Below are 139,855 nucleotides of genomic sequence, written 5' to 3'. Positions count from 1 at the left end.
TAACAGGTCTGGAAGGTCCCCAACAGACCAGCTGGACATGCTCGGACACTCTGGGGCTCCTCGTTCAGTGGCACAAACTCCAGGACCCAGTGGGGAAAACAGGAACACACCAGGCTAGCAGTATGGCTAAATCCATTTATTCCAAAATAAAAAGCAAAATAAACAGGAGTTGCATCGCCAGGAAGTCACGACCCCATCCCCGCCTCCTTCCTCTGTCCTATGCTATCAAATAAATTCCCCAGCTGCAAATAATTATTAGAACCTCCCCGCCATGTGCCAGCTCCAGTCTCCACTAGGTACTATACAGGGGCAGCCCTACCCCCCAGAATATATAAAACGTTACACAGACACAACGTGTACATGGGGGAAGGGGGGCCACCCTCAGCAGCTCATGCCCTTGCCTGGTCTACAGTTAGCCCCACTGTCCCGCCTCAGCTGCCTCTCTGAGTAAGAAGACGGGAGCCTGAGGGAAAAATTGCTTTGGTGAGAGTAAGGAGGCCATCAGGCCTCCTCCAAACAAACCAACTCCATCAGCCTCTGCCTCTTAAATAACAATCATCATCATCCAGAAATTTAAGGACTCAGCCCTGGCCAGGGTGGCAAAGGGTCTGTTTGTCTCTCCCTATTAGACAGGGGTCTTGTCTTGCTACTCTAATGGTAAAGGGGTGACTGGGAAGGGGTGGCAGGGACATGGTGGGGGTGGAGCCTCTGGCCCCACTTCTCCAGGCTTTGCTGACAGGGGCCTGCTTTTGTTTTTATTTTTATCCCATGACTTTTTTTAATCAAGTTTTTTCTGTAACTTTTTTTTTTTTTTTTTTTTTTGAGATGGAGTCTTGCTCTGTTGCCCAGGCTGGAGTGCAGTGGTGCCATCTGGGCTCACTGCAACCTCTGCCTCTCAGGTTCAAGCAATTCTCCTGCCTCAGCCTCCCTAGTAGCTGGGATTACAGGCGCCCGCCACCACACCTGGCTAATTTTTTGTATTTTTAGTAGAGACAGGGTTTCACCATGTTGGCCAGGCTGGTCTTGAACTCCTGACCTCAGGTGATCTGCCCGCCTCAGCCTCCCAAAGTACTGGGATCCCAAAGTGGGTGGATCACCTGAGGTAGGGAGTTTGAGACCAGCCTGACCAACATGGAGAAACCCATCTCTCCTAAAAATACAAAATTAGCCAGGCGTGGTGGTGAATGCCTGTAATCCCAGCTACTTAGGAGGCTGAGGCAGGAGAATCTCTTGAACCTGGGAGGTGGAGGTTCCGGTGAGCTGAGATTGTGCCATTGCACTCCGGCCTGGGCAACAAGAACAAAACTCCGTCTCAAAAAAAATAAAAATAAAAAAGTTTTGGAAATAAGTTGTGGGAAAAAAGTTATGGAAAAAGTTATGGAAAAATATTCCAAAAAAAGTTTTATGAAAAAAAGTTATGTGATAAATATTAAATAAATAAAAGCAGGCCACTTTCAGCAAAGCCTGGAGAAGTGTCTGATGGAGGAGACAGGTGAAGATGAGATGAAGATCGCGGTCATCCAAAAGCAGGGAACTAGGCCCAGGGCGGTAGCTCACACCTGTAAGCCCAGTGAGCCACTGACCATAACATTTTTTATCCCGTAACTTTTTTATCCTATAACGTAACTTTATCCCATAACTTTTTAATCTCATAACTTTTTAAATCTCATAACTTTTTTTAATCTCCTAACTTTTAAAAATCCCATAACTATTTTTTCAGTATGTGTTCTTTTGGTAAACACTTGCGGCCAGGCGCGGTGGCTCACGCCTGTAATCCCAGCACTTTGGGAGGCTGAGGTGGGCAGATCACGAGGTCAGGAGTTTGAGACCAGCCTGGCCAACATAGTGAAACCCCCATCTCTACTAAAAATACAAAAATTAGCTGGGCATGGTGGCGTGCACCTGTAGTCCCAGCTACTCGGGAGGCTGAGGCAGGAGAACTGCTTGAAACCAGGAGGTGGAGGTTGCAGTGAGCCGAGATCGTGCCACTGCACTCTGGCCTGGGCAACAGAGTGAAATTCCATCTCAAAATAAATAAATTAATTTAATTAGTTAAATGCTTGCATAGTCATATTACAATTTTGTAAAAATAAAAACACTATTTCATGCCAAGCATGCCTGGCATTTGCACAATCTCAATACCTTTAATACTATAGTTTTCAAGACACACAAAATAAAAATTTAAGGCAAAAATAGCACTTTGCAACAATAATTTATTACATTACAGTAGCATCACAGCAGTATTCAATAATGCCACTTTAGGCAAAAGTCTTTCAGTATTTCCATTATAGATTCTGTTTACAAGAATTCCTAAATTGGTAAAAGTCATTATAAGAAAACTTGGCAAATAAAGTTTTGGACTGGAATTGGCATTTCTTTCTTTACTTTTCCTTCCCCTAGTTTCTTTCTTTTAAGCTACAGTATTCATATTTTAAAATGTTTTAATTTATTTCAAAACATTAAAATAGCAGTTACATTTTTTAATAGTTATACTATTGTAAAATGACTAAGAAAGTTTTAAAGAAACTATATTCTGGATAAGGCTGATTTACATTTTCAAATTTTCTAGAAATCAGCTTTGGTTTTAACATTAGTTTTTCATTTCTGGAAAACCTATTAGTATTAATCAAATACTTCAAAATGATTATCATATACTGCAACCTTTAAATAAACAAGTATTTTGATTCTTTACCTCCTACAGAAATTCAGATTTATTCGGTTGAACTCACATTTTAAAATTCTATGTTTCCATGAACTCTAACCTTCTAATGTTGCCTACTAAGCAAATTGAAAGCTGTCTTATACTGAATGAGAAAGAGAACAAATATCTGGCTGAATGAGGTATTGCAAAAGACTGCATGCCCTTTGAAGAAAGACTTAAGTTATTATAATATGATTTCCATCCTTGTTAGCTTTTTCTTAAATATATGACAAAAATACCTACACAAAAAGTAGTATCTCAGTTCATATAGTAAATTTATTTCCAGACTGACATTCAGCTTAAGTATGCCGGTATGTGAGTTAATCCACAGGTGCCTGATGAACACATTATTGTCAGATTGGTTACAGATGCTAAACGCTATCCGAAGGTCATTCCTAGTCATTTACATTTATCAATGTAAAAGTGAAGTGATTTGAACTATTAAAATACCTTTGAAATAATTTATCAATGTATCAGATAAATCCAGTTTCAGAATGATAAAGAAAAACTGTTAGACCAAATAACGTGGCTAATTGACAGTGGTACGATTTCTAGCCCGAGGGTTTAAAATGGACTTAAAGTAACTGTCTTTAAACTGAACTCAAAGAATGCAAAAGCGGCAAGTTCAGAAAATAAAAGGCAACAACAGGACCTTAAGTCCATTTTAAACCCTCGGGCTAGAAATCGTACCACTGTTAATTAGCCACATTATTTGGTCAAACAGTTTTATCATTCTGAAACTAGGTTTATCTAATACATTAATAAATTCATACAATTTGGAAGAGTCAGTTGAAGTCACAAGGACCCAATATTTGCATTCTTTTTTCCGTGAATCCAGGCAAATCTGTTATTTTATCTGTAAAATAATATTGCTTTCCTATTAATGTCATATTTATAAAAGTATCATGAGGATGCCAAATGGAGACGGTCTAGTAACTACAAATCCCCACGCCAGGGAGTGCACATACATCTCTCCCTACATCCTAATAATGTGATGTATTTTGGAACACAGACATTAGAACTTCATGAGGTTTTAACTGCTGATTCTTTCCCAAGCATCATCAAGTTATGATTTAGGCAACATATGACTAAAATAATTCATTCATAATATATAGGCGCATTCCCATAAATATTGCACAAAATATGTCTCTAACTGAAACTGAAAGGTATAAAAACATATTTCACTCTTCATAAAGAACTTTCTGAGGAAGTAGGACTCTGTGATTGTATAGACACTTTTCCTGATAAGACTTTGACATTCACAAACAGTAGATTGCACTGCAGCTTGTAAACATTTTAAGTCGCATAAACTTCTCCTTGATTTTCAAATATAGTATAATACTGTCTACTAAAACTCCTTTTTCTTTCAACCAAGTACTCTCACATATATTCATTTATAATATTATTTTTAAAGTGTTTTCCATTCAAGGAAAAGAAGTAATTTCCTATGTCAAAGTAGCCAATGTAGTTGAAGAATAGGTATGAGCCAGAGAGGTCTAGATGGTAAAATTAATCTAGCCTCAAAGAAGCTCCATGAACAGAGAGGAATGCCAGGTGTCACATAGCCTTCCTTCACTCGAATTCATTCCTGACTAGAGCCTGTATGCCTGTTTCAGGGACATCTAAACTCTTAAAGGATTTCTTATGATCTTTACTAAATACATTAAGAAGAATGCCAACCAGTGCCCTTTTGTGTACTGGGACATGTAGTCACGTGATTAAAACAGGGAACATGAACTCTGACTTTAAAATGTGTTATAGATATAAATGCTCTAAGCTAGGAAAGGTTTTCCACATCCACAATCAACGATGGGAGCCTTTCATTCTTCAGAAATAACCCCTTTTTAGGTCATCAAAAAAGAGTACAACTGCCACAGCTCATGATGCAATATCTTCATAAGCCCAGAACACATACAAATCCTAAGGGAACTACCATAGTACAGTGCTCATTCTTGGCACCAAAACAAATAAAACACACTCTATCCTGCACACACCTGCCAGAGCAGGCCACTTTCCTCTTCTGGGAGATTTAAAAAGCTCCCCAAAATGTTATTACTCCCATCCCCAATACACAGAAAAAGGGGTAAAGGCTGTTTCCAGTTCTCCGCCTTTAAACAACTGTAAATGTCAGTACTCACAGTGGCATATTACAAAGTAATAGACCGCGCACTTCAGGGCAAACCACATATTGAGCTGATGAAGAGCTCACTGTGATTAGGATTCGATCAAACATAATAGCAGAACATAAGCAAATTTTATCTGAATTCCGTAATAAATATACTTGCTGCAATTACATTTAAAAAGCATGGCAGCCTATCCCAAACCAGGAAGAATAGTTTTGTGCAAATAGTGGGTCTTTGTGTGTTTGAACTCCCACCACATAAGGGCAAACTTGATATGCATGCTAATGACCTACAATTATCAAATTAAAAAAGAAACATGCTAAAGGATGCCAGAGTGAACATGAGGAAAAGACCCACTCTCCTTTAACTTTTTACAAATAAAATTTAAACTATAAATTAGAAACACAAATAAACATGAGTGGCTCTAACATTCAAATGAAGTAAATGAATTGTGTAGGAGATTAACCCCTTAACTTTTTTTTTTTTTTTTAATTTCTTGACCAGCTCTTAGATGATGGTGGTGTTTATCTCCCTGTTCTCGGCAGCTCGAAAAGAATGGCATGCAGAGATTGCTGCCCAAGCCTGGGTGCTCCTGGGGAGTCCTGCGTTACAGGAAGCAGCTGCACGATCTGCTGTGCAGTGGGGTTGTCGTGGGGAGAACCCTCCCTGGCCTCTCCTGGTGGGGGCTCCACGCTGTCAGTGAGGCTTACCTCACAAAGATCTTCGGAGAGAGGGAGGAGGGGATCTGAGCTCAATGCGAGCCTCCCCTGCTCCTGTCTGCTCACCCTGCCTGCTCACCCTGCCTGAAGGTTCTACTGGCCATCCTGCTTGTCAGCACACCCAAGCTCTTGGGGGGCTGGGGCTCCTAGAGTGGGCTCATCAGCAGGGTTCTGGGCAGTGGCCAGGAATTTGCCATGTCCCTCATTGTGGTCTCTCACAAGCCGCAACACCTGCCCCTGCATCTCCAGCAGGTTCACCTGGAAGGAGGGGTGCTCAGCTGCCATACTGGTGCTGGCACCCACGTTCACCCCCACCCCCGCCCCCACAGAGATGTTGCACATCCTACCTTCATCTCCTCCCGGTCCTGGGCCAGCCTGATGATGTCCTCCTCCTCCCGGTGCCGCATCTTTGGCACTGTCCCCTGGCTCCCATATGGGGTGATGTACTTTCCTGCGGGAGGACATGGCTCAGATGCTGGAGCCCCTCCGACGGCCCTGCAGCTCCCCCTGCCGTGCCCTGGCCTCCCGCTCACTCATGGTGTCTGTCTTTCCCGAGAGGTGGATGAATTGAAGCTTCACTTTCTCCACCTGCTCCCTCAGGTCCACCTTCTCCTTCAGGAGGTCCATAAAGTCACTCTGGAGCCAAAATAATGGGATCACATCTCAGAAGCCACCTGCCTTGCCCCACCCCCACCCTTCTTGGCCTATGCCAGTACCTACTCACCTACAACTTCTCCTTGGCCCCCTGCAGGGCCCGGTGGGTCTCCCCACACACAGACTCACCCCCAGTCCCTGGGGCTGGGGCTGCTGCTTCTGGCTCCTTCTGGGACGAGACCACTGGGTGAGCCAGGGGCTGGCAGCACATCCTTTGCTCCTCCTGGGCACTGGTTCCAGCGGAGTTGAAAAATGCCACCTGAAGGCAAGAGTTGAGTGTTCTTTAGGGGCATACACAGAACAACTGGGGCAGGGAGGTGGAGCGCAGCCCCTTCCCTTGGGGCCTCAGAGAGTGCACCTGTTGGTTACAGGTGAAATGGTGTCTGATCACTGGCTCCCGGAAGGAGTGAAAGTCCACAGAAATCAGAAGGTGGGGAAACCAAGAACATAAGGGGGTCTGGGAGGGACCACAGAGGAAGGTGGCAAAGTGGGGCCAGGGAAAGTCAGGCTCATCACGGTCTCCCGGCTCTCCAGGTCCCCTGGGATGTTTGCCATGGGCCAAGGCGCCTCCTCCTCCTCACTGTCCAGATGTCCTCCTCCATCTCCTGTGGGGGGTGGCCAGAGGGGTCCTCAGACAACCCAACAAGGGAGGTACTGTGGGCTCACCTCTGCCCCCACACTCACTGTGTAACCTTGAGCCAGCCCTCCCCAGAGGGGAATGAGCTGTTCTTTATTTTTACTTTTAAGAACCAAGATCTTGCTATATTGCCCAGGCACAGTCCCACTACCCATTGGTGCAGGAATTCTGACCTGCTCCCTTTCTGACCTGGGCCAGTTCTCCCATCCTTAGACAACCTGGTGGTCCCCCGCTCCCAGGAGGTCACCATATTGATGCCAAACTTAGTGCAGATACCCAGTCAGCATAATGACCAGCTGTCTTAAAGGTCTCTTCCATCTCCTCAATCCTACACTGCTAACAGTCCCCCTTTCCTCCTGGGGCTCTCTCCTCTTCCTCTGAGTGGTGTCCCGTACCTTCCCCAGGGAGAGCCATGAGGCTCAACTGGGCCTGTAGTTGCTGGTTCTGCTGGCTGGTAGCTTCCAGGTGCTCCTGAGATGCCAGGAAAGAGGGTGAGAAGGCACAGAGGTTGGCAGGTCGTCCCCCTCGGGGCCCCGTCCTCAGTAACTCCCTTGCCTGAGTTTCCTTGAGCTCTTGGCGGGCCATCTCAGCCACCGCTTTGCCCTGAGCTTCCTGCTGCTGCAGCTGGTCCATGAGCCGGGTCTGCAGCAGTAACTGTGCAGCGCCTCCTTCTCAGAGGTCAGCTGCTGATAGGCTGCCACCTGCTGCTGATAAGTAGCCACGTACTGCTGCAGGTGACCCAGGTACTGGCCTCGCTGCTGCTGCAGACTCTGAGCCTCTTGGCTCTTCAGCTCCACCTGCTGGAAGACCCTGGGCATGAGGGCATGTGGTGGCTGGCTTCCAGATTCCTGGCCCATTAATAGGGTAGAGAGGGCACTGTGGGGCTCTGTGGCCTGCCCAGGCCCCTGGCCCCTTGCTCCAGGCCTAAGAGACTGCCTCCCTTGCCTAGAACCCCATGCCTCCTTCCCCAGCCTCAAATCTCACGTCCTTCTTCCAGCCATTTAAACTGCAGGCCACAGACTGGAGGAAAAGCAGAGGGAGCCAACCACCATCTGCTAAGTGTGCTACATGCCTAATGTTTCCACGTATTATCTCATTTAACCCTCAGCACCTCTGCAAAGAAAAAGCTCACTTCCTTTTGAAGTTAAAGAAATAGAGACTTAGAGATGCAAAGTAGTTGAATGATCACCAGTGGAACCGAGGCCGGAATCCAGTTTGAATCTAAGGAGTCGTTTTGGTTTTTTTCGTATTTTGTTTTGAGACAGTGTCACTCTGTGTCCCAGGCTGGAGTGCAGTGGTGCAATCTCAGCTCACTGCAACCTCCACCTCCTGGGCTCAAGTGATTCTCATGTCTCAGCCTCCTGAGTAGCTGGGATTACAGGCATGCACCACCATGCCTGGCTAATTTTTTTTTTTTTTTTTTTTTTGTAATTTTAGTAGAGATGAGGTTTTGCCATTTTGGCCAGGCTGGTCTCAAACTCCTGATCTCAAGTGATTCTCCTGCCTCAGCCTCCCAAAATGCTGGGATTACAAGTGTGAGCCACTGCACCCGGTATAAGGAGCCTCTTATGCCACTGTCTCTTCCTCTGTGATTGGAGGGTTCCATGCCTCTAGCTGGGATGATGATGTCCAGACCTGGGAGGAGCCAGGGCTACCCACCTCTAAAAGTCAGAGGGCAGGAAGCAAGAAACAGTCATAGGACTGCCCTGGAGGGTGCTGGGGTCACCTGCCCCCAGGCTGCAGCTGCCTCTGGCCTGGCACCTCCCCTCCCCAGAGGCTGGTGCCTGCCTCCCAGACCTTCTTGGATGGGTCAGAGGTTACCGTCCCCTTCAGCTAGCCCAGCTTCTCCTGCAGCTCCTTTACTTGCTGCTCCAACTGCAGTGTGCTCTTGTTCTCGTTCTGGACAGAGAGAAGCAATCAGCAGCCACCCACTGCAACTGGAGATCCCAGAACTTGGTGTCTGCCTCCCATAGCACTGGGAAGGGTGGAGGGAGGTTAGAAAAATAACCCCCTCTCTCCCACAGCCATCAGAGCAGGGCTCTGGCTCACAGGTGCCTTAGAAGTACCATTTCATGTGAGGGCTACACTGCCCCATTTTACAGGTGGGGAAGCAAAGGCCTGGAGGGCTAGGGAGGAGGGCTGGGGTTGGGGGGCCCAGTCCAGTGTGCCTCAGGGGTGGTATGGACTCCGGCAACGGTCTTGTTGTCGGAAGGGATCTGTGGCTGGGTTGGGGGCCATGACCTGGTGCGTTTTACCTTTTTCCTGGCTGCGGCCCATTTGCCCTGTCGTGTTTTTTCTGACATCATGGGGTGTGGAGGGAGGCGGGGTTGGGCCACATCAGTGAAATCCCAGTGAGCACTGATGAATGCCTCCAGTCACCTACCAGGCAGCTGTGCAACTGAGCCAGAAGAGGCATAACCAGGGCCCCACTAGAATGCAGAATAGGGGCGTGGCCTTAATGCTCCAAGCCCATTGGTCAATGAGAAATATGAAAGGGAAAGGAGGCGTGGCCAGGTAGCAGCGTGTCCAGAAGGACCTGTGGCTCACAAGGAAAGCTGCCCATGCAACCGCTGTACCCGACCACTCAGAGAGAGGGAGGGGCCGCCCACCAAGACAGAGGGGAGGGGCCGGCTTTTGCTTTAAAACCTTTAAAACTGTAAAAAATAAACTTTAAAACATGTATGTGTGTATTCTTTATATATATGTGTGTCTGTGTGTGTGTATCTATGTGTTCCTCCAGAGCTGTCTTCATTATGCAGCTTCTGTGCAAGGTCTATAATTTTGGCCTATATTTTTCATCTTCAAATGGAGTACAATAGTTACCAGTATTACCTTAACTGAGATACAGATCCTATAAAAATGGAAAATCCATAGCATGCTTGATGATTAATGAAGCAGACTATAGTATCCAACATTCCAATAAGATAAAATAATCACAATGATTTCTCTTTTTTTTGGAAAAACATTTCTTTTATTCTCCTACATTATTAAGATTTTTTTTAAAAACAAGAACCATGTCAAATGTCTTGAAAAACACAAAGCTTTCGGGCTGGGTGTGGTGGCTTACGCCTGTAATCCCAGCACTTCGGGAGGCCAAGGCAGGTGGATCACCTGAGGTCAGGAGTTCGAGAACAGCCTGGCCAACATGAAGAAACCCCGTCTCCACTAAAAATACAAAAGCTAGCCAGGCATGGTGGTGGGTGCCTGTAATCCCAGCTATTTGGGAGGCTGAGGCAGGAGAATCACTTGAACCCAGGAGACGGAGGTTGCAGTGAGCCAAGCTCACGCCACTGCATTCCAGCCTGGGTGACAGAGCAAGACTCCATCTCAAAAGAAATAAAATAAAATACAAAATAAGAACAGAAAGCTTTCAATTTAATAAGCACTTAAAGCTCTTTACTGGTTTAAAACAAATACAAGGCCCATTTTTCTAGAATCACCTGGCCTCTCTAAGCCTTGCAAATGAAACTGAATTTCTCACTTGATGCTTAGCTATGACTTGCAATCATGAAAACCAAGAATTGTGTTATGTCACTGTGTACTGCTTGTTACCTGAATTCCACACTAGGCTGGGATCAAGGGTTGAATGTTTCATGATTTTCTCCATAACCTGTGTGCTTCTTATCCCAGACCAAACTAAGCTTTTTTCTGGAGTTCTACAATTTACAGTTAATAGACAAGAGTGGTTCTCAGTAATGTAGTCTCTGGACTAGCAGCACCAGCAGCACCTGAGACCTTTTTATAAGTGCAAATTCTCAGGCCCCACCCTGGACCTGGTGAATCAGAAACTCTGGAGTAGGGTTCAGCAGTCTGTGCTGCAGTAATCCCTCCGGGTGTTCAAGAACCTCTGGCATACGGCAGGTAGTAAAATGTGTTTCCTTCTGTAGGCCCAAAGCCAGGGTTACCATATGTTCTGTCTTGATAGGAAACAATGACATGCAATTAAGACACATAAATCTCCTTTCTACTCCCACCCTCCACCCAATGTGTTTTATTTTTATGAGTTCAATAAGAAAATAAGTGGCAATCAGAGATTTAGTCTAAAATGTATATTTACAAGTGTCAGTTCTCATCCAGCCTGATCTCATACAAAACCATTTACATCCTCTTATATCTCAAGTTTTAAAAAAGTATCTTTACAATGTAACTCTCAGGCACACTAGGAGTTCTATAATAAAACACCAAGTAGATCAGAATGTCCAACCTTACTAGAGAAGAAAAGTGGAATCATTGGCTATATTTTCAAATTGCATTCAACAGAAAATTTAAGTTTTGATTTTTTTTCACCATCATACTTCCAAGTTAATAGAATTAAACCAGAATATGCCATTCTTTCAAATCCTCCAGCCAGCCGCTTTTGGCATGGCGGCCTTTTCCGGCCCGGCTGGGCCAATCCTGTCGCTGAACCCACAGAAAGATGCAGGTTTCAGAAGGAGGTGGCACAGGTTCTGCGCATAACCTGGCAAAAAAAACAAGAACAACTTACTCCTGGATTTGTCTATGTGTGCCACCTACATAACGTATTGAACGAAACCCAGATTCTTTCATATTCCTCCCAGTGTGGCACTGTTACAAGCTTCAGACTATCCAGACAGAAAAGGACTGGAAATAGCAAAGGCTATGCATGTGTGGAGTACGAGTCTGAGGATGTTGCCAAGATAGTTGCTGAAACAATGAACAACTACCTGTTTGGTGAAAGACTCTGGGAGTGTCATTTTATGACACCTGAAAAAGTACAGAAAGAACTCTTTAAAGACTGGGATATTCCATTTAAGCAGGCATCATATCCATCAGTGAAACGGCATAATGAGAATCGACACTTACACAAAAGCTGTGGGTGGAGGGGCGATGTAAAAAGAAAGATTACTCAAGAAGAAATTAGCTTAAAAAGGAATTGATTATGATTTTCCTTCTTTGATTTTACAGAAAACAGAAAGTATTTCAAAAACGAATCATCAGACGTCTACAAAGGGCCAGGTTTGCCGGGCACGGTGGCTCACGCCTGCAATCCCAGCACTTTGGGAGGCCGATGCGGGCGGATCACCTGAGGTCAGGAGTTTGAGACCAGCCTGGCCAACATGGTGAAACCCTATTTCTACTAAAAAATACAAAAATTAGCCGGGCATGGTGTTGGGCACCTGTAATCCCAGCTACTCGGGAGGCTGAGGCAGGAGAATTGATTGAACCTGGGAGGCAGAGGTTGCAGTGAGCCGAGATCACGCCATTGCACTCCAGCCTGGGCAACAAGAGCAAAAGTCTATCTGAAAACAAACAAACAAAAAACAAAAGGCCAGGTTTTACCTAAGAAGCAGCGAAAGGTTTTAGGCACTCCTGACACTCCTGAGAAGACTGTGGATAGCCAGAGCCCCACACCGGTTTGTATCTCAACATTTTTGGAGAGACGAAAATCTGAAGTGGCTGAAATGAACGATGATGATGAAGATAACAAAATAGTTTTCAAAGAGCCCATATCCTGTGTAAAAGAAGAAATACAAGAGACTCAAACACCTACACATTCACAGAAAAAAAGATGAAGAAAAAGCAATTAGTGATTTTCAATGTATTATGTATAATATTTCTTCTGAAAAACATAATATTTTTATGAGAAAAAATACAAAAAATTAGCTAGGCATGGTGGCTCATGCCCGTAGTCCCAGCTACTCAGGAGGCTGAAGTGGGAGGATCACCTGAGCCCAGAAGTTGAGGCTGCCGTGAGCCATGATCATGCCGCTGCACTCCAGCCAAGTCAAGTCATTACATTTATCTTAACCTATTCTAGGCTGGCTTAAGAGGGATTTGTATTAAGAATACAATAGGCAATCTCACAGACATCTAAGTACAGAACTCAATATATGACCACACCATGGAAGGACTGTGCTGGGAGGTGATTTTCCTCTCCTGCATGCCTTCACTCTGGACTTCTGCTCCATGCTTGTGCTTTGCTCTGCAGATGGACGTTCGGCACTTGCTCCAGGCTCCTCCAGCCGCTGAGGCTTTGGCTTGCCCTGGCAGTACCCCTGGTCCCAGTGTTACTGGACCTTTCCATACAGATGCTCCTCTGCAAAAAATCTATCGAACACTCTCCGTGTCATTTCCAATTGGCAGGATAGATAATCTGATCTGCCTAGCAGTGGGGATGGGAGTTCCCTAGTTGTCCCTGGATTTGTAGTGCTGCCCTTTCCAGAGACTCGAGGAGGAGCCGGATATCCAAAAAGAGGGTGTGGGTGGGGAATGAGTAGTACAGTCTACTTCAACAAGAAAGTATAAAGTAGAGGTGGTGGCTCACGCCTGTAATCCCAGCACTTTAGGAGGCCGAGGCAGCCGGATTACTTCAACTCGGGAATTTGAGACCAGACTGGGCAACACGGCAAAACCCCATCTCTACTAAGAATACAAAAAATTAGCTGGGCATGGTGGCACATGCCTGTAGTCCCAGCTACTTAGGAGGTTGAGGTGAGAGGCTTGCTTGAGCCCAGGAAGTTGAGGCTGCAGTCAGTTGAGATCACCATGCCACTGCACTCCAGCCTGGGCAACAGAGAGAGACCCTGTCTCAAAAAAAAAAAAAAAAAAAGTTTAAAGTAGAAGCATCTCTATGCGTGACTGAAGTCATGCTTTCCATATATTTTTTTCCAACTTGCCTTTTTTCTCTCTAAAACACTGTATCTTAAGCTTTTCCCTGTTATCAAGTACTCATAAGCGTTATCTGAATGGTTGTATCAGAATCCATTATCTGGACTCATTGTCATTTATCCATCTGCAGTTGCTGGAGATACTGCCCTTTCTGCCACACTCAGTCACCCTTCTGACCTTGCTCTGTGTCCAGTTATCTACTAATACACATACTGGTCATTTAGGACTTATAATTAAGAATAAATAGTTATCATAGTTCCTAACACTTCAAAAAGAATGTAGCTTCCTAAAAACAGAATGGCTTGGTGGTTATGACAATTTTAAGGCAAAACAGACAAATCGATATTTAAGTTAACGTTCTGCTTTCTTCTTGTATCTATTTTTCACTTCTCTGTGATTTTGATGGGTAAAGTTTCATTTGGAAGGATTTTTATTTCAAAATAGAAATAGCATATGCCATGATAATGGGAACTCTGAAAGGTTCAGCTTTCTAGTCATTAGTTTCCTAAGATTGTCACAAAAGCTACTGACAGTCGATCATGATTGGCCTGTAGGGAAAGTGAGTTAATATTATGTACAACTTAAGCACTTTACTTTCTATCAGATATGGAAAAATAGGTGGTGTGTTTGGAAAAGTATTGGGCTAGGAGTTAGGAAGCTTGACTGTTAGTCCCAACCCTCCTTCTTCAGCTGAGCACCCCTAGGCAATAACTCAGCAGCTATTTCTTAAATACCTACTGAGTTTCAGGCTTTGCTGTTGGGCTGGGAATCTAGACATAGATATTGCTTTCATGATTCTCCAAGTCTCCCCTCCTCACCCCAGCTCACAGTGAGCTTTCTTATGCATTGTGTAAATTTCTCTCCTAACAGGCCCAACTCTCTCTCCAACCTGCTTCCCAGGGCAGTTGTGAGGATCAAATGAGAGAGAATATGGATGAAAGCAAATTGTAAATGATTTTAAAATGCAATAAAAATATGACCCATGGAAAATTATTTAAAGATCCTTAGAATTTTAAACAGCACATTAACCTGAGTTCTCTATGATTTTTATTTTAAATAGATATGAAAGTTTTACAATGGACCACAGATATGGTTGAAAATCTTGGCTTGATTATTCTCCGAGAAAATGATACAGTGGTTTGTGTGATGAATTTTCTAAAATTGCCAGCCAAAAAAAAAAACAAAACCTTTTTTGAGTTGAGTCAAAGGAACGTTGACTGTGTAATGGAGAAATGTTTTGTGTTCACTAACAGCCTGCCTTTGATTCCAGCTGCAGCATATCATGAGTGATGAGATCTGTGTGCAGGTGACTGACCTTTACCTGGCAGAAAATAATAATGGGGCCACCAGAGGCCAGCCAAACACTCAGAACTCAAGGAGCCTCCTGGAGTCAACGTATCAGCGGAAAGCTGGGCAGCTAATGTCAAATGAGAAATGCTTTAACGTGAGACTTGCTCATATAGTCAAAGACCTTGCTGGTGACAATGTAAGTTGTTAAAATTCTCTGAACCAGAAGTTAAAGCAAGGGTACTTTGACCCCATGATTCTACTTCTGAATTTTTTTTTTTTTTTTTTTTTTTTTGAGGCAGAGTCTCACTCTGTCGCCCAGGCTGGAATGCAGTGGCACGATTTTGGCTCTGCCTCCCGGGTTCAAGCGATTCTCCTGCCTCAGCCTCCTGAGTACCTGGGATTACAGGCACCTGCCACCATGCCTGGGTAATTTTTTGTATTTTTAGTAGAGACAGGGTTTCACCGTGTTAGCCAGGATGGTCTCAATCTCCTGACCTCGTGATCTGCCCACCTCGGCCTCCCAAAGTGCTGGGATTACAGGCATGAGCCACCATGCCCAGCCCTCCTGGAACTTTTTAGAGTTCCTAATGAGTTCACCAGAGAAACACAAAGTGGAAGTAACTATCTTCCTGGACAATCTATACTTTGTTTCTTTTTTGGCGTTAAAAACAAACAAAAAGAAAACTAGTTATATATGATTTTTACAGTTGTGTATTCTTCTTTTTCTCTGAACATTTTTCATAGTATGCTTTGTAAATATTATTGTTAGAAAAATGTTGGTACATGAAATCCATGGTCATGGTCATGGTCATTACAGAAAAGAAAACGTAGGCCTGGCACACATAGGTCACACTTGTAATCCCAGCACTCTGGGAGGCCAAGGTGGGCGGATCGCTTGAGACCAGCTTGGGCAACATGGCAAAACCCCATCTTTGCAAAAAATACAAGAATGCAAAAATTAGCCAGGTGTGGTGGCTTGCGCCTGTAGTCCCAGCTACTCAGGAGACTGAGGTGGGAGGATGGCTTAAGCCTGGGAGGTCAAGGTTGCAGTGAGCCCTGATCGCATCACTGCACTCCAGCCTGGGTGACAGAGCAAGACCCTATCTCAAAAAAATAAAAGAAAAAAAAATGCAGATAACCAAAAAACATCACCTTAAAATTCTTTCCTGAAATTACCATTGATGACATTTCTAGACTTTTTTTCTATGCTTGAGTGTATATTTTGAAAGAGTTTATACTGGACAAATGGTCTTTTAACTTTTTTTTGTCTTGACACATGGTCAGGCTCTGTTGCCCAGGCTAGAGTGCAGTGATGTGGTCTTAGCTCACTGCAACCTCTGACTCCTGGGTTCATGCGATCATCATGCCTCAGCCACCTTGGTAGCTGGAATTACAGGCATGTGCCACCATACTGGCTAATTTTTGTATTTTTAGTAGAGATGTGTCTCAGATCCCAGGGTCCAGGTCCTGCCCACGCTGAAGTCTGAGGGGAGTGGGTGGGTAAGCAGAAAGAATATTCCGGGGGGGCTGTAGGCAGGTGAAAGATAGTTTTATTCAGCAGCAGCTCTCATTAACAGCTTTCTTACACTAGCTCTCTTATCAGCAGCTTACTCTTAACACTATTAGCCCTGTTTCAGCTGCTTGAGCCAGCTGCCCCCACACACAGCTGTGCAGCCGACTCTCCCTTGCCTTCAGGTTAAGCAGCTTAACTCTTTCTCTCTGGGCACGAGCAAGCCCAGCTGTGTCCTGGCTCCCTCCTGTTGGTCTGCAAGATGGACAGCTTTGGCTTTCTCTTCCTCTGGGTGCCAGCACGCCTGCCATGTCAACCCATGTGTGGCTAGTCATGTGTACTACAATGACTTTCCTAAAAAAAACAACTGGCTGGGCATGGTGGCTAATGCCTGTAATCCCAGCACTTTGAGAGGCCAAGGTGGGTGGATCACGAGGTCAGGAGTTCGAAACCAGCCTGGCCAACATGGTGAAACCCCATCTCTACTAAAAATACAAAGATTAGCCAGGTGTGGTGGCACGTGCCTGTAGTCCTAGCTACTTGGGAGGTTGAGGCAGAATAATTGCTTGAACTTGGGAGGCGGAGGTTTCAGTGAGCCAAGACCGTGCCATTGTACTCCAGCCTGGGCAACAGAGTTAGACTCTGTCTCAAAAAGAACAAACAAAAAAAAAGAACTCTGCCATTTCAATTGTACTCATTTAACCCTTTTAAAAAATGTATTATAATTAGATATGTACCAAGGTTTAGTGTACCCTTGAAAAATACTGGCTTGAGATTTTGGCCCAAATCTGTCCCTATCTGCCAGAACTCCTTCTAAATACAGATCTGATAATGTTGTTTCCCTCTTTTATTAATGACCAAAGCCAGCAGTTATTGAGAAATAAGTGGCAGTAATTGTACGAAGCATTTTACATGCATTCTCTCATTGAAACCCCACAACAATCCTGTGATTATCACTCCTATTTTACAGATGAAGAAACTGAGGCTGGGTGAACTCAGCCCCATGGCTAATAAGTGACAGGGCCTGAATCCAAACCTGCAGAGTCTGTCTCCAAAGCCTGAGCTTAACCTTGAAGCAATCTGCTTCCTTCATGGGCACCAGGTATGGAATAAATTCCTAACTCCTTGGGAAGGCATTCAAGGCTTTTCCCAGTCTGGTCCCAACTATTTTTTGGAAACTCTCCTCTTCCCTTCCTCCCACCACTGTGCAGTCCACACCATTCAGTTCCCAACACACAGTGTCCCTCTACTCTTCAATACCTTCGTTCATGCTCTTCCCTCAGGTACTGTCTCTTGTTCCACATGCCCTATCAAACTTTTTTTTTCTTTTGAGGCAGGGTCTTGCTCTGTCACTCCGGCTGGAGTGCAGTGGCACAGTCATGGCTCATTGCAGCCTCAACCCCCTGGCCTCAAGTGATCCTCCCACCTCAGCCTCCCGAGCAGCTGGGACCACAGGCAAGGGCCACCATGCTGGGCTAATTTTTTTTTTTTTTTTTTAAGATGCAGTCTCGCTCTGTCACCCAGGCTGGAGTGCAGTGGCGCGATCTCCGCTCACTGCAAGCTCCGCCTCCTGGGTTCATGCCATTCCCCTGCATTGGCCTCCCGAGTAACTGGGACCACAGGCGCCCACCACCATGCCCGGCTAATTTTTTGTATTTTTAGTACAGACAGGGTTTCACCGTGTTAGCCAGGATGGTCTCGATCTGACCTCGTGATCTGCCCGCCTCAGCCTCCCAAAATGCTGGGATTACAGGCATGAGGCACCGCGCCCAGCCTAATTTTTTTTTTTTTTTTAGGAGACGGGGTCTCACTATGCTGCCCAGGCTGGCCTCAAACTTCTAGCCTCAAGTGATCCTCTCACCTTGGCCTCCCAAAGTGCTGGGATGACAGGCGTGAGCCACTACACCTGGCCACCTGTCAGACTTTCTACACAGCATCTTCAAGGCTCTGTTCAAATGTCACCTCCTGGCAGGGTACAGTGGCTCACGCCTGTCATCCCGGCACTTTGGGAGGCCAAGGTGGGCAGATCACTTGAGGTGAGGAGTCCAAGACCAGCCTGGCCAACATGGTGAAGCCCCATCTCTACTAAAAATACAAAAAATTAGCTGGGCGTGGTGGCAGGTGCCTTTAATCTCAGCTACTTGGGAGGCTGAGGCAGGATAATCGCTTGAACCCAGGAGGCGGAGGTTGCAGTGAGCCAAGATCATGCCACTGCACTCCAGCCTGGGTGACAGAGCGAGACTGTGTCTCAAAAAAAAAAAAAAAAAAAAAAAAAGTATCTATTCTTTGACTCACCAATTCTAATTCTGGGAATTCTAAGGAAATGATAAAATTATATGTCAATAAACAAGACAAAAAAGATTCACTAAAAGAGGTTTATCACAACAGTGGTGAAAATTTAGAAATGACCCAAATGTCCCAGAACAAAAGAATAATTATATAGCTCACTGCAGCCTTGAACTCCTGTGCTCAAGGGATTCTCCTGCCTCAGCCTCCTAAGTAGCTGGGACTACAGGCAACTGCTATTTTTATACGTAAAGAATGGTCAGATATATGGTTCAATCTAATATTTGACTTCATACAACAAAATAATATTGTATTCCATAAAACAAAATATGAGGTGGTTATTTTAACTGATGTAAAGATATTTATTGTCAAAATATATTCACCATACATGTAAGAAAGAATGTACACCTGAGTGTACAGTATAATCCCAACATTACTTTCATTATTATTTTTATTTTTTGAGGCAGAGTCTCTGTCACCCAGGCCGGAGTGCAGTGGTGTGGTCTCGGCTCACTGAAACCTCTGCCTCTCAGGTTCAGGTGATTCTCCTGCCTCAGCCTCCCGGGTAGCTGGGATTACAGGCCTGTGCAACCATACCTGGCTAATTCTTTTTTTTTTTTTCAAGTTTAGAATTCCTGGTTTATTGGGAAAACTTCATAATGAAAACTTCAATTGCCCTTTTCCACGACTTACAAAATAATAATGTGATATTTAAAATGAATTGTTTTTCATTATGTAAGTAGAAATGATAAAAAATAGTAATAACCCATTTGATGCATCATATATATGCTATTCAGGGAAACTCAAATCCCTGAATTCTCCTGTGGCATGTTTTACATCAGACATTTTAAATCTGTTTACCAAGAAAGACCAGGATTTTAACTATATGTAGGTTTCTACTTACAGTTGCAATCTATCAGAAGCCTGTCTATATGATTAGAGCCCAGATACATCTGAAGTTTAGAAAAGCAAGCCATTTTTCTCCTTAGGCTGTTTTAGTGGCACTTTTGTGACAGGAATGGCTCTCCTAATCCTTTAGTACACAACTTAACCAGATCTATCAGTCATGATAAATTAGACTGATATATCTAATCTATCAGTCCATCTTTCAATCCAGTTACTCTGGTTCTGAACCTATAAACACAAAACACTACAGATTTATTAATATAGCATTTTCCAACACCCTAACCCTATAAAGAACTTTAAAAGAGAAAATTTCATCTAAATATTTCACACCCAAGAAAGCCTTACTAACCACGGCAACAGGTTTGGACCACAAAACAATACTTTCTTAGATAATATATACAGTCAACATGAAGCTTAGCAAGAATGAATTATTCAGGGCTGGGCACAGTGGCTCACGCCTGTAATCCCAGCACTTTGGGAGGCTGAGGTGGGCGGATCACGAGGTCAGGAGATCGAGACCATCATGGCTAACACGGTAAAACCCTGTCTCTATTAAAAATACAAAAAATTAGCCGGGTGTGGTGGTGGACGCCTGTAGTCCCAGCTACTTGGGAGGCTGAGGCGGGAGGATAGCGTGAACCCGAGAGGCAGAGTTTGCAGTGAGCCGAGATCACGCCACCGCACTCCAGCCTGGGAGACAGAGTGAGACTCCGTCTCAAAAAAAAAAAAAAGAATTATTCAGGATATTAATGAGAAATTCTCACAAACAATATGCATTTAGGAAACTATTTTGCTTCCTTAAATAGTTTGAAGGCTTGAAAAAAAAAGTTTTTGGCATTTCTTTTAGAATGTTTGGTCATTGACAATTTTTGTTTTGAGACAGTCTTGCTCTGTTGACCAAGCTGGAGTGCAATGGCACAATCTCGGTTCACTGCAAGCTCCACCTCTCTGGTTCAAGCGATTCTCCTGCCTCAGCCTCCCCAGTAGCTGGGACTACAGGCATGTGCCACCACGCCTGGCTAATTTTTGTATTTTCAGTAGAGACGGCGTTTCACCATGTTTGCCAGGCTGGTCTTGAACTTGTGACCTCAGGTGATTGGCCTGCCTCGGCCTCCCAAAGTGCTGAGATTACAAGCGTGAGCCACCACACCCGGCCAGTCATTGACAATTTTTACCATTACCTTCCTCTTCTCCTTAGCCCTTAACAGACCAAGTCCATTCTATTTGGAAATAACAAGAACTTGATCCAATTATTAAATCTTGGAAACCATCTCATTTTTACCTTATAAAGTGTTAAGTTTCATGTTCATATTCTCTTACAAACATAGCATAAATGTTATGGGTAGATATAAGGAAATATTGGCATAGTATAGGTAATTAGTGAAAAGACACAACTTCACAAAACATAATAAAAGATGAACATGAAACTATAACACTACTTTAAAAATATTTTCTCCCAAATTATTTTAGCATTTTTGACCAGTTTGAGAATATGAACACTGCCAAAAAATAAGTTCGAAGTAGCCTAGAGAAACAGTTTCTTCTTCTGGAGTCCATCTTGGCAGTGGCGATTTTCTCCCACACTCATTCCCAAGTTAGGCGGATGTGTAGAAGTACCTGGGCTTGGTATTGCCCAGGAGGTCATCTTCGTAGCTGGGGAGGCAGCAGCAGAAGAAAGCACAGCCAATGAGGATAATCATGGCTGCCCACCCAAAGCCGTAGGCCCAGTTATAGATGGAAGTGACAGCGGGGCTTGGCATGAAGGTTGAAGGTTGAGTGTACTTCACGGGGTAAATTACCAGGGAGATGATCTGGAACACAGCAGCCAAGGCAAGGAGACCTCCAATCACTCTTAGGAAGACATGTATCTGGGGTACACACAGGACGAAGAAGAAGGAGAGGATGAAACAGATCACCAGGATGCTGACGCCCCAGAAAAGCATGGCAGCCGCTGCTAGACCCCACGCGTACTCCATGAGGCTGTGGCAGCCTTCCTCTCAGGACCCGCTGCCGCCGCCCGCCGCCGCCCTTGTGGAAGGAAACATCTCCACCACAGCGAGGACGTCTGGACGTGGTCGCTCGACTGCAGCCAGCCGCGGCCGGCCAGCGCGATGATGTCGAAGGCGATGGCGCTGAGTAGGAGCAGGGTCAGGATCCAGCGGCAGCGCTCGCAGGCCAGGCCGCAGCGGATCATGTCGACCGGCGGTATGGGGTCGAGAGGAGCCGAGCGGAGCGGGGCGGAGGAGCGCGCGGGCCCGGGCGGCGGCTGGGAGTCGCTAATTCTCGTATTTTTAGTAGAGACGGGGTTTCACCATGTTCACTAGGCTAGTCTCGAAATCCTGGCCTCAAGTGATCCACCCGCCTCGGCCTCCCAAACTGCTGGGACTACAGGCGTGAGCCACCGCGCCTGGCACAGTATTATTCTTTCGTGCTTGTCTTAAAGTTGTACATATGCTTAGAAAAATGTTGGTAGGATAGTAACTCTTCACTGGTGGGATCAGGGATGACTTTTGTTTTCATTTTGCTTGTCTTTTTCTTTAATGAGTATATATTACTTGTGTAATAGATGAAGTAAAGCAGGAAGAAGGGTAGACATGGTATTTGAGATAGAGCATTGGAGGTGTTTGTTTGTTTGAGATGGAGTCTCACTGTCACCCAAGGTGAAGTGCAGTGGCACAATCTCGGCTCACTGCAACCTCTGCCTCCCGGGTTCAAGCAATTCTCCTGCCTCAGCCTTCCCAGTAGCTGGGATTACAGGCATCTGCCACCACACCCAGATAATTTTTGTATTTTTAGTAGAGATGGGGTTTTGCCATGTTGGCCAGGCTGGTCTGAAACTCCTGACCTCAGGTGATCCGCCTGCCTCACATTGTAATCTCAGCATTTTGGGAGGCCGAAGCAGGCAGATCACCTGAGCACAGGAGTTCGAGACCAGCCTGCCAAGATAGTGAAATCCTATCTCTACTAAAAATAAAAAATTAGCTGGGTGTGGTGGTGCATGCCTGTAGTCCCAGCTACTCGGGAGGCTAAGGAATGAGAATAGTTTGAACCCAGGAGGCAGAGATTGCAGTGAGCTGAGATTGAGCCACTGCACTCCAGCATGGATGACAGAGCAAGACCCTGTCTCAAAAGAAATAAAGGTCAGGCGTGTTGGCTCACGCCTATAATCCCAGCACTTTGGGAGGCCAAGGCAGGTAGATAACTTGAGGTCAGGAGTTTGAGACCAGCTTGGCCAACATGGTGAAACCCTGTCTCTACTAAAAATATAAAAAAAATTAGCTGGGCATGGTGGTGCCCGCCTGTAGTTCCAGCTACTCGGGAGGCTGAAGAATGAGAATCGCTTGAACCTGGGAGGCAGAGGTTGCAGTGAGGCAAGATTGAGCCACTGTACTCCAGTGTGGACGACAAGAGTGAGACCCTGTCTCAAAAGAAAAATAAAGGCCAGGCGTGGTGGCTCACACCTGTAATCCTAGCACTTTAGGAGGCCGAGACAGGCAGATCACTTGAGGTCGGGAGTTTGAGACGAGCCTGGCCAACATGGTGAAACCCCATCTCTACTAAAAACACAAAAATTAGCTGGGCACGGTGGCAGACACCTGTAATCCCAGCTACTAGGGAGGTTGAGGCAGGAGAATCAGTTGAACCTGGGAGGCGGAGGTTGCAGTGAGCTGAGATTGTGCCACTGTACTCCAGCCTGGGCGACAGAGCAGGAGTCTGTGTCAAAAATAAATTAAAAAACAAAGTTTTAAGAACAGCCTTTAGGTTTCTATAGCCCACTGCGAAAAGGGTATGGCATGATCAGATATTTGCAGGAGTTAGAAATGCAAATTTAAACAATCAAACAGCATCTAACACATCTTTAACAATTAAATACCATAAATATAACAAAACCATAAAAATATTGATAAGCTTCTACTATGAACTACATGATAGTGACAGGGCAGTGACAGCAAAGGTCCTATCTGCCCACTGTTGTATTACGAGCATCTGGACCGTAGAATTTTGCTTGGCATGTGATAGGGCTTTGTCATTTATACTGAGAACAGATCCTCAAGTTATCAATAATAATTGATAAAAGCAACAGTAATCAGTATTTTAATTGCTGTAATTGGACATTTGAAATAGCAGTAAGATTCTACAGAGTGGCAATGACTGAGTTGGAATGTAGGTGTTTCCATTAATGTCCTACATATATTTAAATTTGGAGTAGCCATTTTTACTGGTAAATTGTGAAAGCAGGACATGGTTCTCCAAGGTTCACAGGTAAACCATCCCACCAGAGCACTAATGAGCAGACTGCTACACTTTACTTTATTTTGCTTGTAAGGAAAACAAATTGACTAAGCTGTCCCCGAATTTCTGGTTATAACAGATTATTTCTAAAACAAGCAGTAAATTAACAAAATTATGGCAGACAGTGCCATATTCCCGGAATTCCAGAAGCCCTGGATTAATGATGAGACCCGAGTTAAGTCCCAGCACTGCCACTTATTGGCAGCCATCTTAAAGTCTATTTCCTTATTTGTAAAAGGGACCTCGTAATCTGGGATTGCCTACATCATGGCGCCATTGTAAAAATCTGGTTAAGTAAACTGTATAATGAGACATAATTGAAGATTGATTTTGTTTAGAGATGGGGGTCTCACTGTTACCCCAGGCTGGAGTGCAGTGGTGCAATCATAGCTCACTGCAGCCTCAACCTCCGAGGCTCAAGCGATTCTCCCACCTCGGCCTCCCAAGTAACTGGGACTGTAGGCACATTCTGCCATGCCCAGCTCTTAATATAAACTTTAAAATGTGGCTGGAGATTATAAGGGCCCTAAAGCCTTTGCCTGCTTTGTATTTTCTGCCAACCCCTCATTTCCCAATCTCTGCCAGAACCCCAGCAACTAAGAGAAAGGCATCCAGTTTTCAGTTGTCAGAATCCCTCACTAAGCAGGATGCTCTGCACAGAGCCCTTTGCTGGGAAATTCCTCTGGTTCCATCTCTCTCCCAATGTTTACTGACCAGGGATCCTTCCTTTCTGCCTTTGTCCTTCCCTCTCTCCAAGGTTCACAGGTAAACCATCCCACCCCAGAGAGCACCAAAAAAGCAGACTGCTACATTTTACTTTATTTTGTTGTAAGGAAAACCAATTGACTAAGTTGTCCCCAAAATGTTAGTGTTCACTGATCAAGAAGGAAATGAGGTCAGAAGGCAAACTTTTCACTTCCTCTCAAACATAAATTGCAAGTATCACAGAAAATTGTAACAACACATGCAACACGGGATGGTTTTCAACACACAGAGAGCCTAAGCAAGAAGAGTGAGTACTGAAGGTCTACAGAGGTCAGACTGGGAGCACTACTACAGGAAGTTTGAATCTATCCACGCAGCTCTTTCCTCCCACAGTCCAGGCTCAACACTTCTTCCTATTCCAAGGTGGCTTATCCATATGCAGAAATCCAGGCTGTTCCATATACATTAATACTTGCCCAGCTGTGTTTCACGAGGCATCTCCACAAGCCAAGCCCCGACTCAAATTCTGTACAGGAAGTTCCCATTGCTGTCAAAGAACTCTCGGCCCCTCTGCACTACTTTGCTGCTGAAGTTACCTGGCTCCTCTGCCTTCAACTCCTCCAGCTTCTGACCACTTGGCAACGCACCACTGCCAGTTCTTCTGGGGCTCTCAGAATCACTGGAGTACTTCTGCAGCTCTCTTGGATGACCTAGGGGTGCAGCAACAGGCACAAAGCTCTCCTCCAGGTCCTGGATTTCTTTATTTCTTCCCTTCCATCTCCTTGGTGTATTTGTCCTGTGAGTGTCTGACTCTATCACTTTCAAAGCTGTGCTGTGATTTGGGTCTTTGGATGAGGCTTCATGCCCTGGCATAAGCAAAGAGCCTGATACAGAGTGGCCTGCAGGGAGCAGCTTTGAGGTATTTCCAGAGCCCCGGAGGTGCTGCAGCGAGTGGGCAAGCCCAGCTTTCTTAATGACTTTTTGATCCTGCTTCAGCTTCTGCTCCAATGTGGGTAAAAACTTGCTTTTTAAAACTCTTCGGATCACATCAGTGCTGACATCAAAGCCTTCAGCCAACCTGGGAACTGACCAGGACTCTGGAAATTCCTCATGTAAATACCTACGGGAAGAAGGAGCAGGTTTGCAAGTTGTGAAGAAGTCTCCTATCAGAACATCTAACTCGCAATACCTATGATAAAGAAGAGGGGTTGAGGCCTGGCATGGTGGCTCACACCTGTAATCCCAGAACTCTGAGAGGCCGAGATAGGCGGATCACTTGAGCCCAGGAGTTCGAGACCAGCCTGGCCAACATGGTGAAACCCAATCTCTACTAAAAATACAAAAATTAGCTGGGCGTGGTAGCTCATGCCTGTAATCCCAGCTACTTCGGAGGCTCAGGCACAAGAATCACTTGAACCTGGGAGGTGAAGGCTGCGGTGAGCCGAGATTGCACCACTGCACTCCAGCCTGGGCAACAGAGTAAGACTCTCCCAAAAAAACAAATAAAGAGAGCTTGAAAAACCGCAAATGTAGTCCCTATCTTGTGCTAGCTAAATCTTGTGCTAGTCCCTATCTTGTGCTAGTTAAATGGCTGTGTTGCATTCCTGTGTGTCAACAGCAACACCTGACCACTGTCAGTCAGGTCACTTCATTTCACATCAACTCAGCTCCTCTCACTGACATCTAATACCACAATAGATCCTGGGGATGCAGGAGGACTGACCTTCCCGTTACATAGTTTGGGAGTGGGGACAGACACAATGAATGACATTATGGTAAAGGTTATAGCACAGGATGCAAAGACAGCACCCCAGGAGGGAGACCCAGATATAGGGAATAAGAACACTTATAGCCAGGCCCAGGAATTGCTTCATAAGTCCAAGCTAGAGTTGGTCTGAAAGGATGAAAGGAGTAATAAGCTGGCAGAAGGGAGGAGAGAAGGAGAAATGAAAGGTACTGATGATAAAGTGAAGAGCTCGTGAAATGTAAAGCGGCACATCACCTTTGTTGGGAATAACTCAACTGACAGTGAGGGTAAGAGGTAGATCACACTTAGGGGTCTGGAGTTTATCCCAAGGCAACAGCAAGTCAAGGAAAAATTTTAAGCAGTGGAATGCCACGGATAAATTTTCATTTTGAAGTTCAACCTACAGCCTGGCACAATGGCTCACTCCCAGCACTTTGAGAGTCTGAGGCAGGAGGATTGCTTGAGCCCAGGAGTTCGAGACCAGCCTGGGAAACAGGGAGATCCCATCTCTATTAAAAAAAGAAAAAAAGGAATTCAACCTAGTGGTAGTTTTTCAGTGACAAAAGTATAGGCAGAAAGATTGGTCAAGAGGCTTTTACAGTAATCCAGACAGTCTCAAGTGAGACAGTCAATGGAGCGTAGGAGGAAAGTGAGTTGAGAAATATTTTAGGAAAGTCAAATAGTACAACTTGGTACTAAGGGACTAAATATTGGGGGAAGAAGCATCAAGGCCAAGATGCAGGATTTGAGCTTGGGTAATTAGTAGGTTATAGGAAAAACAGGAACAGAATGAAGTCGTCAGGGAACAACGATGAATTCTATTTTGTACATGCTGAGTTTGAGGAAACTGTGATATCCAAAACAGAGATGTCTGGTACACAGTTGAATACATGCCTTTAGAGTTCAGGAAAAAAAACATGAACTGGAGATGACAGATTTGGAAGTCATAAGCCAACAGCAGGGGTGACTGAGTGGCTAGCATCAGGCAGGGAAATATGCAGAGTGAGCTAAAATGACAAGGACAGAACTCTAAGAAATAACAATATTTAAGATATAGGAGGTAGAAGAGGAGCCCAGGAAGGAAACTGAGAAAAGCAGCCCTAGAAACAAAGAAAAAAAGAAAAAAAGATCAGAAGGGAATGGTACCCTGGAGTCAAGGGAGAAGAGAATTTTAAGAAAGCAGTTCACCATGGCACATGTACACCTATGTAACAAACCTGCACATTCTGCACATGTACCCCAGAACTTAAAGTAAAATTAAAATAATAAAAATAAAAGAAGGCTGGGTATGGTGGTTCACGCCCGCCTGTAATCCCAGCACTTTGGGAGGCTGAGGCAGGCAGATCACTTGAGGTCAGGAGTTCAAGACCAGCCTGGCCAACATGCTGAAACCCAACCTCTACTAAAAATACAAAAAAAAAAAAAAAAAAAAAAAAAAAAAATTAGCCAGGCATAGTGGTGTGCACCTGTAATTCCATCTACTTGGAAGGCTGAGGCACGACAATCACTTGAACCCAGGAGGCAGAGGTTGCAGTGAGCCAAGATCATGCCACTGCACTCCAGCCTGGCAACAGAATGAGACTCCGTCTCAAAAAAAAAAAAAAAAAAAAAAAAAAAGAGAATCAGTGTCAATCAATAAATAAATAATGCGGGGGGTGGGAGAACGCAGTTTCAGCTGGGTGCAGTAGCTCACACCTGTAATCCTAACACCTTGGGAGGCCAAGGCAGGCAGATCGCTTGAGCTCAGAAACTGGAGACCAGGTTGGGCAACATGGCAAAATCCTGTCTTTATTTAAAATATATATATATTTTTTAATTTAAAAGGCAGTTTTTACAAGGGCAAATGCTGCTGAATTATTTAGGAAGCTAAGGACTACAAAGTGTCTTTTTGAGCCTATCACTGAGGAAGTCACTGATGGATTTAAGAAGAGCAGTTTTATTGCAGTGATACAAACAAACAAAGGGTAGGCACCCTGGGAACCAGCTGGGAACAAAAGAATGAGAGAGAGCTTTAGGTTGAGGACAGAGGTCCCTGAGCAATCTTACGCAGGGAGAAATATGACCTAAAGCATACAGAGAATTGGTCCCAGACAAGTGAAGGGCTCCCATTTCCTCTGAGATGGGAGTAGAGTATAAGTTTGAGAGTAGTGGGCAAAGAGGAAGACCAGGAAGCTGAAAGTTTTTACTTAATGGACTGTTTTTTTTTTTCTCTTAAAAGGACATTTATTGACCACAAAAAAGGGAGATAAGTAGGAAGGTGGAAGGTTTGAAAAACCTATTGTTGAAGACAGGAGATAGAGGCCGGCATGGTGGCTCATGCCTGTAATCCCAGCACTTTGGGAGGCTGAGGTGGGTGGATCACCTGAGATCAGGAGTTTGAGACCAGCCTGGCCAACATGGTGAAACTCTGTCTCTACTAAAAATACAAAAATTAGCCAGGTGTGGTGGTGCACGCCTGTAATCCCAGCTACTTGGGAGGCTGAGGTCCAAGAATCTCTTGAACCTGGAGGCAGAGGCTGCAGTGAGCTGAGATTTCCCCACTGCACTCTGGCCTGGGCGACAGAGTGAGACTGCCTCAAACAAAAAACAAACAAACAAACCAAAAAAAGAGGAGATAGACCTGACTGAGGACTCAGAAGGTGCTACAGGCTCACAAAATCTTGAGCAGCTCTACAGAATCCCCTTTATTTTAAATTTCAATTCCAGAGTCATTCTGATGGAAATGAAAAATAGTACATAATCTATGTAGGGCTACTTAGCAATATTTATCAAAATGCAAATGCATTTGTCTTTTGACCTGGCAACCTTACTTCTGGGAATGTATATAACAAATACTCCTGGCAGGTATGCAGAATGATACACATACATAGTTATTCACTGGGGCACTATTAGTGAGCAACAGAAATGGAAACAACCCAACTAAATGCCCACAATAAAAGACAGGTTAAATAATGCATTCTGGCCAGGCGTGGTGGCTCACACCTCTAATCCCAGCACTTTGGGAGGCCGAGATGGGAAGATCAGTTGAGGCCAGAAGTTTGAGACCAGCCTGGTCATCATAGTGAGACCCCCATCTCTGTCAAATAAATAAATAGGAGAAAAAATTGTTTAAATAAAAATTAAAAACCACTGTCATATACTGCCTCATATACTGCCTCAAGAAAATATAATAACACCATCTATAAAAAAGAACTGAGGGCCAGGCGCAGTGGCTCACTCAGGGCACAGAGCCTAGTTTTTGGTAGAGAAAAACTATTAAAAATAGTACAGCTGCACACAGTGGCTCATGTCTGTAATCCCAACACTTAAGGAGGCTGAGGTGGGATGATCGCTTGAGCCCGGGGAATTGGAGACTAGCATGGGCAACATGATGAGGCTATCTCTACAAAAAATAAACAAAATTAACCAAGCATGGTGGCATGCACCTGTAGTCCCAGCTACTTGGGAGGACGAAGTGGGAGGATGGCTTGGGCCCAGGAGGTAGAGGCTGCAGTGACCGGTGATCACATCATTGTACTCCAGCCTTGGCGACAGAGTGAGACCCCCATCTACCAAAAAAAAAAAAAAAAGTACCCACAGGAGAGTGGGTGGGACAAATAATTCTCAATGTGTATACCATGTTATACTGTTAGGTTGAGCCATATGTAATACTTCATCTACTCAAAACAAAAAAACTTAAAAACTCTTTTAAGCTTTCCTAAATTATAGATCCTGTCTTCAGAAAAATGCACCTAACTATGGAAGCACCAGCATCCCTGTACCTTAGGTTGGGAACGTCACGATCTACATTCAAGGGTTAAATGTTGTGATGTCTGCGATTTACTATTTAAAAATTTCAGTAAAAATGAACCAACCACGTCATAACGTTAAAAACTATTAAAACCAGGCGGGGCGCAGTGGCTCATGCCTCTAATCCCAGCACTCTGCGAGGCCGAGGCGGGAGAATCACTTGAGGTCTGGAGTTCGAGGCGATGGCGAAACCCCGTCTCTTTAAAAAACAAAACAAAACACTATTAAATCTAGATAATGACAGGTTTAGGGAAGTTCGTTATATTACTCTACTTTTCTGATAATAAATTTCAATGACAAAAAGTAAACGAAAATATAAAAGCAGTACCAAAAAAGCCAAACCCGTGTTCTGGGCTCCAGCATCCTTCACTTCTCGTCACAGCGGATACAAACAAGGTATCCTGAGTCTTACCGGATCTGCTCCATGGCTTCCCACGTCAGGGTCCTGGGCGGGGCACCAGGCGCCTCCATTTGCCTCCGAATTTTCTGGAATCGGATTGCTTGTTTCTGTCGTTTCAGGGTGCTGGGGGAAGAGAACCAATGGCAGAAGCCATGCGTGGAAGCAGAATGGATGTTTGAAGAGCCTCAGGCTAAATCATGGAGCGCCCAGCCCTCTTCTCTTTGATCGCAAGGGCAACCGGGCCATGTTGCCGGCTTAGAGCTGCTCTGTACACCCAGAAAGCTAACACCTAGAACAATAACTGCCTGTAAGCATGCCGAACTCTCTAAACTGATGATGAAATACGTCACTAATGAAGGGACCAGTGGTCCCAGGGGAGCTGAACACCTGACGCTGCGCCCCTAACAACGGGTAAGAAGAAACAAGGGCCGCTGCGCAAGCAGCGGCAAGACACCCGGCGCCAAGGGGGCGCGGCCTGGAGCGCCGGGGCACGAGGCCGTGCTTCAAGCTGAGGGCCCGGGGAGAAGCCGGTACCTCTCCACCTCCTGCAGCTCCCGTTCCTCCGGCTCCCAGTCGGAATCGGGGTCCGGCTCCCGGCCAATAGGGCCTGGGCCCGCCACCCCCCGGGTCGCGAACCCACAGCGAGTGACGGCGGCGCAAACGCGCCCGCCCAGCAAGAGACTCAGGGTAACCGCCATGTCGACGCAAACCAGCCTTCAGCAGTCGGCTACGAAACAGCAGCGGAAGTAGCCGGGTAAGACCGGAAGTGGAAGGGGCGGGCCGGATGCTGGGTAATAGCAAGTATTTCCCGCTTCACTTGGTGGGGGTAAGATCTGGGCTCAGGCTGCTCAGTGGCCCACCCTTTCTGCCTGTAACTGTGGAGAGGGCTTCCCTGAAACGTGAGGGCCGAAATGAGGTACAGGACGCTCCTGGAAAACTGCATAAACTTTAATTAAAGTACGGATTCCGTTTCCAAGAGCCGTCCCTCCGCCCCAGCGGCTGCGCAGGCCTGCCTGTCTCCGCCACCTCGGTGGGCAGGGCTTCCGCTCGGCAGTCTTCTGACGGCGACAGCCCAGTGCCTTGGGCAATCGGCTTCTCTGGGAAGGGGGCTCATTGTCTCCTGGATGGCCTCCAGCCCCGGGCCGCACCTAGGGTTCAGACCCATCACCTAGCGATAAACCCAGGCTAAGGCTTGATGAGCAGAAATGAGTACATGGCTGGCCTTGGCGCCTCTTCATCTTCTAGTCTTTACCGATCCCCAATTAATCTCAGGGTATTGAGGAATTCTTGGTGTCTTTGTATTTTGCCTTATACAAATGGGGTTCCTGGGCAGGGCTTTTCAAAGTGGAACTTGGTGGCAGTCATTCATTTAGCAAAGATTTAATGCCCTTTGGAAACCTGGGGAGGTTATCCAGGAGAGGTAGAGTGCTTCCCTCCTGCTTTTACCTGAACTGATTGATGTTGAGGAGTGCTCTGGAACACTGCAGCATGGGTGCAGACGCAGGGCAGAGGGGAACCTTGGCTGCTCTGTGTTCAGAGTTTACCATGGAGGGCAAGGTGCATTCAGTCCATGAGTCAGATGCCACTCTTTCCGGTTGCAGAAAATAGCCCTGCTTTGGGGTTAAAGTGGGTGGCACTGATCCTGCCAGGACTCGGTTTATGGCTTCTAGCCTTCTGCTGGCTTGTCCTTCTGCAGTGGAAACATGGATGTCCCTGAGTTGGTATTCACAGAAGAGATTTGTTCACCTCTTTCCCACCTGTGGCCCAATTACCAACACAGAGGAAGGGCATCTCATGCTTCCCTCCACTGTCTTTCCCACACTGTATTGTAATTGGTATGGTATGTCTTCTTGTCCATGTTCCTATTACCTCTTGAGTGCTGGGACTGTATTTCTGCCATTTCTATCACCAGGGTCTAGTGTACAGAAAGGATTAAATAGGCCTGGTGCGGTGGCTCACACCTGTAATCCTAGCACTTTGGGAGACTGATTCGGGTGGATCAGGAGTTCAAGACCAGCCTGGGCTACATGGCAAAAACAAAATATACAAAAGTTAGCCGAGCATGGTGGTGTGTGCCTATAGTCCCAGCTACTCAGGAGGCTGAGTCAGGAGAATTACTTGAGCCCGTGAGTGGAGTTTGCAGTGAAGTGAGATCAAGCCATTGTACTTCAGCCTTGGCGACTGAGCGTGACCTTGTCTCAAAAAAAAAGGAGTAAATAAATGGGTACCCTAACTTCCCCATTCTTACACTGGTGGAAGTGCCATATTATATTTTAGGGGCATCCAAGCTCTATGCTTGCTAGTGGGATTTACATATGTCAAAATGAACAAAGCTAGTTTTGCATACTTACGGCTAGTGAGCCTGATTCTGGCACTGGAAAAATAGCACCTCCCAGCCTTCTTCATTGACAATGAACAGGAGTTGATGGCTGCCGGCTCTCCTGTCCAGTTGAAGTTCTTGGGCTGCAGATGGTACCGGGGAACATGTGGGATTGCAGCATTCATGCTTGGCAGTGCCCCTAAGATCCTGGGGATTGATTCATGGGGCAGAACTGGATGCAGGAAATGAGGAGCGCCCTGCTCTGCGGCAGCCCCTCTTAGGAGCACCAGTAGGACCAGACTCATAGATTTCAGTTCTTGACTGCCCAGCCTGTCCTAGCAAAATCTAGGCTAGAGGAGAAGAGCAGCCCCTTACCACATTTTTATGTAAGTTTGGATGGAGCGTTGGAAGAAGGAGGTAACTGAAAAAAATCTCTTCTAGGCCGTGGCCACTGTTTAACCAGATACTCCTTTGGGGTTCAACAAAAACAGAAGATCCAACAGGTTTGCTACCAGCCCAGGGAATAGTGAAAGCGGCAGCTCTTTTGTTGGCCCAAATCTGTTTACTTATCTCCCATTAGAGCTGGGGCACTGGCAGTGCTAGGGAGAAAATTATACAGAAGCCACTGAGGGTGGTGGGCTTGTTATTTGTCAGTCATGAGTGTGGGGTTATTTTGGGACAGGAATATAGAGAGCAAGTTTCCTGTAAATGAGAAGGTTTGGAGCTGCAACTTGCTGGATGTCATATCTAAAACAAAGGAGCTTGAGAACAGACGCAAAAGGAATCAACAGACCCTCTCCCAAGGTCCAGCTAGCGCACTCTGCTTTCCCAGGCTCCAGTGACAGATACCATCACACAAGCCTCCTTTGTTGAGACCAACACCATGTCCTGGAACGACAGCCCTTGTTCCCTTTTCCTCTGGGAGACTTCACAGGGACCCTCACCCGACTCTCATGAAGTTTTTTCTGGCCCTGGGGGCCAGGGTGCTGCAGACGGGTGAGCTGCTCTACGATACCCAGGCTTCGGATGAGAGTCTCCCTTTGTAGCAGAGCCTTCATCCGCTCCAGCTCCTCCTCTTCCACAATTTCTTGAGGCCTCATGGTGTCCAGCTGTCCCGGCAGCAGCTACAAGGTACATGAGAGATAAATGCAGGATCTCCAAGGATAAGTCCCAAACCATTGCCCAGGATGGCTACAGGCCTCCTGCCCACTCTACCCTCATCCCTTCCCTGACCCAGGAAGGTTCCTTTTGCTGTCCATTCTCTCACTTCATCTTCCAAAGGATCGGATTCAATTTACTGATTAGGAACTCCTCTCTCTCGTGCATGGGGAGGAGAGGACAGCAGAGATTCATTCCCCACTCTAGTTGTCCCAACCCATTTTCCTGTGAAAAGATAAGAGCTACAAAACCCCTGGCACCTCTTTCTCCCAGTTGCGGTTCCTGTAAGCCAAGCGGGTGGAAAGGCTCCGGAGCCCTGCCCTGGGTCGGCTTTTCTCCCCAGCTGATTCACCCTGGTTCTGGTCCTTGGCCTTTTGCCTCTTAGTGCCCGAGGTCTCCTGCTGTTCCTGCTTAAGGCGGATCTCCTCTAGTTGCTGCCTGACAAGACACAGCAGCTTCAGACACTAGAGAAATGGTGTTGGGGAGAAGAGGGGTGAGGAAAAATGGGGATGAGGAAAGAGCAGGAAATTACAATCTGTTCTTAGCACTGATGGGAGAGCAATGAGAGGGGAAGATAGGAAACCTACTAAACTGAAAAGAGTCACTAAGAGTCTGATAGGATTTATAGCTCCATTCCTCTTTGCTTGTGTCTGACTTCCTCTTTCCCTGCTGGGAAGCAATGCAGCTTCAGGACTTGTCCCCACCTAGGTGTGCAGAGGAGAATGTCGGTCAAAGTACCTGGCACACTCCTCTCTGGCCTTGGAAGCAGCAGTCTCCTGGAAGAGGGAGCCATTGTGCTTGAAGAAGCGGGCATACTTCTCTGTGTCAGGCCCAGGGTAGATCCGCCGGTATTTTCCCAGGTGAGAATCCTCATATCGTTCCTGGTCCAGCATTGCCACATGGAATGACTCAGTTTTTTCTTTCCTGTGGAAAGCAAGCTCAGTGAGTCAGAGGAGGGCTGTGGGAATGTTCAGTAGGGAAAGGAAGACTGACTAAGGTTTGGAGACCCTCCTGCTGGCTTCTTGACCTCCCAGGCCCCTGCCCAAGTAGGGAAAGCTGCCAAGCCCATCTTTGGCCAGCCCCCCATGTGGGTAGCCATGAAAATAGGCTTGACTTCCAGAAATCTGATTTGCTTTTCTTTTCTTTTTTGAGACAGGGTCTTGCACTGTTGCCCAGGCTGGAGTGCACTGGCACAATCTCTGCTCACTGTGTAACCTCTGCCTCCCAGGTTTAAGCAGTTCTTCTGCCTCAGCCTCCCAAGTAGCTGGGATTACAGGCATGCACCACCATGCCTGGCCAATTTTTGTATTTTTAGTAGAGACAGGGTTTCACCACATTGGCAAGGCTGGACCTCAAGTGATCCACCCACCTCGGCCTCCCAAAGTGCTGGGATTATAGGCGTGAGCCACCGTACTCGGCCTGATTTTCATCTTAAGTGGAGTGGGGTCTACTCGTAAACTAGCAGTCCATTATCATAGTCTTTTAGGTTTCTGATTGTAAAAGTAACATATGTTTTGATATAAGCTTTCCATTTGAAAAAAAAAAAAAAAAGTGGCCAGGCATGGTGGCTCACGACTGTAATGCAAGCACTTTGGGAGGCCAAGGCGGGTGGATCACTTGAGGTTGGGAATTCGAGACCAGCCTGGCCAACATAGCGAAACCCTGTTTCTACTAAAAATACAAAAATTATCTGGGCATGGTGGCGTGTGCCTGTAGTCCCAGCTACTTGGGAGGCTGAGGCAGGAAAATTTTTTGAACCCAGGAGGTGGAAGTTGCAGTGAGCCAAGATCGTGGCACTGCACTCCAGCCTAGACAACAGAGTGAGAATAGTCTCAAAAAAAAAAAAAAAAAAGAAAGAAAAAGAAAAAAAAGTAATATACGTTCATTACAGAAAATTTAGAAGAGCAGAAAGAAGATAAAGCCTTCCATAATCTTACTATGCAATTAGCATGTTGATTATGAGCATGGATCTGAGGCAGGACCTCTTGACTTTGAATCCTGGCTCTGCCACTCACTAACTTGTGCGTGCATGCGTGCGTCCTTCCTTCCTTCCTTCCTTTCTCTCTTTTTTTTTTTTTTTTGAGACAGAGTCGTGCTCTATCGCCCAGGCTGGAGTGCAGTGGCACAATCTCAGCTCATTGCAACCTCCGCCTCCTGGGTTCAAGTGATTCTCCTGCCTCAGCCTCCTGAGTAGCTGGGATTACAGGCATGCACCACCACGCCCAGCTAATTTTTGTATTTTTAGTAGAGATGGGGTTTCACCATGTTGGCCAGGATGGTCTTGATCTCTTGACCTCCTGATCCGCCCACCTCGGCCTCCCAAAGGGCTGAGATTACAGGCCTGAGTCACTGCGCCTGGCCGCTTGCTTGCTTTCTTCAAATGAAAATGAAATAATGCAACAATATTTTTATTTTATTTTTTAATTTAATTTTTTGAAACAAGGTCTCACTCTATTGTCCAGGCTGGAGTGCAGTGATGCAGTCTCAGTTCGCCATAACCTCAGCCTCCCAGGCTGAAGCCATCCTCTCACCTCAGCCTCCTAAGTAGCTGGGACCATAGGCGCGCACCATTACGCTTGGCTAATTTTTGTATTTTTTGTAGAGACAGGGTTTTGCATGTTGCCCAGGCTGGTCTCAAACTCGTGAGCTCAAGGGATCCACCCACCTCGGCCTCCCAAAGTGCTGGGATTACAGGTGTGAGCCACCACACCTGGCCACAACAATATTTTTAAATGGCTGCCTAGTACTCTAGTGTACGATTGTATTTTGTTTATTTAGTCCAGTACTGTTCAACCATTTTTCCTTATTGAAAGACACATTTCATGACCCTCAGGTACACAGTCCAGTCTTGTGGGAATAGCCAGTATATTACAGTTCTACTTCACTCCCATTCATCACGCAGACATCTGAGTGCTTACGGTGTCCCAGGCCCTGTGGCTCTCGTGGGGAATCAAACACACACTGCCCCTGCATATTGGAATGTAAGTGGGAAGAGCAATGTGATCATAGTGATAACTATACATGTACTCAAATTCATTTGTATGTATCATTAACAAATTACAATTTTAGTATCGGTAACCAGTTACCATGTTTGTAACTCATTTTACAAAGAAAACAACAATGGGTGACCAACACGGATGTAAACGATTCTCTATTATTGAATGACTAAACTGTTTTCTGTGTTTCTTTATTACAAAGTTTCTCAGGAACTGGTTTCTAAAGGAGATTTGTTAGAAAAACAAACCAGCTAATCAAACCACAGAAAGTTCCTTATGTGCTAATGTGAGAATGGCTCTAAAATACATTGCTAACCAGGGTGCAGACAGTGTGAAAGTTATGCCTCTGTCTGGGTAGGCAGGGAGAAAAATATTTTGTATAAATACATATATATTAAATGCGTACTATATACATATGATAGTAGGAATGTTGATTGGCTCCAGAGAGGAAAACTGAGTACCTGGAGGAGAAGGGGAGGAGAAAGACTACCCTCTGTATTTTTAAAATTTTGAACTTATCTATGATATATGACTTTTTTTTTTTTTTTTGAGACAGGGTCTCACTCTGTTGCCCAGGCTGGAGTGCAGTGGTGCAAACATGGCTTACTGCAGGCTTGACCTCCTGGGCTCAAGTAACCATCCCACCTCAGCCTCCTGAGTAGCTGGGAATACAGGCATGCCACCATGCCCAGCTAATTTTTTATTTTTTAATTATTCCTTTGTTTCTTTTTTGTGTTTAAGGGACAGAGTCTCACATATTGCCCAGTCTGGTCTTGAACTCTAGGGCTCAAGCAATCCTCCTGCCTCGGCCTCCCAAAGTGCTGGGATTACAGATATGAGCCACCAAGCCTGGTCCTGTGATTTTTTTAATGCAAATATGAACATATTATCTATGCAAAAAGTTGTTTTTGATAGCAAATCAGCCCCAGGCCACATTCTTCATCTAAAGGAGGACTTTTACTCTCAGGAATAATGAAGAACTAAACACATGCCAGACACCTAGCACACCTAGATTCTCGTGGCTGTCGGTAGCACTGGAAAAGCCGTTCCTTGACTCGCCGCTTATCCTCCTCTATCACCTTCCTTTTGTCACAGCCCCGGAGGTTGACAAGGGTCATAGCATCACAGAGAAGTGCATCCTTTACTTCTTGATCAAGGCATGAGTCCGTGGTAAAGCTTGGAGAGTGGTTTACCTGCCAGGAGGAGTCATTATACACCCCTTTCCCAGACCACCTGAGCAGGTGGTGGCCTCTTGCAGGCATTAACTAGAGGGTCTAAGATATTCCTCTCCCATGGCCTCAGCCAGGGAGGCTGGATGCTCTGGCTTCCAAGGCCACAAAACTCTGCCATAGAGATCTCCAATTCACAGACCAGTGAGAGCAAATCAGCTGGCCTGCCTCTCTAGATAGTGTGTCCCTAAAGACTTAACATTAGGGCACTGGGGATCCCAAACCTGCATTCCTATGGTAGAGGCCAAAAACCACCAAGATTTGACTCAGCAGGTCAAAAGGGTAGAGATCTTATGCCTTCTGCTCATTCCTGCCCACCCCAGGGCTTTCACATCTCCCATTCTGTGTTCCACCACCTGAGTATACCCCTGTCCCAGGTGTCCTATTCAAGGAGGCCTCTGGACCTTGGTTTTGCAAAGCCTAGGAGATAATCCTCACCTCTAGCAGCCAGGGCTTCAACTTGTGGTCCAGCAAGATGTCAAAACCAAGGATTTCAAAACAGGCACATGTACCTCCATTCAGATACTGGGGAAAACAGGTTCGGTAGTTGTGGCGTAGAACAGAATGGGCTGAGATGATGGTTTTGATGATGATGTCCTCGATGTCCCCCCACAGCTCTCCAGGGTTGTAGCTGTGCTCTTGCAGCCAGATGTTGAGTGTCGACAGCTTCCTGCGAGGCCCAGTGCTCAGAGGAAGGCCAGTTTCTAGGCCACTGGGCCAGGCTGTAGGCAGGAGGCTCCCTCACACTAACGCTAATTGCATGCCTGGGCTTTGAAGGGCTGCTAGCAGTTTGGAGCAGGGACTAGTTATCAGGGTGAGGTTTGGGGCTGCACTTAGAGCTCCAAAGTGCAGGCACAGGACAGGGTCTATAAAGGCGGAGTTTCCCTGGGCAATTAGCCTCCCAAGAGTCAGCTTGGTTTCATGGGCTGCTGGGACTGTGGGGCTAAGGGGCAGAGGAAGCAGGAGAAAACAGAGTAGGGAGTACCTCTTACTGCCCACAGCGTCATCCCGGACAAAATTCTCATTGTGTTTGTTGATAGCATAGTTGGTCAGGTGCATGCAGACATTGTCCTGTGGAAAGAGTGGCCCTGTGGTCTCAGACTGTCTGCATGCGGCCGTCCTCTCCAGCCCTTCATTACCTTGTTGCTCCCCACCCCTCCCAAGGATCTCTCGTCTCCTGTCTGTCTCCACCAGAGGACTGCTATTCTAGATGATCCTGGGGAAGAGGGTGTGCTGGGCTCCTCCGGGTGCTGACCTTTTCTCCTTCACCACCCACCAAACACTTGCCTCCCAGCTAGATGCTGCAGCTCTTGCTGGCTTCATTCCTTGTTCTTTGGTGACAGTGACAAACCTCTCTACCATGTTTCTCTAGAGAACCTCAGCACTTATGGCAGTGGAAAAGAAGAGTGCTTCCCAGTCCCCTTACCAGGTTGTTATGGCTGGGCTCCATATAGGGTGTGGTGGCAAAACGGGCTAGGCCCTCCTCATATATGAAGATCCGGAGAGGGTCACAGGATGTGATCAGGACGTAGACTCGCATATCAAACTTGAAGCCATCAATGAGGAAGGGCTGGGAGCATGCAAACCCATGAGGGAATAATAACACTTTTGAAGTGCCTACTATGTGCTGTTGTAAGTGCTTCACATACATAGCTAATTGAATTTCCACAATAACCATGTAAAATAGTTACTGTTATTACTCCTACTTAATAAATGAGGAGAGGCCAGGCATGGTGGCTCATGCCTGTAATCCCAGCGCTTTGAGAGGCTGAGGAGGGTGGATCACGAGGTCAGGAGTTCAAGACCAGCCTGGCCAAGATGGTGAAACCCCATCTCTACTAAAAATACAAAAGTTAACTGGGCGTGGTGGCAGGTGCCTGTGATCCCAGCTACTCAGGAGGCTGAGGCAGAGAATTGCTTGAACCCGGGAGGCGGAGGTTGCAGGGAGGTGAGATCGTGCCACTGCACTCCAGCCTGGGCAACACAGAGAGACTCCATCGAAAGAAAGAAAGAGAGAGAGGGAGAGAGAAAGAAGGAAGGAAGGAAGGGAAGGAAAGGGAGAAAGAAAGAAGGAAGGAAAGAAAGAAAGAAAGAAAGGAGACAGAGGCACAGAGAGAGGGTAAGAAACTTGCCCAAGGTCACATATCTGGGAAGTGGAAACTGAGATTCAACCCCAGGCAGGCTGGTTCTGAACCATGGCTGGATACTGCCTCCAGGAAAACGGGGCTAGTGGGAAGGGTAGAAGCCTAAGACCAGCTTCCTCCCTGGCTTTTGGGAGAGATGAGGCAGCCCAGTGCTGGGGACTGGGGAAGGCTGATGGTCCTGAGGCATCCTTCACCTTGGAGATGTACTGCTGGCAGATCATATGCTCTCCTGGCTTGATCTCCCGGGGATTTCGGATAATGAAGATGCCACGTCCCTGACAGCCACTGTCTGGCTTGCAGATATATGTGTGGGCTTTTCGCTGACGACCGTAGGACTGGAAGTCCCCATAGCTATGTGCAGAGAGGGCCTGGTCAAAAGGTTTCTGTGCATCATGGCTTTCCCAGGGCCACATGGAGCTCTTCCTGCTATCTAGTCCATGCTCTTCCTGGAGCACTCAGTCTCAGACCCTCTTTTCTTTGACCAGCTGAAACTTTCTCATTCCACTTCCATCCCTCTGAGACATTCCTAGGTCACAAGACCAGAGCTCTGAGAGCGACCCTTTTCCTCCCCCTGGTATCTCAGCATGGGAGGCCAGACCCACTCACTCTGCGGGGAGGCACCAGGTGCGGGGGAAGATGTTGTACTCAGAGGGATAGAGTTTGTACATGCGGTTGAGGTTCCGAGCCAGCAGATCTTTGCGGCAGATTTCTGTCATGCCAGGGAAGTGGTTGATTTTCTGAAACACAGCCAGTTAGTATGAGCCCCCAGAGTAAGTGGCATTTCCTAGCACCTGGGCATCCCAGGAAGCAGTGGAGGAGGATTGGGAAGGTTAAGGGAGAAGTCACAGTGGAGGTAAGCACTGCACCGAGGACCCCAAGGGCAAACATAGGAAGTTTCCTTAAGGCAGGTGAGAAAACCCTCCGTGACTCCTACCCAACACACACATCCACACTGAGCTCAGCAAATGAGGGGCAGTGAGAAAGAATGTACCTAGCCAAGACTGTGGCTTCCACAGTCCACCTTCTAACATCCCTCAGCCCACCAGGCCTAGTCCTCTAACAATAACGAATGCATGATAGCACAAAGCAGACAATGAGACGAAAGCATTCCCCAAAAGACACAAAAGATAAAAGGAAACTAAGAACCAGCCCCAAGGAATGTGATGCCATGGCATCCACTGAGGACATGACATCACCCTGGTGCCTGCCAGAAACCCCTGGCTGCTCTGTCCTGCTGGATGGGTGGCAGCATCCGGGATGCCACCAAGTAAAGAACAAATAATGAGATAGGATGTACCCACCAGACACTTCCTTCAGGTAATTCCAGAGACCCAGGAGGAGAATCTTTCCCTTGGAAAAGAATACCCTGGGGATGGTCTTTCCTGTCTGCACAGGGGGACAGCCACAAAGAGTATGCTAAGTGCTCTCCACTGGGTTTCCCCATCACTGGCTGCACTCACTGTATGAACTTAGTATTTCTGACCCTCCATGTCCTAACCAAGGGATATCTGCTGCTCAGGGCTGTTCTTGAGGATTTAATGGGGTAATACTATAAAAGCACTTAACACGGAGTCTGTTGTACAGTAAGCCCTCAGTAAATGCTGCTGATTATTGTTATCCTTATCCTTTTTTTTCCCCCTTCCCTGAGACAGGGTCTCCCTCTGTCGCCCAGGCTGGAGTGCAGTGGTGTGATCTCAGCTCACTGCAGCCTCTGCCTCCCAGGCTCAAGAGATCCTCCTGCCTCAGCCTCCCAAGTAGCTGGGACTAAAGCATGCACCACTACGCCTGGCTAATATTTTTTTATTTTTGTATTTTTGGTAGAGATGGGGTTTTGCCTGTTGCCCAGGCTGGTCTCAAAGTCCTGAGTTCAAGCAATCTGCCCACCTTGGCTTCCCAAAGGGATTTCAGGCATGAGCCACCGTCCACCATGCCCAGCCTGCATTCCTCATTTTACAAATGCCCCTCCTTTGGAGCGTCCTTCTTTTTTTTTTTTTTTTTAGATGGAGTCTCGCTCTGTCACCCAGGCTGGAGTGCAATGACACAATCTTGGCTCACTGCAACCTCCGCCTCCTGGGTTCAAGTGATTCTCCTGCCTCAGCCTCCTAAATAGCTGGGATTACAAGTGTGCGCCACCACGCCTGGTTAATTTTTGTATTTTTAGTAGAGATGGGGTTTTACCCTGTTGGTCAGGCTGGTCTTGAACTCCTGACCTCATGATCCGCCCGCCTCGGCCTCCCAAAGTGTTGGGATTACAGGCGTGAGCCACTGTGCCCAGCCTTTTTTAAAAAAAAACAAACAAACAGGGTCTCACTCTGTCACACAGGCTGGAGTGTAGTGGCATGATCTCTGCTCACTGCAACCTCCACCTCCTGGGTTCAAGCGAACTCCTGACCTGAATTGATCCACCCGCCTTGGCCTCCCAAAGTGGTGGGATTACAGGTGTGAGCCACCACACCCAACCTCCTCTGGAGCTTCTAGCACTTGCTTTCTCTCTTGGGCACCTCTCCCAAGACTAGTTGTGGGACAGGTTTTAATTTCCTCAACTTTCTGCCTGGCTTCCCCAAAGACTAAGCCTGCAGACTCTTTTAAATTATTTTATTGCTGATCACCATAAACGCCCAATTAGAGGATAATAAAAATGTCACAAGGCAGTTCTATTCTTGTGGACCCCAGTGGATCATTCCTGAATTTCTTGCCACCAGGCAGGACCCCGCAGTCTCCTAATGGATGTGGAATGCTAAACTAAGTTGCTTAGAAGGCTGGATCATTTAACTGGCCCTGCTGTTAGCTCTGAAGCTGCCTCCCAGTATTCTCCCTAAGATGTGCTCACCCACCCTGGAGAGGGCCAGCTACACACAGATGCCACCAAGCAAAGTGCAAATCATGAGATAGGATGTGCCCATGAGAAACTTCCTTTGGGTAATTCCAGAAACCCAAGATCTCCAAGAGGAGATCTTTCCATTGGAAAAGAAGACCCTGGGGGTGGTCTTTCCTGTCTGCACAAGGGGACAGCCACAAAGAGTAGCAGTCTTGGGTGCCTGGGCAAGGAGGTGGGAATAGTCATTCTGGGGCCCTAGCCCCTGTCGGCTCTCAGGTCAGGAGATGGGTACCTGAAACCTCTTCATGTCCATGACTCGTTCCAGTGAGACAGCGCAGTCTGTCCAGTACAGAGTCCACTCTTCATCCTCCCCCACCTCCTTCAGGCCACACATTTGGGCTGCCCGACGCACTGCAGAGACAGGGAGATCAGTAGTGCCAGCATGGACACCAGCAACAAGCCCTGGAACTGTGTAGCTGGGTCAGGTAAGGTATACACCTGACCCGAGGGCAGGTTGAAGAGGGAGGTAGTTCTTGCCTCAGCCCTGTACTTTAGTTACCACATGACAATTTCAAGTTCTTAGGGGCTGTCAGGGCCCTTCCAAAATACCTAGTAGAGAAAACTAGAACCTGGTTTTTTGTTTGTTTGTTTGTTTTTTAGAGATGGAGTTTCGCCCTTGTGCTGGAGTGCAGTGGCACGGTCTTGGCTCACTGCAACCTCCGCCTCCCAGGTTCAAGCGATTCTCGTGCCTCAGCCTCCCCAATAGCTGGGACTACAGGCGCCCACCACCACACCTGGGTAATTTTTGTATTTTTAGTGGAGACGGGGTTTTACCATGTTGGCCAGTCTGGTCTCGAACTCCTGACCTCAGGAGATTCGCCTGCCTTGGCCTCCCAAAGTGTTGGGATTACAGGCATGAGCCACCGTGCCCAGCTGCTCCTGTCAGTCTTATCTCTCAATCAGGGACGTTTATGGCTTGGAGAGCTGCCTATAGGTGGGGTCACACTGGCACTTCACACTCCATACTTGTGTGGCTCCTTATAAAGATGCCAGAGGGAATATTAGGGGAAGGACCTAGCTGGAGACTTTTTTTTTTCTTAATCGTTGAAGTCCCTTCAAGTCTTCCTTGAAAAAACTGTTTTAAGCTTGTCTCATCTCTGGTAAAATCTGGGAAGGGTCTGGCATGGTGGCTCCTGCCTGTTATCCTAGGCCTTTGAGAAGCTGAAGTGGGAGGATCACTTGAGCCCAGGAGTTCAAGACCAGCCTGGGCAACATAGCAAGACTCTGTCTCTACAAAACATTTAAGAATTAGCTGGGCAGGCTGGGCATGGTGGCTCATGCCTGTAATCCCAGCACTTTGGGAGGCTGAGGTGGGTGGATCACCTGAGGTCAGGAGTTCAAGACCAGCCTGGCCAACATGGAGAAACCCTGTCTACTAAAAGTACAAAATTAGCCAGATGTGGTGGCACATGCCTGTAATCCCAGCTATTTGGGAGGCTGAGGCAGGAGAATCGCTTGAACCTGGGTGGTGGAGGTTGCAGTGAGCCGAGATCACGCCATTGCATTCCAGCCTGGGCAACAAGAGCAAAACTCAAAAGAATTAGCTGAGCATAGTGGTGCAGGCCTGTAGTCCCAGCTACTGGGAAGCTCAGATAGGAAGACAGCTTGAGCTCGGGAGTTCAAGGCTGCATTAAGCTATGATTGCAATACTGCACTCCAGCCTGGATGACAAAGCGAGACTCTGTCTCAAAAATAAATAAATAAAATCTGGGAAGGGTGGGGCAGTAGTGGCTCTTGGACTTTTTTTTTTTTTTTTTCTTGTTTACTGTGAGGATACCCTCCCTAACACTGAGACTACCTGGAATGGCAATGTCTCAGCTTCCAGTGTCTGAGGCAGAGGACACCTAGGAAGCTCAGCACAGGTTAGAGGCAAGCCCGCCAGGCCCCAGGGGCTGGAAGCCTGATCGGGGGTCCATTCCAGAGGAAGAACAGCAGCTGTAGGCACCATGTTATGCACCACAGTGTGAGCGACGGGCTGGGTGCTTACCACTCTCATACTTGCAGTTGGTCAGGTTGATGGCCAGTGACCTGGAATGGAGGAATAGCATAAATCAGGCAGAGTGGGAGGGAAGGACAGGTACTCAGATGAAAAGACATCCAACAAATTCACAACACAATTCCTTTTCCCTAGAAGCCACTTAAAAGACAGACCAGGATGGGCCGGGCGCGGTGGCTCATGCCTGTAATCCCAGCACTTTGGGAGGCTGAGGCGGGCGGATCACAAGGTCAGGAGATCGAGACCATCCTGGCTAACACGATGAAACCCTGTCTCTACTAAAAATACAAAAAAAAAAAAAAAAAATTTGCCGTGCGTGGTGGCAGGTGCCTGTAGTCCCAGCTACTCAGGAGGCTGAGGCAGGAGAATGGCCTGAACCCGGGAGGCGGAGCTTGCCGTGAGCTGAGATCACGCCACTGCACTCCAGCCTGGGTGACAGAGTGAGACTCTGTCTCAAAAAAAAAAAAAAAGACAGACCAGGATGACATAAACAGGCTGGGATTCCAAAATGAGCTAGCCTAAATGGTTCTGAATTTTGTTTCTGTTGTATCAAAGGGTTAATGATACTCCAGCATTTCCTGTCCTCTTTTGTAGGCTAAAGGGAAGATCTGAGATCCCAGCTCCTCCAAATGTTGAAGGGAGGCCAATGGGTGACTCCCTGGAGCTGGGCAGTTGAGGGGATCTAGGGAATAGTTACCTGCGTTTCCGCCTTCTCTTCCTCCTCCCAGCTTCTAAGTCGCCTGTGTCAACTGGGGCTATGACTTTCTTCGGAATTTTTGTGGCCATAATGGGTGAGGGAACCCCATTTTTTAATGCCTTATAGTCAGCTTTTAAGAGAGCCTGCTGTGAAGAGTTAGAGGGGTTGGTAACTCCCTCTTTAACACACTTCTCAGATTTCTTTTCCTCAACATAGTCTTCCTCTGATTCCATGGTCCTACAGGTACTCGGCTCCATTCTCTCAGATTCTGAGGGGTTGGGGGGTGGGAATGAAGTGTATATCAGACCTCAGACCTCCCTCAGGCCCTAGAAGGCCTGAAGGAATCCACCAGAACGACCTTCATGCTGTTATAAGGGAATGTTGCTGCCCCTTCAGGACAAAACAGTTTCACTGAGGAATGGGATGTGTCCAGGTAGGTGGAGGTGCATGGGGGTGGAAGATACCAGTGAGATGTGGATTCCCTGATGACAAGCCCCAACCATCCAGGATCACACTGGATCATAAACGCACTGGGGTGCCTTCAGGAGTTGGACACAGATGGTATGGGCCATGACCATGGCTCTTTTGTTCCTGATTGGGAAAGAGGATGGCTGTGAGTGCTGGGGGGACCTTCGCTTTAAAATACAGCTGAATCGGCCAGGCGCGGTGGCTCACGCCTGTAATCCCAGCACGTTGGGAGGCTGAGGCAGGCAGATGACTTGAGGTCTGGAGTTGGAGAGCAGCCTGGCTAGCACGGTGAAACCCCGTCTCTCCTAAAAATACAAAAATTAGCTGGGCGTGCTGGTGCGTTGCCTGTAATCCCAGCTACTCGGGAGGCTGAGGGAGGAGAATCACTTGAACCTGGGAGGTGGAGGTTGCAGTGAGCCGAGATCACACCACTGCACTCCAGCCTGAGCGACAGAGCAAGAGTCTGTCTCTAAATAAATAAATAAATAAATAAATAAATAAATAAATAAAATAAAATACAGCTGAAGACCAAAAGCCCCCTACGCTGGCCCTTTCCCTCTCCCAGGACTCATTTTCTGCACGTGTACACACTAGGGACAGGCACCCGATGGCTAAGACCCTTTGGGCTGTGACGGTGGAGACTGCCTACCCGTGGTTACGAGGAGAGCTGAGGGGCTGCTGGGTCCGCCCCTAGCCGCCTGGGGATGGACTCAGCTGGCCGCTCATGTCCCCTCTTCCCCTGGCTCCAGTTCTCCCTGGGCGTTTCTGGGCGTCCGGAACCGCCTCCTCGTTTCACAGGACTGGCTGTCCCCACGATCGCGAGGGGGAAGCTGCTCCCCCGCAGGGGTTCACTCCTAGCTCCCGGTGGCCGTGGCTGCGGCTGCAGGGGCGGCGCTTCCTCTAGCAAGCCCGTGGCCGCCGCCGTTGCCAGGGTCACGAGGGCAGTTCCCATTGGAGAAGCGCTCTGGGGGCGGGGCTTTCCCGCAGCCACACCCACTTGGGCGCCGGCCGAGGCCACCTTGGGTGGGGGAGACAACGTTTGCCCTTTGGAGCTGGCCGGCCTCGAGGCCAGATTCCTCCGGTGCATCATGGGACTTGCAGCCCTCCCGCTTCGAAGCCAGTTCTCACCGCACTCCCATCTTTCCCTAAACCCCGGGCCAAGGAATTTGGCCAAGCATATAGTCAGGACAAATAGCTGTTTGCCTTTCCTCGATTCTCCCTTTTTTTTTTTTTTTTTTTTTTGAGACGGGGTCTTGCCGTGTCGCCCAGGCTGGAGTGCAGTGGAATGCACCATCATAGCTCACTGCAGCCTGGACCTCCTGGGCTCAAGCAATTCTCCTGCCTCAGCCTCCCCAGTAGCTGTGACTACAGGAGCGCGCCACCACGCCGGGCTCAATTCTTTAGTAACTCTAAGTTTAGCTAGCAAAGCCTATGCATTCAAGAGTGACAGCCATGGTAAGGCCACGTGCCTTTCAAGGCTTTCCCTCTGGTGGACTGAGACAGCTCCATTAAGGAATAACCAAACCGCCTTATCACAGTGCTCCTTCACTGTCACCTTCTCTTCCTGACATCCACCCACTTTGATTTCTGCTCACCACCTCCACCCAACTCAGCTCAACTTGTCACCCTAAAATTATACTGTGTGGCTAAATCTAGAGAACACTTAAAATGTTTCCATCCTTTTAAAAAGACATGGACTTTCTTTTTTCTTTTTTTTTTTTTTTTTGAGACAGGGTCTTGCTTTGTAGCCCAGGCTGGAGTGCAGTGGTGTGATCGCAGCTCACTGCAACTTTACTTAGCTTCCCAGGCTCAAGCAATCCTCCCACTTCAGCCTCCCAAGTAGCTGGGGCTACAGGTGTGCACCACCATGCCTGGCTAATTTTTGTATTTTTTGTAGAGACGGGGTTTTGCCGTATTGGCCAGGCTGATCTTGAACTCCTGACCTCAAGTGACCTGCCCACCTTGGCTTCCCAAAGTGGTGGGATTACAGGCATGAACCACTGAGCCCGGCCTAAAAAACGGCATGGACATTCTATAATTCATAGACTGTTTTTGTTGTTGTTAATTGTCTATAAAGATAAGCTATTTCTTTGCCCACATATTCATGTTTCATAGTTCAGGAACATAGGTTAGTGATAAACTTCTATGTAATGCAACCCAAAGAAACTGTTTATATTCCAAAATCACTTTGCACTTTGAAAGATACCAGCCTTCCTCATCTCCTCAAAATCTTTCATAGAATCAGCCAGGCTAGGTGGCAGGCCCTGTAGTCCCAGCTACTAGGAAGACTGAGGTGGGAGGATCTCTTGAGCATGGGAGTTAAGAGGATGCCGTGAGCTATGATTATGCCACTGCACTTCAGCTTGGGTGACAGACTGAGAACTCGTATTTAAAAAAACAAATATCTGGCTGGGTGTGATAGCTCATGCCTGTAATCCCAGCACTTTGGGAGGCCAAGGTGGGCGGATCACCAGGTCAGGAGATCAAGACCATCCTGGCTAACACGGTGAAACCCCCTCTCTACTAAAAATAAAAAAAAAAATAAAAAATAAAAAATTAGCTGGGCGTGGTGGCGGGCGCCTGTAGTCCCAGCTACTTGGAAGGCTGAGGCAGGAGAATGGTGTGAATCCGGAGCTTGCAGTGAACGGAGATCGCACCACTGCACTCCAGCCTGGGCGACAGAGGGAGTCTCTGTCTCAAAAAAAACAAGCAAACAAAAAAATCTTTGATGGAATTATAATTTCTCTAGAAATCTGCATATGCCTTCTTTCCTGGTTCAGCCACAGCAAATGTATAGAGGGCTACAACCCTCTATACAGGGATATAGCAATGTGAAACCAGAGGTCATGCATCTGAGGTTTCATCAAAACACTGGAAGCCATGGTAGTTATTGTCCTTGATAGGTATGTCAACCTCAACACCAAGGTCCTTCCTGGCTGATGGAGAAATGGGCTGCCTGATTCACAGACTTCTTGATCTTTCCTCAGCATATGATACTCTCATATGAAACTCTCCTCCTGGCTAGGTGTGGTAGCCTACATCGCTAATCCCAGCACCTTGGGAAGCTGAGGCGGGAGGATCACTGGAGGCCAGGAGTTTGAGACCAGGCTGGGCAATACAGCAAGACTCTCTCTCTTAAAAAAAAAAGAAAAGAAAAGAAAAGAAAAAAAGGCCAGTGTGGTGACTCATGGCTGTAATCCCAGCACTTTGGGAGGCTGAGGCAGGTGGATCACGAGGTCAGGAGTTCGAGACCAGCCTGGCCAATATGGTGAACTCCTGTCTCTACTAAAAATACAAAAATTAGCTGGGCATGGTGGCGCACGCCTGTAGTCTCAGCTATTCAGGAGGCCTAGGCAGGAGAATTGCTTGAATCCAGGACGCAGAGGTTGCAGTGAGCCAAGATCGTGCCACTGCACTCCAGCCTGGATGACACAGTGAGACTCCGTCTCAAAAGAAAAAAAAAAGGAAAGAAAGAAATGGTCCTCCTGGAAATGTTCTGCAGTCCCTTGACTTCCAGGACACTCATTGCATCAACAAACAATTTAGTGTTCTAGGGACTGTTCTAGGACCTGGACCACCATTTCTTGCCTGAATTGCCACAATTCAGCAATTTTTTTTTTTTTTTTTTTTTTTTTTTTTGAGACAGAGTCTCACTCTGTTGCCCAGGCTGGAGTGCAATGGCTCAATCTCGGCTCACTGCACCCTCTGCCTCCCGGGTTCAAGTGATTCTCCTGTGTCAGCCTCCTGAGTAGCTGGGATTACAGGCATCTGCCACCACACGGGGCTAATTTTTGTATTTTCAGTAGAGACGGGGTTTCACCATGTTGGTCAGGCTGGTCTCAAACTCTTGACCTCAGGTGATCCACCCGCCTGGGTCTCCCAAAGTGCTGCTGGGATTACAGGTGTGAGCCACCGCACCTGGCCTCAGCAGTCTGTTAACTGGATTCCCTGATTCTATTCTTCACTCCATCCATCCTCCCCATTACAGCATAAGTATTCTTCCTCAAATGCAAAGCTGTTACTCAAATGCAAAGCTGTTACTCCACATTAAGTATTCTTCAAGGTTTCCCATTAGATCAAGTCTAAACCCTCTTAGTACATGAGGCCCTGCATGAAGAGTTCTGATTATCGTTTTTTGTTTTGTATTTTTTTTTTGAGATGGAGTCTCGCTCTGTCACCCAGGCTGGAGTGCAATGGCACGATCTTGGCTCACTGCAACCTCTGCCTCCTGGGTTGAAGCGATTCTTCCGCCTCAGCCTCCTGAGTAGCTAGGATTACAGGTGCATGCCACCATGCCCGGTTAATTTTTGTATTTTTGTAGAGACTGGGTTTCACCATGTTGGTCAGGCTGGTCTTGAATCCCTGACCTCCAGTGATCTGCCCGCCTCAGCCTCCCAAAGTGCTGGGATTACAGGAGTGTGCCACCGTGCCCGGCCTCTGCATGAAGAGTTAAGCAAAAACGTGGGGAGGTCCTGGGCTGGGTCAGCACTTCCTACCATACTCAAAGCCCAGGGCTCGGAGTACAAAGGGCCCCTACGTGTTTCCTACTCAGTAGAAAAAGCTGCAGTCCAAATGCCCTTCTTGAAGATTCACAAAGCATATAAATAGCTGAGAAATACCACCAGAAAGAAAACCCATTTTACTTTCCCCTTTTTATATGGAGAAACATATTTGAGTCAGGGAAGGCTTTCCTCTAAACATCAGTCCTAGGGAGAAACTGGGAAAATCCTGATATTTGGCTTATCACTTTGGACGCAAAATCCACTTTGCTGTAATGGTCATCCGAACTCCCTTCAGAGAGCAAGCAAGCAAAATTAAGTGTGATACTGGAGCTTATGCATGCAAAAGCTTGCAAAAAGTATTAAGGAAAAATTACTGCCGTTTACCAAAAATATGAGGGTGGTCAACATTTTCTGATAGATTGGTAAACTGTTTTTTTCTTTTTTTTTTTTTTTTGAGACAAAGTCTCTCTCTGCCGCCCAGGCTGGAGTGCAGTGGCGCGATCTCGGCTCACTGCCACCTCCGCCTCCCAGGTCAAAGCGATTCTCCTGCCTCAGCCTCCTGAGTAGCTGGGACTATAGATGTGCACCCACACCCAGCTAATTTGTGTGTTTTTAGTAGAGACAGGGTTTCACCATGTTGGCCAGACTGGTCTTGAACTACTGACCTTGTGATCCGCCTGCTTCAGCCTCCCAAAGTGCTGGGATTACAGGCGTGAGCCACCGCACCTGGCCTAAACTGTTTTTCTTATAAAATGGGTTATGGACGCATATTCTGCTTTATCACAGGGAGACTTTGTAACATCATTTGGGATGTAAAACCTCTAATGAAAACTGGAAACTAAGGCTTTATACAGGCCTAGGTATAGGGAGCCAACGACCTGAAGGCCTAAGCCAGGGCTAGGACCCACATTTTGGGAGGCAGAGAAATCAAAACCCCTCCTGGGTGAGCCCACTCAGACAGCAGCCAGAACCCACCTGTGTGAGCCCCCTTTCACCCTTACGCTGTGAAGAGGGACTCTCATTCCTTCAGGATGTTTGATGAAGGAGTGGTGGCGGTGATAATCTCTGTTGAGAGCTGGACCCAAGACTTTATTTATTTATTTATTTTGAGACTGAGTCTCGCACTATCACCCAGGCTGGAGTACAGTCGTGCAATCTCAGCTCACTGCAACCTCCGCCTCCTGGGTTCAAGTGATTCTCCTGCCTCAGCCTCCCAAGTAGATGGGATTACAGGTGCCCGCCACAACGCCTAATTTTTGTATTTTTAGTAGAGATGGGGTTTCACCATGTTGGCCAGGCTGGTCTCGAACTCCTGACAAGTGATTTCCCTGCCTCGGCTTCCCAAAGTGCTAGGATTAAAGGTGTGAGCCAACGTGCCCAGCCAACCCAAGACTTCTCTTACTTTTGCTGTATAACATTCAAGGGAGCTAAAAGGAAAATGAGATTTCACACCCACATACTCTCTTAGAATAGTGTCTACTGACTAGTTCCTCTGGAACCAGTGTGAAATGTCTGGAGAAACAGGACAGAACAAAGCAATGAGATAAAAAAAAATTTCCCACATTGACTCAGATGCAGACGGAGGAACAACGACTTAGCTTTGGATTTTGTGTCTACATCAAGAGGAGCTTCTAAAGTGCTTGGGAAAGACCCCAAGAGGGATGGCTGAGGCTCAGGGAGGGCAAACTGTTAAGGACAGCGCTACCCACCATGGGAACCACTGACTGGAGAGGCGGTCACAAGCACACATTGTCCCAGCTCATCTTCTGGTACCTGCCTGTGCTGCAGTCCCGACTCCAGCTGTCTGACCTTGAACAAAGTACAAACTGTCAGTCTCCATCCTGTTTTGAATGGGGGTATTAAGAAGACTCAGGCTGAATTGCTTGAACCCAGGAGGTGGAGGACACAGTGAGCCGAGATCATGCCACTGCACTCCAGCCTGGGCAACAGAGTGAAACTCTGATTCAAGAAAAAAAAAAACAAACTCAGGTCAGGTGCAGTGGCTCATGCCTGTAATCTCAGCACTTTGGGAGGCTGAGGTGGGAGGATCTTGAGGCCAGGAGTTCGAGACCAGCCTGGGCAACTTGGCAAGACGCTGTCTCTCCAAAAAAATAGCCGGGTGTGGTGGCGCATGCCTGTGGTCCCAGCTACTAGGGAGGCTGAGATGGGAGTATTGTCTGAGCCCAGGAGGCTGAAGCTGCAGTTAGCTGTCTTCATACCACTGCACTCCAGCCTGGGTGACAGTGACCCTGTGTCAAAAAAAAAAAAAAAAAAAAAAAAACACACAAAAAACCTGCACCAAGGTGTGGTGGCATCTTAGCACTCTGGGAGGCCGAGGTGGGAGGATTTCTTAAGGCCAGGAGTTTGACAGCAACCTGGGCAACACAGCAAGACCCTATCTCTACAAAAAATTTAAAAATTAGCCAGGTGTGATGGTGCACACCTATCGTCCCAGCTACTCAGGGGGCTGAGGTGGGAGGGTGGCTTGAGCCCAAGAGTTTGGGTCTGCAGTGAGCTGTGATTGCACCACTGCACCCCAGCCTTACAAAAAACAAAACAAAAAAAGACGTGCACCCGGAAAGTTGTGACAACACTGTGTTTTTACATCAGATGATGTCAGTGAAGAGCATTCAACTTGGTGTTGGGGGCTACAGGAAAGCTCAAGGTGGCAGGGAAAGTGAAGGAGTGGGGCATTTGGGTGGAGCAGGGCTAAATGGAAAGAAGGGACAAAGCAATAAAAATAAGTGGTGAGCAAAGGGGAATAAACAGAGAGGCTGAGAACAGAAGTGGCAGCTCAATACTGGAGGCACATGCACTATTACCTTGCTAACATTTGATATAAAAGGAAGACAAAATCCAAATGTAAAGTCAGGAGTGTGTAACTGTCACACACACTCCTTTTTAACACCCCTGGGGCTTGAACAAGAAGAACGGGGAGAGGTAGCAGATACATTCATGAAGTCTTACTCAGTAGAATTATTCCAGATTTTCTCCCCTTTAAAGAGACCATTATCAGCTCCCCTTTAAAGAGACCATTATCTTTCCCCCTTTAAGAGATCATTATCAGCTTTCTTCATCCTCCTTCTTAGGCTGAGACAGGTGAGAAGGCAGCCATGAAAATAAATGTCCAAATGACTATGATGGACAGTGCTCTGGAAAGGGACTCATCAGGTAGAAAATGAATAAATACATCCTGGCTGGGTGTGGTGGCTCACGCCTGTAATCCCAGCACTTTGGGAGGCCGAGGCAGGCGGATCACCTAAAGTCAGGAGTTCAAGACCAGCCTAGCCAACATGGTGAAACCCCTTCTCTTTTAAAAATACAAAAAAATTAGCCGGGTGTGGTGGCAGGAGCCTGTAGTCCCAGCTACTCGGGAGGCTGAGCCAGGAGGATCACTCGAACCCTAGAAGTGGAGGTTGCAGTGAGCCGAGATTGTGCCAGTGCACCCCAACCTAGGTGACAGAGCGAGACTCTGTCTCAAAAAAAAAAAAAAAAAAGAAACAGAAAAGAATCCAGGGGCTCACTCCTGTCATCTCAGTACTTTGGGAGGCCGAGGTGGGAGGATTGCTTCAGCCCAAGAGTTCAAGACCAGCCTGGGCAACATGGTGAAACCCTGTCTATATAAAAACATACAAAATCACCTAATCGTTAAAAAAAAAAAAAAAAAAGCCAGGTGTGTGGTGGTGCACACCTGTAGTCTTCAGCTACTCAAGAGGCTGAGGTGGGAGGATCACTTCAGCCCCAGAGGTCGAGGCTACAGTGAGCCAGGATCATACGACTACACTCTAGCCTGGGTGACAGAGTGAGACCCTATCTCAAAAGAAAAGAAAAAAAGAACATAAATACATCCAGAAGTATTATTGCTCTTCCTGGGACATCAGGGCCACCAGTGCTGCCTGTACCTCTTCTGCCTGGGATGGGGGCAGCCGACAGTCCTGAATGAGGGCCACAGCAGCTGCCTCTGTCAGGCTGCTGAAGTCTTGGGATGTTTTGACAGGGAGGTGCCCAGCCAGCTCACAGAGGGCAACATTGAAAGCCTCACCATCCTTTATCCCAAAGCTGGACTTCCGGGCCCAAAGAATTACTCGGACCCCTGTGAGGGTTGAGGAAGGTGATGTCTTTCCCGGCGGAGCTCCCCGGGTCACAAACAAGTTATGTGCAATCTCATGGTCAGTCAGATAATCAGTGGCCCGACATACCCTGCTTATCAAGGACTCCAAGTCAGGCCCTGGCCCACGAGTGTAAAAGAGGAAGCCAGGAGCTGGGAGGTCCTGGAGCAGATGCAAATGGCCTCCAGGGTCCAGGGACTCGCTTGGCGCCTGCTCCACGGGCAGTCTGTGGGCCAGGTAATAGCCATGCAGGTGGAGGTGGTTCACCGAGGCCAAGCCTCCCAGGCTGTTGAAGCCGACACGGAAGCCCGGGTGTAAGCTCAGCAGCACAGCCTCAATCCCTGCCCTCAGTGCACCCGGCAGCAGGCGCTGGGGGAGCTGGCGGGCAGGCTCAGGCACCAGCAGCACATGGCCCCACTCCAGGGGGCTGACGTTGATCACCACCAGGATGTCTTCTTGCAGTAGAGTCCCAGGGAGATCAGGCTCCCGGTGCAAACGGAAGAGGACTTCTCCGGGCCGGATCTTGTTGAAGTTGAACTGTACAGGGTCAAAAGCCTGCCTCACACTCTTGATGGTCTGCGGGGGCCTCCTCTGCACACCACGCTCCACATTCAGCTGAGCCACAAAACCCACAGCACCAGGGAGGATTTGGGTCTGTAGCTCCCGTAGACGGTAGCGAAACAGCCCCAGCTCCACCCGCTGCTTCCAGGCAGAGCAGAGTGCAGCATCAAAGGGAGATTGTGGCAGAGCATCCGGGATGCCAGGTGCATTCCTTGGCCACTGAATCCCTTCTGCCGTGAGATCCTTCTGCCCATAAACAAAGTCAGGAATGGTTTGCCCGTCCCAGTCCTCATTGTTTGGAGGCAGCAAATAGGAAGTTTCGTTTGAATCATGTGGAAGAGCCATAGAGCTGACCTGAAATAATCATAAAAGAGGAAAACACATGATGGTAACCCACCTCCAGAGATTGTCATTGTATTTATTTATTTATTTATTTATTTTTTTGAGATGGAGTCTCACTCTGTCACCCAGGCTGGAGTGCAGTGGCAGTGATCTTGGTTCACTGTAACCTCCGCCTCCTGGGTTCAAGCGGTTCTCCCGCCTCAGCCTCCTGGGCAGCTGGGGTTACAGGCAGGCACCACCATGCCCGGGTAATTTTTGTATTTTTAGTAGAGATGGTGTTTCACCATGTTGGCCAGGCTGGTCTTGAACTCCTGACCTCAGGTGATCCCTTTGCCTTGGCCTCCCAAAGTGCTGGGATTACAGGCATGAACCAACATGCCCAGCTTATTTATTTATTTTTATTTTTTTGAGACAGAGTCTCACTCTGTTGCCCAGGCTAGAGGGCAGTGGCGCGATCTTGGCTCACTGCAACCTCCACCTCCTGGGTTCAAGTGATTCTCATGCCTCAGCCTCCCAAGCAGCTGGAATTACAGGCACCTGCCACCAGGCCCAGCTAATTTTTGTATTTTTAGTAGAGGCAGGGTTTCACCACATTGGCCAGGCTGGTCTTGAAATCCTGACCTCCGGTGACCCTCCCCTCTCGGCCTCCCAAAGTGCTGGGATTACAGGCCTGAGCCACTGCACCTGGCCTATTTATTTATTTATTTATTTATCACTCTGTCACCCAGGCTGGAGTGCAATGGCGCTATCTTGGCTCACTGCAACCCCTACCTCCCAGGTTCAAGCGATTCTCCGGCCTCAGCCTCCCAAGTAGCTGGGATTATAGGAATGTGCCACCACAGCCAGCTAATTTTGTATTTTTGGTAGAGACAGGGTTTCACCATGTTGGTCTGGCTGGTCTTGAACTCCTGACCTCAGGTGATCCACCCACCTCGGCTTCCCAAAGTGCTGGGATTACAGGTGTGAGCCACTGCGCCCAGCCACGGCCTATTTTATTTTGAAACAGGTTCTCACTCTGTCACCCAGGCAGGAGTGCAGTGGTGCATACATGTCTCCCTGAAGCCTTGACCTCCCAGGCTCAAGGGATTCTTTCACCTCAGCATCCCAAGTATCTGGAACTACAGGCATGTGCCACCAGGCACTGCTGAGATCGCACCATTGCAGTCCAGCCTGGACAGTAAGAGTGAAACTCTGTCTCAAAAAAATAGATCGATAGATAGATAGATAGATATGGTTTGGCTATGTCTCCACCCAAATTTCATCTTGTGGTTCCTATAATCCCCACTTGTTGTGGGAGGGGCCCGGTGGAAAGTAATGGAATCATGGGGGCGGTCACCTCCATGCTGTTCTCGTGATAGTGAGTTCTCATGAGATCTGATGGTTTTATAAGAGGCTTTACCACCCTCTTTGCTCTGCACGTCTCCCTGCTGCTGCCATGTGAAGAAGGATGTGTTTGCTTCCCCTTCTGTCATGATTGTAAGTTTCCTGAGGCCTGTCCACCCTTGCGGAACTGTGAGTCAATAAAACCTCTTTCCTTTATAAATTACCCAGTCTTGGGTATTTCTTCACAGCAGTGTGAGAACAGACTAATACACACACACACACACACATATTTTATGTCTCATATAGATCAACTATTTTTTCTTTCTAAAAATTATATATATTGAGTAAATTTTTTTAATGGAGAAAAAATAAAGATAAAATATAACCCTTTGTTACAATGCCTAAGGAAAAATCACAATTTACGTTTAGCTTCATTTTCATACATAGATGGATCTTGACCTTTTAACCAATCTTCAGCTGTTGTTTATATAGGTTGTAGCTAGTTTCTATTATACACAATGTGGCAATGAACATCCTATACACTCACACACTCATCACTGAACATGTCATGTTTTTATTTTCCTTTAAAATAAAATTCTGGTATACCACTGGGTCAGAGTAGGTCCATGGCTCAGGTTTTGGTTTTACTTTGTTTTGTTTTGTTTTTGGTAGAGACAGGGCCTTGCTATGCTGTTCAGGTGGTCTCAAATTCCCACGGCTCAGATTTTTGATACACACCATCAAACTGCCCTCCAGAAAATCATACCTGAGTTCCAGTGTATGAGAGTGCTCAGGGTTTCAAAGATGACCACTTCTTTTGTGGGAAAAGCTTTTCCATGTTCCATAGTGATTCCAATTGGTCATGCATAGAAACATTTAGGTGAGGATGACACCAGTGTGTGTGTAAGTGCCCAGGGCCAACCTTTCAAGGGGGAAATTAGTGCCTGTCTTCATCTTCCCCTGGCTGCCTGGAGCCCTGGACCCAGCACTGTCAGGGAGAGGGGTCTGCCACTGGCCCAGATAGGATGTCAACAGGAGGCATTACCTTAGTAGAGTCACTTCAGTCCAAGTTTGGGTTCCTTCAGCTCTGCTGGTCCAGAAACTTCATGTTAATAAAACAGAAAGGAAACAAAACATATAAAAAATTACATATCAAAAGTCACGCTAAGTTTAATGAGTACTGAGGCTTAGTTTGCAAGATGAAAACGTCCTGGAGATTTGCCGCACAACATCGTGAATGTGCTTAACACGACTATACACTTAGAAATGGTTCAGATGGTCAATTTTTTTTTTTAAAGACAGAATCTCACTCTGTCAGCCAGGCTGCAGTGCAGTGGCACGATCTTAGCTCACTGCAACCTCCACCACCCAGGTTCAAGCGATTTTCATGCCTCAGCCTCCTGAGTAGCTGGGACTACAGGTGTATGTCACCACGCCCAGCTAATGTTTGTATTTTTAGGAAAGACCAGGTTTCACCATGTTGGCCAGGCTGGTCTCAAACTCCTGACCTCAGGTGATCCACCCACCTTGGCCTCCCAAAGTGCTGGGATTACAGGCGTGAGCCACCGCACCTGGCCAAAAATGTTTAAAAGTGAAGCTAATCCTTTGAGCTGGAGCTGCAAGGTAAAAGACAACAACAACAACAACAAAAAAAGTGAAGCTAAGCATAATTTTGATGATCAAATATAGTATCTTATTCTCACCTTACTGCAATGTCTGCCTCCTAGACTCAAGCAATCCATCCACCTCAGCCTCCCAAGTAGCTGGAACCACAGGCACGTGCCACCAGGCCTGACTAATGTAGTAGTATCTTATTCTAATAAAAGAGAATCTTATCTGACAGGTGAAAAAATTTAAAACGAGATAATAAAAATAATACAAAACCAAAAAGAGAAATAAAAGAGATAATCTTAGACATTTTTTCAAATAAGATATAAAGATGGCCAACAAGCACATTTGGGATGTTTAACGTCATTAATCAATAAAAGGCAAATCAAAATCACAATGAGGGGCTGGGTGCGGTGGCTCACACCTGTAATCCCTGGACCAGCACTTTGGGAGGCTGACACAGGTGAATCACGAGGTCAAGATACCGAAACCATCCTGGCCAACATGGTGAAACCCTGTCTCTACTAAAAATACAAAATTTAGCTGGGCATGGTGGTGGGCACACACCTGTAGTCCCAGCTACTTGGGAGGCTGAGGCAGGAGAATCACTTGAACCTGGGAGGTGGAGGTTGTGGTGAACTGAGGTGGTGCCACTGCATTCCAGCCTGGTGACAGAGCAAGACTCCATCTCAAAAAAAAAAAAGGGAAAAAAAGAAAATTACAATAAGGTCCGGGCATGGTGGCTCACGCCTGTAATCCCAGCACTTTGGGGGGCCAAGGTGGATGGATCACGAGGTCAGGAGTTCAAGACCAGCCTGCCCAATATGGTGAAACCCTGTCTCTACTAAAAATACAAAAAAATTAGCCAGGTGTGGTAGTGGGCGTCTGTAATCTCAGCTACTCGGGAGGCTAAGGCAGGAGAATCACTTGAATCTGGGAGGCAGAGGTTGCAGTGAGCTAAGATCGCACCACTGCACTCCAGCCTGGCGACAGAGTGAGGCTCTGTCTCAAAAAAATAAATAAAATAAAAAATAAAAGTATATCAGCAGCTCGGTTTTATCACTGTACCAAGAGTTGATCAGGTACAGGAGGGACAATATGCTAACCAGATTCACCAAGGACTACCAAATGATTCAGACTGCCCATTTAATAATCTACCATGAGAGGCTGGGCGTGGTGGCTCATGCCTGTAATCCTAGCACTTTAGGAGGCTGAGAGAGGCGGATCAAGAGATCAGGAGATCGAGACCATCCTGGCCGACATGGTGAAACCCCATCTCTACTAAAAAAAAATACAAAAATTAGCTGGGCGTGGTGGTGCACTCCTGTAATCCCAGCTACTCCGGAGGCTGAGGCAGGAGAATCACTTGAACCTGGGAGGCGGAGGTTGCAGTAAGCCAAGATCATACCACTGTACTCCAGCCTGGTGACAGAGTGAGACTCCATCTCACAAATAAAAATAATTTACAATGAGAAATGTGCCAAATGGCACAAAAGGTTCTTGCTGGCTGGTCAGTGTACAAAATGAATCAGGAAGCAAAATGAAAACCAAAGGTTGTTCCATGAAGGGTTCAGAGCCAAGTGAAGTGGCTGAGAGATCTAGATCACAGCTGGTCACCAGGCACAAAGCTGACTCTCATGTCTTCACTATAAAGAGATACTTATGGCTGGGTGCAGTGGCTCACGCCTGTAATCCTAGCACTTTGGGAGGCCAAGACAGGCGATCACCTGAGGTTGGGAGTTTGAGACCAGCCTGACCAACACGGAGAAACCCCGTCTCTACTAAAAATACAAAACTAGCTGAGTGTGGTGGCGCATGCCTGTAATCCCAGCTTCAGGAGGCTGAGGCAGGAGAATTGCTTGAACTCAGGAGGCGGAGGTTGCGGTGAGCTGAGATCATGCCATTGCACTCCAGCCTGGGCAACAAGAGTGAAACTCTGTCTCAAAAAAAAAAAAAAAAAAAAAAGACAGATACTTATTACCATGCAGTCCAGGTATTCGCCTTGGCTTGTAAGAGGCAAACAAGGTCTATTTAGTACAGGAGACATAATGACAGCTTCTTGCTTTTTGCCTAAGCTTTTACTAACAAAAGACTAACTCTTTCTTGGACAGAAAGAGCCTGCTATTAAGAGAAAAATGATCGGCCGGGCACGGTGGGTCACGCCTGTAATCCCAGCACTTTGGGAGGCCGAGGTGGGCGAATCACGAGGTCAGGAGATCGAGACCATCCTGGCTAACAGGGTGAAACCCCGTCTCTACCAAAAATACAAAAAAATTAGCCGGGCGTGGTGGCGGGTGCCTGTAGTCCCAGCTGCTTGGGGAGGCTAAGGTAGGAGAATGGTGTGAACCCAGGAGGCGGAGCTTGCAGTGAGCCGAGATTGTGCCACTGCACTCCAGCCTAGGCGACACAGCGAGACTCTGTCTCAAAAAAAAGAGAAAAATGATCAGGTTGGGATGGGCCTATACCCTAGTTTTTTTTTTTTTTTTTTTTTTTTTTTTTTTTGAGACAGAGTCTCACTCTGTTGCCCAGGCTGGACTGCAGTGGCACAATCTCCGCTCACTGCAACCTCCAGCTCCCAGGTTTAACCGTGTCTGGCTAATTTTTGTATTTTTAGTAGAGATGGGGTTTTGCCATGTTGGCCATGCTGGTCTTGAACTCCTGGCCTCAAGTGATCCGCCTGCTTCAGCCTCCCAAAGTGCTGAGATTACAGGCATGAGCCACCGCGCCTGGCCTTGAATATTTCTACAATGATGGAATGTACATGTTAATACAGTGGGTCTTATCAAACACATGCTGCCAAGGAGAGCACTGGGTATTCTTCCAGTGTAAAGTAGATTCCTAGGCAGTCTAGGAAGTCAGGAAAGGCTTCCCTGAGGATGAGATGGAAGAGGGACTGAGGGCCCAAAGTGGCTGAAACACAGAGAGCCAATAGGAGGAAGTCCAGTTACAGAGGGCCAGGATTTGGGTTTTTAACCATTTAATGGTTATAAACTAAGACTAACATGCTCAGATTTAGACTTTACAAAGATCAGCAAGTATAATGGATTGGAAGGATCAAGAATTAATCCCAGCCTGACCAACACAACCTCCACTTCCTCCTCCCAGCAGTTTGGAATCCTTACCTTTTGCAATAGTATACGTTCATTCATTTATTATGCATTCGATAATATTTACTGAGAGCCTAGTATGTGCCAAACATTATCCTAGAGGTTAAGAGGGGACAAGAGCAAAGGGTCAGCAGTCTAGGGGTGAGATGGAGTCAAAAGGACGGCAGGTCAGCTGGAATGATGAGAACAGCAGTGGAGAGCCTTTAAAAGTGCCTTGGACTGGACCGATTACCTTCTAAATGCCGGCGCCCGGAAAAATCACTAACACCCTTTGGACTTACGTATTTCCATCTTTGTAAAATGGGAACCTACCTTGCAAGGGATGTTGCAACAATCGAAGAAAACTATGCACAATGCTTGACATCCAGTGGGTCCTCAGTAAATAGCCTAAGAAGGAAGCAAGGTTATGGTTACTTCTGGAAGAGGTGGCTTGGGGGCTGCGACAGGTGCAGCGATTGCCTGATGATAACATCTAGAAAAGCCCTTGCTGGGCAGAGGGGCAGCCGACGACCCCCGCCACTCAGCGAGTCTCCAGGTTTCCCGGAAACGCTAGCTCCAGTGACTTCTCAGATGCCCCTATGGGACCCCACCCAGGGCTGCCGCCGCCACCACCTACTGCAGCCGAAGCGGATGCTCCTCGCGACTTTCCCCGCAGCCGCCGCCGGGGCCACAGCGAGGTCACGACGCCCGTGACGCATACGCAGCCAGCACGCACGCGCGCGGCGTGGCCCGCCCCCTCCCGCCCCGGAGGCGGGGCCGTGAGTCCCGGGCTCCGCCCCGGAGCGTCGGGCCCCTCCCCGGGCCCCGCCTCCAGCTCGCCTAGGACCGCTTGGAGCCGGCAGCTCGCCTGCCAAACTCAGCTGGGAACGCCTGGCAGCTTTTAGGAGGGGGCGGGCCCGGGGGTGGTGGCCCCAGGAGCGGTTGCCGCGGGGACCGGGCAGTGACGCGGCCCAAGGGCGGAAGTGAGAAAGTTGTCTGCGTCTCGAGGCGAGTTGGCGGAGCTGTGCGCGCGGCGGGGCGATGGGGGGCTCGGGCAGTCGCCTGTCCAAGGAGCTGCTGGCCGAGTACCAGGTGCGCGGGACGCCTGGCCCTAGGGAGCTCGCGTGCGGGCCTCTTCTCGGGAGCAGGGTCCGGGAGCTGGCTGCGGGGCGGCCGCGGCCTCCCCAGCGGTCCGCTAATCCCCGCTCTGGCTTTGCCTTCTAGGACTTGACGTTCCTGACGAAGCAGGAGATCCTCCTGTAAGTGCTGCCTTGAACCCTGCCTCCGACCCCGGGATCCTCTAGAGACAGCTTCGGGGGCGCTGTCCCGAGGGAGGGGCGGGGGCTGGCCTGAGGTCTGCAGAGGAGCGGGAGCTGGAGGCCGAGAGACCTAGCCCGGGCTGCGCCCTCCTGCCGGCACGGCCTCCCTGCCCTCGCCTGAGGCCCCAGCGTGGCACCGCGGAGCCACCTTACAGCCTCCAGGAAAAGTTCGGCGCTCTTTCACCCTGAGCTCCACTGGCTTCAGCACTGCCGAACTTCCTGCCCCAGTCCGGCAGGGGCCGACCTTGCCCAGTGGCTAAACTACAGAAGCCTTGGGGAGCCCGGCTCCTCCTCCCAACTTTACCTGAATAATACAGTAACCGTTATCGCTTTCTGAGCACTCACCATGTGCCAGGGACTGTGCTAAATGGTTGCCTGCATTACCTAATTTAATCTTTAGGAGAGAGGTACTGGACAATGAAACAGGTTCAGAAAGGTTTGGTAACTGCTTAAGACAACACTCTGAGTAAGTAGATTTGAACTTGGACTGGAAGCCCTTTTGCCAGATTTATGCAGGCCAGGTTCCTGTGGCAAAGATAAGCTCACGGGAAGGAGGTGGAGGCCGAGGAGGAGGACAGTTCAGTGTGGTTGCTAAAAAGGAGGCTTTGAGGGCAAGAGATCCCTGGAGTGAAGGTGAGAATGAGATTTTTGGTTTTGCTCTTTTCTCCGTTTTTTTTTTTTGTTTGTTTGTTTGTTTTTTTTTGAGACAGAGTCTCGCTCTGTCGCCCAGGCTGGAGTGCTGGGGCACGATCTTGGCTCACTGCAGCCTCTGCCTCCGGGTTCAAGTGATTCTCCTGCCTCAGCCTCCTGAGTAGCTGGGATTATAGGCACCCGCCACCATGCCCGGCTAATTTTTGTATTTTTAGTAGAGAAGGGGTTCACCATGTTGCTCAGACTGGTCTCAGACGCCTGACCTCAAATGCTCCGCCCGCCTTGGCCTCCCGAAGTGCTGGGATTACAGGTGTGAGCCACCGTGCCTGGCCAATTCTTTAGGGCCAACTTCTGGCTCCTTTCCCAACTTCTTCATCCCTTGGGGATCTCTAGAATCAGTGCCAAGCACATAGTAAATGCTCAGTAAACACTCATTGCAAGAATAGACTCCTAGGCTGTACTGCCTTGTGACATGTCCTTTTGCTTACTGTTGCCTGATGACTCGGAAGTTCTGTGTACGTGGTTTTAGCTCCTCACCTGGTTGATAATGAGCAGCAGGCAAGGAGTGGGAATGAACACACAGGGAGACCCATCGCTGAGAACACCGACAGTTCCCCTCTCTCTACCAGAGCCCACAGGCGGTTTTGTGAGCTGCTTCCCCAGGAGCAGCGGAGCGTGGAGTCGTCACTTCGGGCACAAGTGCCCTTCGAGCAGATTCTCAGCCTTCCAGAGCTCAAGGTGCAAGCGCTCCCCTCCTTTGACATCTCTTCCACCACTCCCTCCCTGCTAGACCCCCTAACTCCCTCTGCCACTAGCTTTGGGATCATGGGGTCACTGGTCCCCATTCTGGTCATTTTTCTGCTTAGTTCTAATTTTCTAGGGGCAAGGACTTTACCAAAATCACCTGGCAGAATTATCTAGAATGGTGCTTTTCAAATGGGGATTCTAGAACATAATCTTGGAATTTCAAAGAAGTTTTGTCCCTTAAGAGGAGTTGAGTTACCTTATTAGAGTTTGAGGAACCGTGTTCTAGAGGCTGATTGCCACTCTGTAGGGCTGCTACAAAATTTCTGTGCAAAGGGCCTGGCCCAGTGCCTGTAACACAATAGCTGTTCAATTAAATATTTGTGTTTTAAAATAACCAGCCCATCTCGTTCCCTTTGTTTAGGATGACTTCTTCTTCCCTCTCTGCCCACACTTATGTTGTATGTGACCTGCCTTTGGGTTAAACACTTGACTCCCAGGAAGCCATCTTAGTCCCTTCCCCAACTGGGTCAGTTTGCTTTCCTGTGCCCCCACTGCCCTCCATGTTGGCCCCAAAGCACTGATTATTCACCCCCACGAGCCTGAGCTCCCTGGTGGTGGTCCTGTGACCTGCTCTCTCAAGTTTCTGGTAGGCTTTAATGAGTGTGTGACCTGGGCCACGTCCTGTGGCGTTTGTTCTCCTAGGCCAACCCCTTCAAGGAGCGAATCTGCAGGGTCTTCTCCACATCCCCAGCCAAAGACAGCCTTAGCTTTGAGGACTTCCTGGATCTCCTCAGTGTGTTCAGTGACACAGCCACGCCGGACATCAAGTCCCATTATGCCTTCCGCATCTTCGGTGAGAACCAGGAGCGGCCCGGCAGGACACCACCCCTTCCCACGTGGGCTTTGTGGTGGCCCTGCTTGGGAAATGGGCGCCGTTTGGGGAACCTCAGAGCCCCTCCCAACCGTGTCTTTTGGCTTCCTGTGTCTGCTCTCTAGACTTTGATGATGACGGAACCTTGAACAGAGAAGACCTGAGCCGGCTGGTGAACTGCCTCACAGGAGAGGGCGAGGACACACGGCTTAGCGCGTCTGAGATGAAGCAGCTCATCGACAATGTGAGCAGCTGAGCAGGCCCTGCCCCAGCTGGGCCTGGGAGCGGGAGGGAGGGGTTGGGGCTCTGGCCTGAAGCTCTCCCTTTCCCAGATCCTGGAGGAGTCTGACATTGACAGGGATGGAACCATCAACCTCTCTGAGTTCCAGCACGTCATCTCCCGTTCTCCGGACTTTGCCAGGTATGACAGTGGTCCCCCTTCATTCTGGGTACCTGCAGGTTCCGACCTGCTGCCTCTGGGCCTAGGGCATGGCTACAGGAGGTGGTGCCAGGGTGAGAGAAAGCCCCAGTCCCCACACACAGGGCCGGCTAAGCTGGCAGTCTCGCCCCAGGCAAGGGCAACCCTCCTTGTCAAGACCTCTCCCCTTCCCACTGCCATTGTCATTGCTCTGTGTTTGTACTAATTAGTAATAAAGGTTTAGAAGCTCTGACCCTGTGTGTGGGTCCAGAAAGCTCCCTCTGGATGTCTCGGGGAGTTCTTCCAGAGGGGGCTGACACACGGAACATAGCCCGTTCCAAAGAAGGGTCTAAAGGGAGAAGGGGGCAAGTTTGGGCTTAGTCCCTACCCTCCTCTTCCAGCAGAAAACGCACCACTTTTCTCTTGTTCAGCTCCTTTAAGATTGTCCTGTGACAGCAGCCCCAGCGTGTGTCCTGGCACCCTGTCCAAGAACCTTTCTACTGCTGAGCTGTGGCCAAGGTCAAGCCTGTGTTGCCAGTGCGGGCCAAGCTGGCCCAGCCTGGAGCTGGCACTGTGCAGCCTCACCCCGGGCAGGGGCGGCCCTCGTTGTCAGGGCCTCTCCTCACTGCTGCTGTCATTGCTCCATTTGTGTTTGTACTTATCAGTAATAAAGGTTTAGAAGTTTGACCCTATGTGTGACATGAGATACACTGGTATGAGGAAGGACTGGACTTCTCTTCTGAGAGCCTTCAATCATCCTAGGAATAAGCAGCATATCGAGCAGAGGCCAGCGGGAAGTCAAGCCGCACCCACGCTGGCTGTCCCCGTGGAAGGGTGTAGGATGAAGGGGCAGCAGGAGGTGTGGTACTCGCCTGTATCCTGATTGGGGTGGTGGTTAGATGAGTCTCTGCATGCGTCAAAATGTAAAGAACCGTACATCAGTAAAGTCTATTTTACTGCATGATTTGAAGAATTAAAAACTTTAATAAAGGGCCCCCATCCCATCCCATCCCTTGTGTCCCTACCCTTGCTAAACTGAATTGGGGATGCAGAATAAAGGGGTTGAGGTAAACACAATGAACCCCCTGCCTCTGCCTATCAGTGCGTTAAGCTCCCCACCTCAGAGCCGCCCCACAGGGAGATGTTGCTGACCAGGCTAGGCCGACTCTGGCTCACTTGACCCTGCAAAGAGGAGGTTCAGAACCTCTCAGAACTCAGAAGACTAGACCTACCTCAAAAAGCAACTGTCCTTGAAGAGGAAGAGCCAGGATTAAACAATAATTCTTCAGACTTTATTAAAAAATGACGTAAAGTGCATCTTATTAAAAAATATATAAAAACCACATAAATTCAGGGCCTCTGTGCTGGGCAGTGTTGATATCCCTTAGAGTGGAGGAAGGTGAGGGATGGAGGGTGAATTGGGCACGGGGGAGAGGACCAGGGTACAGTTAGTTCCTCGTGTTTGAGTTCAAAGATGGAGCGAGGGTGGATATGGTGGGAAGGGACACACGGGTTCTCACGCAACAATGGAGGAAGGCAGGCAAGTCTCTTCCTTGAATTCTGAGGGAAAGGCGTACATTGTCACTAAATCTCTCCTGAGCTCACGCTGTCCTCTCGTGTGGCCACAGCCTGATACAGGCTGGAAAGGTCCAGGAGTTGGGTCCGAGCCCAGGACCTGGTGAGGGCCGCAGTGCCAACCTAGCCCTCTGGTCCCTGAGGTGGTGGGATGATGGCAGCAACAACTACATCCTCGGCTGGCTGGCAAGGCAGAACGCACGGAGCCCAAGCTGGTCCTGAATCTGCAGTGAGACAGGGCAGCCGGTGGCAGCAGGATAAGGTGGAAGGTGAAGAGGCCAGTTGGTGAGGGTTTCCAACTCTGTCTCAAACAACCACTTTGGATGCATCCCCAGCACCCCTGGGAGGCCATGAACTGGAGCAGCCGTGTGTGCTGCATTCCATGCTATCTCTTCCCTCTCACTCTAGTTTCACATTTTGAATTGTTTTTTAAACAAAGGGCTCAGTTTACATAAGGAGCACTGTTCCACCAACCTAGGCAGGCCCCCATATTTGGCCAGGACCTCTGGGGCCATGGCTGTTTGGGTGTCTGGGTGGTAGGAGCCTCGCTACTTGGCTGGAGAGCAGCAGGCCAGCTGGCTCCAAGGCTCCCAAGGGCTGGGCACCACGGTCGTGTTCCACGAAGAGCAGAGCGGAGGGGAGGTCCAGTTGACCCTCTCCGAGCATTCACAGCCCCTGAAGCCAGGGCAGCGTCCTCTGGAAGTCAGCTCTCACACCACAGAGTCACGGATCTCCGAGCCAAGGCGTACCCGGGGCCGGGGGCACACTGGGGATACCTCCACGAAGCTGTCTTGGATGCTGAGTGGCCTCTTCTCTGACTCAGTGAAGACTCGGGCCCCCGGGGGGCTGTCTGACAGGGCCTGGTACCCTCGGTGATCGAGTGGGGTGCTAGGGGGGCCTAGGCCGTTGAGTGGGCGGGTCTCGGGGGGCAGCACCACAGGGCAGGTCTTGGGGTGCACGCTGGCACATTCCCCCTGCTTCAGAAAGACTTTCATGCTGTTCCGGTGCCGGTAGAGCAAGAATAAAACTGGGAACAGCACGGCCAGCACAAAGAGCGTGCACATCACCAGGAACTCCTTCCAGTAGGACCTGTCTGCACCCCAGCTGGCCTTGCCACCAGCTGGTGCACTCACACGTGATGTGCTGATAATGACGGGTACACTGCCACCCTCATCTGTTTGGTCTGCCACCCCGTCCTCTACCACCTCTGGGCAGTAGCTGGCTACCAGTTGCTGGAAGCCCTCCTCTAGTGACCAGCACTGGAACTCCCCCAGCTGTTGGGTGCCCACCAGCAGCAGGTCCCCAGTGGGTAGCACGTGGCAGGAGGCCGAGGCATTGACGGGGGCCCCGTTGCGTAGCCAGAGTCGGGTCGCCAGGTTGGAGAGGAGCGGGCAGGCCAAAGTGTTCACTGTGTTGGGCTGGAACTGGACTTGCTCACATGGCTTCTCCCCTGTAGGCAGAAAAGGCATGGGGTAGGGGGGTGCCAGCGTCCACAGTAGCTCCAAGCTCCCCTGCCTCCCTCAGGGCTATGCCCCTGGTGCCACGATGGGCAATTCCGGGGACCCCTGGGACTGAGTCTTCCTGAGGACCTGCTTACAGGGGTAGGGGGCAAGGAAGTGAGGAAAGGCATTTACAACATCTGTGCCTGGGGGAGCCTTCCAAGCACACTTGTCCCCACCTCTCTCCTCCACCTTTTGAGGGGGCACCTCACCTGTTGGTACAAAAGACGGGGACACAACCGAAGACACGCTGCAAAGGTCCTTGGCACTGGCTCCCTCAATGTCCTGGATCCACGGCCTGAGGGCCAGAGAGGATTCTGGGATTGGCCAGGAAGTCCCCTGAGCTCACATTCCCTCACCCCTCACTGCAGACTTGGGCCTGGGCAAGGGCCTTTCCTGAGCTGATTCCCCACCCACAGGAGTCAGCATCTCCTCTGTCTACACATCATTTCAAGTCAAAGCTAAGATAACACTTCCCTTAATTACATAAACAGTATGTACCCTCAGTGGCCGGGCACGGTGGCTCACGCCTGTAATCCCAGCACTTTGGGAGGCCAAGGCCGGTAGATCGCTTGAGCCCAGGAGTTCAAGACAACCTGGGCAACATAGCGAGACCCCATGTCTACAAAAAACAGAAAAATTAGCCAGGCATGGTGGCGCACGCCTGTGGTTCCACCTGCTCAGGAGGCTGAGGTTGGAGCATCGATTGCTTGAGCCCAGGAGGTCAAGGCTGCAGTGAGCTGTAATCACACCACTACACTCCAGCCTGAGCAACACAGAGAGACCCTGTCTCAAAAAATAATAATAAAAAGTAGTGTGTACCCTCAGAAAAAGATTGGAAGGACAGCTGGGATCTGTATGTATAGATCTCTCTCTTTTTTTCTTTTTTTTAATTCAAATATTTTTTGATGTGTTCTCATCTTTTTTTTTAAAACAGTGCACATGCATACATCTGTGTAACAAAAAATAAAGGACAGTAATTCTGGATACACTCAGGAGACAGATAACCAGGCACGAAGGATGAAAACACTACAAAAATCATAGCATCTACCAGCCAGTGATCATGACAGTCAACATTCTGGGGTGTCCCTCCTGGCATACGCACCAAAACTCACTTGGTTTTTGTAAAAACGGACACCAGGTGTATCCATATGTGAAGCAAGAACACTACAAACAGGACAGTTCCCAATGTTATATAAAATATATGAATGTTTGGCCAGACACGGTGGCTCATGGCTGTAATCCCGGCACTTTGGGAGCCCAAGGTGGGTGGATCATTTGAGGTCAGGAGTTCGAGACCAGCCTGGCCAACATGGTGAAACCCTGCCTCCACTATAAATACAAAAATTAGCCGGGCGTGGTGGCGGGCACCTGTAATCCCTGCTACTTGGGAGGCTGAGGCAGGAGAATCACTTGAACCCAGGAGGCGGAGGGTGCAGTGAACTGAGATTGTGCCACTGCACTCCAGCCTGGGCGACAGAGCGAGTCTCAAAACAAGATAAATGAAATGAAATGAAATAAAATAAAAGGATTTTTGTTATCTATACACATATGTAGTAAAACCTGAGAGGATAATATATCAAAATCTTACCGCGATTCTCTCTAGGTGGTGGGATGAGGGGTAGTTTTGCTTTGTGTTCATCCCTATTTTCTAAATGAACATTTTATAATCCAAATAGGTTATTCTGAAACCAATTTTTACTGGGTTTGTTAATGGACTGTTTCCTAGCCCTACTATTACTAAAGCACGTTCACATGCTAATCCACATTTTCCTGCAAGGTTTCAAAGCTGTGGTATTTCATACTTTACCAAATCATGTCCTCATTTTACAGGTAGCCAAGATAAACACATAATTTCCTGTCTGAATTGCACTTGAGAGGAAGCAGGAGAGCTAATTAATAATTATGCTGAGACAGTGGACATAAACGAGGCCGTGTGGCGGTCCCGAGGAGGGCCCAGGATGGTGCTCTGAGGTCACCTGTGCAGGGCTGGACAGATGGGAAGGGGCCTTTGGGAGTGCTCACCTGGCGGCCAGCTGAGGCTGGTAGAGGCTGACGTGCTTGCAGCTGGAGCCACTCCAAGCACAGTAGGGGTCCCGGGCGAGGAGGCAGTCCCCACAGCTCCGGTACAGGCTGCAGTTGGCCATGGGCACCTGGACTACACCCGAGTGTGAGGCCGCATACAGCAGCCCCTGCGCAGCCAGACACGGGGATGAGAAGCGGGCACGGGCAGCCAGGGCCATCACCCATGGCCACCCGGCTTGTATGCCTCCCAGAGCCACCCCCAAGAGGCCTGTTATGTAACTGGTGACCCCACTTTCTAATAGCTCATGACTGGATCCTTTATCTTACCATCCTCCTGAGCAAGGGAGGAGAAGCTGGGTGGGGACTGCTTGGTGCTAATGGAGGGCACCCCCAAGTACCCTGCCAGGATTCCTCGTTGGCCTGCTCACCCTGTGGGTGTCCAGGAGCAGATTCTGCACGGGCTGTCCCGATGAGAAGATCTGCAGCTCCTCAATGATGTGCACCCGGGGGCCCACGCTCACCGCCTTGTGGAGCCGGCCGTCACCTGGGGTGTGGACAGGACTCAGGCCCTGGGTGGAGCCCACTGCCCATGACCCACCAGCCACGTGCACCCCTTCCCCTGAGCCTGCTGGGCTGCAGACACTTACCAGTGCCCAGGAAGAGGACATCGTAGGTGTGGTGCAGGCCAGGGACGCGGTGTACAGCCACGCGCTGGTAGCGAGCCTGGGGCTGCAGCAGCAGCATGCGGCTTCGAACCTGCCCGTCCATCAGGAAGTGGTCCTTGAGGAAGTTCAGCACGCGGTCTGGGAGCTGCAGGGATGAGTTGATCTTCCTTTCCCGGGCACTGTTGGTGATGCACTGGAGGAGAAAGCAGCAGTGTGAGGCCAGCCACACCTCGGGGCGGCAGGCAGGATGCGGGCCCTGCTTCCCCAGTGGACAGTAGCGGTGTCTGTCCCCCCGCCTGGAGCCAGGGCACATCCCTGGCAGTGCTCTACAGAGCCAGTGTGCACATCTGAGGGAGCAAGGACAAAGCCCAGGGTGTGGGGAAACCGAGTGCTTGGAGGGCTTCCTTGCTGTGCCTCCTCCCTGCCCACCACCCCAGCCTCATATGCCCAGGGGCCTCAAGAACCAGGACCACACTCCCTGCTCCTCTGCACCCTTCACCAGTGCTCTCAGGAAGCCCTGGCTGGGCAGAGCATCCCAGTGCAGTCGGCAGTTCTTTCCTGCCCCGCCTGAGGCTTCCTGAAATTCTGAGAGGTGCTCCACACCATCTGTCAGGGGCTCCAGCAGGACCCAGCTCCAGCTGCCCACAGCAACAACGGCTTGCTGACACACCCTCTTTTGGTTTCCCTCCCTCCTCCTCTCAACCTTCCTATTCCTTCATGCTGCTTCCTGGCATCACCTCCCTAATAAACTATTTGGCACGTATATCCTTGTCTCAAGGTCTGCTATCAGGGTAGCCCGTCAGGCTAGAAGGGAGGAAGAAAGGATTATTTCCCCACAGCTTGCCCATTCAGTCACTTGATAATTAAATAAGGAGCTTGCAGCTAAGTAGGGGAGAGGACCAAGTGAAGAGATGATTGTAACAGCCTGCAGCAAGTGCCCTGATGGGGACACACTTGTATCCTGAAACAGAACTGAAGATATTCTGACATTCATAGTTATATCTAACCCAGTACACAAGCAGGCCTGGGCCTATATCCCCATATTAAAGATGAGAAAACAGATTCAGAGAAGCCAAGTGATCTGCCCGAGGCTAGGCAGCCTTGCTCCCAGCATGGTATGCGGACCCACATCTTCCCAGCATCCCTTCTGGGTGCAGGGAGCCAGTACCCACCGCTCCAGGCCGGGGTGTGGGCACCGGGTGGGTCACGGTGTACCACTGCTGCGTCTCACGGTTCACCTCCTTGTAGAGGCCGCTGAAGACTCTCTGCACATCCTTCATGGTGAAGACACAGACGGCAGAGCCTTCTGTAGTTCCTCTGTGCCTGCAGAGGAAATAACCAGATTAACCCAGGAGCCCTGGGGGCCCCAGTCCCAGCCACCCTTCACCCTTCCATCTCCAGCGAGGTCTGGAGGCCCTACCACTGGGAAGTGAAGACCCCATAGAAAAGGGTGTCACGCCAGTCCTGGGGGCTGGGGCTCAGCGTGAAGACGTCCTGCAGCACGTTGAAGGGGAAGCCGTCGTCGGGCCGTGAGCACAGCAGCTGGGCCTTGAGGAAGGAGGTCCAGCGCTGCTGCAGCACCCGCTCTCCACCCTCATCGCCCTGGAGGGAGAGGCGGATGGGCTGGGCTTAGGCACACGCTGAGCCATGACGGGGATGCACGGCACAGGACTGCCTCGATGGACCCACCCCAGACACCAGGACTGAAGGGCAGGAGAAAGCCAGGACCAAGTTCCATCTAAAGTCAGGAAGAGCAGTGTACGCATCCATCAGGAGGATGGTCCTTACTATGACTAAGCAGAGCCTTCCTAAATATGGACACGATTCACTGCTGAGCAAACAAGGAAGCCAAAGGACCCCAATATAGCCTAATGCCATGTTCCTGAGTGAGTTAACAATATAAGTACAAGGTCGAGACTGTACTTATATTATTAATGCCTATAATTCCAGCACTTTGGGAGGCCAAGGCGGGTGGATCACTTGAGCTCAGGAGTTTGAGACCCTGTTTCTGCTAAAAATACAAAAAAATTAACTGGGCGTGGTGGTGCATGCTGGTAGTCCCAGCTACGTGAGGGACTGAGGTGAGAGGATTGCTTGAGATTGGGCAGCGGAGGTTGCAGTGAAATCTCACCACTGCACGCCAGCCTGGGTGACAAAGTGAGACCCTGTCTCAAAAAGGAAAAAAAAAATGTATATATATATACACAGAGTTACACATATGCCAAAAAAAAAAGATTTGGAGGGGCATTCTAAAATGATACCAGCGACTCCTTCTTGTGCTGGGTGGTGGGGTAATAACATTCATAGTTCACGTTTAGTCACTGCCCACCACATTTCTAAGAGCTTTGCGTGGATTAATAATTCACATAACAACTCTGAGGTCAGTGTTATTATTCCTATTTAACAGATGAGGAAACTGTTAACCGAGGGGGTGAGGGACTTGTCCAAGATCCTAGGCCAGCAGGGTTTGAACTTGGGCAGTTGGCCTCCAGGGTCTGTGCTCTCCAGCTGATGCTACAGTGCCTCTTTAACTTGTAAGTGATTTTTGTGTGTACAGTTTTCTATTTTCACATTTTTTTTTTTTGAGACAGTCTTGCTCTGTCACCCAGGCTGGAGTGCAGTGGCACCATCTCGGCTCACTGCAACCTCCACCTCCCAGGTTCAAGCGATTCTCTTGCCACAGCCTCCTGAGTAGCTAGGATTACAGGCGTGCACCACCACGCCCAGCTAACTTTTGTATTATTAGTAGAGATGGGGTTTTACCATGTTGGCCAGGTTGGTCTCAAACTCCTGACCTCAGGTGATCCACCCACCTCGGCCTCCCAAAGTGCTGGGATTACAGGCGTGAGCCACCATGCCCGGCTATTTTCACATTTTTTAAGTTAAAAAAAAAAAAGAAAAAAAAAAGGCTGGGTGCAGTGGCTCATGCCTGTAATCCCAGCACTTTGGGAAGCCGAGGTGGGTGGATTGTTTGAGCCCAGGAGTTTGAGACCAGCCTGGGCAACGTGGTAAAACCCCATCTCTACAAAAAATACAAAAATTAGCTGGGCATGGGGGCGCACACCTGTAGTCTCAGCTACTCAGGAGGCTGAGGTAGGAGAACTGCTTGAGCCCAGAAGGTCGAGGCTGCAGTGAACCGTGATTGTGCCACTGCACTCCAGCCTGGGTGACAGAGCAAAGATCCTGTCTAAAAAGAAAAAGAAAAAAAAAAAAAAGAAAAAAGTAGTAAGATATTTTAATTTAAAAGGTGAGAGAGAAAAGCTGTTAGCCAAGCTGAACTCCTTGGGGGACGGGAAAGGCCATGCATGGATGTGGGTGATCTTGCAGCTGTAGAGGCTTTGAGGTCCCCGGGGTGGCCACCCTGTCAGCCCGTTCCCCTCACCTTGCAGATGCGGGCAATGCGGGACACAATGGTGTTCTCAAAGAACTCAAATTCCTGGCCAGTCTCGCTGAAGAAAAAGTAGATCTTGTCATCATCGCCTTGCAAGCTGCCCAGGCTCTCAGGAATGTAGGCTGAGGCCACAAAAGCTGGGTCTGTAGGGACCAGGTCAGGAGCTCAGAGTCAGCCCAGGAATCCTGGAGACAGGCCAAGCTGGGGGAAAGTGCCCCCTTCTAGGGCCGGGTGAACAGAATCCCTGCCCTCTCGGTGGTGGCAAGAGGACTTCACCTTGCAGCCAGTTGAGGGAGCTCTCGGTCTTGGTGGGGCGAAGGCTTTGGCTCCGCGAGATGGCCGGGTCATTCCCTTGGAAGCTGCTGACTGTTCCAGTGTAGAGCTCGCCATCTGCCAAGAAAACATTCCCATGGGAATGGGCTCCTCAGCACGGCCCCTTCTCCCTGCTCAGGGCCCAGAGTGACCCCAGCACTGCCCGTTTTGCCTGTAGTGGGCAGAGAAGGAAGCTGGAACTTGGAAAAACCAAACCCAAGGCAAGCCCCTGGCCATTCTGTCCCCTTGGAAATAAGCATGGCATGGACTCAGCCTGTCCAAAGCTAGCCCTCTAGCCCTGCGTGCCCCTACATGAAACCTCAATGAACCCATCCTGCCCTCAACACTCACCAACCACCAGGGCAGTGGACTTGAAATTCGGGTCGAAGGGACAACGGCCCTTGCCATCTTCCAGGAGGACATTCCCCTTCTCGTCCCTTGCCAGGGTGAAGTTCTCCACGTTCTGCAGGAGGGCGGACACATGGGCTCAGGGGCACTCCAGGGAATGAGGAGCAGGCTTGGTGAGAAAGAGAGAGGCGTGCAGGAGAAAGCAACTCTGCAGGCAGGTGAGGTGTGCGGGACAGAAGGGTTGAGGTGTCAGGGAGGCCGTCCTCCTCAGCCAGGACACGGTGCCGAGGGGTTTGAACCTGGACAGTCGGCCTCTGGAGAGGCCTCACCCAGACACAGTGCCGCACTGCCTCACAGTGACCTGACGCGGGACACATTATCAGACCCACCTGGTGGAGGAGGTGAGGCTTAGAAAATGATGTGAGCCTGGCCGGGCGCGGTGGCTCACGCCTGTAATCCCAGCACTCTGGGAGGCCGAGGTGGGTGGATCACGAGGTCAGGAGATCAAGACCATCCTGGCTAACACAGTGAAACCCCCTCTCTACCAAAAAATAGAAAAAATTAGCCAGGTGTGGTGGCGGGCACCTGTAGTCCCAGCTACTCGGGAGGCTGAGGCAGGAGAATGGCGTGAACCCGGGAGGCGGAGCTTGCAGTGAGCTGAGATAGTGCCACTGCACTCCAGCCTGGGCGACAGAGCGAGACTCCATCTCAAAAAAAAAAAGAAAAAGAAAAAAGAAATAAAATGATGTGAGCATGGAAGGGGCAGCAATGTGATTCAAACCCAGGTGTGTCTGACCCCAAAGCTGGGCTCCAACCCACAGCATCAAATGCCACCCTCTGCTAGGGGTGTGTGCTGAGGAGGGGGTGTACAAGATAAGACAAGAGAATCAGGCAAAGGAGAGGGAGAGATGCTGGAAGAAGCAGGAGAGGCCAGCAAGGCCTGGGTGGCACAGGATCTTCATGGGTAAGTGACTGCATGTGCCCCCGCCTCTCCGCACAGGGAGACATGGCTGTCAGGGCTGAGCTTTGTGCCAGGGTGTGGGACCTCAGGGCTCTTGGAGGCCAGTGGTACCTAGAAACCTCCCTCTGGGCCCTGCCTTTCCTCAGGGGTCTATGCTACAGAACAGGATCCCTGGGGCAGAAAGAGGGGCAGTTCCCAGGTCAGCCTCAGGGCTGAGGACAGGTCACTCACGATGTAGGTACACATGGGGCTGAAGGCTGCTGTGCCACAGGTGAACAGGTGACTGCCGCTGAGCGGCAGGAGGATCTTGATGTAGTTTTGACAGTCGCGCTGGGGAGAAGGAGCGAGGGGATATCAGTCCCACGACCAAGCATGCCACCAGGGGGCACCGCCGAGCCCTCCCTACCACACCCAGGCCCGGCCTCTGCTCCCAGGACTGGGGATGGGGCACTCAAGTCTAGGAACAAAGAACCCCCCGGTTTTCTGGGGCACAGTGGAGCGTGCATAGAGTGTGTGCTGCAGGGAGCCCAGGGGCTCAGCTAGTTTTGTGACTGGCAAACTTTCCTTTGGCCTAGGGGTGAGGGCACAGAATCCTACCCCTTTGAATTGTACTGTTCCCCAGCAGCGTCCTCTTCAGAAGCCACAGGCCCCTCCCAACCAAGCTGGGAGCTGATGAAGCCACAGCCCAGAGCAGGAGGAATGCTCAGCCCTGAACCCTGAACCCCAGATTCATGCATCACCTTCAAATGGGGTATCTAACTGGCACCTGCAACCAAGCTTCTTTCTGGTCCTCCCTAAAACACATGCTTCCCCCCGAGATCTTGCCACTTTCATTAATTCTGTCTTTTCAGTCGCTGAGGCCCTAAGCCCAGTCAGCCTTGACTCTTCTTGTCGGTCATACCCCATAATTTCCCACCCAGAAATCCTGGTGGCTCCATCTTCAAAATGCATCCGGAATTTGAGTATTTCTCACTGGTCCGAGCCACCACCATCACTCGCCCCTCACTGCTCTCCCTCCTCCTGTCCTTCCCCATGGAGGCTACTCTACCACAGTAGCCAGAGTGACCCTCTTAGTACACAGGTGAGACCATGTCACATCTCTGCTCAGCCTTCCCCTGGCCTCCCAAATACCTCCCTCAGAGTGAAATCAAAAGTCCTGCCCCTCCTCCAGATATGCCACTGTCAGCTCCTCACTCTCTCCTGATCTTGGCTCAAATGTCACTTTTTTAATGAAATGTAACCTGACCACCTTATTCCATCCCACCCCCCCGCCAATAACATTTGTAAACTGACTACTTTTTCTTTTTCTTTTTTTTTTTTTTTGAAACACAGTCTCACTCTGTCATCCAGGCTGGAGTGCAGTGGCGCGATCTCGGCTCACTGCAACCTCTGCCTCCCAGGTTCAAGCGATTCTCCTGCTTCAGCCTCCCAGGTAGCTGGGGCTACAGGTGCCTGCCACCATGCCTGGCTAATGTTTTTTGTATTTTTAGTAGAGACGGAGTTTCACTGTGTTGGCCTGGCTGGTCTCGAATTCCTGAGACACTCAGGAGACCATGAGGTGGAGACCTTGTGATCCACCTGCCTCAGCCTCCCGAAGTGCTGGGATTACAGGCGTGAGCCACTGTGCCAAGCCTGCTTTTTCACAATTAAATCTCCAGTACCTAAAAGTACATGGACACAGAGTGCGTGCTTCATCAATGTTAGCTGAATAACAGAATGGCAGCCAGGACTTGAACCTGTGTCTTGATCCCAAGTCCAGCACTCTTTTGCCCTCACCTTACCCAGCACCTGCTGCACTTAGGAGCAGGAGCAGGAGGCCTCTGGGGATGATGATGAGTGTCCTCCAGGAGAACCTGGGTTGAACCAGATTTCATCCTGTGCTTTGGCCAAAACCATACCAGAATCTGTCAGATGTGCTACATCAGGAATCATCTGCAGAGGGACACAACTCTCACCCCACCCAATCCCTGTTCACGCTGGAAGCTGACTTGTTAGTCCTTGTGTCTATGAGCCAGGTGCCTTATACCTATTAGCTTCCTGAATCCTCACTGTAAGCCCAGTGAGACCGGATCATTATCCCCACTTTACAGGTGGGCACACTAAGGCTTAGACAAGTGAATCTACTTGTCGAAGGTCGTAGAGATGTTAAGTGTAGTGCTGGGATTCAAACCCAGGCCTGGCCATCTCAGAAGCTTATGCCCTTCCCACCATACCTGGCTGTATCTGCTCCCACCTCCCGCCTCTGGCCTGGATGGAAGTCCACCACCCTCCATCCCTCCTGCAGCTCAGCTCCCTTCCAGGTGTGGGCTCACCTGTGGGTCCTTGCCCTTGAAGCTGCACTGCTGTTTCTTCTCTGCGTCTGCACCCCAAAGCAGCTGGGGAATGAGAAAGGGGAAGGTAGTGGACAAAATGGAGGGTTTGCTGAGCCTCCCTCCTCTCCCATCGGCATCATCCTTGGACCCAGAAGGTCAAGCTTCCTGTCCACCTTCCCTCTGTGGCCCTCTGCCCAGCCTAGCCAGCTCCAGGCAACATCTCTCACCTCCTGGTACTCCCCGCCTGGCAGGAAGCTGAGGTTGCTATTGAGTGCAAAGAGGGCCTCTCGAGCACCCACGTACAGGGTCGTGCCATCCCTGCTCAGCAGAAGGGCTGTGTAGTTGGAGATGTTTTCAGCTTCGAATCTGAGGAATGGCCGCTCTTCAGAGCCTGGGGAGAGGAAGATGGATATTACCTGGGGCCACCCCTCCCACGGGAAGCCTCTTAACACCAACCTTTAGGTGGACTGGTTTAAAGGAAGGTAATCAGCAAGGCAAAGGGTGGCAATGGCAAGGGGCTGGGGGCAGGGGGATCAGGTTTGATGGGCGAGCAGCATTCCTGGACCCTCAAACATTACATAAGAAATGATGCAGAGATGTATGTACAAGGATACTTACTACGGCACCCTTCACATTAATAAAAAACTGAAAACCAAAGAGTCCGTCCAACCAGAGGGGACCTTGTCAAAATAAATTATGATGCCCCAATCCAACTGAATACTATGCAGCTGGGAAAAAAAAAAGATGTATTAGAAGCTCCAGAAAAACAGGCAAGAAAGGCATGGTCAAAATATCAAGCAAACTAAAATATAAAGTGATGAGTTTTGAGCACATAATAGAATATTAAGAAAGGAAAATACATTTAACACTTTCCTTTGAGTGACATTAGACCCAAAGAGAAGGAAATGTTAAGTGGGCCCTGCAGTGAATGCTATTTGCATTGACAGAGTAATGCAAATGTTGAGCACTGGCTTTTCTTTTTTTTTTTGAGACAAAGTCTCGCTCTGTCGCCCAGGCTGGAGTGCAGTGGCATGATCTTGGCTCACTGCAACCTCCACCTCCCAGGTTCAAGTGATTCTCCTGCCTCGGCCTCCCAAGTAGCTGGTATTACAGGCATGCACCATCACACCCAGCTAATTTTTGTATTTTTAGTAGAGACGGGGTTTCACCATGTTGGCCAGGCTGGTCTCAAACTCCTGAACTCAAGTGATCTGCCCGCGTCAGCCTCCCAAAAAAGCACTGGTCTTTAACTTTGAGACTGATGGTTATTACACAGAATGGGAGTGTTTTCAATTTTGACCTCAGAAACCAGAACTGATGACAGACAGACATCATAGTATGGTAGCAGGGTTGTCACAAGCTGCTGCCAATGGCTAATGGAATAATAAATACAGGTCAAGTGTACTGTTTTATATTGCAAAGGTAACCAATAAAGGAAGTGAATACAGTACAGTGACAGAATATGTTGGGGGGAGGAAGGGAAGGGAGATGTAAGTGAGGGAAAGTTAGGAATTCAAATAAGCCAAGAAATAGTGGTGTAAGTATTTTACTTAAAAATATGGAGGAAATGGTCTGGGCGTGGTGGCTCACACCTATAATCCCAGCACTTTGGTGTGGATCACCTGAGGTCGGGAGTTCGAGACCAGCCTGACCAACATGGAGAAATCCTGTCTCTACTAAAAATATAAAATTAGCCAGGCGTGGTAGCACATGCCTGTAATCCCAGCTACTCGGGAGGCTGAGGCAGGAGAATCGCTTGAACCTGGGATGCAGAGGTTGCGGTGAGCTGAGATCACGCCATTGCACTCCAGCCTGGGCAACAAGAGTGAAACTCCATCTCAAAAAGAAAAAAAAAAAATGGAGGAAATAATGGTAGAACAAGAACCCTAAGAACCCTAAATGATTAAAAGTCCCTTTTAAATTGGCCTGGGGTGAGGGAGGACAGACGTTTTTGCTTTTTATAATAAGCCCTTCTATACTTAAAAATATATATACACGTGCATGTATCCTTGATACAAATTTTATTTATTTTTTGAGACTGAGTCTCACTCTGTTGCCCAGGCTGGAGGGCACTGGCATGATCTCGGCTCACGGCAACCTCCGCCTTCCAGGTTCAAGCAATTCTTCTGCCTCAGCCTCCCGAGTAGCTGGGATTACAGGCATGTGCCACCATGCCCGGCTAACTTCTGTATTTTTAGTAGAGACAGGGTTTTGCCATGTTGGCCAGGCTGGTCTTGAACTCCTGGCTTCAAGCAATCCGCCTGCCTCAGCCTCCCGAAGTGCTGGGATTACAGGTGTGGGCCACTGCGCCCAGACCTTGGTACACATTTTAAGTATCTTTTGTTTTTGCAGAATAACAACAAGGAAAGACACGAATTATCTACCATGAAGTGAAAATTAAGGTTATATTTAGTATGTATGGTCAAATTCTATTTTTTGTGGGAAAAATATAAGCATAGGAAAAAAATCCAGAAGGATGTATCACAAAACACTAAAACATGGGCTCCCTGGTAGAATTACAGGTAGCTTTCTTTTCTTTTTTACTTGTTATCATTTTTAGATTCTCTAATAAGCAGGTTATCCTTATATAATGTGAAATATATAAATCAAAGAAAAAAAGAGAAACACACACACACACTTACCCACCAGGGTACTGTTTATGCTTTGGGTAACTAAAGGGTTTGGAGAGAAATTATTTTTAAAATTCTAAGCAGCTGATGAGAACAGAAAAACAAGCAAAGAGCAGCACCCTGACCACCCTCAGGCACATTGTAGCGGACCAGTGGGTTATGACCACACAAACAGTCTCACAAAGCTGAGGAAGCAAAAAGTGCAACACGCCCAATCAAGCAGCTGTGAAGATGACTTCATGTGTGTTTACCTGTGGAGTGTTTTTACATACCCCCAGCCTGGTTCCATAAAGGGTGGGGAGACATGAAGAAAAGAAAGTAGTGAAATATAAACATTAAAATCAGGAGCAGAGAAAACCCAAATCTGAAGAAAAACATCTCCACCAGCAAGGAAGTAAAAATTCACGAGTAGGTCAATGAGTCCTCGCACAGCTGGTAGAGAAGGGCTGAGCCTTTAGTGCTGGGCCTCCTGGTGGCCAAAGAAAAATGGGAAATGAAGCTACTCCATCCTCAATGTCCATAAGGAGGAACACATACCAGCCATTTGGGGGAAGCTCAGCCTTTTTTTTTTTTTTTTTTTGAGATGGTGTTTTGCTGTTGTTGCCCAGGCTGGAGTGCAATAGCACAATCTTGGCTCACTGCAACCTCCGCCTCCCAGGTTCAAGCGATTCTCCTGCCTCAGCCTCCTGAGTAGCTGGGATTACAGGCATATGTCACCATGCCCGGCAAAGTATTTTTAGTAGAGACGGGGTTTCTCCATGTTGGTCAGGCTGGTCTTGAACTCCTGACCTCAGGTGATCCACCCGCCTCAGCCTCCCAAAGTGCTGGGATTACAGGCGTGAGCCACCACGCCCAGCAGCTCAGCCTTTTTTTTTTTTTTTTGAGACGGAGTTTCTCTCTTGTTGCCCAGGCTGGAGTGCAATGGTGCAACCTACACCTCTCAGGTACAAGCGATTCTCCTGCCTCAGCCTCCCAAGAAGCTGGGATTACAGGTGCCTGCCACCATGCCCAGCTAATTTTTGTATTTTCAGTAAAGTCAGGGTTTCATCATGTTGGCCAGGCTGGTCTCTCGTACTCCTGACTTCAGGTGATCCGCCTGCCTCAGCCTCCCAAAGTGCTGGGATTATAGGCCTGAGCCACCGCGCCCGGCCGAAGCTCAGCTTTACACCTGGCAGCAAATGGGGAAGGAAGCCCTCGGGTGGAGGTGACACTAGTTAACAGGATGATGGGGGTCAGGTGGCTGAGCCACTGAGCCCGGCCCTCAAGTAGGCCCTTCTGTCAGGCAGCAGAGACATCGTCTCGATGAGCTGCAGTTTCTCATACATGTCACAGGAGGAATGAGACATATAAAGATCACAGGAGTCTCAAGAGGAGTGAGACCAAGACAGACACTGCGGTCCCTTCTTATCTTTTGGATTTTTCCATAGTTCTCTGGAAGCAAGGGCTGGTTCAGATAAGCTGGTTGCCCATGCTTATCTACCTGCAAAAGAGCGTTTCCACCTGGGCAGGCCCTGTAAGTCTGGGCAGCAGACCGCCTTTGGAATCTGTCCAGACAAAGAAATGCCAAGAGTCAGAGATAAGCCTCAGTCCCAGGTGGCAACTCAATCCCACTTACGCCTGGGAGAAGGGGTGGAAACCTGCCTCGGGCACTACAGAGTGCAGCCGGCTGGAGGGGAAGCCTACAGACCAGCCAGTCCCTGGTTCAGCCCAGGCCTCCAAACGAGCCAGCCACAAGCCCTCCAGCCATGCTGGGAGTAGAGTGAATGAAACGACAAAGGGACAGAAAGGGGAATGTGCCTTGGAGAGGGGGGTGAAGGGCCCCTTAACCAGGCTTTCCCCTTCTGGGGCTTCCCTTCCACACTTGCCTCATCTCTCTGACCTGAGACTCAGACTGAAAGCCACGGTGTGCAGAGTAGAGTTAGAGACCTGGGTTCAAAGCCATCCTCTACCACTTACTGGCTGTGTGCCACCAGGACACGCCACTTAACCTCTCAAAGCCCCGTTTTCCTTATCTGTAAAATGGGGAAAATAGTAACACTTTGCCTCATGGGGTTGTTATTAGAAAAAATGAGATTACGTATGTAAATAATAATATACATAATAACCCACATTTACTGAGACAGCTTCGCTCAAAACAACGTTGCACATGGTTTGCAGTGTGGCATGGTGTCTGGCACGCGACCAACACTCAATGAGTGACTCAAAAACAAAATCCAAAAGCCCTGCAGGAAAATCCGGCCCAGTGAGAGCTGCCAGAAGGGCAGGGCTCCTTGCGGGAGTCAGGCCTCCCTCATCCAGGGGGTTCACGAACTTAGCCTGGGCGATTCGAACTTAGGCACGCACCTGGTCACACGAGGGTCTCATGGCCAAAGCCAGACGGCATCAGCTCAGAAACAGAGACTTGCGTGTCACAGGCTCGTGTTGTGGGCGCGAGCTGGTCTGTGCTCGGTGTGAGTGGTGTTACTGTCTAAGGGCCCAGGTGCTTGGGTCACCTCCAGAGTGACTGCAGACGTCTGTGCAGGACCCTGCCTGAGCTTGCCTGTGGTGTGTGTGTGTGTGTGTGTGTGTGTACAGGGTACCGCAGGGCTTGTCCACGCTTGTGCACTCACTCCTAGGTGCTCTTTGTGCAGGGGTGGGGGTGTTTCTGCACTTTACTTCCTGCGAGGGGCTGGCGCACCTTGGGGTCAGTCTTAAGCTTTTATGCTCTCCGTTGTGTCAGAGTGTCTCGCTCGCTCTCCTGGGCTGCCTGTGCTGCTCGGACATCCTCTAAATCCATCTATCCAGTGGGTTAGTCCAGTATGAAGAAAGCAGGGCACGCCAAGGCTGCGGCCGGTTTTCCCACTCAGGGTGAACCCTCTCCCTCCACCCCAACAGGCTTCAGCCAGGGGCTTCTCCAAGGCCAGTGCATCCCACTAGGCAGATCATCCTTCAAGAAGGCAGACTGGGGCTGGTCTGGGGCTGCCCTGTCCCTCCCTGGAGGGAGATGGCACATGGAATGGGCACATAAGAGTCACCTGCAGGGTCCCCACTCCCCACCCCAGGAAGTGGGGTTCTGAGTAGGAAGTGATGTGGGAATACTCAGCCCTCAGCCCCATGTAAGGGTCCTCCTTCCCTGTGACTCAGCCGGAAGCCTGGAACTCTCTGGGGTGAGACAGGAATAGGGCTCAGCACCATCCCCACCCTGGGTAGTCCCCACCCCAGGCCAGCCAGCTAGCTGCAGCAGCGCTGTGACTCAGAGCCCCACCCCACCTTTCTCTCTACTGTGGCTCCGGGCACGGCAGCAAGACGCTGACCTGGCCCTAACATCCCACCCTCTACAGGCCCCAGCAGGATCAGGCCAGAAAACACCAGCTTCCCTGTGGAGTCGGTGGGGAAGGGGCCTCCAATGCAAGGAGGCAGCCAGTGGCCTCCCCCACTCTCAGAGAGGGGTCTGGGCAGGACAAGTCCCCATAGAGCCTCCTGAAAGGCTGTTGTAGCCCTTCGTCCCCAGGGATGTCACAATAAGTCACCAGAACCTTGGACCCACTTACCCCAGCAGCAGCCCCACCTCCAGGGCAGGAGTGCTGACGGGGCCACAGTCAGCAGGAAACTGGGACACACTGCCAACCTGGGTGCACTTCCTTCCTCCACACGGCCCGTGTTGGGCAGGGCAGCCACTTCTTCCTCATGGAGCATGGAGGAGGGGGCCACATTCTGCTGACACCAGCCCAGTGCCAGAGTCGAGTCCCTGACCAGGGACTCTGGGCAGAGGTTGGGGGTGTTGTGTGCCAAGGGTCCTCCCATGGACTGAGGTCACCAAGAAAGTGGCAACGAGGGCAAGGGAACCTGGCCTCACAGCATCTGTGCTCCTGGGGCATGCCCCGGAAAGCCATTGCTACAGCCCCAAGTGGGCAGACCAAGAGCCTCTACCAGAACCCCCAGGCAGTCCCAGCCCCGACCTAGGGCCTGTGCCACAGCTGCACAGACCACTGCCGTCACCTTAGGAGCCTGCCTGCCGCCTGCCTGCTCACAGGTCTACCCAGGACCACGCTCAGTCCCTCTGCTCAGGGGCTGGCTCCCCTCTAACAACCCGGCTTCTAGGGCCTCTGCCCTGGGTCTGCCTTCCTGCCTTTATAGATGTCTCCACTTCTTCCAAGGAAATCGGGGTCATCAGGCATAAACAACCTCAACTTCCCACCCCATCTCCTCAGAGACCAAATCCTATGTCACCAACTCTACCTCTCAGAAAGCAGTTTTTGTTCCAATGTCCATTCTAGAAACTTGTGCCTCCCTCCACCTGCCTTAGACAAGCTCCCAAAGAGAACAGCCACCCCATGCCATCTCTGCCTCTCACCTTCCAGTCACTCCTCCACAGAAGTTGGGCCTCAGCCAGCCCCACGCTCAGCAGTGCCAGCCCTGCCAAGAGCCCAGGGATCGCCTTGCTGACAGACCCCAGACACGGGCCATGCCGCCCCGTCCTCTAGGTACCTGTGCCCCCAGTCTCAAGCATCACTCTGTGTCTCCCTCACATGCCTTCTAGGCCTCTAGCCCTCAAAGAGCTAAAGTATGTGAGCACTTCCTCAGCCCTTTAAATGGATTAAGTCATGTCATCCTCACAAAGCTGCTGTGTTTTATTACCTCTGTTTCAGGTGCAAGTCGTCCCCGGGAGGAGTGGTGGGGATGCCGCCTGACCCTGGGCCACCTGGCTGCAGCGTCTCTGTTGCTGACCACCCTCCTGCCTCAGGCTTTGCTCCTGAATGTTCTTGCTCTCTGGGTCTGTCCGCTCCTGGCCCTGCTCTTCTTAACTCCGTTCAAGCCCCTGGGTCACAGGTCCATGCTCATCACTTCAATGACGCGGATGCTGGCGATCCCCAAATCTCTTCATCCAAGTGCAGATCTTCCTCCAACACACCAGACCCCACAGTGCAGAAGGGCCTCTGTGGGTGCCTCCCACCACCTCACCGCCCCCTTCCAGTCCCACTCCCTGGCTTGGAATTTTGTGTTTGTGTGTGGCACCACTCACCTGGGTGTCTCACCATCCTCCTTCCTCAGAAGTCCAGTCTATAATCAAATCCTGCCAATTTTCTCTCAATATTTTCCAAATCCATTCCCCTCACCATCCCCACTACCACAGTCCTGAGCCTGGCACCATCCTCTCTCACCTAGGCCACCATCACAGCAGCCTCCCAACCAGCCTCCCACCTCCAGGCCAAGTTGCTATGCTGCAGCCAGAGGGCTCTCTGGGAGCCGTCACTGTTCTGCCTAAAAACTTCAATAGCACCCCGTCGTCCGAGCTCCTAACTTGCCAGTGCTTGCCACCCACCCACCTCTTGGTTCGGCCAAGTGACATGGAACTGCAACTCAAGGGCCCAATTCTCATCTCCGGTCTGTTCAGGAAGTCCCCTCCACCCAGAAGGCTTTCCTTTTGACTAACTCACACTCATCCTTTGAGACTCGGCTCAGTTCCACCTCCTCCAGGAGGCCTTCCTGAATCCCTGGCTGGGCAAGGGCCCTTCTCCGTATGCCCATCATTTCCTGTTCACATGTCTTGTAGTGCACTGGTGACACTGTCGGATGATGGCAATGTTTGATGTTTGATGATGATGATGAGGGTCTTTCTGTGCTCTTCTCTTTTTTTTTTTTTTAAGACAGTCTTGCTCTGTCGCCCAGGCTGGAGTGCAATGGCATGATCTTGGCTCACTGCAACCTTGAACCTTGGGTTCAAGTGATTCTTCCGCCTCAGCCTCAGCCTCCTGAGTAGCTGGAATTACAGGCACCCGCCATCATGCCCGGCTATTTTTGTATATATATATATATATATTTTTTTTTTTTTAGTAGAGACGGGGTTTCACCATGTTGGCCAGGCTGGTCTTGAACTCCTGACCTCAGCTGATCCGCCTGCCTCGGCCTCCCAAAGTGTTGGGATTACAGGTGTGAGCCACCGCGCCCGGTCTTTGTGCTCTTCTTTTCCACCAAGCTGAGAGCATCTTCAAGATCAAGACCATGTCTTATTCATATTTGTATCAACTGGTCAGGTGAGCTCCCAGCAGTTGTTCCATAAATGTTTGTTGACTGAACAAATGAATGACACAGTCCCAGTCAGAGTGCTCCAGCCCAGAGAGGGGCCCCAGATAAAAATGGGGCAATGTGGAGGTCCTGAAGCATCACACTCACAAAAGTGTGTCCGAGAAGCACTGCTACCACTCTGACCCCTCCCAAAAGCACTGAACACATAGAAGTATAACAGCTGATAGGAGCTCAAGACCAGCCTGGGCAACATGAGGAAACCCTGTCTCTACCAAAAATGCAAAAATTAGCTGGGCATGGTGGCATATGCCTGAGGTCCCAGCTACTCAGGAGGCTGAGGTGGGAAGATTGCTTAAGCCTGGGAGGCGGAGGTTGCAGTGAGCCAAGCTCTCACCACTGCAGCCTGGGTGACAGAGTGAGACCCCATCTCAAAGAAAAAAAGAATTAAGTATGACAGGTGGAAGTATGACAGCTGAAAGTATGGTAGGGAGACAGGAAACAAACTTCACGGACTGGAAGGGGCACAAGACATGTGTGTGAATCCTCACTTGATCACTGACCCACTGTGCAACCCCGAACAAATTCTCAGTCCTGAGAGGGCTGCCTTGCAGGATTGCTGAGAAGACTAAATAAACACAGTACGTGGCAGTGCAAAGCTCTGCAAAGATTAGGGGTCAGTGACCATCAATAATCAAGATGGGTTCTCCCCATGCTCCCTACTCCTCCCCTTGCTTCTTGCCTTCTACTTTTACTCTAGCCCTTTTTCACACGCAAGACTTAGGCCCCAGACATGTGCTGCTACACGGAATGGGGGGTCCAACCTTACCAGATCTTCAGAAAAGCTGGAAACCTAGATTTTTATGTAAAATTTCCTAAGTTTTAAATATCAGCAACTAATTAAAATTTTTCTTTCTTTTTTGTTTTTGAGATGGAGTTTTGCTCTTGTTGCCCAGGCTGGAGTGCAATGGCATGATCTTGGCTCACTGCAACCCCTGTCTCCCAGGTTCAAGTGATTCTCCTCCCTTAGCCTCCTGAGTAGCTGGGATTACAGGTGCCTGCCACCAGGCCCACTTAATTTTTCTATTTTTAGTAGAGATAGGGTTTCACCATGTTGGCCAGGCTGGTCTCAAACTCCTGACCTCAAGTGATCCACCCGCCTCGGCCTCCCAAAGTGCTGGGATTATAGGCGTGAGCCACCACACCTGGCCTAATCAAAATTTTTCTAAAGAACTTGGAAGTCAAACAAAATGTATCTCCAGGCTGGCTGTGGCCCACTACCCTTCAGTTTGCAAACTTCTGTCTGAGATGTGTGCCTCAGTCTCCTGTGTGTCACATTCCTGACCAAGTCTGTCAGCTCTGCCCTCTTTCCAACTATGGCCATGCCACCAGGGGCCTCGGCTGGATCCCCTGCCCCGTCCAGAGACTGACCTCAACAGGTTTCTTTAACAGATGGAAAAATATAACCTGCAATTATTCAAGGGCTGAGCCGGGTCATCTTGCTGCTTTTGTACGATTCACAGGTGAAGCAGGAGGCAGCTGTTCTAATGGAAAGAATGTGGTTGCTGAATCGAGAACTGTGGCCCAAGGCTTGGTCCCAAACTCTTCTATAGCTGCATGACCTTGATAATGAGTTAGCTTCACTGAGCTTTGGTTTCCTCATCTGCATGAGATAAAGCAATGCACTTCCACATCCAACAGCAGTGCCTGGCACACAGGGAGTGCACCGCAATGGCCGCTTTTATTTGCTCTTCCAGTTGGCCCCCTTCCTAGAGGATGGGCCAAAAGATGCCAAAAAAGAGGACACGAGTTGGCTAATTTGGCTCCTCTTTAGGAGTATGGTAAAATGATGGCTTCTGTCTCCTACCTACCATCCCCACTGAAATCCCCTCACCACAGGCCCCCCACCTCTCGGAAGCCTGTTAGACTACAGGATGGGCTTCCAGATGGATCCAGGAGTGCAGAATAGAGCTTCCATGCACAACAAGTCAGATCACAGGCCTGGGAGGCAGAACTCTAGCAGCTGGACAGAACACTGCACCTCTGTGTATCACTCTGTAGCCACTCTACTCTTCTGTGATCATCTCTGCCACAGGGCAGGAGCCACCCCTTAGTGTTCCAGTATTCAGTGCCCAGAAGAGGGCCGATGGTGAGATAATAAGTATAGAGCTGCTGTGGGCACCAGGCTTTTTTTTTTTTTTTTTTTTTTTTTTGTGAGCCAAAGATATTTTCTTCATTTCTTGCATTAGAAGTTCTCTCTGATGACATGCTTGGCCTGAGACTCCTCGCCATAGTCCTTAACTACTATGCAACTGCAACCAACCACTTTACGGGGTTTCCCCTCTCTGTCAATTTGACAGAGACCTACCCATTCCCCCAGTTTCTTTTGTCATCAACCTTAATTAGGTTGATTTGGTGCTCAGCACAAAGGGCCTCCACCAACTTGACATACACAGTCTCATCACCGTTGGATGCAAGCACACAAAGATGGGCTCGGCGCTTGTCTAAGGCTTTGGCAGCTTTGCGAATTCCATGTGCTAGGCCATCGTGGATGAGGGCTGTCTTCAACAGCTCTTGTAAAGCAGCATTAATGTCCATTACCCCTCCAGCAGCAATGCCTTCCTCGGCCATGGCAGTGGGTTACGGGTGAAGCCGAATCTTGAACGCAACCGAGCCTGAGCCTCCGTCTCTGCATGACTTGGCGGCGGCAGGCAAAGAGCCACCAGGCTTTTAATTATCTTATCTTACAGACAGGATAGCTGTCCCACTCCCAGCACAGGGAGGTCAGAATGTGAAGAGGAGGGGCAGGGAAACCAGCTGGGGAAAAGCATGGAGAATGCAGTCCAAGGGAGCAGACTTCCCAAAAAGCTAATCTGAGGGAAGGCAGGCCTCGACCACAGGAGTCTCGCGTTGTGTTGCTCCTGTTGCCCCGATCCCCAGGGAGGGCCACATCAGAGGCCCCCTGAGTCCTGCGCCAGCCTGAGCACCCATGGGGGTGGAGTGAGAGGCAACAGGCTCTAAGAAGATAAAGGAAGGAGTGATTGATGACATGACCCGAGTCTAGCCTTTTCTCCAGGCCCCGTGCCACCCTCTGTCTCTTGCCTAGAGGATGAACATGCTGGTATATCCAGATATGCCCCAAAAGTTGTGCAAGTTTAGCACTTTCCTGGGTTGGCACAGAGGTATTTCAACACCAGCTGGATGTGGGTTGTGCAGAAGGCAGAGCAGAACCAGTGAAGGGCAGGCAGGGAGAGGCATGGTCCAGCCCCATGCAGAGGAGGTTCTTCAGGCAAAGGAGGACTTTGAAAAGGCTGAATCAGGAGCACTTAATAACTGGGCTATAATTAAGCAGGACCCCTGATAATGACCTCCAATCAGCCCCTGGGGGCCTTGCTTTGTCTTTTCTACCAGGGCAGGTGCCTAGCCTGACAGGCTTGGCACCTAGCAGAGGGCCTGCATACCACCAGTGTGCACAAAAATGGATGCAAATAACCTCACCAAGCAAGGCTGGCAGGGGGTTTCTAGCACACCAGAGCAGAAGCTACCTTTTTACTACGGACGCAGCACGTGCCAGGCACCATGCCAAACACTTTACATACATTATTTCATGTAATCCTCTCAGAACACTGTGAAGATGGCCATTATTCCTCTCTTGCTAACGTGAAAATGGGCCTGGAGAAGGCCAGGAGCTTGCCCAAGGTTGTGCAGTTAGTAAGGGCGGCAAGCTACTTTACAAAGCCAGGCTCTGAGCATCCACAGTTAGAGGGCTTCCCACTCGCCTCTGCAGAGCCAAAGAGATGCCGGCCCATAGGACAGAGCTGGAGACAAAAGCTCATGTCCAGTTGAGACCATGTCAAGGAGGGAAGCCAGTAACTGGGCTGAGGGCTCAACAAGCGACCAGCATCAGGGCTTCCCAGGGCAGCCTTGACCCTGGCTGCCTCCTCCAGGGCCAGAGGGCAAGCAGCTGATTTGTGCCAAATGCTCCATTCTCTCTGCTCAATGGGGTTTTGTTGACTGCAGTTTGCAGGCCTACAGATTTCTGTCCAATCTGCTTCAGAAATACTGCGTCCAGAGCTTTCCCGCCCGGCACTTCTGGGGCAGGAGGGAATTAATAACTCCCTTTAAGGCCGGATGTGGTGGCTCATGCCTGTAATCCCAGCACTTTGGGGGGCCAAGATGGGCAGATCACCTAAGGTCAGAAGTTCGAGACCAGCCTGGACAACATGGTGAAATCCCATCTCTACAAAAATACAAAAATTAGCTAAGCATGGTGGCGGGCACCTGTAGTCTCAGCTGCTCGAGAGGCTGAGGCAGGAGAATCACTTCAGCTTGGGAGGTGGAGGCTGCAGTGAGCGGAGATGGCATCACTGTACTCCAGCCTGGGAGACGGAGCGAAACTCCATCTCAAAATAATAATAATAATAACTCCCATTAAGTGTCCAAATAAGGTGGCCCAAAAAGACTTTGGAGGGCCATGAGAGGAGGCGTGTTTTGTTTCTCCCCACATGGCCAGGCTGGGAGGCACTAGGTGCCATTGTTTCTACTCAGCACCACTCCTGCTCCTGACCGAGGCTTTGGTCCTGGAGCTCTGCATGGTAGTTCCAACGCAAGAGAACCCAAATTCCACACACTTCTTTGAAGTGTTCCTTTCAGAGACTTCCAGCTGACTGTGGAGCCCCCAGTGGCTGTCCCCCCATCCTCCTCCCCCTACTGGCCACTGGGCGAGGCCACAAATCGGCTCCCTGCATCTTAAGCACCCCAGGAATGTGCTGTTCATCAACAATAATTAGGGTTCCCTATGAAGGACCCCAGATGCAGGGCAAGCTGGACGCTCCACTTCAAGGGATTTTGTTTTAAACCACACACATAGCCCCACTGTCCCTAGGCATCTGGGTCCTTACGGGGCATGGGTGGGAATTCAGTAGAGGAGTGACTGGCAGGAGGAAAGGGGGGTGTGTAATCTCCAGTTCCATGACCCTTTCTCCTAAGATGCATGCAAGGGAGGGCACTAGGGCCCTGGGCCCGGCGTCCCATGGTCACCACGAGCCTGCCCAGGATGGGCATACTGCCAGGAACATCTAATGAGCCCCCTGGGATGAGGCAGGAAACCGCCTTAGGCCACACTCAAGGGTGAGCCTGTTCAGTTACCAGGGCATTCCCCTCTCGGACTCCCAGCCAGCCCTAGGACCTGCACGTAGGTAAGAGTAGGAGGTGGGTATGAGGGCCAGGAGGAAGCCCAGAGAGGGGGCACTCCAGGGTATAGTGGCAACTCAGTCGACTGTAGATACGTGCTCACAAGTTCAGGTAGCTAGGTGCCACTACACTATTCCAGGGCTTTGGTGGGACTGGAAAAATGGGCCACTCTGGGCAGACCTAGCCCCAAGAACATAGCAGAAGGGGTCTTTTGCTCGAGGATTCTTAGGTTGGAGAGCTGAGTGTGGACTGCATTTCAGGTCCTCTCAACCCTCAGCTGGGCACCTTGGTACAATGCACAAAATGCAAGCCCACCTACGGCAGCCCTGACAGGTGAATGCTGGTGCGTTACAGAAGCCTGGGAACAGTCACAGGCTTGTAGAAGTGGGCCAGGTCCTGCAGCTGCATTGGTAATAATAACCAAGTATTCTAGCTGCTCCTCGGGAAGCAGGTCCCCTCGATTCCCCTCACTGCTCCCCAGTTTTGCCTTCTAGCTACCCTGTGATTGTCCCATCCAGTTCCACAGTTGGACATGAAACCTACCGTCTTTTGACATGGTCCCATGAGCTAGCCCAGCTTTCCCAAGGCCATAAGTGGAGTCCATTGGAGCATCTGCCCCCATCTCACCCTGCCTTCTCCCAAAAATGAGAGGGTCTGAGGGCAAAGGGAGTTGTGGCCACAACAGAAGTAGCAAGGCAGCAGGCCTGGGGCTGGTTACACCTGTTCATCCTGACTTCACAAGCTGAAGCACCCAAGGGGCTACAGTCAAACTAACACCCCAACCCTGTCCTAACCCCAGGCAGAATCACCCCAGATCTGGGCAAGATGTACAGAAGTAAACTCTGAGCTGAGTAACACTCATTCAGCGGTTCCTGTACCAGGCCCTGTCCTAACGACTTTTCAAACATGAGCTGATTTAATCCTCACTACCTTGAGGTAGGTTCTGTTATTATACCTGTTTTACAGATAAAGAAATCAAGACCCAGAAACTTTAAGTAGCCTGCTCAAGGTCACATGGTTACTAAGTGGCTGAGGTAGCATTTGAACCCAGGTCATCCGCAGTATTTCAGACAGGGGTTCAGATAGGGTTACTTGAAGCCGCTAGGGCCCTGCCTTAATTTAAGTGCTGATTCTACTATTTCCCTTTGTAAATAGGATGCTTTTAGAGGTGGGGATGCTGTGAGGAGATGGAAGTCTGGTACAGTTTCAGTCTGTAACCTCTAATTCATACATGCTTTATTCCAAGTCATACAATATAACAACCAACAATTTAAAGGGCTTGCGGATACATCTGTTGGGCACTTATAAACTTCATACCCGAGTAACACACCTTGCAAGGCACCTATGACTCTGCCTATTTTGCAGATGAGAAAAGTGGGGCACTGGGAGCAGAAGGCACTTACTTGCCCAGTGGAAGAAATGGGCTTGGGATCCAGGACTCTGAATCTAAAGCCCAAGTGCCCCAAGAAGAGCTGGAGAAGCAACCGGATGGAAGGGAAATGGAGAGGGAAGGGCGGAGGGCTGAAACAGGAGGTGGCCACAGAAGCAGATGTGAGGACCAGGAAAGGAACCCAGCCAACCGGGATGCTACTCCCAGGTCACTCTGAGGAGGGGTCGCGCCCAGGACTTGGGAATGTCAGCGCCCAGAGCTGCCCCCATCCGCAGTCTGGTCGCTCCCAGGGCCTGGAGGTCTCTCCATGCTGGGGCTTGGGGCTGCACTGGCAAGCCAGGGATGGAGGGGCGGAGAGGCAGGATCGGGCGCCTGCCCGCCCCACCACAGCTCCCGGCCCTGCTGCGACTTGCTGGGAATACCAGAACCCCAGTGTTTATAGGACTGCAAGCAGTGGCCTCCCTCTACCCCGAGCCGCCCTCGGGGGCGGCACCGCGGTCGGCTCTGGTCAGCATCAAAGACAAGTAGATGGGCAGGCGGACCCCGCCGAAAGTGCATCCTCCTAAGGGAACTAGCGGGGACGACAGAGCGGGCTAGACCCCATCCCTACGCAGAAAGAAAACTGAAGAAAGGGGCCAGCGGCCCCACAGCTCCCCTCTCCTCTCCCTCCCTCCGCGCAGCGCCTTGAAAAAAGAAGGGGTCCTAATGGATCACGTGCCTCCGACAGGTCCCCTCCTTGGTCCTTTGTCACGGCCACCTCCGCACGAGGCACGTCCCCGGCAGCCTTCCTTCCCCCGGCCCGCGTCCCCGGGTCCCCGGCACTCACCCAGCGGCAGGCTGATCCGGGGGCTGAGCGCCCAGGTCGGAGGCGGCGGCTGCAGCAGGAGCAGCAGCAGCAGGAGCAGCAGCGGTGGCCGAGGCGGCAGCGCGCCCCATGGGGCGGCGAGCCAGCTCCTCGGGCCCATCGCGGCGCGCAGCATTCGGAGAGCAGGAGCGACGGTGTCCCGCGGCTCCGGCTCAGGTGGCTCGGCCGGACTCACGGGCGGCAGCTCCGCCCCGCGGTCCGCCCCCGAGTCGCCCCGGGGGCCCCCGCCTCCGGACCTGGGGGGCGGGAGGTGGGAAACAGGGTCACGTGGGCCCTGGCGAACGCAGCCCCTCCGCGGGGCACCGCAGTCCTCCCGCCAGCGCCGGCCCCGCAGCCTCGGCTTGGGCAGAGCTCACCCGCAAGCGGCGGAGGGCGGGGCCGAAGGAGGAAGTCGGCCGTGAGCCCGGCCGGCCCGCCCCTTCCCCCTTCCTCCTTCCCGGGCGCTGGCACCGTGAGGGGCGGCAGCTCCGGGCGCGGCCGCAGGGGGCCAAGCCCGGGATCAGTAGCCCCGGCGGCCGCCGGAGCGCTGGGACGCGGACGAAAGCCGACCCCCAGCTCCCCGCCCCCACTGCTCAGACCCTCCCACCGCCGCCCAGGCCCTGGCCCCTTCCGGCTCCTCTGGGACCCTCTGCTAGTGGCGTTGGTTTGGGGACACGCTGCGTCCCCGCTATGCGCCTAGGGAGTTAGGGGGCGGATGGTGATTAGGCCTTGGTCTCCACCCTTTAGGCGCCCCCTCCCCTCTTGCTCCTGGCGACCCCCTTGTTCCTGCGACCAAATGAACTCGGCCGAGCTCGTGCTGACACTGGGGCTGGCAGCTTGAGAGTCCAATTTTTGCACAGGTCAATCCACTGCAAGTCATGGCTGGGCATTCACTACAAGCTCAGCACTTAGTCTAGGCACCCTGCGGGCTTGTCCGCTTAATATTCTGTCCACGCGAAGCCCTCGGGTGGGGGAAGGGCAAGATTAGCTTAAGTGGGATAATAAGATTTAATGTACTGCTGAGGAGGTAAAACCTTCACAACCTGCACGTGACCCGGCAGGGGAAGGGAACCCCTAAGACTGGAGTGGAAGCCCAGAGGCACCCACCCCTAATCCTCCTGGCTCCTAACATCTCCACGGGTGGAGCTCAGCTCTGCTGAGACCAGGGGTTTCCAACTGCAGCCTGGACCATTAGCAGATTCTGAAATCAATTTAGTGGATCCCAACAGCATTAAGAAACAAACAAAACATAGAAACTATCTAAGCAATAATCTCAAAGGATAAGTAATTTTGGGAAAGCTACTTCAACTTTTCCTAAGTGTGCACAGGATTACAGAAAAATGTAGTAGTTCCTCCTGTAGTTAAGAGTCCAAAAGAGTGAAAGCCTCTGCTAGTTATTTCCACGGCAGTAGAGACCATCGCTCCATAAATTTGCTGCAATTGCAGGAAAGCTCCTCTTCACCCCCAGCCAAAATCAGCCTCCTCAGAGCACCTCTTTTCCTCTCCTCCCGACTTTCAGGGTCTGCCACATCTGCTCCCACAACAGGGATGCTGTCAAGAGGGTGGGCACAGCACCCACATGGTCCCACGTCTCCTTTCTTACAGCTAAGTTTCCTCATGCTGCATGATTTCTGTACCTCCATCACCCTTCTGTGGACATGGTGCAGGCTAGCAGCAACCCTTTTAAAGGGGCTCCCAGAACTGGACACAGAATTCCACATGGGATATGGACAGCACCAAGCACCCACAGTGCTGCTATTGCCCAGGTTTGGATGCTTACTCTAAATGGGTTCAATCCACCTACAGCCAGTGATACCCAAACCCCTATCTGCCGCCTAGTCCAGCCCTGCTCAGCCCTTAACTCCAAAAGTCCTCAACTTTTTTTTTTTTGAGAAAGTCTTGCTCTTTCGCCCAGGCTGGGGTGCAATGGTGCAATCTCCACTCACTGCAACCTCTGCCTTCTGGGTTCAAGTGATTCTCCTGCCTCAGCCTCCCGAGTAGCTGAGATTACAGGTTTATGCCACCACACCCCACTAATTTTTTGTATTTTTAGTAGAGACAGGGTTTCACAACGTTGGCCAGGCTGGTCTTGAACTCCTGACCTCGGGATCCGCCTGCCTTGGCCTCCCAAAGTGCTGGGATTTCAGGTGTGAGCCACCACACCTGACCCGGCCTCAACATTTCTACTTGGCTGTCTGAAAAGCATCTCAAGCCCAACATGTCCCAAACTAAGCTCCTGATCTCTCCCCCTTCTCAAAAATGTGCTCCACCTACAGCCTTCCCCATTTCATTTAATGGCAATTCCATCTTTAAGTTGCTCAGGCCAAAACCCTCAACTCCTCTCATTATCTCACTCCTCACATCCAGTCCATTAGAAAATCTATAATCTGACCACTTCCCAGCTCCCTAGGGCCCAGGCACCACCCTCTTTCTCCTGGTTACTGCAAGGGCCTCCTAACTGTTCTCCCCGTTTCCTCCTTGGTTCCCCTACAATCTATTCTCAACACAGCAGCTGGAGTGAGTCTTTAAAACACAAGCCAGGACAGGGGTGGTGGCTCGCGCCTGTAATCCCAGCACTTTGGTGGGCCGAGGCAGGCAGATCACTTGAGGTCAGGAGTTCAAGACCAGCCTGGCCAACATGGTGAAACCCCCATCTCTACTAAGAACACAAAAATTAGCTGGGCATGGTGGTGTGTGCCTGTAATCCCAGCTACTCAGGAGGCTGAGGCAGGAGAATTGCTTGAATTGGGACCTGGGAGGCGGAGGTTGCAGTGAGCTGAGATTGTGCTACTGCACTCCAGCCTGGGCTACAGAGCAAGACTCCATCTTAAACAAAACAAAACAACACACAACACAAGCCAGGTCAGGGCTTTCCTCTGCTCAAAACCCTCCAAGGGTTCCCCCATCTCATTCAGAATGACCTTACTTGGAGTGGTCTGCAAAGCCCTCCATATCATCCTCACCACCAGTACCACTGCATCCTCTACTACTTTTCCCCTCACTCATCCACACCAGGTACATGTATAGTAGCCCGAACCAGCAGGGCCTTTGACCTGGCTGCTCCCTCACCTGGCACACACTCCCCCTAGATAACCACAGGACGGAATCCCTTGCTTCCTTTTGCTCATTTATCACCTTGAAGAATCTGAACTTCCTCCTAATATGCACCTTATCTCCTTAAAAATACCTTGAGATATTTTTTCAGAGCACTCATCACTGAATAACATACGATATATTAGTTATGGTTTTTCTTTATTGTCTGATATCCCATCTCCCCCAGAATGCTGACTGAGAGGGCAGAGATTTTTGCTTATTTGGTTTGTTAAGTAATGTATCTCAAGCCTCTAGAATAGTGCTTGGCACATGGTAAGCAGGACTTCAGTAAGTACTGGCTGAATGAATGAATGAATGCAACTTGAATCACAGAATACTGCTGACTCATGTCAGCTGACAACCAGAACTATTTTTTTTATATCAACTTTGGTCCAATAAAGAGTTTTACCAGCCAGGCGCGGTGGCTCACGCCTGTAATCCCAGCACTTTAGGAGGCCGAGGCAGGCAGATCACGAGGTCAGGAGATCGAGACCATGGTGAAACCCCGTCTCTAATAAAAATACAAAAAAAAATTAGCCGGGCACAGTGGTGGGTGCCTGTAGTCCCAGCTACTCAGGAGGCTGAGGCAGGAGAATGGCGCGAACCCGGGAGGCGGAGCTTGCAGTGAGCCGAGATCGCGCCACTGCACTCCAGCCTGGGCCACAGAGCGAGACTCCATCTCAAAAAAAAAAATTTAATTAATTAATTAATAATAAAATAAATAAATCTAGTGGTTCTGGCTCAGATGTCATCCCACTGAAGTCATGTTGAAAACTGATTCTATTATCATACATTTGGCTTCCCCTTCCAGTTTGGGGTCATCTGTAAACATGATAACCATTCCTTATGCCTTTATTCAAGCTATTGATAAAAATATTGGGTGAGCAGGGCCGGGCGTGGTGGCTTACGCCTGTAATCCCAGCACTTTGGGAGGCTGAAGTAGGCAGATCATGAGGTCAGGAGATCGAGACCATCCTGGCTAACACAGTAAAACCCCATCTCTACTAAAAATACAAAAAATTAGCCGGGCGTGGTGGCGGGCGCCTGTAGTCCCAGCTACTCGGGAGGCTGAGGCAGGAGAATGGCGTGAACCCAGGAGGCGGGGCTTGCAGTGAGCCGAGATCGCGCCACTGCACTCCAGCCTGGGCGACAGAGCGAGACTCCGTCTCAAAAAAAAAAAAAAAAAAAAAATTGGGTGAGCAGATCTAGCACCTAAATCTTGGTTTACTTTTTTCTTTTTTATTGAGAGAGGGTCTCACTCTGTCACCCAGGCTGGAGTACAGTGGCAAGATCTCAGCTCACTGCAACCTCCACCTCTCAGGCTCAAGCAATCCTTCCACCTGAGCCTCCTGAGTAGCTGGGACTACAGGCATGCACCACCACACCCGGATAATTTTTGTAATTTTTTTGTAGAGAAAGGGGTTTCACCACGTTGCCCAGGCTGGTCTCAAACTCCTGGACTCAAACGATCTGCCTACCTTGGCCTCCCAAAGTGCTGGAATTACAGGCATGAGCCACTGTACCTGGCCAATCTTGGTTTCCTAATCCTACTCTCTAATAAGAGAACCAAGATTCTTTGGGTGAATGTAAGGGAAAGTACGACGTAAACATGAGACATTTTGTTGGGCCAGAAAGCAATGATCAGAAACTAATGAGGCCATGTCCAAAGGACATCGGAACCAGCTTGATGACCAATCTGAGCATTAAAACATAATGAAGTAATGGATTAATACATTAAATTTAAAAACAATCCATTAGTCCACAGTGAAACCCAGAGAGAGAGAAAAAATAAGGGGTGAAAAGGAAGCTTTTCTTTACCAAAAAATGCTGGTTAATAATGTAGAAGAGGCCGGGTGCAGTGGCTCACGCCTGTAATCCCAGCACTTTGGGAGGCTGAGGCGGGCGGATCACGAGGTCAGGAGATCGAGACCATCCTGGCTAACATGGTGAAACCCCGTCTCTATTAAAAATACAAAAAAATTAGCTGGGCATGGTGGCACGCACCTGTAGTCCCAGCTACTCGGGAGGCTGAGGCAGGAGAATCTCTTGAACTCAAGAGGCGGAGGTTGCAGTGATCCGAGATCACACCACTGCACTCCAGCCTGACCGACAGCGAGACTCTGTCTCAAAAAAAGAGTAGAAGAAATGGTGATAGAATTAGAAAATCTAGATTCAAGTAAGAATCATCAGTGGATGGGAAACCATTGGGTGGAAGATTGTTACGAAACTATACGTTAACAAGGTCTGTCCCACAGATGACTTACTAATTACCAAAGGGAACATTTATCTCTAAGGGAGAGATCTCGGGGCCACAATCTTAACCAAGTAGACAAAAGTAGCATCACAGTAATGGGACTATTTGACGTAATTTTCCTCCTGATATGATGCAATAAGAAGTACAAAACAGGCTGGGCCCAGCAGCTCACGCCTGGAATCCCAGCACTTTGGGAGGCCGAGGCAGGCGGATCCCGAGGTCAGGAGATCGAGACCATCCTGGCTAACACGGTGAAATCCCGTCTCTACTAAAAATACAAAAAAAAAAAAAAAAATTAGCCAGGCATGGTGGCAGGCGCCTGTAGTCCCAGCTACTTGGGAGGCTGAGGCAGGAGAATGTCGTGAACCCAGGAGGCAGAGCTCGCAGTGAGCCGAGATCGCGCCACTGCACTCCAGCCTGGGTGACAGAGCGAGACTCCGTCTCAAAAAAAAAAAAAAAAAAAAAAGAGAAGTACAAAACAGGCTGGGCCCAGCAGCTCACGCCTGGAATCCTAGCATTTTGGGATGCCGAGGCAGGCAGACTGCCTGAGCTCAGGGGTTCGGGACCAACCTGGGCAACACATCAAAACTCCGTCTCTACAAAAATTACAAAAATTAGCCAGGTATGGTGGCGCATGCCTGTAGTCCCAGCTACTTCGGGGGGTGAGGCAGGAGGACTGCTTGAACCTGGGAGGTCAAGGGTGCAGTGAGCTGAGATCACGCCACTGCTCTCCAGCCTGGGTGACAAAGTGAGACCCTGTCTCAAAAAAAGAAAAAACAACAAGTACAAAACATCATCAATGTTTGCAGCATTCTCGTCAAAGGTGTGTTGTAACCCAGATCTAACAATGAAAACACAATCAGACCCATCCAGCATGAGTAGTATTCTACAAGACAACTAGCCTGGACTCTTCAGAAAGGGCAATCTAGTGAGAGGCAAAACAGACAGGGGTGGGGCTGTTTTAGGTTAAGGGACTAAAAAGACATAATAATCAAATGCAGCAAGGCGAGGTGGCTGACACCTGTAATCCCGGCACTTCAGGAGGCCAAGGCAGGTGGATCACTTGAGCCCAGAAGTTCAAGACCATCCTGGGCAACAGGGTGAAACTGGTCTCTACAAAAAATACAAAATTACTCAGGCATGGTGGTGCGCACCTGTAGTCCCAGCTACTCGAAAGGCTGAGGTGGGAGGATCACCTAAGCCCAGGAGGTCAAAGCTGCAGGGAGCCATGCTGTTGCACTCCAGCCTAAGAGACAGAATGAGACCCTGTCTAAAAAAAACAAACAAAATCAATAGCAACGTGTGAACCTTGATTGAAGATTGAATGTTGGAAAAAAAAAAAAAAGCCATGGAGCAATTGGGGAAATTTTAATATGGACTGTGTATTAGATGATATTATGGCATTCTTCATTTTTTTAGCTATGATAATGGCATTTCTCAGATGTGATTAAGTCCTGGTCTTTCAGAGACACCTGCTGAAGCTTTACAGTTGAAATGTCACGATGTCTACAACTTACTTTCAAATGATTCAGCAAAAACAAATGTGCATATATATGTATGTGCATGTACTAGAGAGAAAGAACATGAATGTGACTGGCTAAAACTGGTCAATATAGGTGAAGAGTTATTGGGTGTTTTTGTACTAATCTTTCCATTTAAAATTTTGAGTGATTAAACAAAAATGGGTGACAGCCAGGCACGGTGGCTCACACCTATAATCCCAGCACTTTGGGAGCCTGAAAATAAGTAAGTAAATAAATAAATGGGTGAGACAGAGTCACAAACGGAGCCCAATGGCACGCCACTAGAGACCTCCATCAAGGTTAGAACAGATCAATTTTTTTTTTTTTTTTTTTTGAGATGGTGTTTTACTCTTGTTGCCCAGGCTGGAGTGCAATGGCATGATATCAGCTCACTGCAACCTCTGCCTCGTGGGTTCAAGCGATTCTCCTGCCTCAGCCTCCCGAGTAGCTGGGATTACAAACATGCGACACCACGCCCAGCTAATTTTGTATTTTTAGTAGAGACGAGGTTTCACCATGTTGGTCACGGCTGGTCTCGAACTTTTGACCTCAGGTGAGCCACCTGCCTTGGCCTCCCAAAGTACTGGGATTACAGGTGTGAGCCACCACGCCTGGCCTGATCAATATCTTTTATAGGCTGAACAACTAGCTATGTGTCCTCCTAACTGCACTGTTCAGCCCACATTTCTCCATATTATCCATAAGACTATTATGGGCCGAAAGCAGTGGCTCATTGCCTGTAATCCCAGCACTTTAGGAGGCTGAGGCGGGAGCATCACCTGAGGTCAGGAGTTCGAAACCAGCCTGGCCAACATGATGAAACGCTGTCTCTACTAAAAATACGAAAATGAGCCGGGCGTGGTGGTGCACACCTATAATCCCAGCTACTCAGGAGGCTGAGGCAGGAGAATCGCTTGAACCCGGGAGACAGAGGTTGTAGTGAGCCAAGATGGCGCCACTGCGCTCCAGCCTGGGCACAAGAGTGAAACTCCGTCCCCCTGACCAACCCAAAAAAAAAAAAAAAAAGAATATTATGAAAAAGATTGCAAGAAATCTTGTCAAAGTCAAGGTACTAGCTACAACATTTCCTTCTTCTACCTTCTGCCTACTGCACTCACCTAGAACAGTACCTGATGTTGGCCACATGCTCAATCACTGTTTGTTGAGTGCCTGAATCTCCACATCAAGCAGATCCTAAAATGGCAGTAGGGCTGCTTTGCCCTGGTGTCTTGGCAACACATGAGTTGTGTGACTGCTGTGCTCATCTCAGAGCAGAGGAGACAGGGGCTGATGCGGCCTCACTAAGCGGATAATTATATCCTGCTCAAATGCTTCCAATATGTCTTATGTCGACTGGGCAGCAAGCCCTTTGAGGACAGTGACAGGACTTCCGTCTTCCAAACCCCCACTGCCTTGCATGGCACTCTAGTAGGAACTCCACAGGGCTGACAAAATGAGGGTCCCAGCTGTCAGCCTGGAGAAGAGCCCTCGAATCCACGCCCCCAGCACAGCAGCCTTGGTCTTTGCGGGCTCCCCTTTCTTCCGTTAGTGTGCTGATCTGTTCTCCCCAGACTAGAAACCACAGGAGGACACTGACAGAGAAAAATCTCCTGTGAGCAGACTTCCTGCGAGCGGGAGCGGTTCCCAAGCCAACGATGTGTCTCCTGTTCCCCTTTGCCACTCTTGGATGTTGGCGAGTCTTTCTCAGCCAGAATGCCAGTGTTTATAAAGAGCTCAGGAGGCAGCTTGGAAAGGGAGTACCAAAATAAGAGATGAAGAGAAAAGCACTGCTTCCTCCGTGCCTTGGCCAGCAAAATGAAGTCATCATCAAAGCTGGCCCCTTCTCCATCCACACTCACACGCTCTGGAGCCTCCTCCCCATGGACCTTCCTTATTTTTCTCTCTCTCATACACACACACATACATACACAAGGACAGAAGCACAAGAATGTGTATAGGAATCCATTATAAAGAGGCCGAAACGAGGCCAGGCGCAGTGGCTCATGCCTGTAACCCCAGCACTTTGGGAGGCCAAGGCGGGAGGATCACACGGTCAGGAGTTTGAGACCAGCCTGGCCAACATGGCAAAACCCCGTCTCTACTAAAAGTACAAAAATTAGCCAGGCGTGGTGGCGTGAGGCTGTAATCCCTGCTACTTGCGAGGCTGAGGCAGGAGAATTGCTTGAACCCAGGAGGCGGAGGCTGCAGTGAGCCGAGATCGTGCCACTGCACTCCAGCCTGGGTGACAAGAGCAAGACTCCGTCTCAAAAAAAAAAAAAAAAAAAAGCTACAAGGGAAAGAAAATAAAGGGAAGCATGGCTAAAAGTATAAAGCAAATGAACACACATCCCTGCTGCTTCTCTACCCTGCCCAGTACAAAGGGAACAGACGCAGGGCAAGTGCCAGCAGTGTCCAGGCTACATCTGGCCTCCCAAGTGATCAATACCCATTAATCATCCATGGGTACAGCCTCTGCCCAGCTGCATGCAGGCCATGTCCTTGGGCATGGATGGCCCCTGCCAGGCGGCTCCTGGCCAGGTCTGCCTGCTCTAATTCCCACCCAGGGGAACCTGGCTCTGGAGCTCCCACAGTTCTACTCTGGGAGTTGTTGCTTTGTTTGCTGGCTGTCGGGGAGGGGCCTCCTGCCAAGCCCAGTGGAGCTTGAACCCAAAGGTCCCACCCGCCCCCTCCTGGGGTAGCACTCAAGCTCCTCCCCATTCTCGGGTGCTGACTGGCAGGCTGCCCAGCAAGGCCTCGTAGACATACACTGGCTGCAGCCCAGCTCTCCAGGCCTTGGCCCCCCACCACCATCCCCTTGTAGCCCTGAGCTCTCCTCTTATGCCAACCTGCAGCTGCAGCTCTCCACCCTGCCCTGGCTGGGCATGCTGCTGGTGTCTTCTCCCCAGGGGCTGGGCAGCAGCTCAGCTGCAGCATCAATACATGTTGAAGAGGAAGCGACACCAGCTGGCACACCCTGTGTATTCTTTCAAATCAGCCAATGGCTGCCAAGTCCTTAGGGCTGGGAGCTTCCTTGGGGCAGCGCCTTCTGCAGCAGAGGGCATCCACCCCGGGTCAGCACTTACACTGCCTTCAAAACTCACTGGCAGCTTTTACCCAGGGTCTGGCAACAAATGTAAATAAATGGCTTCATCTCCGTTCCCCAAACCATTTTCCCCGCTACCGGCCTCCTGTTTTTCTTGCTCCTGGAAGTGGTAGAATCCAGTGGTTGAGCACACAGGTTCTTCTGTCAGAAGAATTCACTACCTTCCGTATTTTGTGGACTTTTAGCAAGCCACACAATCACTCTGAACCTCAGCTTCTTCATCTAGGACGGAGTGCTATGAACAGCACTTCATGGGTGGCTGGAGAGAGTACATACAAAGCCACGGGCAACACTGGCATGTAGTGAATGCTCAATGAGCAAGGCCATGCCTGCTATGTTATTGGTTCACCTCCCCATGAAAGTTGCCCCATGGCGTCAACAACTCTGAAGTATCTTAGATGCCCATCTCTGAGGACCCCCTTCTGGGTACTCCCTCAAGTTCAGCCACCTCATGCAAAGCTGGTGCTGAGGCTGCAATTCTCATGGGGAGAAAGAACCGGCCCGCCCAGCCCAAGTCCCAGGTGCGTCCGCTGTGGTGAGGAGCCTGACACCCAGCACCACCCCCACTGGGGCCTGTTGGGGCCTGAGCTGGCCACTCCCTGGGAGGGGATCCCTCCGCCCCACAGGGCTGTGGGGCAATCAGCAGGGCTCAACCTGTCCCTGCCCTGACAGGGTAGAACATGAAGTTGCCACTGTCACTCCTCTGCTCCCCCAATATGAGTTCAGGAGGCGCTGTCTGCCTCTGCTTTTGCACCCACTCGCCTGTCCAGGGGAGACCAGATGGGCAACATAGGAAGACCCGGTCTCTACAAAAAATAAATTAAAAATTAGCCAGGTGTGGTGGTGTGCTCCTGTGGTCCCAGCTACTTGGAAGGTTGAGGTGCAAGGATCACTTGAACCTGAGAGGTAGAGGCTGCAATGAGTCATGATGGCACCTCCAGCTTGGGTGACAGAGCAAGACACTGACACACACACATACACACACATACACACACATGCACACAGAGCAAGACACTGACACAGACACAGAGCAAGACACACACAGACACACACCCTGGTTCCAAAGATCCCATGAAGTGAGGAATCTACCTCCCCATCTGCTATCGAGTTATTCCCTCTAAAATCCCAGTCTGAGCCCCAGACCCCTGTGAGGGGAAAGAGGAACAGGCCAGGGCCCTCCCTCCACCCCAGGAAACCAACCTTCCTTCCCAAAGGCCCAAGGCTCTCCCCTCTGCCTCTTCCTTCCCAGGGAGGAGGAGCTCTCTGACCCTGGAGTTTCCCCATCACCTCAGGTCATCTGGTGGCTGCCACTCTTACTCCCAGACAGAGCCTTGCTCTTGGTTCTGATGCTGATCCCAGAGAGTGGGCAGGAACAGGTATGCCTAGGTGGGTAGCAGGGATGCACAGACGGGTTGCCATGGATCTCCTAAGGCTCTGTAGGCTGTACTCTCACCCTGCTTTGCCAGGGTGGAGGTTCTGAGGAATGCACCACCTGTGGCAGTGTGCCCACTTGCCACCCTAAAGCAGTGGTATTAGGAGACAACACTCACAGAAAGCTGATGTGAGGGTGGCACCAAAGATCCATGCCTGGATAGGAATCTCACACAGCAGCCACCCTGCAGCACCATTTATGCACTGTGAATGAGGGTCCGGCTGGTGGGCACCACACCAGGGACTCTGGAGCCCACAAGGTTCTGAGTGAGCCCCAGCTTGGCCCTAGCAGGTGAGTGGGCTCTAAGAGGACCCGCCCACGGGGCCACATGTGCTTATCTCTAGCCGTCTCATCTTTTGGTCTCCACAAACCCCTTGAAAGACGGCTGACCCTGCTTGCTCCTCCCAGCCACCTCTTCTATGAATGCTGCTTGAGTTCTTTCACTATAGCCTGTGAGCAGTGCAGCAGAGCAGGGACCCCCTTCACCACACGGGTGGGCTTCAGGGAGCTGTGAACGCCAAGAATGAGATGCCATTTCAGGAGAGAGGGAATCAGAGCTTTCATTTAATTTCAAAAGCTCTTTGCTACCAGCCCCCACTCCCCCCCAAAAAAAGTAAAGAACCATTTCTCTAAGGTGCGTTAGTCTGCAGACACAAGGAACTTTCAAAATTAGCCTTTATCAGAAAAAAGAAATTATACCTCAGTTTGGAATAGTTATATAACCTTGACATGAAATATTTGGCAAATTCTTTCCACTTACATCAAAGTTGACATTTATATAGCTAATTAATATTTATTGAGCACCTACTATAAGTGAGGATTGTGCCAAATTTTTACATTCAATCATTTACTTAATTCTCACTATAGGGTGAGATATGAGTTATTATTGTATTCCCATTTCAGAAGTGAGAAATTGGGGCATAGAGAGGTTCCAGGACTTACTAAGGTCACGCAAGTGACAAGTCAGGACTAGGACCACAGCTCAGATCTGCTGACTCCAGAACCCATATGGATATTCAACCTATAGTCAGAAATCAACCACGTTTTGTCTCAAGTTATAGCCATCCACCTCTTCTGATAATATAAGCCAACGTTTATCCTTCCTTCTTTCCTTCCCTCCCTCCTTCCTACCTTTTCTTCCTTCCTTCACTTCTCTCCTCTCCCTTCCTTCCCTTTTCTTCCTGCCCTCGCTCACTTCCTCCCCCCCACTTCCTTCTTTCATTCATGCAACACATATTTCTTGTGCGCTCGCTGCCTTCTAAGTATTGCTCAAGTTTAAGGAAACTGACGTGGTTGCTGCCTTCACAGAGCTTAGTTTATCAGGATCCTTTAAACTGTTCTTTCAGAGAATATTCATCCTGGCCGGGAGCAGTGGTTCATGCCTGTAATCCCAGCACTTTGGGAGGCTGAGGCGGGCGGATCACGAGGTCAGGAGATCGTAGACCATCCTGGCTAACATGGTGAAACCCCATCTCTACTAAAAATACAAAAAAATTAGCCGGGCATGGTGGTGGGTGCCTGTAGTCCCAGCTACTTGGGAGGCTGAGGCAGAAGAATGGCATGAATCCGGGGGGTGGAGCTTGCAGTGAGCCAAGATCGCGCCACTGCACCCAGACTGAGCAAGACTCTGTCTCAAAAAAACAAACAAAAAAAGACAATACGTATCCTGATCTACATTTATTTTTATTTATTTATTTATTTTGAGACGGAGTCTTGTTCTGTCGTCCAGGCTGGAGTGCAGTGGTGCGATCTCGGCTCACTGCAGCCTCCGCCTCCCAGGTTCCAGCAACTCTCCTGCTTCAGCCTCCCGGGTAGCTGGGATTACAGGCATGCGCCACCACGCCTGGCTAATTTTTGTATTTTTAGTAGAGACAGGGTTTCACCATGTTGGCCAGCCTGGTCTTGAACCCCTGACCTCAGGTGATCCGCCCACCTCGGCCTCCCAAAATGCTAGGATTACAGGCATGAGCCACCTCACCTGGCTACTTTTATTTTATTTTATTTTATTTTTGAGACGGTGTCTCACAGTGCCACCCAAGCTGGAATGCAGTGGCAGGATGATTGATGGCTCACTGAAGCCTCAACCTCCCTTGGCTCAGGTGATCCTTCTACCTCAGCGCCCTGGATAGCTGACACTACAGGCGTGGGCCACCATGCTCGGCTAATTTTTGTATTTTTTGTAGAGACTGAGTTTCACCATGTTGCCCAGGCTGGTCTCGAACTCCTGGACTCAAGCGATCCACCCACCTTGGCCTCCCAAAGTGCTGGGATTACAGGCATGAGCCACCATGCCTGACCCACGTTTCTTTTCTTTCTTTCTTTTTCTTTTTTTTTTTTTTTTTTGAGATGGAGTCTCATTCTGTCACCCAGGCTGGAGTGCAATGGCATGCTCTCAGCTCACTGCAACCTCCGCCTCCTGGGTTCAAGCGATTCTCTTGCCTCAGCCTCCTGAGTAGCTGGGATTACAGGCATGCACCACCATGCCCGGCTAATTTTTGTGTTTATAGTAGAGACAAGATTTCACCATGTTGGTCAGGCTGGTCTCGATCTCCTGACCTCGTGATCTGCCTGCCTCGGCCTCCCAAAATGCTGGGATTACAGGAGTGGGTCACTGCACCCGGCCCCCACCTTTCTTTAGACACTTTCACTCCCTTATTCTTTGTTTCCAACAAAGGTAGTGGCCAGGGCCAACTTGGCAGAGTTCTAGAAGTGCTCCCAGGCTAGAATCCTGCTGTTTTCAACTAATTTCCAGAGTTGCTCCTGCGAGTTCCCTCTGCACTCTGCTCAGATTCTTATTAGGACCTCATTACGCAGCAGTGAAATACTCACTTACACATCACATCCCTCTCTTCCCTTCTCTTCTACAAGCTCCTTGAATGCAGGGACAAGGCCTGCCTAACTCAGCTTTTTCATCTCCAGCCCCAGGACAGAACATGGAAATAGCAGGTACCCAGCAAATGTTTTCTGCTCTAGCTGTCTCAAATCATTTCCAAAGGATTCATTCAAGTTTTCCTTCTTGGATCTTTTCCCCCACTTTTCTGTTATCCCTTTCAAAGGAAACAGCACCACACTGACAGAGGCAGGACTAGAGTCCCATTTCCCTGCTTTAGGGAAGCTAAACAGTTTTCTTGCTTAGCTCCAAGCTCACCAGCTTTGCTGGCTTCAGAAGAGATGGTATTTGGAGAGTGGCTGAATGCTTGGCTCCCAGGGACTTATTTTGGACCATCCTGTCCAATGTAGTCAGATACTACATTAAAGCAAGAGCCTCAAGGCACAAGACCCATGCAGCGGGGAGACTCAGCTCTCTCCAAGGCACAAGTCTCCGTTTCCCATCTTTAGTTCAACTGTTGCCAATGTCCCCAATCTTTATTTATTTTATTTTTATTTTTTTGTTTTTTATTATTATTTTTTTTGAGACGGAGTCTTACTCTGTCGCCCAGGCTGGAGTGCAGTGGCGCAATCTCAAGCCTGGCTCACTGCAAGCTCCGCCTCGCGGGTTCACACCATTCTTCTGTCTCAGCCTCGCGAGTAGCTGGGACTACAGGCGCCCGCCACCACGTCTGGCTAATTTTTTGTATTTTTAGTAGAGACGGGGTTTCACTGTGTTAGCCAGGATGGTCTCGATCTCCTGACCTCTCCGCTCGTCTCGGCCTCCCAAAGTGCTGGGATTACAGGCGTGAGCCACCGTGCCTGGCCTTTATTTTTATTATTTTATTTTTTGTTTGCTTTTTGAGATGGAGTTTCACTCTTGTTGTCCAGGCTGGAATGCAATCACAATCTCGGCTGGCTCGGGGAAGCTCCGCCTCCCAGATTCAAGCGATTCTCCTGCCTCAGCCTCCCAAGTCGCTGCGATTACAGGCATGCGCCACCATGCCCAGCTAATTTTGTGTTTTTACTAGAGACGAGGTTTCACCACGTTGACCAGGCTGGTTTCAAACTCCTGAGCTCAGGTGATCCGCCTGCCTCGACCTCCCAAAGTGCTGGGATTACAGGCGTGAGCCACCATGCCTGGCCAATGTCCCCATATTTAGATTACCTGTCACCAACAGTTTGAGCCCCAGGTGCAAGGAGACATATCCTAGATTTTCCTGAGCTTCAGAAGGTATAATCTCCAAAAAGGCCGGGCATGGTGGCTCAAGCCTATAAACCAGGCACTTTGGGAGGCCAAAGTGGGCAGATCACTTGAGCTCAGGAGTTGGAGACCAGCCTAGCCAACATGGTGAAACCCTGTCTCTACTAAAAATACAAAAATTAGCTTGGCATGGTGGCGCACGCCTGTAGTCCCAGCTACTCAGGAGGCTGAGGCAGAAGAGTCACTTGAGCCAGGGAGGTGGAGGTTGCAGTGAGCCAAGATCGCGCTACTGCACCGTAGCCTGGAGGATAGAGCAAGACTCTGTCTCAAAAAAAAAAAAAATCACCAAAAGAAACGGCCATGGCCTGAGTTCAAATCCTGACCTTCCCACTAACTCACTGTCATCTTGGGAAGCGATTTAATCTCTCTGGCTTCAGTTTTCCTTATGAAAATGAGGGGGGATGGGCCAAGGTGATTTCTACATCTTTTCCAGTTCTAAGGCATTATGGGGAAAAAACTTTTTAAAACTTTGTATGCTTCCCGCACAAAATTTTAAGGCATTTCAACCTTTAGAAGAATCCTGTGTTTAACTCAAATAACATACTCATATTACAGGTGAGGAAATGTGGGCAGAGATTTGATGACCTTCCCGAGATGACCTAGGGCTCCTTCGCCTTTCTGCTAGACCAGAATAACTCCCGAGTAGCCGCAACTGCAGCTTCATGCCCAGAACCTCAACTTCCTTCTCCTTCTAGCCTTCTCCTTCTAGCACCTTGGTGCTCAGTGAGAAGAAAGAAGCCATGACAAAGGGCCTAACTCGGAGGTCATATCCACGACCATTCCGCAGGGGCCCAGGCCTTTTCCGAATTCCAAATGACTTCCCCCCAGGGCCAGGTCCCGGGTTTAGGAGTAGGGGTGGTGCAATGGCGCGATGTGAACGCTGCTCAAAGGCCCCCGGTGGCCATGGGAACGCGGGCCCAGCCTCTTGCGCTGCCATGGCAACAGGCTCCCCGGGCGGCGGGCCCCAGTGCCCATCAGAGCGTGCAGGTGGCGCCCTCTGGGGAGAGGGGCCGGGCGGGAGGTGCGGGTGCAAGGGTGGGGGCAGCGGCTGCGCGGCGGTTTTCGCCTGGTCCGCCACCTCCCGGGCAGCGGCTCCCACCTCGCCAGGCACCCCCCGCGCCTACCTGGAGTGAGTCAGGCTCAGCACACGGTCATCGCCCCCCGCGGGGCCGCTCTTCCTAGAGTGTCCACTGCCTCGTCCCCCTCGCCAGGCCGGCCCGGCGCAGCCCCTGGGGACCCGGAGTCTCGGGCGCACAGCCTCAGTCCGGCGCGGCGTCCCCGGAAATGCTGGGCCCCCGCCAAGCCCCGCCCAGCCCCGCCCCACTCTGCCCGTGTTTACGGGAATTGTCCAGAGGGCGCCTCCGGGATTTGCCTGATGCAGGCCGTGCCCCCCGCCCCACCACCGCCACCGGCCCCCGGCCATTTGTACCAACGCTGGACTCGATGCCACGACCACCCTGGCCTGTCGGGTCCGCCTCCCCACGACCGCTGGTCGGCCCAAGTTAGCCGTGGAGCCCAAGGGACTGTGCGGTCCTTCACCTTGGGAGGCTCGGCCTCGCTGGACCTGGGCCACAGGGGGCGGCCTCACTAGCTGGAGTCTGGGCTGGCCCGGGTTGAAATCCTAGATCCACTCTCACCTAACTGGCTGTGTTACCTTGGACGAGTTCCTTAACCTCTCTGAGCCTGGAGTTTTTCATCTGTAAAGTGGGCTCAGAACACTAGAGATCTCACAAGGCTGTGATGGGAAATGCAATGGTGGAGGCGCACACCTGGCACATGCTCAGCTCTCAAGAATGGTAATATTGTTTACAGAAGGAGGCAAGTGAGAGAGAGGAGGGCAGATCCACACTCTGTGAAACCACCCACGTCTCCACCCGAGATAAATGCTGCTCACTGCTCCCTTAACATGCAGTGGGCGGGCGTGCTCAGAGAGTAAAACGAAACGGAGATCTGCAGGAGGGGTGAAAGATAGGGTTATAAATATCCCGCATTTATCAAGTGACCTTGGCTCCTCCCTCTCCAGCTCTTGCGTCCCGGTGCTATCTTCCAGGAAAGCAACAGCAGCTTTCAGGGCGGTTACTGAAACAACCAGTTCTGGACTTGTAAGTGGCTGAGCTGGCCTGAACTGACGGGTCAAGGGACTGCAGAAACCAGAGGCCAAGTGGCAGCCCCTTCCAGGGCCGGGCAGGCCTGGCCTAAGTGTACATTGTCCTTCTGCAGCCTCTCCTCTCCGGGAATTGCTGCCTAGCTCCTCCAGAAAAAGAAAAAAGTGGTTATTTTGTTACCTCTCTATAAAAGTAAACACATATTTAGTACAAGAAAGTTAGACAACAGAAAAACACAATTAAAAATAATATCACTCATAATTTCATTTTACCTACACATCGGCATCAACCTTCTTAATTTTTTTTTTTTCGAGACGGAGTCTTGCTCTGTCACCCAGGCTGGAGTGCAGTGGCTCGATCTCAGCTCACTGCAACCTCTGCCTCCCGGGTTCAAGCAATTCTCCTGCCTCAGCCTCCCAAGTAGCTGGGATTACAGGCGTCCGCCACTGCACCTGACTAATTTTTGTATTTTTAGTAGAGACAGGTTTCACAATATTGGACAGGCTGGTCTCGAACTCCTGACCTCGTGACCCGCCCGCCTTGGCCCCCCAAAGTGCTGGGATTACATGCGTGAGCCACCACACCCGGCCGTCAGCGTTAATATTTTTTAAAACTTTAAAAAAATTGAGATTAATTTGCATGTAGTAAACTGCACAAGTCTTAGGTATACTGGTGTTAATATTTTGGTGAATATCTTCCTGTGTGTTTCCTATGCATAATTATACACTTACATCTTTTAGAAAAAAGATTATTCAGTACATACTGTTTTCTAACTTTTGCTTAGGACAGCATTATATTATGTTTTTCTTTTCTTGTTTTTGAGATGGAGTCTCTCTCTTGTTGCACAGGCTGGAGTGCAGCGGTGCGATTTCGGCTCACTGTAACCTCCACCTCCCAGATTCAAGTGATTCTCCTGCCTCAGTCTCCCAGGTAGGTGGGATTACAGGCACCCACAACCACACCCAGATAATTTTTGTATTTTTAATAGAGACGGGGTTTCACCACATTGGCCAGGCTGGTCTCGAACTTCTGACCTCAAGTGATCTGCCTGCCTTGGCCTCCCAAAGTGCTGGGATTACAGGTGTGAGCCACAGCACCCGGCCTATATCACATTTTTCTATAACATTAAAAATTCTTGCCGGGTGCAGTGGCTCACGCCTGTAATCCCAACTCTTTAGGAGGCTGAGGTGGGCAGATCACAAGGTCAGGAGTTCAAGACCAACCTGGACCAACCCCGTCTCTACTGAAAATACATGGGGTATTTAGTAGAGATGGGGCTTCACCCCATCTCTACTTAAAATACAAAAATTAGCAGGGCGTGGTGGTGCGCGCCTGTAATCCCAGCTACTCAGGAGGCTGAAGCAGGAGAATCGCTTGAACCCGGGAAGCAGAGGTTGCAGTGAGCTGAGATCACACCACTGCACTCCAGCTTGGGCAACAAAGTGACAGTCCGTCTCAAAATAAATAAATAAATAAATAAAAGTAAGAATTCTTGCATATTTTCGTTTTAATGTATTCTATCACACGAATGTACCATACATTTTTAACCAAGTGGATATTTAAGTTGTTTCTAATTGTTTATTATCTTAAGTAATGTTGAGATGAGCATCCTTGTCAATAAACCTTTATGCACTTCCTGAATTGTTTCCTTTTGCCCCTTATATTCTTTCTTCCTCCTTATAGTCATCCAGTTAGTAGCAATACGTACTGCGTTTATAACTAAGGCCATGAACTTGTGCAAACGGCTTTTAAAATCCTCTCAATCCTCTTATGAGCTCTGCCTTTCAAACAGTGCTGGGGTGGGGACACTCCTTGCTAAGGATATGGAAAGCACAGCTAAATTAGAGGTCTTGCCTTAGGTCACCCAACACCTGCAAGCTGTGCCTTGCAAGACGCAATGTTAAAAATCAGCACTTCTTTCTCCATAGCACCCTCTAGAAAAAATATTAACATAATTAAAACAGATTTAATAAAAATTAAAATCAGCACTTCCAATTTTCCAGCACACAGAGCACCTTGGGAGCACCACAGCTCAGAGAAGCACCTGGAAACTAGGACTCCCCCGTGGGGCCTCAGAGCTCCTCAGGGATTCAGCTAGTGGTCCCCAGACCAGAAGAGTACTTTCCACTGCCCACTCCGGCACCTTCTCCCTCCTCCCTTTTCCTGCTCCTTCTCCTCCTCCAACCTCCTCCAGTCTTCTATTGAATAAAGGGAAAAATCTTTAAATAAAGATTTTTGAATCTTTATTTGAAATAAAGCCCTGTCTTTAATGTTATTGATCCCCCCTTCTCTCATCTCCTCCCCCGACCCCCAACACACATACCCTTTCCTCTCTGCAGGACCTCAGGTGCAGAGAGGTTTGAGTTAATACCTTTTCGGTTCACAGCACATTATTATCATTTGTCTGCACAGGGACCCTTGATTAATGTAGCTGTTTATTTCATTCCTCCTCCCACTCCCTCTCCTGATAGAAAACCATTAAGGTGTTTAATATACATGTTTTTGTTCTTACACTTTCTTTAAAATGTGTAATTTTAGAATTAGATACATGTTTTTGTTAACTTTTTGTTTTTTGTTTTTTTTTTTTTTTTTTGAGACGGAGTCTTGCTCTGTAGCCAGGCTGGAGTGCAGGGGCACCATCTCGGCTCACTGCAACCTCCGCCTCCTGGGTTCAAGCGATTCTCCTGCCTCAGCCTCCCAAGTAGCTGGGACTACAGGGACCCGCCACCATGTCTGGCTAATTTTTTTTGTATTTTTAGTAGAGACGGCGTTTCACCATGTTGGCCAGGATGGTCTCGATCTCCTCACCTCTTGATCTGCCCGCCTCAGCTTCCCAAAGTGCTGGGATTACAGGTGTGAGCCACCGGGCCCGGCCTGTTAACTTTAATTTTGAAATAATTATGGATTCACAGGAAGTTGCAAAATAGTACATAGCGTCCCATGAACACTTCACCAGCTTTCCCCAGTGATGAACTTATATACTTGTAGTAGAATAGCAAAATCAAGAAATTGACATTGGTCAATGCTGTAAATAGACTGCAGACCTTATCGTTCAGTTTTTGCATGCACTTATTTGTGCCTGCACATATATATGTGTGTTTAGTTTTATGTAATTTGAACCCATGAATGCATTTGTGTACCGACCACCACCATCAAGAACTGTTCCATCCCTGTGGGGTACTCCTTCATGGTACCTCTTTATAGTCACACTCCTGTCACTGTCCTCTCACAACCATTAATCTCTTCTCCATCTGTATAGTTTTGTTATTTCAAGAATGTTATGTAAATATAGTGCATAACCTTTTGAGATTGGCCTTTTTCTTTTTCTTTTTTTTTTTTTTTTTAAGACAATGTCTCTCTCTGTCATCCAGCCTGGAGTGCGGAGATTGGCTTTTTTCGATAACCATAATGCCTCTGAGATATATCCAACCAAGTCATTGTGTGTATCAATAGTTCTTTCCTTTTTATTACTGAGTAGTATCCCATGGAATGCATGTACTAGAGTTTAACTTTTTATTTTTTTGTACAGATGGGGGTCTCCCTATGTTGCCTAGGCTGGTCTTCAACTCCTGGGCTCAAGCAATCCTCCCACCTCAGTCTCCGAAAGTACTGGGATTACAGGCATAAGCCACCACATCCAGCTCAAGTTTATTCACCCATTGAATTGAAGGCTATTTGGGTTGTTTCCAGTTTTGGGCTATTACAAATGAAGCAACTCTAAACATTTGTGTACAGGTTTTTATATGAATGTGAGTTTTCATTTCTCTGAGATATATGTCCAAAGAATGCCACTGCTGTATCTTATGGTAAGTGCATATTTAGTCTTATAAATTGCCATGATGTTTTGCAGAATGGCTGTACCATTTACATTTCCACCAGGAATGTGGAGAGAGATCCATTTTCTCCACACTCTTGCCAGCATTTCCTGTTATCACTGTTTTTTATTTTAGCTGCTCTTATAGGTGCATAGTAATATCTCATTGTGATTTTTTTATTGTAATTTTGTTTTTTTTTTTTTTTGAGAGGGAGTTTTGCTCTTGTTGCCCAGACTGGAGTGCAATAGTGCAATCTCGGTTCACTGCAACTACCACCTCCCGGGTTCAAGCGATTCTCCTGCCTCAGCCTCCTAAGTAGCTGGGATTCCAGGCATGTGCCACTGCGCCCAGCTAATTTTGTATTTATAGTAGAGACAAGGTTTTACCATGTTGGCCATGGCTGGTCTCAAACTCCCGACCTCAGGTGATCCACCCACCTCGGCCTCCCCAAGTGCTGGGATTACAGGTGTGAGCCTGCCTCATTGACTCATTGACTTTTTTCTCTACATTACTGGCATCCTTCAGAACCCCTGTCTTTCCTTGCTTCTGCTCCATCCTGCATCTCTCCCCTATGTTCCTCTCCTTCCCCAGGACCTGAGGCATCCCCATGCCCCTCTTGAATGATTGTCTTCCCTCCTCTGATAAAAACCCTGAGGCTATAACAAACTGCTGGAAGAAAAAAAAAAAAGCCCTGAGGCTGGCCACCCACCTCTGGCCACTTCCTTGTCACTAGAGACTTGGCATGTGGCTCCCAGTTCTTCACCTAAAGCTCCAGTCACTGTCTTGGTGACAAGTCCTGCATCTACTTTCTTACATCTCTAGTGACTTCCCTGACCCCACTTCAACCGCCACTCCAATTTTACCAGCAGTCACTGCTCCATCAGCAAGATCCCAAATTCAGGCATCCCACTCTCTAACTCCCATCTCTTTTCCTTCCTACTTCCTGGTTTAACACACTCGCTCAGACCTTCCTTGGACCTCAGCAGCCTCTCCAGGTCACTGATGTCCCACCCTCTCCCGATCCACTAGCCTTTCTCCCTCCCCATTCCCTTCTTACCCACTTAGATTCACCATTCCAACAACCTATTGCCTCAATTCTCTAACGTCCCTTGCGGTCATTTTCACCACGTGGGAAAGCTCCAGATGTTAGCCAGGCAGGGCAGCACGCACCTGTAGTCCCAGCTACTAGGGAGGCTGAGGCAGGAGAATAGCTTGAACCCGGGAGGTGGAGGTTGCAGTGAGCTGAGATTGCACCACTGCACTCTGCACCCCAGTCTCCAGTCTGGGCGACAGAGTGAGACTCCATCTCAAAAAAAAAAAAAAAAAAGAAAGAAAGAAAGAAAGAAAGCTCTAGATGAGCTCTGTGACCCACTTTCTCAGTACCTCTTCCTCAACAGTGGCTGGAGAGAGTCACTTAAGGTGGAGGGTTCCATTGCAAATCTAGGTCATCAGCCTCAGACCCTCAGCACCACCTGGGCTGTCCTTTCTTTGGCCACCTCTCTATATTGCTCTCTGGACCAACTCTCTTAAACATTTTCCCTTCTGTCCTTTACTTCACATACAAAACAGAAGCGAAGATCTCTGGCCTGAGATTGCAAAAACCACAACAACCAAAAACCAAAATAGAAGTCATGATGGGCGTGGTGGCTCACACCTGTAATTCCATCACTTTGGGAGGCCAAGGTGGGCAGATCACTTGAGCCCAGGAGTTCAAGACCTGCCTGGGCAACATAGCGACACTGCCCCATCTCTACAAAAATTTTTAAAAACTAGTCAAGTGTGGTGGCACACATCTGTAGTCCCAGCTATCTGGGAGGCTGAGGTGGAAGGATCACCTGAGCCTGAGAGGTTGAGGCTGCAGTGAGCTATGATCATGCCACTGCACTCCAGTCTGGGCAACAGAGTGAGACCCTGTCTCAAACAAACAAACAAACAAAATTAAAGTCATCAGATGGGGTCTTCCTTATTTTTTTCCATTTGCATTGAGAGAGACCCAGTCTACTCTCATGAAAAGGTTGGTGGTCTTGGTATAGATGGATGGATAGATCGCTGTTTACAAGAAATGCAGTTATTTTACGTGTTTAGACACAACAAAACAGTGCTCTTTAACACACGCAAGTACAATGGCTATAGGTGCAAATACATTTTGCAATAACATACAAAGTCTAAATCCGAAGCCCTTTCTGAATTGGGAACCTAGGTAAATGGGCCCTCCTTGGTACCTAACAGGCTTCATCCACTTCCAAGCTACTTCCTGCAAGCCCCCCACCGCCTTGTCCCCTCCTACCCTTCTTCTCACCAAAGTAATTGTTCTCCACCCTGGCTGTGCATTGGAATCGCTTGGAGGAGCTGGCCAATTCTGCATATCATTTCAATCAGATTCTCTGGGGGTGAATCCAGGCTTCAGTTGTTTTTTTTTTTTTTTTGACAGTGTCACTCCATCACCAAGGCTGGAGTGCAGTGGCACAATCTTGGCTCACCGCAACCTCTACCTCTTGGGTTCAAGCGATTCTCCTGCCTCAGCCTCCCAAGTAGCTGGGACTACGGGCGTGTGCCACCAGGCCCAGCTAGTTTTTGTATTTTTAGTAGAGATGGGGTTTCACCATGTTGGCCAGGCTGGCCTTGATCTCCTGACCTCAGGTGATCTGCCTGACTTGGCCCTGCAAAGTGCTGGAATTACAGGCATGAGCCACCGCGCCCAACCAACATCAGTATTTATTTATTTGTTTTTTTGAGATTGATTCTTGCACTGTTGCCCAGGCTGGAATGCAAGGGTGCAATCTCGGCTCACCGCAACTTCTGCCTCCCGGGTTCAAGTGATTCTCATGCCTCAGCCTCCAGAATAGCTGAGATTACAGGCACCCGCCAACATGCCCAGCTAATTTTTGTATTTTTAATAGAGACGGGGTTTCACCACGTTAGCTAGGCTGGTCTCGAAATTCTGACCTCAAGTGATCCGCCTGCCTCAGCCTCCTAAAGTGCTGGAATTATGGGCACGAGCCACTGCGCCCAGCCAAACGTGTAAATTTTTAAATTCTGTAGGTGATTCGAGCCAGCAGCAGAGATTGGGGGTTGGGAAGCCAGTCCTACAGAAACTGCCCCTCCTCCTATCTACCCTTCCACTGTACTTTGTCTCCCACTCCCTCCCTCTCAACTGGTTTACTTCTAAAGACTTTTCTTTTTTTTTTTTTTTCTGAGATGGAGTCTCGCTCTGTCACCCAGGCAGGAGTGCAGTGGCGCGATCTCAGCTCACTGCAACCTCCGCCTCCCAGATTCAAGTGATTCTCCTGCCTCAGCCTCCCGAGTAACTGGGACAACAGGTGTGTGCCACCAAGCCTGGCTGAATTTCGTATTTTTAGTAGAGATGGGGTTTCACCATGTTGGCCAGGCTGGCCTTGAACTCCTGACCTCAAGTGATCCCCCTGCCTCGGCCTCCCAAAGTGCTGGGATTACAGGCTGAGCCCCCGCACATGGCCTAAAGACTTTTCAACATGATGAAGTCTCTCCCACTTATGAAAAAAGAAAAATTGCAAATACCCACAAATATTCCTTGACTTTCACATCCTGCTCCAAGCTCCTTCCCATCCCAGGGCTCTTAGCTAGAATGCTCTCCTCTGGTTCCAAGCTGCACCCAGACTGGTAACATAGTTACACCCTTAGCGTTGTTTCTCAAACCCTAATATGTATGCTGCTGTGCACTTGGGAGACCTTGTTAAAAAGCACATTTAGGCGTGGCGCAGTGGCAAACGCCTGTAATCCCAGCACTTTGGGAGGCCGATGGGAGGCCAAGGTGGGTGGATCACCTGAGGTCTGGAGTTTGAGACCAGCCTTGCCAACACAGTGAAACCCCGTCTCTACTAAAAATACAAAAATTAGCCGGGTGTGGTGGCGAGTGCCTGTAATCCCAGCTGCTCGGGAAACTGAGGTAGGAGAATCGCTTGAACCCGGGAGGCAGAGGTTGCAATGAGCTGAGATAGCGCCACTGCACTCCAGCCTGGGCAACAAGAGTGAGATTCCGTCTCAAAAAAAAAAAATAAAAATAAAAAATAAAAATAAAAAGCGCATTTAGAAACTGTAGATCTGGGGTGGGGCTGAAGATTCTTCATTTTAACACATTTCAATATGAGGGCGATGCTGTGCATTATCTTCAAGCAGTAAAGTTTTAAGTCTCTGCTCAACAGGCTCCTTGGGACAGCAACCCCGACTTTCCTACGTTAAAGCCTCCTTCATAGCACTTAAGGCTTTTTTTATATTTGTGCTCGTCCTCCCAGTTTACTCCTCCATAAAATGGGCATTCCGGCCGGGTGCGGTGGCTCACGTCTGTAATCCTAGCACTTTGGGAGGCCGAGGCAGGCAGATTGCCTGAGCTCAGGAGTTCAAGACCAGCCTGGGCAACAAGGTGAAACCCCGTCTCTACTAAAACACAAAAAATTAGCTGGGCGTGGCAGCGTGTGCCTGTAGTCCTAGCTACTCGGGAGACTGAGGCAGGAGAATTGCTTGAACCCGGGAGGCGGAGGTTGCAGTGAGCCGAGATCGCACTACTGCACTCCAGCCTGGGTGACAGAGCGACTCCGTCTCAAAAAAAAAAAGAAAAAAAAAAAAAAGGGCATTCCACGAAGGCATGAGACATGTCTGTCTGAGATTGCTTGCTGTCATGTCACCAGTGCCTCACACAGTGTCTGGCACATAGGAGGTGCGCTACAAACATTTGCAGGATAAAGTACATTGCTCACTACGTCAGAGAAGTAGTCCCTGCTCTAGTGAGCCAAACTCTTGTCCTCAGTAGAGCCTCTGCTCTGGGCAGAGGGAGCTGCCTCCTTTCAGCCCCTCCCCTTCCTCCAGGACTTCCATCTCACCCACCCCCTCCCCCTCCCTCCCCAGGGAGCCACAGCCTCCAGTCCCAGAAACAGGGGATCAGAAAAAAACTACACAGGAGGTCCCTGGGCTCAATGTCTCTTCCCTGCTCCCAGACACGATCTACCTCCCCAGCCAACAAAATAGGACAAACAGGCCGGGCACGGTGGCTCACGCTTGTAATCCCAGCACTTTGGGAGGCCGAGGCAGGCGGATCTTGAGGTTAGGAGATTGAGACCATCCTGATCAACATGGTGAAACCCCGTCTCTACTAAAAATACAGAAATTAGCTGGGCATGGTGGCATGTGCCTGTAGTCCCAGCTACTCAGGAGGCTGAGGCAGGAGAATCGCTTGAACCTGGGAGGCGGAGGTTTCAGTGAGCCGAGATTAAGCCACTGCACTCCAGCATGACGACAGAGCGAGACCCTGTCCCCCCCGCCCCCCCTCCAAAAAAAATAGGACAAACAAACCTTTCTAGTTCCCTGGAAATTGACCTCTTCTTTTTATTGTTAGGGGTTTTGTAGGAAGGGTTAAACCGTTTACAGAAAGTGAGAATCCTCCCTCCAGCCCTCCCTGACAACTCTTGAGATGCTCTGCAAAAGGTCAGATGTTTCCAGAAACTCAACAGACAGCCAGTGTCTGTTTAAATGGAAAGACAACGAGTTCCCGGCAGCCAGCCAGCTTTCATGGGCAGTTCTTGCCTGGTTCTGCAGGCACCCGGCCAGATGCCCAACCATAGAGCACCCCCACCCTCCCCCCTTTGTGGCCATGGGGCCGGCTGGAGTTCTCTTAACCCAGCCTGAAATCCCGCCCGCCAGGGAATTATCGGCCCCATCCGATAAATGGGGCACATACACCAACTGTTCCGGCCTGTAGACGTGCCAGGAGTGATGGGGGAGGGGAAAAACTTCCTGCGGACACTGAATATTTTCAGCTGGAAGGGACTGTATCCTGACCCTGTTGTTTCAGAGATGAGGCTCAGAAAAGGGTACCTCTGGTGTAGTGGAGAAAATCCTTAACCAGAATCAGGAAACCTGGGTTCAAAATCCAGCCCTGGGGCTGGGCGCGGTGGCTCACGCCTATAATCCCAGCACTTTGGGAGGCCGAGGCGGGCGGATCACCTGAAGTCAGGAGTACGAGACCAGCCTGGCCAACATGGTGAAAGCCTGTCTTTACTAAAAATACAAAAATTAGCCGGGCATGGTGGCAGGCACCTGTAATCCCAGCTGCTCGGGAGGCTGAGGCAGGAGAATCGCTTGAACCCGTGAAGTGGAGGTTTCAGTGAGCCGAGATCACGCCACTGCACCCCAGCCTGGGCGACAGAATGAGACTCTATCTCAAAAAACCAAAACAAGTCCAGGCGCGGTGGCTCATGCCTGTAATCCCAGCACTTCAGGAGGCCGAAGAGGGCGGATCACCTGAGGTCAGGAGTTCGAGACCAGTCTGGCCAACATGGTGAAACCCCGTCTCTACTAAAAAAAAAAAAAAAAAAAAAAAAAAAAAAAAAATTAGCCGGGTGCTGTGGCAGGCGCCTGTAATCCCAGCTACTTGGGAGGCTGAGGCAGGAGAATAGCTTGAACCCGGGAGGCAGAGGGTGCAGTGAGCCGAGATCCCGCCATTGCACTCCAGCCTGGGGGACAAGAGAGATACTTCGTCTCAAAAAAAAAAAAAGAAAAGAAAAACAAAACAAAACAAAAAAAGAAAAAGACTAAAAAAATCCAGCTCTGGCACTAAGAACTGTGGGATCTTGAGCACAGCATGAGTCCTCTCTGCACATCGGTTATCTATCTGTAAAAAGTGGATGCAAATACCTCCCCGTCAGGTGGCTTGCCCAAGGTCACACACAGCACAAAACAAGGCTTCCAGATCCCAGCCTCAAGCCCAGTCACCTCTGCCCACAGATTACCTTGAGCATCGATATTATAGAAAATAAGAAGTGGCTGAAGCTGGGCGTGGTGGCTCACACCAGTAATCCCAACACCTTGGGAGGGCAAAGGGGAGGATGGCTTAAGTCCAGGAGTTCAAGAGCAGCCTGGGCAACACAGTGAGAGCTCATCTCTACAAAAATTTAAAAAATTAGCTGGGCACGGTGGCACGTTCCCGTAGTCCCAGCTACTCAGGAGGCTGAGGTGGGAGGATGGCTCGAGCCTGCGAGGTTGAGGCGGCAGTCCACCACTGCTGCCACTGCACCACTGCACTCCAGCCTGGGCAACAAAGCAAGACCCTGTCTCAAAAAAATAAAAGTGACTGAAGACATACTTAAATAATCTGTGTCTTTTATTACTTAATCATGTTCTTTGTAGAAAAATTAGAAAATTCTGACAAGGAATGGTGGCTCAGGCCTGTGGTCCTGACACTTTGGGAGGCTGAGATGGATGGATCATTTGATCCCAGGAGTTCAAGACCAGCCTGGGGGACATGGTGAAACCCTTTTTCTACAAAAAAGTACAAAAATTAGCTGGGCATGGTGGCGCACACCTGTAGTCCTAGCTATTCAGGAGGCTAAGGTGAGAGTATCATCCAAGCCCAGAGAGGTTGAGGGTGCAGTGAGCTGTAATTGGATCACTGCACTCCAGCCTGGGTGACAGAGACCCCATCTCAAAAAAAAAAAAAAAAAAAAAAAAAAAAATTAAAAAAAGAAAAGAAAATTCTGATAAGCACATAGAGATATAAATTTATATTCCCATCCCCTGGAGTTAATAACTGTTAAAATTCTGGTGTTTAACCTTTCATAGTTTCAAGGTGTGTATTTACAAACTTTTTCTGAAGATGGACCATAGGATACATATGCTTTTACATTCCTGTTGCTCTCTCTTTTTTTTTTTTTTTTGCCTAACCCTGCCATGAACTAGCTCTTTTTGTTTCTATTTAACATTTCAATGGATAATTTACATCCATTAACGTCTACCTATAGTTAGATAAGTAAAACATTCGATAGTTTGTCTAATCTCCTCTAGCTAGATATTTAGGTTTTCAATATTTACATTATTATGAGCAAGATAAACTCATCTTTATTCATTTCTTTTATTTTCTTAGAATAAACTACGCTTTGTGGACTGCTGGATCAAAGGGTCTGTGTATGTGTATGTGTGTGTATATACGGGTCTCACTCTGTCACTCAGCCTGGAGTGCAGTGGCGCGATCTCTACTCACTGCAACTTCTGCCTCCTGGGTTCAAGCAATCCTCCCACCTCACCCTCCCAAGTAGCCGGTAATACAGGTGCTTGCCACCCTGCCAGGCTAATTTCTGTATTTTTTGTAGAGATGGGATTTCATCATGTTGCCTACTTTGGTGTTGAACTCCTGGGCTCCAGCGATCCTCCCACCTTGGCCTCCCATAGTGCTGGGATTACAGGCGTGAGCCACCGCGCCCAGCCAATATGTGCAAATATTTTTTTTAATTTAAATTTTTGTCTATTTTTTTACACATATATTTTTAAAGAGACAAAGTCTTGCTATGTTGCCCAGTTAGACTCAAACTCCCAGGCTTAAGTGATCCACCTCAGTCTCCCAAATGGCTGGGACTACAGGTGGTGCCTGGCTTGGATCTCTATATTTTTTAAAGGCTTCTGATACACTGTCAGATTGTTCTTGAGAAATGTTGTGAAAACTGTTATTTCTTAACATATTTCAACATATTTCTATATGAAGACTTGTCCTTTTTTCTTTCTTTTCTTCTTCTTTTTTTTTTTTTTTGACAAAGGGTTTGGCTCTGTTGTCCAAGCTAGAGTACCACGGTGTGATCATGGCTCATTGCTCACTGCAGCCTCAACTTCCTGGGCTCAAGTGATCCTCCCACCTCAGTCTCCTGAGTAGCTGGGACTATAGGTGTGTGTCACCAGGCCTGGATAATTTATTTTGTTTATTTATTTTTCTTTCTGAAGATTCCAGAAGTATAATTTTTTATTTTTTGTAGAGACAGGGGTCTCTCCATGTGGCCCAGGTTGGTCTCCAATTCTTGCCCTGAAGCTATCCTCCTGCCTTGGCCTCCCACAGTGCTGGGATTCCAGGTATAAGGCACTGGTCCTGGCCAGTCCTTCTTTACCTGGAAAGCTGCTCTTTTCAACACAACACTCAGCCTTGGGAAACCCGAGGGTGTAGGAAGGAGAGCCCAGATAGGATGAAGGGGTACTGGTCCATGGACAGAGAGCAGGGTTGAGCAGGGGTTTTTTTTGTTTTGTTTTTGTTTTTTGTACCTGACTCACTCCTCCATGTGCCCAGGCATTAAGACGCCATTAAGGCGCAGTGGCTCACACCTTAATCCCAGCACTTTGGGAGGCCGTGGCAGGCGGATCACGAGGTCAGGAGATCAAGACCATCCTGGCCAACATGGTGAAACCCTGTCTCTCAGGAGAATCACTTGAACCTGGGAGGTGGAGGTTGCAGTGAGCCGAGATCGTGCCATTGCACTCTAGCCTGAGTGACAGAGCGAGACTCTGTCTCAAAAAAAAAAAAAAAAGAAAGGAACCCTGTCTCTACTAAAACTACAAAAATTCGCTGGGCGTGGTGGCACATGCCTGTAGTCCCAGCTACTCAGGAGGCTGATGCAGGAAAATTGCTTGAACCCGGGAGGCCGAGATCACACCCACTGCACTCCAGCCTGGCAACAGAGCAAGACTGTCTCAAGAAAACAAAACAAAACCAAAAAAGATAAGACCTGGCCAGTAAGATGTCCACGTCCCTTTCTCCTACCCCACATCACAACAAGGGCTACGGGATATGAGAGAAACTGGTCCAGATATTGACCTAGAAAACTCTGATGGATGGATTTTTTGTTGTTGCATGTGTTTTTGCATATCCTACTTCCAGCCCTCTAAACAGTCACTTTCAAAAACTCTTCATTTCCAAGTTAGACATCACTGTTACAACTTTTGTAAGCAGCTGTATTTTTAGTAGAGACGGGGTTTCACCGTGTTAGCCAGGATGGTCTCGATCTCCTGACCTCGTGATCCACCTGCCTCGGCCTCCCAAAGTGCTGAGATTACAGGCGTGAGCCACCGCGCCCGGCCGACAGGGTTTTACCATGTTGGCCAGGCTGATCTCGAACTACTGGCCTCAAGTGATCCACCTGCCTCGGCCTATCCCAAAGTGCTGGGATTACAGGCATGAGCCACCGTGCCAGCCTATATATTTATTAATATATATGTGTGTATATATATATATATATTTTTTTTTTTTTTTTTTTGAGGTAGGGTCTTACTGTTGCCCAGGCTGGAGTGTGGTGCCATGATCACGGCTCACTGCAGCCTTGACCTCCTGTGGCCAATCGACCCTCCCACCTCAGTCTCCCTAGTAGCTGGGACTACTGGCATGCACCCATGCCTGGCTAATATCTTCTCCTTCTTCTTCTTCTTTTTTTTTTTTTTTTTTTTGAGACAGAGTCTTCCTCTGTCACCCAGGCTGGAGTGCAGTGGTGTGATCTCGACTCACTGCAACCTCCACCTCCCAAGTTCAGGCGATTCTTGTGCCTCAGCCTCCCAAGTAGCTAGGACTACAGGTGCATGCCACCACACCCGGCTAATGTTTGCATTTTTATTTAATTAATTAATTTATTTTTTGAGACGGAGTTTCGCTCTCATTGCCCAGGCTGGAGTGCAATGGCATGATCTCAGCTCTCTGCAACCTCCATCTCCCGGGTTCAAGTGATTCTCCTGCCTCAGCCTCCCATGCAGCTGGGATTACAGGCATGTGCCACCATGCCCAGCTAATTTTTGTATTTTTAGTAGAGACAGGGTTTCACCATGTTAGTTAGGCTGGTCTCGAACTCTTGACCTCAGGTGGTCCACCCGCCCCGGCCTCCCAAAGTGCTGGGATTACATGCATAAGCCACTGTGCCCAGCTATTTTTCTATTTTTTTTTTTTTTAAATAGAGTTGGGGGTCTCACTATGTTGCCTAGGCTGGTATATTTTTATTTTATTTTATTTTTTATGAGACTAAGTCTTGCTCTGTTGCCCAAGCTAGACTGCAGTGGCAAAATCTTGGCTCAGTGCAACCTCCATTTCCCAGGTTTAAGTGATTCTCCTGCCTCAGCCTCCTGAATAGCTGGAATTACAGGTGCTCACCACCATGCCCGGCTAATTTTTGTATTTTTAGTAGAGATGGGGTTTCACCATGTTGGCCAGGCTGGTCTCAAACTCCTGACATCAGGTGATCCACCCACCTTGGCCTCCCGAAGTGCTAGGATTAGAGGCATGAGCCACTGTGCCCAGCCAGGTATATTTTAAATTTATTGTAAACTATTAATGTATGTCAAAACTATATACAGGCAAACTTCATTTATATTGCTCTTTGAAGATATCGTGGTTCGTAGATACTGCATTTTTTTATGAATTGAAGGTTTGTGGCAAGGTCAAGCAAGTCTATGAGCACAGCTTCTCCAACAGCATGTGCTCACTTAGTGTCTGTGTCACATCTGTTTCAACGTTTCAAACTTTTTCATTATTAATATATCTGTTATGGTGATCTGTGATTGGTGATCTTTGATGTTACTATTTAATTGTTTTGGGGTACCATGAACCGGGCCCATACAAGATGGCAAACTTAGTTGATAAACTTTTTTTCTTTTTGAGGCGGAGTTTCACTTGCTCAGGCTGGAGCTCAGTGGTGTGATCTTGGCTCACCGCAATCTCTGCCTCTGGGGTTCAAGCGATTCTTCTGCCTCAGCCTCCGGAGTAGCTTGGATTACAGGAGTGCGCCACCACGCCCGGGTAATTTTTGTGTTATTAGTAGAGATGGGGTTTTACCATATTGGCCAGGCAGGTCTCGAACTCCTGACCTCAGGTGATCCACCCGCCTCGGCCTCCCAAAGTGCTGGGATTACAGGTGTGAGCCACTGTGCCCAGCCACAATTGATAAACGTTTTGCTTGTTCTGACTGCTCCATCAAACGGCCACCAACGGGTCATTCTCCCTCCCTTCTGTCTCTCTCTTCTGGAGCCTCCCTATTCCCTGAGACACAAAGATGTTGCAATTAGGCCAATTAATAACCCTATGATGGCCTCTAAGTCCTCTGTTCACACAAAAGCAAGAGTTCCACATCTCTAAGTACAAAGGATTAAGCTTAGTGAGGAAGGCATGTTGAAAGCCAAAACAGGCTGAAAAACTAGTCTTCTTGAGCCAATTAGCCAAGTTTAAAAGACAAAGGAAAATTAAAGGCACTATGACAGTGAACACACAAACAAGAAGTACACAAAACAGGCTGGGCGTGGTGGCTTGCACTTATAATCCCAGCAATTGTGTTGCCCAGGCGGGCAGATTGCTTGAGCCCAGGAGTTCGAGACCAGCCTGGCCAACATGGGCAAACCTCGTCTCTACAAGACATGTAAAAGTTAGCAAGGTATGGTGGTGCACGCCTGTGGTCCCAGCTACTTGGGAGGCTGAGGTAGGAGGATCGCTTGAGCCTAGGAGGTCCAGGCTGCAGTAAGCCATGACTGTGCCACTGCACTCCCATCTGGGTGACAGAGTGGAACCCTGTCTCAAAAAAATTTTAAAATTTAAAAAAAAATTAAAAAGATATATCCTTTTTTTTTTTTCAGACAGAGTCTGGCTCTGTCACGCAGGCTGGAGTGCAATGGCATGATCTTGGCTGACTGCAACCTCTGCCTCCTGGGTTCAAGCGATTCTCCTGCCCCAGCCTCCCAAGTAGCTGGGATTATAGGCACCCGCCACTATGCCTGGCTAATTTCTGTGGTATCTGCATATTTTTTAGAGATAATATGATGGCTCACTTAATAGACTACAGGATAGTATGAACATAACTTTTATATGCACTGGGAAACCAAAAAAAATTTATGTGACTTGCTTTACTGCAGTGGTCTGGAACTGAACCTGCAATATTTCCAAGGTATGCCTATATATCAAAAAGGCCTGGAGGGATTCAGTAGCAACATGTTAACTCCCCTCTGGGAAGGAGGGTGGTTTGGGATGGGGTGGTAGACATTACCAAGGTGGATCAATATTTCCAGCTCTCTTCTTGTGTCCATGGGAAAGTTATACTTTCACACTGTCTTGAAGTTAGGTGTGTCCTTGTGATTTGCTTGTGAAATGTGAGGAAAAGTGTCAAGTGTCCCTTCCAGGGGAGGCATTTGAGATCCCGTGTTGGTTCTCATGCTTTCTTCCTCTATAATGGTGAACTGTGAAGTATCACGTTGGGATGGTGGCATCATATGTTGGTGGCGCTGTGACTATGGTGCGGACTACAATGAGCTGAATCTCTGTGTCCATGTTAGGAATAAAGCATGGGCAAGAAATAAATCTTTGTTGTTTTAAGCCATTGACATTTTTAGAGATGTTTGTTACCACAGCATAGCCTAGCCTGTCCTGACTGATGCAAGGGGTGATGAGAGACTTTCGTGTCTTCTGCTAGCCTTTTCTGTATTTTTATCCTTTTACAATGAGAAAATGCCATTTATAATTTTTAAAAACAAAAATAATATGCCTGTCATGGTGGCTCATACCTGTAATCCCAGCACTTTGGGAGGCTGACGGGGGAGGATCTCTTGATCCCGGCAGTTTGAGAATAGCCTAGGCAACATGGTGAAACCCCAAAAATTAGCTGTGCATGGTAGCATGAGCCTGTAGTCCCAGCTACTTGGTAGGCTGAGGTGGGAGAATCACCTGAGCCTGGGAGGTCGACGCTGCAGTGAGCCGAGATTGTGCCACTGTATTCCAGCTTGGGTGACAGAGTGAGCAAAATAATTTAAAAAATAAGAATAATAGATATGCACACAAATGGGAGCATAATATATACACTGCTATCCAATGTTCCTCTTATTCTTAAAACTGACCCTACGTTTTTGTTTTTGGTTTTTGGGTGTTTTTAGGGACTGGATCTCACTCTGTCACTCAGGCTGGAGTGCAGTGGTGTGATCATAGCTCACTGCAGCCTGGAACCCCTGGGCTCAATGATCCTCCTGCGTCGGCCTCCCAGAGTGTTAGGATTACAGGTGTGAGCCACCGTGCCCGGCCAAACTGACCCTTTCTATGTCAACTTACACAGCTCTACCTCATTCTTTTAAATAGCTGCATGGTAATCTGTTCTCTGGATATACCACAATGTATTTTATACAAACACACACACACACACACACACACATTTTTTTAGAGACAGAGTCTTGCTAAGTTGCGCAGTCTGGAGTGCAGTGGCTATTCACAGAACCATCCTGCTACTGATCAGCACCAGAGTTCTGACCTGCTCTGTTTCGGACTTGGGCTGGTTCATCTCTCCTTAGACAACCTGGTGGTCCCCCAGCTCCCAGGAGGTCTCCGTATTGATGCCCAACTTAGTGTGGACACACTATAAGCATAGAGCATTACAGCCCAGAACTTCTGGACTCAAGTGATCCTTCCACCTCAACCTCCTGAGTAGCTGATTACAAGGTGCCCACCATCACAATGTATCATAATGGATCACTATTGACAGACGTATAGGTTATTCACATATAGATTATTCACATCCGGTTATTCACAAAACAAATGCTCTAAATCACAGCTAGACTACAGCTGACTATTGCAAAATTTATGGGAGAGTGCTGATATTTATTTTCCCTCTTTTGTTTCATTCTGGCAGTTTACAGCCTGATCTTAGCACTCAGGTAGGGCTGTGCAAACTTCCTGTGGATGGATGACTAAGCCAGGCATGCTTGCACCCTTTCCAGAATATATGGATGAGGAGGCTGGTAAGTGCCTGCAGGGGTGCATGCGTGAAGGCTGGGGGGCGGGCCAGAAGAGCAGGGCCGGGAAGCACGTACACATTGCAACTCTGGGCTGACTGACCCTGACTCATGAGTTCAGGCAGAGAAGTTAACGGCCTGGAAACTCCAGAGCGCTGAACGAGGTCTGACTCACTGACAATTATCCAGAAACGAGTAATATCACTTCTTGGTTTTCCTCCAGAGCCACTACACAATCTTTGGGAAGGGCCTGTGACATGAATCATTAAGATCCTGAGAAAGATGAGAGTTGTTCAAAGAGACTGCCAAGAGGTTTATAATTTCTGTGTCATTCATTGGAAGATGTCTACTTAGTCCTCATTACCTTCATATTTTGAATGCCCCCCAAGTAAAGGGTCCATTCATGGGTGACACAGATTCCACCTGCATCCCTAGAGGGATCTGACTGAAAACATGAGACACATGTATCAGGACTTCTTCCCATTCTTTTATTTCTATTCAGTGGTCTTCCTTCCTTCCTATTTCATAAGATAGGGTCTCACTGTGTTGCCCAGGCTGGAGTGTGGTGGCTATTCACATACATAATCGTGGCTTACTGCAGCCTCCAGTCCCTGGCCTCAAGTGATCCTCCTGCCACAGCCTCCTGTGTTGCTGGGACTACAGGCCCATGTCACCATGCTTGGCCTATTCAGTAGCTTTTTTCAATTCTTTTTCAGAATGAAAATGGCTTTATTGGCTGGGTGCAGCAGCTTATGCCTGTAATCCAAGTATTTTGGGAGGGTGAGGCAGGTGGATTACCTGAGGTCACGAGTTCAAGACTAGCCTGATCAACATGGTGAAACCCCGTTTCTACCAAAAATACAAAAAAATTAGCTGGGCTTGGTGGCGCACACCTGTAATCGCAGCTACTCGGGAGGCTGAGGCAGGAGAATCACTTACACCCAGGAGGTGGAGGTTGCAGTGACCTGAGATCACGCCGTTGCACTCTAGCCTGGGCAACGAGAACAAAACTTCATCTCAAAAAAAAAAAAAAAAAAAAGCCTGATTATAAAGGAAATGCTTGCCCATTATAAAATAAAACTTCAGACAAGTATATAGAAGGGAGTGAAATCACCCATAAGTTGATTCCCAGAGATGCTGCTATTAGCATTCTGGAGCACATCCTTCCAGACTTTCTCTATGTGTGTCTGCATACAACGGAGACACATATTTGCAAAGTTACCAATAAGTATAGATTTCTGCCCTCATTTGGAAGAGCTGCCCCATATTCCATCACAAGGGTGCCTCTCGTCTCCTCCCTCTCCTGCTGCAGATCTAACAGAAGGCCATGGCAAGGACTTAAAAAGCTTTCTTTTCTTTTCCTTTTTTTTTTGAGACAGGGTCTGTCTCTGTTGCCCAGGCTGGAGTGCAGTCATGTTATTTTGGCTCACTGCAGCCTCAACTTCCCAGGCTCAAATCATCCTCCCACCTCAGCCTCCTGAGTAGCTGGGACTACAGTGACATGCCACCATACTGCTAATCTTTGTTTGTTTGTTTTTTTGAGACAGAGTCTTGCTCTGTTGCCCAGGCTGAAGTGCAATTGCATGATCTCGGCTCACTGCAACCTTCACCTCCCAGGTTCAAGAGATTCTCCTGCCTCAGCCTCCTGAGTAGCTGGGATCACAGGTGTGTGCCACCATGCCTGGCTAATTTTTGTATTTTTGGTAGAGATGGGGTTTTGCCATGTTGCCTAGGCTGCTTCAAACTCCTGGGCTCAAGCCATCGTCTCACTTTGGCCTCTCAAAGTGCTGAGATTACAGGCATGAGCCAACATGGCTGGCCTCCCGGCCGATAAGCTATTTTTTTTTTTTTTAAATTGAGATGGAGTCTTACTCTGTCTCCCAGGGTGGAGTGCAATGACGTGATCTTGGCTCACTGCAGCCTCCACCTCCTGGGTTCAAGTGATTCTCCTGCCTCAGCCTCCCGAGTAACTGGAATTACAGGCATGTGCTACCACACCTGGCTAATTTTTGTATTTTTAGTAGAGATGGGGTTTCACCATGTTGGCCAGGGTTGTCTTGAACTCCTGACCTCAGGTGATCCACCTGCCTCGGCCTCCCAAAGTGCTGGGATTATAGGTGTGAGCCACCGCGCCCGGCCCAGATAAGCTTTTAATGAGCCTAATAAAGGCATCTAAAGATGGCATTTTGGTTTTAACAATTTAGCCGTGAAGAACTTCATCTTCCATGCAACTGGAAGGGAATTTACATGCATATGGTCATGGGGGGAGGAACACTGTGCTTAGAGTCAGACCAGCTGAGTTCTAGACTTCCCTTTGCCATTTTCCTATGTGGGCAAGTCCCTTCACCTCTCTGAACCTCATCTGCAGTTGAATATATGTGAAACCGGCTGTTAAGTACTATGTGCTATGTACTCTGTAGGGGCATTACTGGGATTCTGTGGCAGAATAGGGCAGAGACTTTGACTTCTCAGTCCAGGAAGAAGGCAAGAATTTTAGTTTCCCTGGAAGAGACCTAAAGGTAAGTCTCATCACATATATCCAAGAGCCCTAGAAAAATTTAGAGCTCAAAAGCATTTCAGAGATCAGAATAGTACCCCCTCATTGCAGTAATTCTCAACATGTGTACATGGATAACATGACCTAATGGAGAAACGCGATCCATATGTGGATCTTCGGCATTGTATGTCTGGCTGGAGGTCCTGGAGCTTCCTGAGACTAATAGTTCTCTTCCTGGTTCTGCACCAAATGAGGGATATTACCTTAGGCAAGTTCCTGTAAGCCTCTGGACACGTCGATTTTCTGATTTATGAAATGGAGTTTATGATCCTGCTCTACCTGTCTCACAGAGTTATTGGGAGGTGCAAATGAGGCACCACAGGTGAAAGTATTTTGGAAATGGACAGTGTTTCACGCTCACAAAGCTGCCTCATTGCGGTGCCAGGGCCACTGCCCCAGAGCACAGAGAAACAATGGGCACAGGCAGCCCAGACCCTACTTCAAGGTGGGTCTTACAGAATGGGAAGTCTACAGAGTCCCTGAGTGCCTACTCTGCCAGGCACTGCTCTGGGCACTTCTGGGGAGATAAAGGGAGAAAGGCCAGACAGGTTCCCTGTCTTCACGGAGCTTAGCTTCTGGTGGAAGGAGGTAGACAATAAAAAGGGAGACATGGCAGGTGTGATGGCTCACGCCTGTAATCCCAGCACTTTGGGAGGCCGAGGCGGGCAGATCACGAGGTCAGGAGTTTGAGACCAGCCTGATCAACATAGTCAAACACCATCTGTACTAAAAAATACAAAAAATTAGCCGGCTGTGGTGGCATATAACTGTAATCCCAGCTACTTGGGAGGCTGAGGCAGGAGAATTGCGTGAACCCGGGAGGCGGAGGTTGCAGTGAGCCAAGATTGCGCCATTGTATTCCAGCCCAGATGATAGTACTAGACTCTGTCTCAAAAAAAAAAAAAAAAAAAAAGGGAGATAAATACAAAAAGGATAATTTCAGAGAGAGGTATGCTCTGGATATACACTGGATGATGTTGATTGAGAGGGACAAGGCAGGGGTGAAAGAAGAAGGCTGCTCTGAGGAGGTCACACCTAAGCACAAGACCTGAGTGATAAAGACAGCAACTGAAAGACCTGGAGCTCAAAGTGTTTCAGGACAAAGGGACAGCGAGTGCAAAAGCCCTAAGGAAGGAACAAAGTCCTATTCAAGGAACTTAAAGAAGGCTGGTGACTGGGAGCTACAGCAGAAGTTGGAAGGGAGCAGGCCAGGGCTTGGGGCAGGTTTTGAGGACAAGCGAGACATAGTCTAGTTTGTGTTATGCAAAGATTACCCTCTGCTGGGTTTGAAGTTTCATTTCCTAGGCCGAGTGCAGTGGCTTACCCCTGTAATTTCAACATTGTGGGAGGCCAAGGTGGGTGGATCACCTGAGGTCAGGAGTTCAAGACCAGCCTGGCCAACGTGGTGAAACCCCATCTCTACTAAAAATAAAAAAATTAGCTGGGTGTGGTGGTGTGTGTCTGTAATCCCAGCTACTCGGGAGGCTGAGGCGGGAGAATTGCTTGAACCTGGGAGGCAGAGGTTGCAGTGAGCCGAGATCGCGCCACTGCACTCCAGCTTGGGCAACAGAGACCCCGTCTGAAAAAAAAAAAGGTTCATCTCCATAGGCGGTGTTGGGGACAGCAGTGAATTTTAAGGGCTTGCAAGGGCTTCATGCATGAACCAGCACAACCTCCTGGACCTTCATAGTACAAAATTGAGACACAGAGAGAGCTGGCTTGCCTAAGGTCACTCCAGTGCCCCATCCTGGGCTGGCATTCAAACCCAGCTCTCAGATCCCAGGTGCCGCCTCTACACCCAAGACCACCCCTCCAGGAGAGGTTGGGAGGGGGCTCACTGAGGCCACACTGTGGAATGAGGACCCAGAAGAGGTCTCTCTCAGTGCCCCAAGGTTTCCTGGTTTAGCCAGTGAGATCCCAGCACTGGGTTCCAGAAAGGAAGTACGTTGCCCATGCTGGGCCCTGTTTGGTGTCACCAGACTTAGCCCTCAGCCCTCAGCTGGCAGGGACAGGGAGGAGGGGTCAGCTCCATGAACCCAGACAGCCAAGAGCAACCTGATTCAGGAGGAAGCTGGCCTCCAGCCAGACAAAGCATCGACAGGCACCTGGAGCCTTTGTTCCCTTTACTCCTGTTGCAAACTTTCCCAGCACCTGCACTGAGCCTCAGGAGCACCTGGGCGACGAAGGGGCTCCCACGGGATCTGGTTCTCCTGCAACAGGGAGTGGCCAGCTCCTGACCAGAGGGAGGCCTCGTGATAACATTATAATGATAACAACAATAGTGTCCACTTACGGCGCTCACTACGGGCCAGGTGTGTCATTCCATTTAACTCCCACAACAAACCCAGAGGCATGTACTATTATTATTCTCATTTCACAGATTAGGAAGTGCAAGCACAGAGAGGTAAGTTGACCTGAAGTGAAAATAGCACGGGCTTTCGAATCAGCAAATCCCAACCCTGTTTGCCTCTGTGACCTTGGGCAAGATATGTAAACTTCATAGAACCTGTCGTCTGATTCTGACCCCAGAAGACTGCAGTGCAGATTGAATAACTGGATGTAAGCAAAGCCTCTGGCACCAGGATCTGAATCCACAGGTCTTGTCTTCGTCCCTCCCTCCCACCATAGTTCTGTGACCTTGGGCTTGTTACTACCACTGAGCGTCAGTTTCCTCAAGTAAACAGGTATAATAATATTACCTAATAAGGCTGTTGAAGGCCTGCAGCTCTTTGGAGAGGAATACTTCTTTAGAGAAGGCTGTGATCCTGAGACCATCCAAGGAAGATACCGTTTTACATATTGCCCTCTTTGCTTTCTACCAAAATAAACAAAGAAACACAAATAGAAAAACCGGTCTTAGAGCCATTTCCCATTTGAGACAAAAAGCCAATATTACTCATACAGCTGAGCTCAGAAGATTTTCTCAGAAGGAAAACCAGAAGTGACCGCTCAAGTCATAACATGGTTACCAGGATTCTATTTCCACACCCTCAGACAGGACAAATGACCCCACCCACAGCAGTGGTGACAAGAGGACAAGATGGACTGTTGTAGGCTCCTGTAAAGTCTAGGGAAAGGCCGGGTGCGGTGGCTCACGCCTGTAATCCCAGCACTTTGGGGGGCCGAGGTAGGTGGATCACTTGAGGTCAGAAGTTTGAGACCAGCCTGGCCAACATGCCGAAACTCCGCCTGTACTAAAAATATGAAAATTAGTGAGGTGTGGTGGTGGGTGCCTGTAACCCCAGCTACTCAGGAGGCTGAGGCAGGAGAATCGCTTGAACCTGGGAGGTGGAGGTTGCCGTGAGCTCAGATCATGCGACTGCACTCCAGCCTGGGCGACAGAGTGAGATGCCGTCTCAAACCACCCACCCCCACAAAAAAAAAAAACAAACAATAAATAAAATAGGTCTGGTGTAGTGGCTCACGCCTGTAATCCCACACTTTGGGAAGCCAAGGTGGCAGATTGCCTGAGCTCAGGAGTTCAAGACCAGCCTGGGTAACATAGTGAGACCCCCCCACCCCCCGTCCCTACAAAAAATTAAAAAAATTAGCCAGGCATGGTGGCACACACGTGTAGTTCCAGCTACTTGGGAGGCTGAGGTAGAAGGATCACTTGAGCCTGGGAGGTCGAGGCTGCAGTAAGCTATAATTGTGCCACTGCACTCCAGCCTGGGCAACAGGGTGAGACTTGTCTCAAAAAGAAAAAAAAAAAAAGTAATTGGAGGGGAAAATCCTATTCTTCTTGGATTGCTAAGCTGGTAGGATGTGAATCCTGACCGGCTGATAGCCATTTTCTGGGTGGCGAAAGGCTTTCTGCAGTAGTGGGGGATGAAGACATCAATGAAAGAAGCCAGTGTGAGTGGCAGTGTCCTGACATTGTGTTCCCAGACCCCTATGGTTCCTGCTGCCCCTCCCATGGTGTGGTTCAATGAACCAATAAATTCCTTTCTGTTCCTGGCAAATCCAGAGCCCTGCCTAACCCAACCACCCAGCACTGAGTAGTAATAAATGCAAGAGTTCAGTAGGAGAAATGTCATGGGCAGGACTGGAAGTGAAAGTTCTAGGCAATAGGGTTGTGAAGTCAGAGAGGGACACGACTGCCTCATTCACTCTGTCAATATTTTTGAGCGCTTGCTTGTACCAGGCACCTGTTAGTCACTCAGGATATAACAGTGAATGAGAAGGGCCTGGTCCCTTTTCTCACTTTGGAATAATCAGAGAAGGGATCCTGGAGTCGATGAGGCATGAGGAGGTCACTGAAAGATGGTAAAATCTGGCCAGGCAGAGAGGGATGAGGAGAATTTTCCACAAATAGAAAAACATGAATAAAGATTCAAAGGCATAAAACTGTAGTGCCTATGGGCCGGGTGCGGTGGCTCATGCCTGTAATCCCAGCACTTTGGGAGGCCGAGGCGGGCGGATCACTTGAGGTCGGGAGTTCAAAACCAGCCCGGCAAACATGGTGAATCCCCGTCTCCACTAAAGATTCAAAAATTAGCCTGGCATGGTGGTGCATGCCTGTAGTCCCAGCTACTTGAGAGGCTGAGGCAGAAAAGCCAGAGGGGTGGAGGCTGCAGTGAGCGGAGATCACACCACTGCACCCCAGCCTGGGCAACAGAGCGAGACTCTGTTAAACAAACAAACAAACAAACAAAAACTATAGTGTCTATGAAGTCACAGACAAGGTCCTGTATTTCCACAGTGCCTGGCTACCATACGCGCTCAATAAGTGTTTGCTGTGTGTCGAAGTAAGTGCAAAAATGAATCAATGAAGCAAAGTTTAAGTCATTTTCTGGAAGAGCAGGTCATTAGCTGGGCTGGAGAAGAGGTCCTTTTGGAAAAGGTAATGCGGGAGGGAGACTGAAGCCAGACTGCAGACGACCTTGCTGAAAAGCATGGTCTTTGCCTTGACCACACCACACAATCCCAGCGCTGGCAGGGCTGGGAGCAGCTGGCCAGTCAGAGCGGCTCCCACAGGCTTTGCGTGGCCCCATCTGTACTGTGGCTGCCACGCCCATGCTCTCCAGCCTCGCCAGCCAGGCTCCACCCAGCACCCTAACCAGCACCACAGCCACCCAAGGTCATGCCCCAGACACCACCCGCCCTGCTGGCTCCTGGGCAAAGCTGCCAGCACAGCACTCCTGCTCAGTCTGTAATTTAAACATGACCTCCTCTTCAGCCTAGAGTGCTCGTGGCTTTCTACACCCCAGACATACACTCTGCTGCGGGGAGTTGCTAGTACAGGAAAAGAGGTCTGGAGTCTCCTGGAACTCCTGGACCTTGGCCAAGAGGGCATTCCTCCCAACTCCACTAGGCTGAGGCTGGACACAGCTGGGGTCCCCATCATTGGTTCCTTAGCCTAGGACTAGGGAGACCATGCCCCCTCGTGGCCAGGAGCCACGCAGCACGTTGGCCTTTTTGGAGAAATTGCATCATTTCTTTCTTTTCTTTTCTTTTTTTCTTTCTTTCTCTCTTTCTCTTTCTTTCTTTCTTTCTTTCTTTCTTTCTTTCTTTCTTCTTTTTTTCTTTCCTTCCTTCCTTTCTTTCTTTCTTTTTCTTTCTTTCTCCTTCCTTCCTTCTTTCAGGAAAATACATTTCTGAAAAGCCGAGAATATCAATAGGTCATTTAAGTTATACAGGTTGATATCTCAAAGAATCTCATAGTAAAGAATTTTTGAAAAAGCTGTTTTGGGCCTGGTGCGGTGGCTCACGCCTGTAATCCCAACACTTTGGCAGGCTGAGGTGGGTGGATCACGAGGTCAGGAGTTCAAGACCAGCCTGGCCACGAGGTCGGGAGTTCAAGACCACTAAAAATACAAAAATTATCCAGGCACGGTGGCAGATGCCTGTAATCCCAGCTACTCGGGAGGCTGAGGCAGGAGAATGGCTTGAACCCGGGTGGCAGTGGTTGCAGTGAGCCGAGATCGCGCCACTGCAATCCAGCCTGGGTGATAGAGTGAGACTCCATCTCAAAAAAAAAAAAAAAAAAGGAAAGAAAGAAAAAGAAAAAGCTGTTTTGGATTTGCCAAAACCAAAGCAAATGTTTCTGACTCTAATTTCTTTTATTTTTATGTATTTATTTTTTGAGACAGAGTTTCACTCTTGTTGCCCAGGCTGGAGTGCAATGGCACGATCTCGGCTCACTGCAACCTCTGCCTCCTGAATTCAAGCGATTCTCCTACCTCAGTCTCCCAAGTAGCTAGGACTACAGGCGTGCACACACCTGGCTAATTTTTGTATTTTTTAGTAGAGACGGGGTTTCACCATGTTGGCCAGGCTGGTCTCAAACTCCTGACCTCAATTGATCCTCTTGCCTAGGCCTCCCAAAGTGCTGGGATTACAGGCAAGAGCCAC

General features: G+C 49.2%; 5 protein-coding genes and 6 pseudogenes across 11 annotated transcripts; 2 read left to right on the top strand and 9 right to left on the bottom strand.

Annotated features, from left to right (window-relative positions):
• Positions 1-5,249: 5,249 nt before the first annotated feature.
• On the bottom strand, positions 5,250-7,041 carry LOC134757273 (golgin subfamily A member 2-like; annotated as a pseudogene).
• Positions 6,777-7,717, bottom strand: LOC129526981 (golgin subfamily A member 2-like; annotated as a pseudogene).
• A 3,479-nt stretch (positions 7,718-11,196) lies between these two features.
• Positions 11,197-12,486, top strand: LOC101125796 (MKI67 FHA domain-interacting nucleolar phosphoprotein-like; annotated as a pseudogene).
• Positions 12,487-14,494: 2,008 nt separating this feature from the next.
• LOC129526980 (p53 apoptosis effector related to PMP-22-like) lies at positions 14,495-23,670 on the bottom strand (annotated as a pseudogene).
• An 880-nt stretch (positions 23,671-24,550) lies between these two features.
• NGRN (neugrin, neurite outgrowth associated) lies at positions 24,551-31,144 on the bottom strand. Its single transcript, XM_004056758.5, has 3 exons — positions 30,925-31,144; positions 30,403-30,513; positions 24,551-25,574 (listed from the first exon to the last, which is right to left on the bottom strand). The coding sequence occupies exons 1-3, from the start codon at positions 31,086-31,088 to the stop codon at positions 24,974-24,976; spliced, it is 876 nt and encodes a 291-aa protein (XP_004056806.1). The 5' UTR covers positions 31,089-31,144; the 3' UTR covers positions 24,551-24,973.
• A 178-nt stretch (positions 31,145-31,322) lies between these two features.
• TTLL13 (tubulin tyrosine ligase like 13) lies at positions 31,323-47,224 on the bottom strand. Of its 2 annotated transcripts, XM_063698846.1 has the most exons (16): positions 46,926-47,224; positions 45,809-46,076; positions 45,103-45,143; positions 43,348-43,466; positions 40,844-40,974; positions 40,432-40,588; positions 39,520-39,663; positions 39,079-39,164; positions 38,532-38,763; positions 37,873-38,057; positions 34,607-34,792; positions 34,129-34,306; positions 33,655-33,834; positions 32,742-32,853; positions 31,837-32,080; positions 31,323-31,538 (listed from the first exon to the last, which is right to left on the bottom strand). In XM_063698846.1, the coding sequence occupies exons 2-16, from the start codon at positions 46,063-46,065 to the stop codon at positions 31,343-31,345; spliced, it is 2,448 nt and encodes an 815-aa protein (XP_063554916.1). In that variant the 5' UTR covers positions 46,066-46,076; positions 46,926-47,224; the 3' UTR covers positions 31,323-31,342. The 2 variants fall into 2 exon arrangements, with proteins under 2 accessions (XP_063554916.1, XP_055219073.2); XM_055363098.2 differs by lacking the exon at positions 31,323-31,538 and having other exon boundaries at positions 31,833-32,080; positions 46,926-47,223.
• A 6,136-nt stretch (positions 47,225-53,360) lies between these two features.
• Positions 53,361-62,588, bottom strand: GDPGP1 (GDP-D-glucose phosphorylase 1). Its single transcript, XM_004056759.5, has 4 exons — positions 62,445-62,588; positions 62,141-62,215; positions 58,159-58,215; positions 53,361-55,802 (listed from the first exon to the last, which is right to left on the bottom strand). The coding sequence occupies exon 4, from the start codon at positions 55,791-55,793 to the stop codon at positions 54,636-54,638; it is 1,158 nt and encodes a 385-aa protein (XP_004056807.3). The 5' UTR covers positions 55,794-55,802; positions 58,159-58,215; positions 62,141-62,215; positions 62,445-62,588; the 3' UTR covers positions 53,361-54,635.
• A 12-nt stretch (positions 62,589-62,600) lies between these two features.
• On the top strand, positions 62,601-66,500 carry CIB1 (calcium and integrin binding 1). 2 transcript variants are annotated; one of them, XM_004056761.5, is made up of 7 exons: positions 62,601-62,899; positions 63,032-63,066; positions 64,407-64,515; positions 65,227-65,377; positions 65,521-65,639; positions 65,728-65,816; positions 66,245-66,500. In XM_004056761.5, the coding sequence occupies exons 1-7, from the start codon at positions 62,849-62,851 to the stop codon at positions 66,264-66,266; spliced, it is 576 nt and encodes a 191-aa protein (XP_004056809.1). In that variant the 5' UTR covers positions 62,601-62,848; the 3' UTR covers positions 66,267-66,500. The 2 variants fall into 2 exon arrangements, with proteins under 2 accessions (XP_004056809.1, XP_055219077.1); XM_055363102.2 differs by having other exon boundaries at positions 62,614-62,899; positions 66,218-66,500.
• A 583-nt stretch (positions 66,501-67,083) lies between these two features.
• On the bottom strand, positions 67,084-67,767 carry LOC109023456 (uncharacterized; annotated as a pseudogene).
• On the bottom strand, positions 67,084-112,053 carry SEMA4B (semaphorin 4B). Of its 5 annotated transcripts, none has more exons than XM_063698843.1 (15): positions 111,928-112,053; positions 94,944-95,218; positions 79,129-79,292; positions 78,902-78,964; positions 76,821-76,919; positions 75,632-75,743; positions 75,245-75,358; positions 74,960-75,111; positions 72,998-73,179; positions 72,750-72,900; positions 71,560-71,770; positions 71,341-71,456; positions 70,913-71,079; positions 69,100-69,185; positions 67,084-68,838 (listed from the first exon to the last, which is right to left on the bottom strand). In XM_063698843.1, the coding sequence occupies exons 2-15, from the start codon at positions 95,095-95,097 to the stop codon at positions 68,099-68,101; spliced, it is 2,511 nt and encodes an 836-aa protein (XP_063554913.1). In that variant the 5' UTR covers positions 95,098-95,218; positions 111,928-112,053; the 3' UTR covers positions 67,084-68,098. The 5 variants fall into 5 exon arrangements, with proteins under 5 accessions (XP_063554913.1, XP_018866197.2, XP_063554914.1 ...); XM_019010652.4 differs by lacking the exon at positions 111,928-112,053 and adding an exon at positions 111,623-111,784; XM_063698844.1 differs by lacking the exon at positions 111,928-112,053 and adding an exon at positions 81,783-81,810 and having other exon boundaries at positions 94,944-95,029.
• LOC101153817 (small ribosomal subunit protein eS12-like) lies at positions 87,337-94,933 on the bottom strand (annotated as a pseudogene).
• Positions 112,054-139,855: the final 27,802 nt, after the last annotated feature.

The sequence above is a fragment of the Gorilla gorilla genome, chromosome 16 (genome assembly GCF_029281585.2).
Source record: "Gorilla gorilla gorilla isolate KB3781 chromosome 16, NHGRI_mGorGor1-v2.1_pri, whole genome shotgun sequence".
Lineage (NCBI taxonomy): Eukaryota > Metazoa > Chordata > Mammalia > Primates > Hominidae > Gorilla > Gorilla gorilla.
This window is presented reverse-complemented; position numbering and strand designations above follow the sequence as displayed.

Bases quoted from the DNA above. Each gene is read 5' to 3' on its own strand.
- CIB1 (XM_055363102.2), top strand. From the start codon at position 62,849: ATGGGGGGCTCGGGCAGTCGCCTGTCCAAGGAGCTGCTGGCCGAGTAC. The intron at 63,067-64,406 runs GTAAGTGCTGCC...TCTCTCTACCAG, and splicing joins ACGAAGCAGGAGATCCTCCT to AGCCCACAGGCGGTTTTGTG. The intron at 64,516-65,226 runs GTGCAAGCGCTC...TTGTTCTCCTAG, and splicing joins TCAGCCTTCCAGAGCTCAAG to GCCAACCCCTTCAAGGAGCG.
- NGRN (XM_004056758.5), bottom strand. From the start codon at position 31,088: ATGGCGGTTACCCTGAGTCTCTTGCTGGGCGGGCGCGTTTGCGCCGCC. The intron at 30,514-30,924 runs GTACCGGCTTCT...CTCTTCCCCCAG, and splicing joins GAGCTGCAGGAGGTGGAGAG to CACCCTGAAACGACAGAAAC. The intron at 25,575-30,402 runs GTAAGACTCAGG...TTCTTCCCGTAG, and splicing joins GAAGCCATGGAGCAGATCCG to GTATTTACATGAGGAATTTC.
- SEMA4B (XM_063698843.1), bottom strand. From the start codon at position 95,097: ATGCTGCGCGCCGCGATGGGCCCGAGGAGCTGGCTCGCCGCCCCATGG. The intron at 76,920-78,901 runs GTGAGCCCACAC...CCTTCTCCCCAG, and splicing joins TCAAGGGCAAGGACCCACAG to CGCGACTGTCAAAACTACAT. The intron at 75,112-75,244 runs GTGAAGTCCTCT...TGGTCCCTACAG, and splicing joins CTCCCTCAACTGGCTGCAAG to ACCCAGCTTTTGTGGCCTCA.
- GDPGP1 (XM_004056759.5), bottom strand. From the start codon at position 55,793: ATGGCTCTTCCACATGATTCAAACGAAACTTCCTATTTGCTGCCTCCA.
- TTLL13 (XM_063698846.1), bottom strand. From the start codon at position 46,065: ATGGAGCCGAGTACCTGTAGGACCATGGAATCAGAGGAAGACTATGTT. The intron at 40,975-43,347 runs GTACCCATCTCC...GCTGTGTTTCAG, and splicing joins TGGACATGAAGAGGTTTCAG to AAAATCAACCACTTCCCTGG. The intron at 38,058-38,531 runs GTGAGGATTATC...TCCTCCTGGCAG, and splicing joins TGAAGCCCTGGCTGCTAGAG to GTAAACCACTCTCCAAGCTT.